Source organism: Labrus bergylta, chromosome 11 (genome assembly GCF_963930695.1).
Source record: "Labrus bergylta chromosome 11, fLabBer1.1, whole genome shotgun sequence".
NCBI classification, from domain to species: domain Eukaryota; kingdom Metazoa; phylum Chordata; class Actinopteri; order Labriformes; family Labridae; genus Labrus; species Labrus bergylta.
The window spans coordinates 24,127,059-24,231,893 of record NC_089205.1 but is presented as its reverse complement, the minus strand read 5'-3'; the positions used below and the strand labels follow the sequence as shown (position 1 = coordinate 24,231,893).

The 104,835-nt window shown below is 41.1% G+C and overlaps 5 protein-coding genes across 11 annotated transcripts; 4 read left to right on the top strand and 1 right to left on the bottom strand.

Moving 5' to 3' along the window:
- Positions 1–19,175: 19,175 nt before the first annotated feature.
- On the top strand, positions 19,176–63,257 carry frya (furry homolog a (Drosophila)). 5 transcript variants are annotated; one of them, XM_065960761.1, is made up of 62 exons: positions 19,238–19,470; positions 28,305–28,504; positions 31,514–31,567; positions 32,378–32,517; positions 32,701–32,791; positions 33,819–33,898; positions 33,991–34,071; positions 34,993–35,161; positions 35,904–35,996; positions 36,108–36,206; positions 36,811–36,912; positions 37,035–37,138; positions 37,742–37,850; positions 37,998–38,084; positions 38,455–38,626; positions 38,721–38,853; positions 39,084–39,191; positions 39,571–39,826; positions 40,000–40,182; positions 40,264–40,350; positions 41,331–41,590; positions 41,751–41,940; positions 42,189–42,313; positions 42,776–42,833; positions 42,996–43,087; positions 43,283–43,455; positions 43,544–43,704; positions 44,586–44,696; positions 45,184–45,338; positions 46,027–46,129; positions 46,227–46,398; positions 46,752–47,008; positions 47,104–47,250; positions 47,352–47,520; positions 47,750–47,840; positions 47,940–48,022; positions 48,455–48,605; positions 48,887–48,990; positions 49,326–49,511; positions 50,250–50,451; positions 50,738–50,859; positions 50,942–51,129; positions 51,230–51,324; positions 51,428–52,008; positions 52,216–52,313; positions 52,397–52,567; positions 52,693–52,833; positions 53,309–53,488; positions 54,100–54,264; positions 54,803–54,877; positions 54,979–55,149; positions 56,358–56,558; positions 57,521–57,661; positions 58,507–58,670; positions 58,749–58,956; positions 59,322–59,471; positions 59,704–59,802; positions 59,891–59,974; positions 61,096–61,113; positions 61,361–61,471; positions 61,571–61,773; positions 61,870–63,257. In XM_065960761.1, the coding sequence occupies exons 1-62, from the start codon at positions 19,254–19,256 to the stop codon at positions 62,126–62,128; spliced, it is 9,180 nt and encodes a 3,059-aa protein (XP_065816833.1). In that variant the 5' UTR covers positions 19,238–19,253; the 3' UTR covers positions 62,129–63,257. The 5 variants fall into 5 exon arrangements, 4 of the variants coding, with proteins under 4 accessions (XP_065816833.1, XP_065816835.1, XP_065816834.1 ...); XM_065960763.1 differs by lacking the exon at positions 61,096–61,113 and having other exon boundaries at positions 19,239–19,470; positions 46,030–46,129; XM_065960762.1 differs by lacking the exon at positions 61,096–61,113 and having other exon boundaries at positions 19,239–19,470.
- Positions 63,258–64,920: 1,663 nt separating this feature from the next.
- Positions 64,921–68,099, top strand: LOC109984771 (uncharacterized). The gene is made up of 3 exons (XM_065960543.1): positions 64,921–64,951; positions 67,285–67,985; positions 68,088–68,099. Exons 1-3 carry the CDS (start codon positions 64,921–64,923, stop codon positions 68,097–68,099), a joined length of 744 nt encoding a protein of 247 aa, XP_065816615.1.
- A 1-nt stretch (position 68,100) lies between these two features.
- brca2 (BRCA2 DNA repair associated) lies at positions 68,101–83,076 on the top strand. Its single transcript, XM_065960542.1, has 22 exons — positions 68,101–72,500; positions 72,734–72,820; positions 72,916–72,985; positions 73,072–73,577; positions 73,668–73,858; positions 73,964–74,151; positions 74,265–74,435; positions 74,957–75,323; positions 75,407–75,562; positions 75,645–75,792; positions 75,865–75,977; positions 76,065–76,263; positions 76,413–76,579; positions 76,690–76,828; positions 76,902–77,158; positions 77,719–77,862; positions 77,963–78,304; positions 79,566–80,584; positions 80,713–80,837; positions 81,947–82,035; positions 82,135–82,211; positions 82,297–83,076. The coding sequence occupies exons 1-22, from the start codon at positions 68,102–68,104 to the stop codon at positions 82,463–82,465; spliced, it is 9,123 nt and encodes a 3,040-aa protein (XP_065816614.1). The 5' UTR covers position 68,101; the 3' UTR covers positions 82,466–83,076.
- A 6,983-nt stretch (positions 83,077–90,059) lies between these two features.
- Positions 90,060–96,439, top strand: trmt9b (tRNA methyltransferase 9B). 3 transcript variants are annotated; one of them, XM_020634871.3, is made up of 4 exons: positions 90,060–90,387; positions 93,519–93,717; positions 93,919–94,092; positions 94,429–96,439. In XM_020634871.3, the coding sequence occupies exons 2-4, from the start codon at positions 93,561–93,563 to the stop codon at positions 95,361–95,363; spliced, it is 1,266 nt and encodes a 421-aa protein (XP_020490527.1). In that variant the 5' UTR covers positions 90,060–90,387; positions 93,519–93,560; the 3' UTR covers positions 95,364–96,439. The 3 variants fall into 3 exon arrangements, with proteins under 3 accessions (XP_020490527.1, XP_020490528.1, XP_020490529.1); XM_020634872.3 differs by lacking the exon at positions 90,060–90,387 and adding an exon at positions 91,231–91,453; XM_020634873.3 differs by lacking the exon at positions 90,060–90,387 and adding an exon at positions 91,231–91,539.
- A 291-nt stretch (positions 96,440–96,730) lies between these two features.
- On the bottom strand, positions 96,731–100,799 carry hdac12 (histone deacetylase 12). Its single transcript, XM_020634875.3, has 8 exons — positions 99,387–100,799; positions 99,152–99,295; positions 98,427–98,586; positions 98,136–98,332; positions 97,880–98,030; positions 97,514–97,630; positions 97,289–97,431; positions 96,731–97,196 (listed from the first exon to the last, which is right to left on the bottom strand). Exons 1-8 carry the CDS (start codon positions 99,507–99,509, stop codon positions 97,173–97,175), a joined length of 1,059 nt encoding a protein of 352 aa, XP_020490531.2. The 5' UTR covers positions 99,510–100,799; the 3' UTR covers positions 96,731–97,172.
- Positions 100,800–104,835: the final 4,036 nt, after the last annotated feature.

Here is a 104,835-nt window from a genome sequence, read left to right as displayed (position 1 = left end):
GTGATTAAAATAATTTGAATATATACCCTCTGCCAGCTGCTCATTTCAGGAGAAGATTAGATTATAGATCAAACAAACTGTATTGCCCTTGCAGGGAGATTTGTCTTGGACATGGATGTCAAAACAACGACACAAAAACAGAACAAACAACGTATGACACAAACTACATTTTATGACACACGCGACAGGAAAGAATCTCACCCGTTGCTCTACATGTTCAGCCAGTCGCTATAAATAAGTAATAGGAACTGGGAGAAAGGAAGGACAGAATAGAAGCAGTGTGTGTTTATGCAGTGGAGACTCAGACTATCATTCTGAGTTAATCAGTTTTATTGGCAGGGGAACAACAGGCTGCTTGTATCTGTTCAGCATGGAGCACTGTATCATCTGTCTGATGGGAATAGATAGTTGTAGCAGACCAAGATGAGAATGGAGTCTACGCTTCTAGAGGCTCATTATTTACTTTTTGTTTGATTAACTTTTTTGTAATATTAATAAATCACAACAAAGAAAAACGACCAATCACATTTTTGGAAAAACAAACGCAGCAGTCGAGTGGGCCTAAAAGCAGTCAAACACCAGAGCTGCAGTTCAGATGATGTATAACAAGGCAGAAACGGTAAACAAGGAGGCAATGGTCAAACTCGGGAAATCAGACAAAAGCGATCAAACAAATCTGTCCAATGTCAGGCATGGTCCAGGACACCAAAAAGACCTGAAAAAATGGGAATAATGTTTAGAAAATATCACGATGAAGACTAAATAGACATAGAAAAGAAGGCTAATCAGACACAAATGGGAACAGCAAGGACAGGGCACACAGTCACACGATGGCAATGTCCCAATTTAGGGGCTGCAGCCATTGGAGGGGGCACTGAAAGAACGATAACACACAGTGGCATGTCGAAGGCTGTCCCATTCCAAAGGCTTAATCAAATATGAACTAAATGTGTGTGTCCTTCTTTCCCCGCAAGAAGAATCCATCTGCTGCATCCTTTGTGGCCAAACATATCCTCAGATTCATTCTGTGTCTATTCAAAGAGGCTGGCGGACTCTGAAGAAGCTGAGTAATCCACTTTGATATGTAGGCTAACTCAAACAGCCAAAGCTAATGTTTAAAAAAAAAAAAAAAAAAAAAAAAAAGTAACTAAAAAGAGTTAAGTAACGAAAGGGTAAGGACGGGGACAGCTGAGGATGTAAATGGGAATCCTTCGTAAACTAGAGCGTCTCTTCCCAGTTTGGCCTGAGCAGTCTACACAGGCTACGAAAGCTGGGTCCTTTGGAGGATGCTACCCCCTGAAATGAGACAAAGCTAACTGCAGGAAGCAACAAAAGAGAGAGAAAAGACATGACATTACCAAATAACACAGAATAACAAGATTTGAAAATCACATGGGCTGCTTTCAGAAGCTTGGTAGCAATGCCATATGTTATATCATTTTGTGAACTAGATATAGTCGCTGCTTTTTACAGTTTAAAGTGTCCACATGGCCTGCAGAACACTTTGTCTTTTTGATATCTACAGTAGGCTGTTTCCTTTCCTCAACAGCTGTACGCTCATCGGAATACAGACTATTTCTTTAAACTGCAGAAATCGTAATGGATCGTCTTATGGAATATGCCTCCTGACATAATGAAACTTTAATTTAGTCTGCAGACCTTCAAGCATGTAGTTTAATGGTCAAAGTGCACTTACAGAGGTTGAGATATCCTGACTTCTTGTCCCTTGAACTGGTCTAGGTCAGCCGGATCATACATTTATCATGGTGCATAATCAATGCATGCTTTCAGAACACCTTCTGCATGCTCTCTCATCTTTAAAACATCACTTTAAGATTTATAATGCAGGTTTCCATTGAAGTGTTTGAACTTTTAACCAAGTAAAAATCTATTTTAACCTTAGAGTTAGTTTTCAAACTGCATCCCCAGCTAAAAATTACGTTTTTTTTTTTTATGAGGAGTGACATTTGTGTTTATTTCTCTAGAAAGCAATGGTCATGACATCGCGAACAACCAATCACACATGGTCAGTTTATAACCTACGGCTTTTATAGCATGGATATTGGGGGTGCTGTATTTCACAGGCATTAGTGTAAAAGTAACAGGAGGAGGGGGAGAGGCTTACAGCAGCTCTGTTGGTATCCATGAGCTCTGGGAAAGTATTAAGTTTAACAAGCATAGTTTGTTAAGTGAGAAAGGTGTGGGAGCACTTGATTATGTGAGCCTTCACCTCCTCTTCCTCAGGCTGCATGAGTTGCACGTCTGGAGGTGTGATGCAGCTGCAGGATTAGAGAGAAGCTCATTCAGTCAAAGAGGAAGTGTGCATGTTTGAATTTACTCCAGCAGTATAACCCTAGATGAAACAATATGCTTCTGCTATTGCAGTCTAATGATGGTCATTTATGTTATTCTAATACAAAACAGTACACAATTGCATTTAAACTGATATATGGTGTAAGTGCAGTGTGTCTCTGTGAGTTCATTGGTACTTTATCCATGCCTGCGGGTGATTTGTCCTCCAGACCGACCCAATCCTACTTTCCAGGAGCAGTGTGCATAGTCCCTGATGCACCCTGGGACTAACTCCACTTCTGTGGCCACCGTCCTTGACCGACACAGATATTATATTCATGTAGTGTGCCTTACAAGAACACTGTTCAGCACTTGTCTGCTTTCACATGGTGCAGGCGAGGATACAAGCCCAGTGAGCAGGAACCCTCCTTGATACAGTACAATGAAACAACACGGTGTGATGAAACTAGTCTGGATTCCTCCCACACATGTAAACCCTCATTTATCTTTGGGACACAGAAAGCAGAGAAAAATGGCCACCTGCTCACTTTCATCCCGGCACAAAATGTAATTATTTTGAGAGGTGTGGGAAAGTCGGAGCAGTGTAAGCTCTGTGAGTTGAAGCTATAGTTTCTGATATGCAGAGAAAAGTCTAGAAACGCTGCTTCATTTTACAGTTTGGAAAATGGAGGGGCTTTGAACTTTGCCTGGAAATGTTTCATTATTCCTAGACCATAACAAAGTGAACTAAACTTTCTTTTTCATTATAAGTTAGGTAACCTGGGTAAAAAATTTTAAAAAAAGCTATCACAGGAGAAGGAACTTATCCAGATGTGTTTATTGATGCTCTGTTTTATTTGATCAGGTTAGCTATACTCTTTTATGTACTTCACCTGCAGCCAAGGTTTTCTATTTCTAAATAGGTCAAGCTTCACTGCTCCATATCTTAAATAGATCCAAAGTATCTTCTTTACATGAGCATATGTTGTTCAAGGATCTGCAGTCACAGCATCAGAAACATACCAATCACTCATTAAAACAACACTGTGTCCACTGGTTTGTTAATAAGTCTGAAATATTTAGGCACTCATTGAATCTCTGCCTAAATAATTGCAAATTATAAGCAATAATGGTCAATTTATCTATGCTCCATCTACGCCAATTTACTCACACTTTAATCATAATTCTAATTAGAACTGTTTATTTTAATCCTCTTGTTTAATTCCAACATCAAAGTTTCCTGCTTTAACATTGGACTTGAAAATTAGAAATTAAAATAATTCCAGAAAAGCTGATAATCCTCTTATGATGAGTTGTTGTTGGTGTTTTCTATGATGTGCAGAAGAGAAGTAAAAATGAAGGCAGTGTTGCTTTAAACCTGAGCAATAACATAAACGGACAAACCTGACGTCTATGCAAAGATCATACAGCCGAGAGCCACGCTTATTATTATGATGTTAGCACTGAAGTCATTTACTCTAACCAACATTTACTCTAACTCTAACTGTCAGTGATGGCTGATAATGAATCACTGATATTTATGTGGATCTGGACTGAATATTTCTGACCAGGTGAGTAACAATTCTTCGACCTTTCAACCTACAGGCCTTTCGCTGGTGTGTGGGAGGAGGGGAGACCCCGTTGGAAAGAAGGTGAGATATTAATTTTAATAAAGAGCAGAATACAAAATGAGCCGCCTGAGCACTCAGGAAGAATTCAAAAGATTTTAAAAAAACTTCTATTTGTTTTAGGTTAAGATAAGCTACCAGTATGGGTTTGTTGTCGATTCATTATCTCACTCAGGCACTTCAGCTTTTCACAAAGCTCACCCTGCTGCTCTTCAATTTGTTAATTACTGAATCTGCTCTGTGATTGAGGCACCATCCAGAGAGAACAAACCCTCTCTCCTGCTATGTATGTTGACAGCTGATGACAAACATCAAGCAGCATGAAAGCGACTACTGAATTTCTGATCTGGATTTACATGCTGTATTTTGCTCCTCTTTACATCTCCACGACAGTTTGATTGTACAGTCCTTATTAGATATTTTCTATTGGCAATTATTTATTTTACAAAAAGGTGCAGTGAGAAGTAATTAAAGTTTCATTTTCTAATTAAAATGAATTTATATATCTATGAAAGGAAATGTAAACACCCTTAACCTTTCTTTAAGCATTGGTGAGAATGCCACCAACGTTTGGAAAGGTAAGGTAACTTTATTTGTACCTGTAGGTAGATTTGGTTTACAGAGAGTGAGTCGGCTTCCTTTTACATACAAACGACATCACAGGACAAAACATGATGAAGTGACAACAATGCTGAATACTAAAGTGAAGAGCCCTTAGTAAAAAAACACGATAAAGTAACCCATCAGTTAGAATAAGGACAAACCTTAACAGGCTCTTTGCTGAAAGCACTCTACTGTAAAATGAAAGCAAACAAACGTGAATAATCGAGCTTAATAAAGCAAGAAAAAAAAACATTAGTGCCCACTCAGCTTAACTGAAATAACAGGGCACCAATATGCGCGGATTCATTATTTCTTAAAGCCGCTTCTCATCTGATTCTAAAATAAGAAACCACAATAACAAGCTGGTCCAGTTTTCTATATTTATTACCTCTACGATTATACATACAGTGAGTGTGAGAGCTGTATTTGTGCTTGTTCAGTTTAAAGCTATAAGATCAAAAACAGAGTTTCTTTTCAAAGGAATTCGCCCTTCAGCAGCTGAGATGTTGGACCTGTTTCTTTGAGTCCAGGTCAGCTTTCAGCCTCTTTGTAGTTCCAGTGATCATAACCCTCTTATACTGTGCATGTTTGAATCAATGAGAGTAACAAATGCCTTAAACCGTGTAAAAGAAATAAAAAATTCCTCAGAGTGTTTGCATCTCCAGTTTCATGAATGTGAGTTATAATCATGGAGAATCCTCGAGCATGTTCGAAATCAATCAGTCTGTGTCAGTTTAGGCTGAATGCCAAACATGAGGATAGACAAACACACCTGACAGACACACACACGCTCACATAATGTCCCTTACCTCTTTTTGAATAACCCTGTGTGCTCGGGGATACATTAATTGTCACTAAGTTCAAAGCAGCTTATATTAGCTGATTATTTCTACATGAATGTGTCCCAGGGGTCATTAATATCATTTTAATTGCTGTCAGTATTATATCATCTTTATTGTCTGTGTTATTATTACTGCCCTGCACTCCTGATACTCAGAGACAGGCCCTGTTGAAAATTCATACAGCAGCAGAGTTCAGACACAATAAACAGATCAGAGCAATGTAGGGAAAAATGTAATCATGACAGCGTGACATAAAGCAGAAAAAAACAAGCTTGTGTTATTTAAACTGTCTGCACTGCACAGTCTTTAAAGAGGGCCAGATACTCTCTATGTGAATATGTCTATTATATATACTCCTCTCACTGTGCTCTATAGCAGCCTGTTAAATGTCCACTTGGTGCTGGGTGCAAAAGCCCGTATTCTCAAACAATCTGAGAATCCTCTCAGAGAGCTCCTTACTTAGCTTAAAAAAATCCTAGCAGGGATTTTTAGCCTAGGAGTGATTTAGGAACATTCTCAAAACAACTCTGAGCGAGGAAGAGACAGAAACTTTTCTGTTATTGAGAGGTCTTGGTTGACCGTGTTGCTATAAAGTTGGAGCTGTGATTGGTTGATCAAAAAAAATGGAGCAACAAAGGAAATCATAGAATCGAGTCAGACATTGTGTAAATATGAACATCATGAAATAAGCTTCTGTGTGATAATATAATAGACGTAATTTAAAAATAAATAGCCGACTTAATGTTTGGAATCACAGGCCCACTGGTGCAGCTGCTTCTTCACATGCAAAGAGTTATATCAGCAGGTGAAGAGCCTTAATTAGAGATTGGAAGCACCTGTGGAGGTAACCACATGTAGAGGAACTCAACATGCATGTCTCACTTTGAACTGAAAAAAGTGGCTTGAAATGTCTGCACAAATAATTAGTGTCTGCTCTGCCCCACTCTGATTCAGTAATATTCTTCATGTAGTGTTTGCAGAACATTTCTTCATTTTCTCCTCAGCTTGAGAAACTCTTCAAGCTGAGGAGTACAAACAGGAGTTCTGTACACCTTAGGAGCTCTCTTAAGGGCTAAGATGCTTTGTTCATAAATTTCATCTTTACAAGGATACAGTCCTAACTTTAAGGGGAAATTCTTAGAAAATGTCCTGATTCCAACAGCTTTCTTAGAATTTTGTTACTAGGAGCTCTTAGTACTTAGGAGGCTTCGAGTCCTGTTAACACCCATGGTCAAAGGCCCATTTTGGCAGCAAAAAGTGTGGTTCAAAAAAGGACTTTGATGTGAAAAGCTCATGTAATGTATTGGTTCAAACTGTATGGGAGAGGTAGCTTTTTAACATATAGCTCATCCGTTGTGATTATATTAAATTTATAATATGAAACTCTAAGAGTAGATGTCCAGTAGTAGATGTTATACTCTATCACCAGTCTCTCAAATCAAAACAAAGATGTGCCTCATACACAATCTAGTGAAACTCTGAAGATATATGCAACAGTTCAGAGTCCTGAATCCAGCAAAAGAGTTCCATCCCTTAAAGTCTTCCACATTTTTTTTTTTTATTAAGATTTATTTTTGGGTTTTTATTGGAGAGATAGGACAGTGGATAGAGTTGGTCATCAGGTAGAGAGAGAGAGAGAGTGGGGAACGACATGCAGGAAAGGAGCCACAGGTCGGACTTGAGTCTGGGCCGCCCTCCCAGAGGACCACAGCCTCCCTACATGGGACGCACGCACTACCCACTGCGCCACCAGCGCCCCAAAGCTTCCACTTTCTTGATTGAACGCTTTCCTCAGCCAGTCTGCTGTATTCACAGAAGAGTGAAAGGCAAAACAAAGTTCAGATGCAAGTAAGCATGTCCTTATTGCTTGTGTTAACCTTCTCACCCTCACATGATTGCTTTGCCGGGGTTGTAATGGACTTTTATTGTATTGCAGTCACCTCTGGTCTGAAGGCTTTGTGGACTGCTGAGTGTTTACACTACTTATCTGCAGCATTATTAGAACACATCACAGAGATAATTAGCAATACATTTGATTGTGTTAATGGGAGAGGATATTGCACTGTTAGAAATACGGGACCACAAACTTTATGTGATCTATGAAGATTAGAAATAGTGTTCATCTCTGTTTGGCTTCTTCGAGATTTACACATCATGTTTATGAGTGATATCTGCATTATAAGCACTGTGAGAACATTAGGAATATGTTGTCTGATATGGTGTAATTTGTCTGCATTTGCGTCCATGCAAATGTACTCCGAGTGGGTGAATGTCTCTCTTAATATTATTACCGTGGGAGATTTATCATCACAGATAGAGGCTCTGATTGAAGTTGTCAAATCCAGTTATGTGAGGCAAATTGGTGTAAAACACAAAAGGGTGATACATTTTCCTGCAGTTAATGATTTGATATCTCTGCCCTTCATCCTCCAGATCTGTTCACACTAATCAAATTAGGAGACGACCGGGAGACAAATTCTACGCCTCGGACTTAAAATTCTGCAGAGAGCGGCTGACTCGAGGCAATATTCACAGATTGAGACAGATGTTTGGGCTTTTTCTACAGCCTGTCAATCATAAGAGTGAAAAGACTGATAAGAGATTCATTTTGACATTATCAAAGGCCACTCTGAAAAATATTGTGAATTTTCAGACACATTTCTCACAGTTTTTGACTTTTCTTTTCTGCAAAGCCTTTCAGAGTGGCAGTCCTTTTTTTTTTTTTACTGTACTTGTATGTAAACAGATTTCATTACGCGACTGCAGCGGAGTTATTATTAGTTATAACATTCTCCTCCTTAACCTCCTCCCTAATGATTTAATGAGCCCATCTGGCCACCCTCTTCTTTTTTTTTTTTTTTACGTTTAATCCGAAAAGGTATTTCTAACAGCAGCTTCATAACTTGAAGCCATGTTTTCTCATGCTGTGTTATATTTCCAGTGAAAGCAGATTGTTGATCAAATCAAAAATAAACAAGCTGCCTCCCTGCGTCCTTTTGTGCCTGGCCCTGGCCTGCAATCCCTCCCGGGGGAGATTAGCAGGTAGAGGACAGATTGAACCACACAGAGAGGGGATGATGAATTGGAGCATCATTTCCAGGAAAATGATACACAGTATACTCACCTCTGCTTTCCCATCGAGTCCAAACAGTGAGACTAAGGCTCAGCTTACAAACACACACAGATGTTGCAGCTGCTTTTCCAGATTTCTACTCTCCCAATGACCTCATCTTCATTTAGTTTAATTCAAATCATTTGGTCAGCCTCCCATGTGGAGCCGTCAATAAGAATTTAAGAGCCACCATAACAACAGGAACATCAAGGTCAAAAAAAGGATCAGATGCAAGTACCACAAATGAGTTCAATAAAACAGAACTGGATGAAAAGATGTGACGGACATTTTATTCATAACACTTAGAGATGATGATCCAAACAGCAGTGATGTGGCAACACAAAATCACCCCTAAAGATGAAGTTAGAGTCAGGTTCAGGGTTAGAGAACACATAACATACTTGCTTGCTATATTCATAATCACTCGAAACAGAGCCAGAACACTGAAATGTCCGATGTAGTCACCAAGAGAAACATGCTAAATGTGCAGAGCCACCATATTTATAAACGTGATGGTAATGTATTAATCTCTGGATGCCCACATAATAGCTCTGACCTCTATAGGGAAAGCTGCAGATCATTACTCATAACAGTGCTTCTATGTATGCACTCTGACATATGATGTTGACTTTCTACTTTCTTTTCTATGGGAACCAAACCCACACTCTCTCATGTAAACGATGTTCTTAAGTAGGCTGTATGACATTAAGAATCTAGAAATGTTGTTTGAATATGGCAAGGTTATGCTATGATATTTTATTTAAATAGCAGGTCGTGGTCCATGTCTGGATGTGTAGTTCTCCAAGCGGGCAGCCTTGGTTCGAGTCCAGTCAAAATCTTCGCTTCGACTCCCTCTCTCTCCCTGGTTTCCTACCACATAAAGACAGAAATATATCTTAAGTAAAAAATAGCAATTATTTGCACCAACCAATCACTCAGCAGCCGTCCGGTTGAATACTCTCATTGTAACTGTCTTTGTGCCTCCTTCAATGACAGCTTGTGTTCACAAGACTGTGTGCAATCATGGTTTTGTCCTATGTATACTTTTCAGCTGTACATCTTTTCTCAGCAGCCGTGTTGCCTGTAGATGCAGACGTTTAGCGCCATAAGAAAATAAAATAGCTAGTGCTAAAAAGCTATCATTTACCATGTCATTCATTGCTCTGAAACTGAATAGGAGCAACACAGATAACATTGCATGTGCATTCTGATGAGTGAACAAAAACATTTTGCAACTAACCATTCAGTGGCCAGTTTAAGTTTTTCTTTTCAATGGCAGGATTTGTGCCTCCTCCTTTGATTTAGACTCAGATGACCGACGCATACATTTTAAAACGAGAGTTTCATCAAATCTCTCATGTGCAATAACAGTGTGCAGAGCAAGGCAGACGTCAATCAAAGATAATCTGCCACATCAGCACAGTCCTTTTAACACAGATTTTGATAGATATTATGTAAATGAGACTCTAAACTTTGATATCATGTCACTATTTCAAGCTAAAAAAATTTTTTAAACCTGAACGACCCGTGACAAGGAGACAAGTAGTTACTGCAGCAAACTGCTGGCCAGGTAATCACTACCTGTTAAAAAGTATTGGTCAGAGTGTAAAGCTGCAAAAAAAAGTTCCTAACAAGTCACCTCAAGTCTATATTGTTGTGTGTGAACCGCTGACCACACGAAATGCACTCAAACGAGACCCTCCGCTGACGTCCTGAGAAGTGAGTGGCAGTAAGTTTTGTTGCTAAACCTGAAGTGGAAAGAAAAACCCATTAAATCCTCTAAGCTGTGCAGAGCATTGAGCTGCAGCTTGTCGTGCACAGTGTGCTAAGGGACTAGCTGTGCGTAAAAGGAAATCGAATCTTCCTAAGTCATTTGTAACTGGTTTATCTGAATAATATAATATATTTTCTTCTAATTTCAGCCTCCTTTATCCTTTTATCCCTCCTTGACCTCTTAATGTAAATTTCCAGCCCTTCACTAAAGGAGAATTTCTCTCTGAACACCGGTGTGAAGGAGAATGGGTTATCATAGGGGGTGAGCATTACTTGATTTCAGGTTCAGCATGCATTATAATTTCACTATTTGTGCATTGATCATGTCTGCTCATGAGCAAGTAGCCTGGATATGCACATTAAGTATGCCTTTTCGGTGGAGGCATTTGGGCCTATAATGAGAGAAGCTTTAATGGCACACTAGGCAAGATATTAATGTGAGAAAAACACCTGCTTTAACAGCTAGATTAAAAAGTCAAGCTGCTGCAAAATGAGACCCTGAACACCAGTAGGTTCACCCAAAATTTCAAGAATTCCAAAGCAAAATACAAAACAGCAAGCATATGACTTCTTCATTCAGGGAAGGTTGGGCTCATTGAATCTTCTTCCTCTTCCCCGTCCTGTGGGAAGAAGCAAAAGAACCATGGCAGGTTAACATGAGTGTGTGTAATTTACTGATCATACATGAATTATGGGTATTACCTGTTACTTTTCTCTGATATTTGGAACTGTCAGATTGCCAAAGGAGGCTGAGGAGACGGTTTAATAATCAGTGATTAAAAGGCATGCTTGAGAATTCGGCCCCTCAAGATGTTGGTGCAGCAGTGTGAGGCGTTTTCTTTATGCCTCCCAAGGTCCTGTATGCAAATGTTGCAGACTCGCAGACACTTTTCTTCCGCCTCAAAACCATTAGTGGTATGGAGCAGCTGTTTGTCAGTGTTAAAACCACACATAAATCTCTGGCTCCTGCAAGACGCCTTACAATTCTTGCTCAGACTTTGTATGTATCCACTTTCCCCTCATTTTCCTCCTCTCCATTAACAACATCACCTGCTGCTTTCAAGCTTCTCTCCAAGAAACCACTGTTAATTGTGCCAAGATTCTCCTCTGCAAGAATTACAATCGACTTCAATTATCTGAACAATGTTAATGATGTTTTTTGTTACTTGCAGCTGATGGGAAAGTGTGTGACTAAGCTCTCTGCAGCTTTCCAAATCAAGATTATTTCCCTAAAATCCAGACAAACCTGACATAATCCATCAAATCAAACATCAAACATCCATCACAGGCCTGTGGCAACAAAACGTCACAGTGTGTCCTTGTAGAGGTACTTTGCAGGGCGCACTGAAGAGACCTTGTCGATATTGTTTGTTGAATCGTGCAGCCCGGCCTCATCCATGCGGCCAAAGCATCTCTGCAAGACATGGGAGCTTTGATCTGCACTCCTGACCTGCCGCTCCAGTGCCCTCCCCCCTCTGCAGCCGCCTCTCTGCGGCCGACTGATCTCTTGTGCTGTAACTCAAAGGTTTCAAGGCAGACCTGTATTCTCCTTCAAAAGAGCCAAAGTATGAATCAAGGGTCATCATACCTTCAACCTTAAGCTGCTGGGCCCATTTCAAGCGCAATCCTTTCATACAATAGCAGTGAAATCCCCCAATATAGAGTTTCTGCAGGAGCATCAGCAGACACCAAATGCCCCTGAAAATGTCAAGCTGGCATTGAACCTCCAACCCCCCAGGTGGGAAATAAAGACAGCTCTCTTTGAAGAGGATGTGGCTAATGTGATTTAATGCATGTCTGTGTGGGTCACGGCTTTCACAAGCAGTTTACAGAATCTCTTTTTAATTGGTTTGCAGACTTTCATCTGAGTTGAAAACTACCTGCATGGGCATGCATCTAGGCTGTACTGTGACAGACATCCTCATCCTCCTTTATCCCAGGTTTTCTCTGCTCCTTGAAGAAGCCAGAAAGGAGCACTGGGATCAGGTCAGAACTGCTGTGCTGAGTGCTGCAACTGTCTTTCTTTTTGTGCTGTGGCACTGATGTGATGTTTCATTGAAGTGATGCCGAGAAGAATCATCAGACCAGCCAATATGCTGCAGCCAAGAACACCTGGCTCACTTTAGAGGAAAAAACACAGGAAACATGTTCTGAAGCTTAATTATAAATACATTTGCATCGCAAGAGTGCTACTTTTTATTCTGGCTGATGCATGCTGGTTTCACATAACACCACCTTTATTCCATTGCGCATGTCTGTTTATGACATGCCTATTTCAGTGATTCAAAAATATGTTTTTTTAATGCTCTGGTGCACCTGGTGCTCTATATAACTCACCAGACCCGTCGAGCCATGCTGTCAGCGTGACAGGCCCCGCTGGGTGCATACAGTTGACAAAGCAATTCAGTTGTTCTAGTCTGGACGGAGCTCTCGGGCATGCTATCATCTCGAATCAGAAGCATGCTCTCCCTGAGTGCTAAAACAGAGATGTCTGAGAGGTTGATGTCCAACCATTGAACTCTGTCCGTCCTTGTCAGGGAATCTGCTCTCTTCTCCCACAGCTGTATCTCTCTGAGGCTTTGGCTTCACATATAACAGAGACCTCTTTTGAACAGCAACACAGACCTGACTCTTTTGTAACATTTCTAGTACAGATCAAACCACTTTTTTTTGGGGGGGGGGGGTGTTTTTCTGTCACAAAGTGTGTTTGAAGCTCTATTGTAAGAGACCATCATGAATAATCAAACTGTGATATGCGCTTATTTTTGCCCCTGCACATCTCTTTGAAAATGTCTCTGTTTTTCACTTCTATAACTTAATCTCTTCCAAGCTTATATACAGTATCACTCTGCTGCCTGTCATCATTTTCTTTTCTGAGCTATTTCCACTCGTATCATGTTCTTTGACGCCATCTGCTGGATTCTCAACCAAAAACATTCACAGGAGCTTCAGGGAAACATTCCCTGTTGCTCCCTGCACATAATCAATACATTTGACTGTAATACTTCATGTGTTTGCTGTCATTGCATCACAGGTTCTTAGAGGTAAACTCCTGCACACTGTCTGACTTGCAAACAAACATTTATTTGCAATGTTTTCGTACTATACACATCTCAGTATGTGAACTTACTGAATCATTAATGTCAGTTTTTAAAGAGGGGAGAATCAGTCATTTGTAGTCAGGTGTTTTCAAGCCTTTGAGGTGTCTTTAATGCAACATTTTCAACAGATTTATGTTTTTATTTTTTGCATGGGCAAAGATGGGGAGAACTATAAATGTTGCAGCATTGAGTATATGATATTAATGCTTCGTATACCTATAGAAAAAATAAACAGTGTCATATTATTAAAGCATTTTAAGACATAGACCTTCAAATAAGCTGTTTACATGTTGTGTAATAATTTGTTGTTGACTGTTGTGACCCCACTGCGTTCGTAAAACTGTCAAACTAAACAAACTGTATTTTGTTTTTTTTTTCAAGTCTGATGTGTCCCCAGCTGCTCCTCCAGCAGAGAAGAAGCCAACCTTTGCATGTGTTTCATTATTGAGCAGGACCCATAGACTGTAAATAGACGAGGACCTGAGGAGCAGGGTGGCTGCAGGGGGCGGAGCCTGTCTGTGCTTAGCTGATGGAGAGAGAGAGAGAGAGAGAGAGAGAGAGTCCATCTGAACAAGTGTGTCGCCCAGAGAGATCCTGATGCACAAAGTTAAAAACGAGTGCAAGATGGAGTAAGCAAAGGGAACGCACCTGCTGTATCTTGAGGTATTTGTCATCTTCTAAAAAAATAATGCTCCCGAATTTTCTGCTCTTTCTTTCATTCCATCTTACGGCGCAGTTTGTATTTTAGCTTCCAAACAGAAAAACTGTGAGCCTAACTTTTTTTTTTGTTTTGTTTTCTCGCTGTGTTTTCCAATAACATTGTCCCTTCACAGCCGCGAAATGAAAGTCAGCCCGCTAGAAGAAAGTCTGCAGTTTGAGTCAGCCATTGAAAGAGTGATGCTTGCGAATGAAAACGATTAATAAAGTCCATAAAAGTCTTAAAAAGTGCGCTGAAACTACCGTCAAAAAAAGACACAACTTCCATCCATCGCATCACTTTGAGTTCCAAAAGTCCTTCTGAGTACTGAGTCTTTAAAAAGTTACAATGAGGTTCATGTTAAAAAGTTTTCCGTGCTGTAGTACAGAAGTATTCAGCTTAATGTCCCTCATTAATTAGATCCCCTTAGAGACTCTGTTGCCTTAGATGAAAAGGATCCAAATGAAATGAAATGTCTTGGGGAGTTTTGTGGATCCAAACAGTCGTAGTTCAGCACTGTAATGGCTCCCTTTAGTGTTTTACTAATGCAGCTAATGGACTGAAAATGCACTTTTTTAACTGAAACCTCCTTAATGATCAAATCCTGAGTGCCTCTGTTGAAAAAAATAGCTTTGAAACTGTACAATTAGTTAAAGTAAGTAGCCATACACCTTTTATTACATTTATTAAATGCTTGCTTGGCTCAGCAGAATAAAAAAAACAAATAAAACCAAACACAGGTTTTGTCTGGCAGTTTTCAGCATGTGCAGAAGGTTGTGGGTTCAAACCCCGCCAGGCAGCGCTTCTGTGAGGAGTTTACTTGTTGTCCAGGTGACAGTGTTTTCTCCAGGTGTTCAAGTTTCTCTAGCCTGATGCATGCTGGGATAGACATTGATACATGCCGGGATAGACTGGAATAGTAGAATCCAAACAGTCCCGCAGTGCTCCATGTTGCATTAGTCTGTCAGTGTTTTGAAGAAGTGTATTTTTGTTTGTCTACTGATCCATTATCATACGAATGTCACACTGCCTGCTGTTTGTGGATAAAAGGGATTTTGAGTAGCAGATGTATAAATCGGCCTCTTCATTCTGTGCACAGATGTATTTGATACTGTTATGTTGTTGGGTCTTATTTCTGCAAAACAAACACAACACTGTTTGTGCAGCCGCAGCGAGCGCTCCATAAATAACGAAGACTTGAACTGACGTTACATCACTCCAGTGAAACTAATACTCGCTGCATGTTTAATGTGAACTAAAAACGTCTCTCACATAAGATCTCTGTCAAACCAGCGGCAAGAAAATAATACTGTACCGTCTATTCTGGCATCTCCAATACTGCCAAATCGGAAAGAAAATTAAAGTAATTTAGAAGACAGTGGAAGCACTTCCTGATCAGTTTTATGCAGTCAGATATTTTTCTTCTTCAGGCTTATGAGGAAGGATCAATAAAAACACAAGGTCCTGTGCCATAAAGAGTTCTGGCAATCTGGCAAGAGATGTTCAGCCCTCTTGCACGAGGGAGTCTTTGCATGGCTGTAAGCAGGAGATTTAATGAAAGCTGTGTCTTGAGTTTGCGTTTTTGATATTTATGTTTTCCTCTGAGCACTGAACCCCTCAGGCTTTTTTCACCTGGCAAAAACACTGAACCAATCTAGATTGAACATCTTAAAATTAGTATGACCATGCTGACTTGGGGCAAACACAAATCTACCAATTTAAATGTAAATATATGTTTTTATTTCCATCACAAAAGTGAGTTCCACTGAGTCAGATAGCAGCCTTATTGGTGCATGATGAAAAGAAGAACATAATCACCTCTCTGTAATTGGATATGCATGCTCTTCACCTCACCTGGTTGCTTTTTTTTGGTGAGGCCACAGTGACTGCATGTGTTCAGCGTGAAGCTCCGCCCCCCCCACAGGTTGATAATAGGCGAGCAAAGCAGAGGAACAGGTGCAGGAGCTCACCTGTTTGCAGCCCTTGAATGGCTCTTATGTGTGTTTAAAACAGTGTGGAGAACAGGTGACCTATTGTATAATGGTCCCATGTGGATTCTTACTTTCTGTAGGTTTTGGGGTGGGTTAACTTGGGGGTGGGGGGGGGGGGGGGGGGGTAAAGTTAACGGAGGCTGGGACATGTTGGAACTCTGTTGTAACAATTAGAAAGGTTTGAAGCAATGTAGTTGGTTGGCATTTTGTAAAGTTGTTCCACTTGGTTTTCAAGAGATTTGTAAATGTTTCAACATCACTCTGACTGCGTTCCTTCTCTGTGCATTAAGAGGAAACAGTTCAGTTAAATGCACTTCAGCTGCACATTCATACTCCGATACTTTATAGCTTTTAGAGTTTGTTATGTAACACTCGCCTGTATCCAGCAGCAGTTTCCCACAGTGCATTCTGAGTTCGACTAGTTGTTGTGAGAGTGTATTCAAGAGTCTGTGAGCATCAGTGGAATTAACCTTGAGCTGGTTTGTGCTAACATTAGGGCCTGATATCTATCTATTATTCATCGCCCTCTGCCCAGCCTGTGTGAATCTAAATGTGTCTCACCATGGAAACAGCCTTCTGTCTCTGCTGGAGGGTGTTGGTTTCAGCAGCCCGGTCGACTCCAACCTCGTTTTCTTGGGCCAGACTGGCCCTGCTCTGATCCACATTCTGACACATGCAATGAAACAAACATCGGACATTTTCACTTTGGAGTACATTTTATCACAACCTACAGTAAGTTAACTTAACATCGCTTTGTTTCAGACAAAGTTTATTGAGACTTATCTATCCTGATGAAGACTTAATAATTATTATTAAATATATTTAATGTTCTGTTATTTGTTTACCTTCATTTCTCTGCATATAGAAAAGTATAGTTTTATTTTCACTTCACTTTTGTTTTCCTTTTTTTGAAGAATTTGTTTTCAAAATGTTGTTTTCTTAAATTCATGTGCTTTGTCACATTCTCCACAAAATTCTGTCAGTATGAAACACTTCTTGATCCTCGGAGTTGGGAGCTTTTGTGTGTGTTTTTGCTTTTTCTGTTTTGGATGGTATCCAGATTTTATAGTTAAATGTGAGTGAGGAAGTTTTATCAGCTTCAGTTATATCAATCAAAAGACAGAAACTATGATTTGTGAAGATAAGGGAGAAAAACACTTCAACACATATCATCACTTCATAGAGACTGTGAGTCCTGCCGTCAGACTGACCTACATTAAACTTTTTTCTTTTTTTTTTTTGCAACATTCAGGTCATAACGTGACTAAAAAAAGAGACTGTGCATCTTTTTTTTTTAAATGTTTAAATTTGCAAAACTGACTTCAGCTGCAAAGAAAAAAAAACTCAACAAAATGAACATCTCTCCTTTTAGCTTTAATTAACATCATTCAGAACCTTTTATTAGGTATACAGTCAACCAAGGTTATGTTATTACTTGTCAATGTATTTCTATTCAACACTAGAGGGCGCACTATTACTACAACATCCCCTGCTCATTCATATCATGAACAGCAGTACATATCGCTATATCAGTCTCTGTCTCAGGTGTTTTTAAAGTTGACATTTTCAGCTTCATGATGTGAAATTATTTCAGTTGTTGTAAAAACTCTATACTGCAGACAAATCAGTGAATAGCAAAGAATAACTTAAAAACTGAGCAGCCTCGTTTTTTAACTGAGGTGAAGTTGGCAGGTGATCCTCCAAATTTGCACGTCAGACTTTGTGTGTATACAATATGTGCATGTCATTGATGATTTGATATGACTGTAACTGTTGGTCTATTGACTCGGTATCATGTCCTTCAAAACTAAACACCGCCTGTATTTAGATATCTGCCTTTGCTGTGCTGGTTGTTTATTATGACAACACGATCATTCTCGTCCTGGAGGATGTTTTAAAGTAGGTCAGGACCGGGCTCACTGGTAATTGTAATTCAGTCTACATTACTCTGCAGCAGTAGTAAAAACATGCTGGATGCACTTTGTTGACTTTGGCAGTTTTCTTGTGCATGCTGCTGCACAAGCACTCCTCTGAAACAGTTTTCTTTAGGCTACATTTTTTCTCTGACAGGTGGATGAATAATGAAAATACTGTAGGACTCGTTAGATGGAAGGAAAATGTGTTGCGGGGGGGGGGGGGGGGGGCGGCCTTTTGTGCAGCTATTCTCTTTGACGTACTTCTCATCTATATGTTCAGGCAGCCATGAAGCGATTTAGAGTTCAGGTGTGATGTTTTTGGTCACATTGTTCTGTTGTTCCACACAAATCCTTAAAGAAAACACACAAATGAGGTTAATGAAGAAGTGTATGGGCTCGCTGTTCCATGTTCTGACTGAGGTTTCTTAGGAAAACAGAAGACGCCTTCACTTCACTTCACATACATACACAGGCTGTTTGTGTTGCTGATGTAGGTCAGAGTAGGAAAAACTGGTTCATGAGGTAGGTGTGTCCAGTTTGTGTTCGTTTAAGGGGTTGAATAAGACTGAACAGAGTCAAGATGCTGAAAACTACGTGAATGTTTCCCTGGATTTACTTCTTACTTCTTTTCAAGCTTTCTCTGAATGAAGCCAGCCAGTAACACCAGGAACTAACAACTGCTGGACTCCATATAGAAGAAGAATGTTTTTAAATGTGCAGGAACTGATGAAAGCAGGAAGGATTCCAGGCTTACATGTGGAGGATGTACTTCATTGTCAAACGTCTAAAAACTTGGAGGAGTCATTTAAGTATTCTCATTCATGCTGATAATGACTAGTTGATTATTTAAGAACTGACTCTGCGTCTCATCAATGCTTCCAGAGGCAGAATGTCTGTTTAAAGTTTGATGTGCAGACAGGATATTTATTCAGGAATGCCTCGTGGGCATGGAGTAGGCGGGGATGTTGTAGCTGTCAGAGCAGCACCTCTCCCCCCCCCCCCCCTCCCGCCCTCTTTGGTTATGACTTTGCCCCTCTCTTCTCTGCCTCCTGCCTTTCTGCTGAAAAGAGGAGGGACTGTCCAAGTAATCTAATACCTGCCCGATTCATGAATGTTACTGTAACTTGCTGAACTGCCCTGACAAGTGCACAGGTTAAAACACATTAGAGGCTGACAGCTCAGGCTGCACCTCCTGCAGTAGGAGAGAAAGTTATTAAGGAAGGGAAAGGAGGAGGAAAACTATTTTAAAAGAAGAGGGGGAAGACCCTGGCACAGCTTCAGATGACTCTAATGGAAGAATGATAGAAGTAGCTACGGGCTCCCTGACATCCAACATGTCTGCAGAGGAGAGCGCTGTGAGAGACAGGACTCAGAGCGAGACGGACTGCTCTGAGGGACTGGATGACGATGTCTTGGGGCGCATTGCCAGCTTACCTCTGGATCCATTCCCACCCAGGGACTTCAGAGGGAAGTTTAAAAAGATGCGCCACAAGAAGAGGCCCACCATTCTGGAAAGTAGGTGCTGCATTGACTCAGAAGCTGTGGTAATCACCCCAACAGTTATCTCTTTTTCATATGGGAGAAATGGGATTTTCTGAGAAAAATGTGTTGCAGGGCTGATACTGGCTACTACTGCCATCACTTTGTGAAATGCCTCATGTCCTCTTTGTATTCGTCATAGTTACAGAGGAATCTGTGGGCTTGTTATTAATGGAGTCAAGAAGCAGAAGTGAGTTTTTGGTGTTGAGTTTTTGGTGTTGTGTCTTTAAACTCATCATCTCACACATGTTTTGTATCTGGATTAACTATCCAAAAATGTCCATACTACTTAAACTGGAAAAAGAATACTCAAGGAAATAAAGAGGGCCATTAAGGACCAGAATGTGTGAGCAAAGAAAACGGGAGAAATGGGGCACCAGTGGGAGAGAGTGAAAGTAAGAGGGAGTCAAGTGTTTGAGCTTGATAACCACAGAGATGGCTGAGCTGAGCAGGACAGGCATACCTCACATTCCTGACCTTCATTAGAGCCTGATAATGCTTTTAATAAGTTCTAAATGTGTCGGGAGTCCTCGCCCACCTAAAGCCCAATTAAGGAAAAAATGTTTCTGTTTAGTCAGCGATGCATTTCTGATCTCTTTCACGCACGTTGCTTTGAGAGTGATCGGACTGCTGATGCCAATAAACAAACCTGCAGATCATGAAAGTATGACTGAAGACGTTGCCCTCTAAAGGAGCAACAATGATTCTACCTGGCGTGCCAGGAAACTGCCAAAGCTTTACGTCTAATTATTCGGCAGCAGACAAGTTCAGAGACATCCAGATCAGATTTTATGCAACAACTTAAAGACATATTACTGTTCCTTCAGGGTGTCTTAGGTCATGATATTCACTCTTTGCTGTTTTCATGTTGTGGCATTTTCATAACAGATTCTTCTGATGTGTTTTGACAGTTCAGATCTCACAACACAAGCAAAATGAACTGACTGCTTAATGCTCTCTAGTACACTCGGCTCAAACCTCCCTGACAGACGGGTCCATTATACGAGTTAGAACTGCTCCTCAGAAAAAGGTCAGTGCAGGAGAGACGAGAGAGCTTAACTTGTTTTCTTGTGTTTTGACTTTCCTCACTGCCTTATATGTTGTTAGTATTGCTGTGTCGCTGCTGTAAATAAAGGCATGAGTCAGTGATGTTTTGGCGCAAGAAGTAAAAGTGCAAGTAGTTCCAGGTTTGAAGTTTTGATCTGACTTGTAACACTTTTCATCAAAGTGTATACTTCAGTATCCTAAACGTAACCATGCGGTTGTTGACTGTCGAGCATCCTTGTTAAAAAAGTAAATCATCATTTATTCTGCGAGGACATTACATAACTGTTTGCCCTTCAGAGGGCCTCTTACTGGACTTTTCAGGCTGACCAGATGATAACTGATGTGTAAGTCACTGTGCATGTCACTGCATTAAGAATCCATTTTTGGTTGTGGATTGTTTGCCGTGATGCAGCCATTGCCAATATAAGTCATGACTGCAATTTCCTTTTCCGTCATACAGTATTACTTGTTGCTTTGTATGTAAATGAATGAACCTATCGAACAGGAACACATAGAGTCTGTCAACATGATCCAAACTAACTAACCTCAGAACGATAGAATACGATGTATGTAGTAAAAATACTGATGATGTTTATCTTAGCCTGTCATTTTTCTTTTTTTTTTTTTTACAAAAGACATCTGAAGATTCTAGGGAACAATACACTCATCTGATTATATACCTATCACGATACGGTTTTATAAAAAATGATTTTTTATTATAGATGTGAGATTGCTGTGAATTTTTTATTTTTTTTTGTATTTCAATTCACTGACCAAAAACTGCCAATTTCAACAAAAGTTTGATTTTAGATTAGACTTCTGAAAATGTACCAGCAGTTATTCCACTCGCAGATGTCATACATGCGTCATCTTTATTTAGCATAACCAGCCGAGCTGCTCTGCACAGTGTACACATGATCAATAGTCATCATGGTACTAACAGAGCATGCAGCTCTCTGACTCTGATCCCTCTGTTGTCGAGCTGTTAAGGCGTGATCAAGTGGACGACGCTGTCACAAAGCTTAACTAATGATGTTAAATGATGTCTCAAGTCACAAGAGCACTTCTCTCTGGGATGGTTTATTCAGTGTTCCCAAAGTAAAAACAAAGTCACTGCTGTGGGAAGGAGGGCAGGATTACACACAGAACCTACTGTATACTACGTTACAGAGCTCAAACAGAGAGCAGTTCAGCAGCCAGGCAGGACTCACTGTCCGGGTTTAGTCAGGACACCTGAGCCCCTGAATGTGTTTACCCTGCACACACTGCAGCCAGCCATGGCTTCTCCATCAGAGTGTGTTACATAATAAAAGGGCAAGTGGCTGTGCTTGATGGACAGACAGAGTTGTGGGGGGATTACACTGAGAGCGCGGAGAGGCAGCAGAGGAAGGGGGATTGGACGATGTGTTTCATGGGCCATATGGTTGATGACATGCATCTGCTTTGTACACTGAAGAATGTTGTTATATTGGATCTGTCGATACATGTCCAAGAAAGGCAGCGAGGCAAATTCTTTTAAATATAGACATAGTGTAGTAAGATTGTTTTAACGGCGTCGTTGAAAGAGGGAATTCTAATTGTTTGTCATCACATTAGTCATCTCTTCAAGTTTTGTTATTTAAGGCTTTTATATTAAAAAAAAAAAACACAAACAAATGTTCTGTAATACACATGTTCAGGCAGCTGCATTGTGGATGTATTAAGAGTCCATAAAGGTAAATAATGAGGCTAAAACTATAACGTGAACAACAGACTGATTCTATCATTTAGTGAATTACTCATTGATTTTGTTTTGTTTTTTAAACTGCTTTTATTCTCGCTTTTTGAGATGAAAACTTTGGATTTTCTTTACTTTTATTTCCTACAAAATGAACCATTTAAATGTAAAAGTCAGACTTTATAACGGTTTGCAACAAGCCCTTTTCTCTTATCATTTGATCCTTTAAGATAAACTGATTCATCAGATAATGGACGTATGATGTAACTGTTTAGAGATGGCGCAGTTAAGAAGTAGAGGGGTTAAAAGCCAACAGTCAGCCCCTGCTCATGCAGATCCCCTGTGTCAAGATAATCCCGTCTGCCTGCTGATCACTTGAGTGTCGTCTTCCCCTTGCTTGCTGTAGATGTTCTCTGCAATGTGTCATTATTCCGGGTTACTCCATCTCCTGCGACACTTGTGGCCAGTTGGATGCTCCCTGTTAACACTGAAGGACAAGCACAAGCCACGGCACTGTCATCATCATCAGGCCCAGCCCGCACGCAGACAAACAGTAGTTATTATTAACTGTGCTCCGCTAAGAGGATTGCTTCCTGCACTCTCAGCCTCCGCGCAGTTATTTAAAGGGCGCTTGCTTTGCCGCCCACTGCTTGTCACAGCTTTAGAGAGAGAGAGAGAGAGAGAGATGTTCACAGGGTGAGAGAGAGAGAGAGAGAGAGAGGGAGAGGGCTGATAGCCACGGGACGGGACACAAGAGGAGGGTTAAGCGGGGCTTGTGTGTTTTCTCACTGTCTCGTCAGTGCAGCATTGTGTGTGCGTCACAGTGAGGTGACAGCAGGCACGCGTTACCTGCTGGTCCACGCTCAGCCGTGCTGCTGCTTCTTGTGGAGGAAACCAGAACTAGAAGGGGGGGGGACACTCAACAGGAAGCTGCAGCCATGGCCAGCCAGCAGGACTCAGGCTTCTTTGAGATCAGCATCAAATCCTTGCTGAAATCATGGAGTGGCAGTGAGTAGCAGTTTCTCTTTTGTTGTTGTTGTTGTTCTTGCGCTCAGCTGACTGACTGACTGATGCTGCAGATCCCCTGGGAGCCTGACTTTATAGCCTCTCTTTCCTGTTATTGCTTGCTGCAGATTTAGCTGGTATTACTGCTCAGCATGACAGATGCTACAAAACTTGGACGCATCACAATTTTTGCAACAGAACACTACACTTCCTCAAGGTTTTCAGTTGTATCTTAGCAACAGCAGGGACGTAACTCTGAGTATCCTGCAGGAGTTATCAGCTAAGCAGAAGTTGCTCATCACGTCGCACTCTTGTTTATTTTAAGTTCTGCTTCTGGTGATTCAGCATCTTATTCCTGGCGCTTCACTTTAAAGTCCATCCTGATTTTACTTTGTCTGACAGTGCCTGAGAGACGCTAAATAGCTCTTATTAAGTGCAAGGACACAGTAATAGGATTAGTGGAGGTTCAGCTCGGTAGCATATTCTGTTCAGAGCTCTCGGCTTCACTGCCTCCATGAGGCCCCCGAGGAAGGGAAAGGAGGTCTCCTGCATCTAATATTTACATAATTCTGTTTTATGTTAGATATCTGAGTGGGCCATAAATATGGATTCTCTTTGGAAGAAAAACAAACAGAAAAGAGGAAAATGATGTTAAGACAAACAAGGAAGTAATACTGTCGCCAAAAAAACCACATGCATAGATTCCCTATTTAAGATTGAGATACTCAGGCTATTTCACTTGCAGCAGGTGGTGCTAGCTTGTGTGTATCTCCTGAAACTGAATGTACAGAGATACCACAGGACATGCTGTCCCCTGTATACACAACATTGAGCCATCTCCTGATGATGTTGCATAATCCTCATAGTAGGTCCCTTTGCTGATAAATCACAGCCAGTCTTTGCAGCACTGACCCACAGATATGCATTTCATATTTTCATAAAGAAATGGTCTATCTCATCTCTCTGCTTTCTTTCACACCAGCTGTTATGTAATGAATCATAAGATGGCAACAGACACAGTGCAGTTCACATAAACTAAAATCACAAGGATTCCAGAAATATTGCAAATGGAACTAATGAGATTTTATCTACTCATTCTGATTAATCTTTTTTAAATCTACAAGAACTGTTGAGGTACCAAGAAGTGTGTGTTCCTCTGCTGTGTATCTGTTTGCACACAATGCAAACAAAGTCAAGGCCCTTTTAGACTCTGATGCCTCATAGGTCAGTGTGTCCAATGTTAATAAAACAGTGACATCCAGCAGCACAGACCTGGCATTGTGCAGCCGCAGCGTCAGTGACAGGCTGGTGTTCAAACAGACTGAAGGCCGGTCCAGCATCAGCCAATCAGAGCTGGAGATGAGATGTACTGCTCCTCTGATCAGAAGTCAAATATGATGTTGCTCAGTTTATCTTTAGTCATGAAATGCATTTATGTGCACTTTCTGTTTGTAAAGTTAAGTTCTTCTCACGTTTGACAACCTTTTAAATAATTCCTCTATGTGCAACTGAGGGTGCAGTGCAACCTTTATGCTCTACTTTCTGAGAACATGGTTCTAAGTCTTTAAAAGGGACTTATATAAGCTGATGTTTTTTTATTTTGAGACTCACATTTTAATTTGCACTCATGTAATCACTCCCTCTCTGAACCACTGATAATGTCATACCCTTTGTGCAGTGTTGTTGCTCTATTAGCTCCAGCTGTTGCTTCCTCTGTTGAAGCATTGGATCACTAAAAACAGTTCAGCTTCAACTTGTCAGAGTTCAAGGAGATTTGCAGCGATTATTGTTGACATTTGACAGTTTTTTTATGTGGTATTTGTTTTAAATAAGTCATGTTTAAAACCCAAGTTTGAGTGACTTTTCAGTTTAATTTTTAATATTGATTTAAAGCCAGTCTCATATGTAGTTAATGTAGGCCTGGCACATCTGGTAGTTAACAGGGACCCTTTTTTTTTCTCTTTGACCTAAAAGTTTATGATCTAAACTTGGCAACAAATTTCCCCTCATGACGCAAGCACCCACCTTTAGCCAAGCACCTAAGAACAGTGTGCCTTTATTCCCATCCAGGAAGTATACAATATAAATACTTTACAGTGCTGGGGGACGGGAATATATTAGGTAATGATTGACTGTTTATAAGCATGTGTGCTTGCTACATACTTGCAGAAATGCAGAGTCAATGTTTCTCACTGCTGCTGCATGAAGTGCTCCCAAAGGTCCGTGTTGACGCTGGAATTTCTGGTCCAGTGAAGGAGGTCAGTGGTATCTAAATATCCTCCCACTCTGTTCACAAACGACTGCTGAAGTGGTTGTTTACACAGCGGGACAGTCTCTGTGGACTCATGTAGGGAGCTGCATTCTTTCTATAGATCTGTGTCAGTGTGAGTGTGTGTGTATGTGTGTGTATGTGTGTGTGTGTGTGTGTGTGTGTGTCTAGTAGAGACACTTGTTAGCCTGTTTGCATTGTCCTCCTGGGAGCACCACCATGCTCAGGGTGTTTCCAGCATGGCGATGATGTAATGCACACTATGTCCAAGCTCCTTGTTTGCAGAGTCACATGTCGCGTCTGGGTCTTTCTACGGAGACAGAAAGGGTCTGAGTGGACACTGGTTGCTTTCTTTAACTCCCATCTCCAATTTAAATAATTAACATGGGATTTGTTGTATGAAAATAGCACGTCTGTTTCATTAAATCAAGCATGTTATGCCTTGAAAATGGAGGAATTAGACGTGTTTACAACAAGACTGTTTTAAGTTGGGTAGCAACCGAAAAAATGTCTCAAGAAAGTCAAAAAATTCTCATAAAAGTTGCCCGAAGTGAATCAGTTACTGATGAAGAATGGTGTTTACTCTCTGTTGGTAGGTGTGTTGTGCTTAATGATCACAGAGGTGGAGGAAAAGGGGAGGGCGCTGCTCTGTCAGTCTGCTGTGTACCCCGGGATAAATATAGACACATAACTATGCCACCATAGCATGTTGGCCCTCGTCACTGTGCTGTGCCTCAGCTAAAAATTCCTGCCTGACCTTCACTCTTGGAAGGCACTGCTTGGTCACAAGGCGAGAGGAAGCCATAGCAGAAGGCAGTTCAGAGAAAGAGAGAGAGAGAGAGAGAGAGAGAGAGAGAGAGAGAGAGTGAAATCTCCCGTACCAAACACTACTCCCACTTTTTCAAACACACCCGCCGTTGGCTCTGTGCGCCATGGAAACTATGCCCAGCAGGACAGAGCCAGCTGACACACAAGACATGGACGTTAGTGGATTTTACTAGCAAGGTTTTGTTTTGAATTCAGGACAACCCTGGACACCTTAACTTCCTTCCCCACTATGGACGGGACAGCCGTATGCTGGAGTAAGGCCAGCGTCATCAGCTTCATCAAAGGGCTGGGTAGGTGCTGAGTGGGCCATGAGTGAAGGAAGCATGTTCTGAAAGCTGCACGAGATGGCCCCACGCGCTGGGCATTTCTTGACAGATATCCAAACAGTGCATGTCCTGAAAAGATCTGGAGAAGAAGAAGACCCCGTGAACTAAAACCAGAGTGTCTGACTGCTTTGTGCATCTTCATACTCTTACTATACGCCCTCTGAGAAATGCTGATAAGATGATATTGAAATCAATCACATCGCATTTGTTTGCTGTTATCGTTTTTAGTAAAGCTGTCTGTTAAATTCATTAGAGCTACTTTTATCCTCTCAGCCTTTGATCTGCAAGAAAAGTGATGTTTCTGTTTCTGATTGGTCTTTGGCAGACTTCACAAGTCGTTAAATTAAATCACAGGTTATCTGATATCTCTGTTTAGTACTTACTTACTGTAAGCTTTTTATCTTGGCACAACTTGACTTCCTGATCATAAATGACTGAATTTCAGCCTCATTACAGACCGACTGACTGAGAGAAAATAAACGTTTTAAAGTTTAAAGGGATATTTTATGAAATAATGATCCGTCAACATTTCAGGATTTTGCCTTACACCCTTCAGAGAGGCCTTCTGGACCTCAGTAGAAGTTTTATGTTTTTTCATTTTATTTCACATGGGCCAGCTTTGTTTCAGGTCGTCTCCTTTTGTTTATTATCATTCAAACGCGCAGGAGGGCTGAGGTCGTTTGACGCACTTCTTCACATCTTAATAAGAGCTAAGCAAAACCGTTGAAAATAAGTTTGTCTTTTTGAAAAAGAGTAAAGAAACAAATCTCCTGCTTACTATCAAGGTGTCCCATCAACAGATGGATAACATCAACAGATTGAATGTGTTCCTGGCACACTGCAAGCTGTTCATCACTGCAGCTAATGTGCTTTTTGTCCAGTAGCATTTATTTATTACTAACACACACACATGAATTTGCACACAGTCAAACGCAGTACCGCAGAAAATGTGGTTCTCATATTGAGGCAGTACGTCTTCTCTGTCCGGCCCCAAACCTCTGAATATTTTACACTTCAGATTTATGGTCGTCTGTGAGAAGTTGTAGACTTTCAGGCTTACGCTTGTAATGAGGTGTTTCTATGCACTTCTCTACTATATTTAGCACTTTTGTGTCTGGACGCAGCAGAGTGTGACACAGAGGTACATTTTAACTTGTGTGTTACTTTGCACAGTTTTATGGCCCGAGCAAAGCCCCTCTGTCTGTAATCAAACATGCTCCACATCATAACACTGGCTGAAGGATGGTCACATGCACAAGATTTGTGCTTCCCTCAAAGGGCAATGACATCTTTGGTACGAAATGAAAACACCAGCTGCTGGCCATGGTGCTTTAATTTCCATATGCGCTGTGTTCACTGTAGCAGGAGGAAAGAAGGAGGAAAGAAGGAGGAAAGAAGGAGCAGAGTCGGGGCAGGCCGGTGCCCTCTGGACAGTCTCTCTCAGGAATGTTCAACATGTCAGGAACTTTATGTCCATGTTTGGAAACTTCTCAGTAATACTCCTGTTCGCTGGTCTCTCTTTGTGGCTGATCGCATCCCACTCATTTGTGCTTGAATTAGCCAGGTTTGACTTCACATAATTGATTCCCATCTTTTTATTTTTGTGTTGTTTCCACAGCCTCACCCGTTGGGAACGGATACAGTAAACCTCCCCTCCCTCCAGTCTGCTGTCCTCAGGGAGAGAAGGGTCCACCAGCCATGATGCCCATCAGCATCGACCCGGAGAGCAAGCCCGGCGAGTACGTCCTCAAGAGCCTGTTCGCCAACTTCACCATCGTGTCAGAGCGCAAGATCCGCATCATCATGGCCGAGCCACTGGTGAGTGTATAGACGGTGATGGACTGGAGGGCTGCTGTTCTTTGTCTGCTGTGGTGACTCTTTGTGGTGACTCAGCTTCTCTTTATTGGAGATTATAACGTGTAGTTTGCTTCAAAAATCAGGGGGAAAGTGAGGTCATGAAATGAGTGGTAAAAAAAGATTGTATGCAGTTGAATCACAGACTGACCTTCATGACAGAGTGTTCAAACTGATTTATTTGGTGTGCTAGTAGAACTGTTTGTCATTATACATGAACAATGTAGAGATATGGGAAATGTCTCCACATTTAACCTAATTTCCTGTAGCAGGAGTCAGTGTTTCCTTCTTTGCAGCTCTGTTAATCAGCTTGTGACCCCTTGTGGGTGTCCCGACCCGCAGGTTGTAAACCACCATAACGAGGTTAGACGAGAAGTCTGACAGTCAGGCCCACAATAACTTGTTGGCAGGAATGAGTTACAGACAGAGACGACAAAGTATCAATACAACAACTTAAAAATTGTTCACTGAGTTACAGTGATGTACCTCAATGTAGAACTTGATGCTGAAATACAGAACAATTAATGACTCAAGGACATTAACATATTACATTCACATTCATACTTTACTGACACAGCTTTGGGCTTACATTTCATTTTAATATCAACAATGTGTTTGTTAATGCTTTAAACAACCCAATATGAAATCTGTGAATCATCAGAAAAATAAGTGACGAAAATAAATTCCCACGACAACTTTGAAGAGCCGACGGAGACATGCAGATTAAAAACCCAAAGATAACGATAAGCAGAAAGCCTCATCATGCCATAAACAGGTAATAGAGACTATTTCTGCAGACAATAAGAAAAGTGAATGTCCATGATTGTCTCAGCAGAGAAGTTTCAGTCAGTTTTTAATTAAATGTCGTCCACGTTGACCTGTTTTGGAATCCTCTCTTATCAAGCATTTTTTTTCTTGTCCCTGTCTCTTTATTGTGGCCACATTTAATGACTAATAACCATTTATGTAATAAATGAAATCCTTGCACAGTGGAGGTTGAGATGAAACAACAGCTGTGATCAGTAACTGTGATGACAGACAGACAGGCAGGCAGAGAAGAACCACTTATCAAGTGCTTCTCAAAGACTAACTGATCCAGATGAATTTGTTGCATTTCTTTAACAAAATTTGTAACAAGGACTTTTTATCTCGAGGAGAGGTCAAAACAATGGAGCTAAATAATCTTCCTGTCAGTGTTTCCCCTACCATTATATAATGGGTCATAATTGCCCCCCCCCCCCACCCCCCCGAAGGTCAAGTTAATAGAAACTTTTTTTTTTGGCTTTTTGTGCCTTTATTGTAGAGCTATGATAGTGGATAAAGTCATTTAAGGACACCTTTCCGATAAAACAGGACAGCTGTCATTGAAAGTAACGCATGAACACCAAGATTCCTTAAAGTGTTTGTGTCGGCGTCTGTCTGCCCGCACCCCCCACCCCCTCACCCCCAAAGCTGTAAACCTAGAGGAAACACTGCCTGTTGAAAAAGAATTCCTGACTTTAGACTTTAAACTTTAAACTTTGAAAAACTGGAGATAAGATCCCAGGGCTGGTTGTTGTGCTATTTTAGATGCTAACTTGTGGCTGCTGTGGACGCGCAGTCACCAGTTTTAGAGGCTGTGATTTATAGGAAGCTGTTAGTCATGGGCCTCAGCCTGCAGGGAAGTGTTAATGACCACAGGGAAAGTGTGCAAGCCCTTCGTTTTGGTGTAACTCCCTCTAGAGCATCGCAGGGCGGATGTGTCTCTGTTTGTTTTTCCTCTCAGTGGAGAACAGGACGAGTCATTTGTGTGAGCTCTGTGTCGTAGTGATGGTGTGTGTAAGTTGGCCTCATCATTCAGGTGAATTGTTCAACTGAATCATATTCAGGAATTGTGTATGGAATATCAATCAATCAAACATAGAGGAGACTTCAAAAGGTCGTTTTAAAGACGATGCTGTAATTCTGCTAGATGATTGAATGTTAACATTGTTGCTTTATTAGCCACTGAGGGCGGTGACGTCCTTTAAAAGGCAGACAGGAAAAAAGTCATCGTCTTTTCTGTCGTTACCTCACAGGAAGACTCCTCAGGTTTAAGCATGTGTCCAAAAACTGAATGATTCATCACAACATGTGGAGCTCAGCTGCCGTCCTGACTGCAAGAGGGAGAGCTACCTAACCCTCGGCCCAAGCAATGTCCATTAATCGCAAATTAAGTGATGTTCTGTGATGTGCTGTCTGGATAACAAGACAGGCAGAACACCAGAGGAGCAGTGAAGTGCAGAGGAGGCTTTGGTTTGTGTGAGATTAGATTGTGTGTGCTCAGAACTCCTGTGTTACTTCTGTGTGTGTTTAGGATGCATCAGTGTCACAGCACATCAAGCAAATGCATTTCAAATGTTTTGTCTCTTATGGACTAACCTTATTACCCCTTCAATGAACGAGTTAGAAACATCTTAGTTTACACACAGTTCAAAAATGATAACAGAAAGTTCACAAGTTCATATAGTTTTTATATCTTACAAATGTTGTTGTCATCTGGGTTTTGAAGCGATTATTTCCTGATGTATACAGCATGTGCCTACAGTAGTTTAACATGATCTACAGAATCAGGAAACCATGTACAGGACTGTCCTTAGCAGGAGGACAAATCCACCATGAAGGTCTTCATCTCGGATGATAGAAGACTGTAATAATGGGAGCTGTCATGGAGGTTCTGTCTCTAATATCTGAGCCTGCCCGCTCATAGCTGAGTGATGGCTCTCTCATTAGCTGAACTGTAATGAGTCCCTGTTTCTAAAAGACTCCCCCCCGCCCCACACACACACACACACACACACACACACACACACACACACACACACACACACACACACACACACACACACACACACACACACACACTTCCAGCAGAGTCTTGTGAAGTTATGAGCTTGAGAACAAATTTGAAACCTACAAAGATCCACCATGAGCCTTTCATTTCTTTGTTTTCAGGAGAAGCCATTAACAAAGTCCCTGCAGAGGGGAGAGGATCCTCAGTTTGACCAAGTAAGTTCTGCAATAATCTCACCCTAAATATTAAAGTTAAATGTGCATCTTATGGTTTTACTTGTTAAATATATCAACCTGCTGTTTTTTTATATAAAAGACCAACATTCACACGTATGAGCATCGTACGCAAGGCGGTTTTCTCCTCTTGTACGATGGGCTGTACTTAAAGGGCTGATGTGTGAAAGAGCTACTCACATCCAAAAAGCTCTTTCAGATCCGGTGAAGGGCAGGCATGTTTACCTTGCGAGCTGGCACCGGCTCTCTGCGCTAGGTGTGTCCAGCAGGTCTGCGGCTCTGCAGAGAAGGCTCTTTCACAGCCACAGGGGTGTGTTTGTGCTGCTGCGTGAGGCCATTCAGCAGCCGCACAGAGCCGGGATTCTTCTCCAGCCTCGTGCTGAATGAAGGGCCCGCTGTGTTCCCCGGCCCGTCCAGGCTCTCCTCCCTTCCTGTGTGCCCGGCCCATCCCGCCCGTTCCTTCCTCTCCCCCACTCACTCCCCCCCCCCACCCCCCGGGACTGAGGGAGTCTGCCCCATGCTGCACCTTGTCTCTGCGTAGTCATATTAAAGACTGACTCACTCTTTAATCCATAGCCTTGGACTTAACTATATAAGCTTCCTAACTTCATGTCATTCTCCTTTAATATCTCAAACGAGGGAATACGTAATGCACCCACTTGTGCAGCTTAATTCTGAGTCTAAATTGCGGTACATATAAACAAAGGAAACCCTGATTGCTATCTCTAACTTTGGCATGTTAACTCCCAAACACAAAGATGCATTTACACCATGTTCTTCCTTCTCTTTCAGTTGATAAGCACCATGAGCTCACTGGCTGAGTACTGTCTCCCCTCCATCCTGCGCACCCTCTTCGACTGGTACAAAAGACAAAATGGACTCGAGGAGGAGCTGCATGAATACAGGCCTCGAGCTAACACCAAGTCTAAAAAGTGAGCGTCAATGAATTGATTCCTTTACAAAGTGTGAATCACCTGTAGGTGAGGTAGAGGTCACATTAAGGTAAATAAAGGTAAACAAAGGTAAACAAAGGTAAACAAAGGTAAACAAAGGTAGGTCACATTAAGTCTGTATTTAAAGCAAACCTGTTGCTCTTGTTTTTTTCTCTCTCACAGTGATGAGCAGCAGAGAGATTATCTACTTGAAAGGAGGGATTTGGCCATTGACTTCATCTTCTCTCTTGTACTTATAGAGGTTTTGAAACAGGTGACTTGTCTTAACTCCCTTGTGTGTGTGGGGCAACTCAGGTCTGTGTTGATTTTGGCGAGCCCTGTGGACAAAGTGTTACCCCTTCTCTCTTTGATTGTTTTGCCCTGTAATTAAGTAGGTTGTATTTTTCACACCAAAATCTCTCCCTGCCTTATAACAACAGCTGAGTGTATAACTTGTCGATAATATAAAGAGAGGGTTTTTCTGCAGAGTGCAGTTGATCATTTTGTCTGTTAGTCTTGATGTAGATGGTCTTTTTTGAGTCATCAGTATTGTGATCAGTTTGTTTCATAACCGTCTAAAAACTCTTCACAGTAGATTTAAGTGTATTCTCTAGTTAAAAACAGGGTTCATAGAGAGCCTATCAAGTTTAAAAGTCCTTAGATTTATTTTCACATTTTGTAGAATCGGATAATAAGATTGCATTTGAAGATTATTCTAGAGAAACGCTGAATTTGTTGTCTTTCAGATAAATCACTACTGTAAACCAAAACCTTTTAGTATTTAAAAAATAAAACAATCCTCTTCTCACATCAGACATTATTACAGTGGAAATTAATACATTTAATTGATGCTCAAATGAAAAGGTGGAAATTTCCTTTTCCCCACTTTGCAACATGATTGCATCCATCGACATCAAAATGCAAATTTGATGTCCCCTGACCTTGAATTATTTTTGTGCATTCATACTGAAGGCATCGTGCTATCCACTCATCAGGTACATATAGGCTGTCAGTTTAGTGATAACCTGCAAGGTAAAGATGAATTTAAAAACACGGCTTTGCAGAGTCAACATTCCCCTGTTAAGATGTTAAGAACCCCTCTTTCTGGATTAGATTACTCGTACTGTAATGTGCTCTGAAAAGATGTACAAGCTCTGTAAAAAACTCTCATATGTTAAGCTGTCATGATTTCATATTATTGAAAAAATGAACACGGCTTGTTGATGTTTAAAACACGTATTCTCTTGCACTGTTGTCTCCTGTTTGTTTCTGATTCTTTCTGTTTGGTCCTTCTTCTCTAGATGCCTCTCCATCCGGTCCTCGACAATTTGGTCAATGAAGTCATTCATTTAGCCTTCAAGCACTTTAGATACAAAGAGGGGTAAGACCTCACCTTTGTCCTCCAGTGTACCTTTCTTTTTAATAGTTTTAAACATTTCTGATGTTTGCCTTTCTTTGTGTAACATCCTACAGGTATCATGGTCCAAACACTGGCAACATGCACACTGTAGCAGACCTCTATGCAGAGATCATCGGAGTATTAGCCCAGTCTAAGTAAGTACTGAACTAAAACTATGGGTATTTAATTCAAAATCATTGTTTTTCTCTCTTCATCTCTCTTAAACGCTCTGCTCTGTTGGGCTTTGGTGCCGTGCCACATCATTATAGCCTGTAACCATTCTTAAAGCCTCCCTGCAAACATTTCACCGCTTCAAGAGACTGGAACGTACTCAAGGAAGGTCGCACTTTTGGATAGGTCCCCTTCACACCAAACTAGGACTGGAAATTGACATCTTTCTGTTTGAAGTTTTCAGCTCACTGTAGCTAGGAAACATACCTTAAAATAGAGATTCAGTTGGTGAGGGCACTACATACCTCCTGAGCAAACTTTTATCTGCTAAATATCCTCAGGGGGGGATATCTGCAGAGAAGATTTAAAGATATCTTAACTAATCTCTGAGGTCAAGACAGAAGAAAGACCTCAGGAATAGACTGTATATGAAGTATTTCAAGGAGTGTGATGCTGTTTAAAATCAGTTTAAATGCAGTTTCTGTTTCACTGTTCATTGACGTCTCTCACATAACTGTGTTCAGTAGTTGGAGTCCTCTACCAGTGAGAGGTTAAGAGATGCTTACAGGAGCTCCCATGATGAATTATCTTCTAAATTTAGACCAGCTGAAGAATCTCATCACTAGTTCAATTTGGGCCGGGGATCAGGTGCCAGATGAGGAGTTCATCGGAGGTCACAGACTCACAGTCTGCATTTTGAGGCGAAGACGAGGGGGGGGGGGGGTTATTATTTTTGCGAGTCGTGCTCCCTGAATATTGTCACTGTATTCTCACAGTGTCACGACTCCGAGCAGAGGAAGCTTTTTGAGGAAGTGCTGATTTGGGATTTGTCTGACTGAGCTATGCGGACATGTCTTTTTATAGAATCTCATTTAGGTTCTTCTTTTCTTTCTCTTCTCTCTCAGGTTTCCTGCTGTAAAGAAGAAGTTTCTGACGGAGCTGAAGGAGCTGCGACAGAAAGAGCAGAGTCCATATGTAGTCCAGAGCACCATCAGCCTCATCATGGGGGTCAAGTTCTTTCGAATTAAGATGTACCCTGTGGAGGATTTTGAGGCCTCTTTTCAGTTCATGCAGGTACAATGGGGCTTTTACGACCAAATGATTTAATCTTTAAAATACAGGATCTATTCACCAATATGGATGCCAGTATCAGAAATGCAGCATCAAATGCAGTATCAGGTATCTCACAATATTACAGTCTATGCTGCAATCAGATGTCCATCTGTTAGCCACAAATAAGACTGACTTGTCTCTCTGTCTCCGAAACAGTAAAGGCAACTATATGATTGCAGCCATTTACAAATACTGTTTAAGAGATTCAAGAAGATCCAGTTTTGTAAAATCATTCAAAGCTAGCAAAAATTGACAATTAGTTGTTTTCCAATAACACATTTTTACACCTTGTACCTTTTGATTTAAAAACCTAGATGATTCAAAAAATAAAAAAAAGACAAAATAGCAAAGTGTAATGTTTAAAACATGGGTGTCCGACACTTCTTTCTAGCCTATCTTGTCTTTAGGTGGGGATTCCTTCAATGTACTGAGCAAGGCCAACATATCATTAATACATTTAGTTTGAATCACACTGGTATCAGATGGGTACACAGTATCAGCCTATGCTCGATTGAAGGGTTGTCCAGAAGAGAGAGTACGAGGCTTGTTGGTGTTTCCTACCCTTTGACACTGACTGTGTTTCACATTAGCAGTTGAATGCACTTCATGGATTACAGTCACTTTTGTCCATACAGTATGGTTATCTCTCTAATATGGTTAAGTCCCATCACTTTTTATAAACTGTTGTCTTTGTTTTCCACAGGAGTGTGCCCAATATTTCCTGGAGGTGAAGGATAAAGACATAAAGCATGCCTTGGCGGGTCTCTTTGTTGAAATTTTGGTTCCTGTTGCAGCAGTAAGTGTTTTTGATCCTCCTGCGTGTGGCTCATCACACATCATTTATGGGATGCAAGAAAAGGGCACTACTTTGTGTCACATCATGGAACTGTGTTTGATGTTGTTCCAGGCCGTGAAGAACGAGGTGAACGTTCCCTGCCTGAGGAACTTTGTGGACAGCTTGTACGACACGACCCTGGACCTGTCCTCCAGGAAGAAGCACTCACTGGTTGGTTGCTCCGCAGGAAACCAACAAACTCTTGATTGTTGCTGTTTGTCTCTGTGTGGCCTTGTTTGTTTTTGTGCCCCACTGTTTTGACACTGACACCCTATGCTGCGTTCAGAGATTGTCCGGATGCCTGTGGTCTCTGTGAACCCTCAAGCATTTCAAGGTCACTCTTGAGTAATGTTCTCTTGCATTGTCTTGTCCACTCTAGACATAATTTATGAAGGAGACAGGCTGCCTTTAACAAAGCATATGAAATAACCACAGTCGTGCAGTATATAACAAACTTGTATGTCACCTCCCTGTCATGTGGCTTCAATGAAGCTCTCACCGCAGCAGTTCATGACCAAATGAAAAGACAACAACCCTCATGGAACAACACATAGCTCTTACAGAAGCTCCTTATTCCCCTCAGGCAGCTATTAGTGCTGAGAGTCGCTTTTATGAGCAACACTTTGTCAGCAGAAAGCCTTACAAAAGACCGAAACCTCAATAAAACCTATTTACATCTTAAATAGTACTCATGCAGGTATTTTTACAAAGAGAAAGTGTGAGTTTTAGAAGTTTGAAGCTTTTAGAGATATAAATGAAACTGTTCTGTGCACAGGCGTTTTACCCGTTGGTGACGTGTCTGCTGTGTGTCAGCCAGAAGCAGTTCTTCCTCAACAGATGGCACATCTTCCTCAACAACTGCCTCTCCAATCTGAAGGTAATATCACTCGCAAACCTGCGTCTTTGGATAAGAGCGGTCTTTTTATTAAGAACAAAGACCACTCATTGGTAGCCTCTGTTGCAACAAACCATTGACTTTCTTTCATACTTGTATTACAGAGTAGAGACCCCAAAATGGCTCGTGTTGCATTGGAGTCCCTGTATCGACTGTTGTGGGTCTACATGATCAGGATCAAGTGTGAGAGCAACACAGCAACACAGGGGTAAATATCTTCAACTTTTATGTTCCTTGTTATTGTGATGAGTCAGCCGAAGAGGAAGAAAGTATCGATTGCAAATGCTCACTTGAAACTTGAGACTTGAAAACAAATGTCTCATCTAGCCTGAACAGTATACAGTCTTTCTATAACGTCTTTATGTGCCAGTAAACACCTGAGGAGCTAATGAAAGTCACAGACTGAAACACATTTGTTTGCACTAAAGGAAAATGTAAAAGCAAGAACATAAAAAAGGTTTATTAAAGTAGTTTTACGCCGAACCCTCCGTCCCTGTTTCTGATTTGATTAGTATTTAAAGAAAGAGGTATTGTTGATGCAAGGCAGAGCTGGCCTTGGGTCAGGCCTATACCAGACTGGTTTCACCAGCTTCTGTAAGTTATTATGAGCCTGAGCCTTTCTAAGAAATCCTACATGGGTCAAGCCAGACTTTTAAAACATGTTAGTTACATCCAAAGTAAACCTGTCTCCAAACAAAGCTCCTTTCAATCAGTTGAAGTTTAGTCTGAAAACTGTCTACAAATCCTTTTAGAACTGTGTAATGAATGTCAGAGGCATCCTGTTAATGGTTTGTTGTCTTTTTCTCCACAGTCGCCTCAACACAATAGTAACAACACTTTTCCCCAAAGGATCCCGCAGTGTGGTACCCAGAGACATGCCTCTCAACATCTTTGTCAAAATCATCCAGTTTATTGCCCAGGTGAGCACACAGATGTGCTGCACTGCTCTACAGAGACGATCACAAGACACACACGCTGTTTGTTATTTAACAAAATGTGAAGTCTCAAAGTCACATAAGATGATGTGTTGTCTCCTCATAATGAACAGCTTTATCTTCTTACCACAGGAGAGACTGGACTTTGCCATGAGAGAGATTATCTTCGACCTTCTTTGTGTTGGGAAACCTGCAAAAGCCTTTAGTCTTAATCCAGAGGTATGGATTCTACGTACCTTTACATGCCTGCTTAATGTTGACCAAAATGAACTTCAAAGTAAAGAAACTTGTCTTTTTTAATTGAAACTTTAAAAGGAAGTTAAGTTATAGTCATGCAAATTTGAAAGATCATTTTAATTCCCTAGGATCATATAAAGACTACTTTATATGTATCCCTTATGTTACAGAATTTGACGGTTTTGTTGCAGCTAAAGGTTTAAATGATGCCTAATAGAGCCCACTGTAACCGTAACTGTAGTATCTGCTTGTACAATAGATTTCTTTTCTGCTGACCTCGTGTTGCGGTATCATATTGCAGTGCTGGATATTAATAACAAAGAGCTAAAAGTGAAGTGTCCTTTTTGTGCAGAGAATGAATATTGGTCTGAGAGCATTCCTGGTCATAGCTGATAAACTGCAGCAAAAGGACGGCGAGCCTCCCATGCCTAACACTGGTTGCACTTTACCCTCTGGGCACACACTCCGAGTGAAGAAGACATACCTGAGCAAAATGCTGACGGACGAAGAGGCCAAAGTCATTGGTGAGTGAGACAGCTTTAGCATCAAATCAGTGTGATGTTTGCAGAATACAAATCTCAGTGATGTCACCAGTGTTTCTTCTTTCATCTTCTCCAGGGATGTCTCAGTATTATTCTCATGTGAGGAAGGCTATTGACAACATCCTCAGACACCTGGATAAGGAGGTGGGACGCTGCATGATGATGACTAACGCTCAGATGTTAAACAAGGAGCCTGAGGATATGATCACGTAAGTGCACACGCAATAGCTCTGTCATCCCAGCGGCCAAAACATTTACAGGCTGCCAAACTCCAGAGTGACTCAACAGAGTGTTTTTAAAAGTGTTTCAAAACTCATCATTCACTCATACCTGACTTAATTAACTCTGGTTATGTATCATTATGCCTGATTAGTTTCACAGTAAGAGTTGAACACACTGAAAGCATTTCCAGTAAGTCTTCAAATCTCTCTCTTTTCAGTGGTGAAAGGAAGCCCAAGATCGACTTGTTCAGGACGTGTGTCGCAGCTGTTCCTCGCATCCTGCCTGACGGGATGTCAAAGCCTGAGCTCATAGACCTGCTCTCTCGGTGAGTCGCCTCAAATGCTCTCGGATTTTTGTTGCCAAGATAATAACTGGAGATCAAATCAAGTGTCATTAATGTTTGTGTGGAGTTACAAACCTGTTTCATACAGAGTAAGAACCTGAATCACCTGCTACCCCAGTGTTGTTTTTAAACTTAGAAAACATGTTTGCTCCCAATTATAATGCCCTTCTTACTGTATGCAAATCATTGCTGTACTACTTTGTCAAAATAGAGTCATTTCTCTCACTTTGCAAGAAGAAATACCAATATGTCAAATATGGAGCGTACATTTATAAAACTTTTGTAATGTAAAATAATTATTCATACTTTAGGGGCATTTTCTTATTCATTCATTTTGTCTTCTTCCTGCTTGTTTCATCAGGCTGACGATCCACATGGATGATGAGCTGCGACTTATAGCCCAGAATTCCCTGCAAAGTCTGCTGGTGGATTTCTCCGACTGGCGTGACGACGTCCTGTTTGGATTCACAAACTTCCTGTTGCGCGAGGTCCAAGACACCCACCAGGGCCTGTTAGACACGTCCCTCAAATTACTGCTGCAACTGCTCACACAGTGGAAACTAACGCTGGCAGCCCCAGGGAAGAGCTATGACACGGCTAAAATACACACTGCCGAGGTACACACCTGAGTCAATTAAAAAGTCTTTTTGTGCTTTAACAAGCTGGAAAAACAAATTACTCTTGACTAATAAGTCTTAATTCTTCTGCTTCTGCCCTAACGCCTCGAATGACCTCTTAAATCGTGGAACTGTTGAATTATCATTGTTTGGTGTTGATTTGTATTTCCCAGCTGCTGCAGTCCAGCTCAAACCTGAAGATCCCTGCAGAGCGAGGTCCCCACTCCACCGTGCTGCATGCTGTGGAGGGTCTGGCGCTTGTGCTTCTCTGCTCCTGTCAGCTGAGCACCCGCAGGCTCGCTATCGCCATCCTCAAAGAGATACGAAGTCTCTTCATGACCATCGGACAGACTGAGGTCAAATAAAGCAAAGTTGATCTCATGTGGTAGAACTCAGGAGCATTTGCGGATTTTGATGTCACGCTTTGTCTCCTGCAGGATGACGATAAACCGATGATAGAGATCATGGACCAGCTCAGCCCTGTAATCCTGGAAAGTTTCGTCAACGTTGCCGTGTCGGACACTGTAAGTGCTTTTTTTTTTTCGCATATCTGTTGACCGTCCTTTGATTTTTTATCTAATTAATTGATATTGTATTAATTTCACCTGCCTTGACTTCATGATAGAAACATGCTCATCCGATGTGTCTGAATTTAAACTAGTTTCATGAAAAGGTCTGTCGTCAGTGCACTGTCACATAACAGCAAATGCTTGATACGTTGACAGAATCTTGATGTAGTAATCCGACATGTAAAACTGAATGGACAGCTGGAACTGAGCAGCTGTTGACCTTTTTGACCTCCTGTTACGTAATCATCATGACGCCATCAGGATGCTAAGGATGCAGTTTATATTGAGAACAGGATAAAAACATAAATGTGCTTGCATGCTTTATCAAATTGTGTTTCTGAATATACTGTGTGATTATCTGATATGGGTTCTTATTTAATAGCTGTATTTTTCACAGTTGTGCAATAATTCTTAAGCAAAAGGGTGAAAGGGGAGCAAGAGGACGTGTTTATTAAAATGTATGATTGAATGCTTTTATGTAGAGATGTCAGAATATGACACGATGCACTTTATTGTCCTTGCAGGAAAATGTGTCTTGTACTTTAATTGTGCACACATTTAGCTGCCTCTATAATAGTCCTAACAAATAAATAAAATAAATAAAAACTATCAACAACAATCTGCATATAAACAGAGAAGCACACAGCAATGACAACCACAAACAACATACATAGCATGCAATTCACATTGTACATGTTCCAAGCTTTAGCCAACATGAGTAAGTGAGAACGTTAAGAACACCAGGAACAGGAAGCCATTACAAAACCTCTACAGCGTCAAGACACAAAATAATACATGCAAACATACAATGCTAAACACATTGGCATTTATTACTAATTTGTAATGCTGTCCTTACATGGTCCATGCTAATTGAACATCTAAATCACTTATGACCCTAGACTTCTGACTCTAGTTTCCATCTTCCTTGTTTGCAGGCCCCCCTGCCTGCCGGCCACCATGTAGACCTCCAGTGGCTTGTGGAGTGGAACGCACTGCTCGTCAACAGTCACTATGACATCAGGAGCCCATCACATGTATGGATCTTTGCCCAGTCCGTAAAGGACCCCTGGGTGCTGTGCGTTTACAGCCTCCTCCGACAGGACCACCTTCCCAAGCACTGCCCCACGGCTCTTAGCTACGCCTGGCCCTACGCCTTTACACGGATGCAGACGCTAATGCCCCTCGTGGACCCAAAGTAGGTGTCTGATGGAGGAACACTTCTTCTCTTTTCTATTTCTGTGCATCTGTATTTCTTATTTTAAATAAGATCCCTTAATACCGGTTCTGCATTTCATCTGAAAAACTCAAAAGCTCAGATAACAATAGGACCCTTTTCGCTTTTTAATGATCACCAGTAATCCTGTGTATGCAAAGAAGACCAACACATCTGGCGGTGGCGATAACTACGTCACCCTTTGGAGAAACTACCTGATCCTTTGCTTCGGGGTGGCCAAGCCCAGTATCATGAGCCCTGGCCATCTGAGAGCATCGACACCTGAGATCACGGCTGCTACATCTGACAGCGGTGTCAGCTTGGATAACAAGGTATCTGCTTCCTCAGCCCACCTGGTCTCATTAAATCCCTAATGCTTTGTCTCTCTGGGGTCCGATGTTCATAAGGAGCTTGTTGACGTTCGAACAGGAGGCATCAAATTACACCTCAGCTACCTTACAGGGAGCAGATACATTCTGTGCTGGACTCTTATCTCAATGCAGCCCTGTGTGATTAGTGGTGTTCAAGCAGTGTCAGTAGTTTTCTTGTCTGACTGAGCAGTCGCCTTCTGATCTTTCAGGTTATCGGGAGCCCGTCTGTGGCTTGGCTTCTGAAGCAGTTGGTTCCACTGATGAGGGCAGAGAGCATCGAGTTGACAGAGTCATTAGTTCTGGGCTTTGGTCGCACCAATTCCCTCGTTTTCAGGTATATCAGAGAACAGATGTCCTTATCTGTAAAGTGTCTTTTGCTTTCACTAAATAGTTTCAAATCAGCCTCACAAAGGAGGCAGAGCAGCTTTGATAATATTTAGGCTGCAGAGCTGTGTTGATTTTTTTTTGTCTTTTTTAATAAATTAGGAACACTCATATAAAAATTGGGGAGCACAATCCATTATTATCTCCACAGTTAGAGTGCATGTTGACCTGTATCTGTATGGATTTAAAGTGAAGATAAACAGGGGATTACAAATGAGTGGTCTCTTGTTGCCCTTTGCAGCTGCATCCAAACAGTTTCCTAAAAATCTGATCTAATCTCATTCTTTGAAAACATAAAAAATAGTTCCACTGCATTTTGATTTATTTTATGTAACTGAATCTCTATGCTTATTGTTTTATTTGAATTTTGAATTATTGCCTCATTAAAGCTTGTTTATTTGTCTGCATGCAGGGAGCTTGTGGAAGAGCTCCATCCCCTAATGAAAGAAGCTTTAGAAAGAAGACCAGAGGTTGGTTGGTTGTAATAACAGCACATTATAACATCAGCAAAATTCTTCACTTTTAGGTTAATTTAGAATTTTGACCTTATGTAAAAATCTTAGTAACTACATAAAGATTAATCATTTGATAACTGGGACTTCTGGCATTAAGAATTTCTCTTCCTTTTGCAGAACAAGAAGCGGCGTGAACGGCGAGATCTGCTGAGGTTGCAGCTGCTGCGGATCTTTGAGCTGTTGGCTGATGCAGGTGTCATTAGTGACAGGTCAGTATGGCTTGAGCGAAAAGATAAGAGTTCTACACTGTTTAGCATTAAACTCACAGGCTTTGACATTTGGCTTCATATCGCCCAATAATCAAGGACTACAGCTACAGTTTGCATAGTGACTGGGCTCATATTGTTTGGTTTGTGATTTTAATTGGGCGTCTCTGTGTTTTCACATCATTTGCACTTTATAAGTACAAATGGAGCTCTGGAACGTGACACTCTTGCCCTTGGCGCTCTGTTCCTGGAGTATGTTGATCTAACCCGGATGCTGCTGGAAGCTGAGAATGACAAAGATGCTGAGATCCTGAAAGACATCCGAGCGCACTTCAGCGCCATGGTGGCAAACCTCATCCAATGTGTTCCAGGTACAAAGAGTAGCTTCTTCAATGTTTCATTTTTTTCTCTTCAATTTCCCAACAAGCAGATCTATAACAGGCTTTGTATTTTCCTCAGTGCACCACAGGCGCTTCCTGTTTCCACAGCAAAGCCTTCGACATCACCTCTTTATACTGTTCAGCCAGTGGGCGGGGCCTTTCAGCATCATGTTCACCCCTCTGGACCGCTACAGTGACAGGAATCATCAGATCACACGATACCAGTATTGTTCCCTGAAGGTAAATATACTTTCTACAGATCTATTAGCCTCTTACAAGATGCGTACTTATTTTAATTACCTCACCCTCATGAGAAAAACTAACGTTTGTTTTGGTAATTAATCTGTCCGACTTAATTCAATCAGAGAGATTACATTTTAGAAAAAGTGCTGAATATCTTTTTTTCTATCGAAATATATCTTATAATCTGACCCGATGAAGTGACATTTATTTGAATAATCAAGGTTTTCTGCAGCGTTGCATTAAAGAAAATCCTCTGATGGGCCCATAACGTCACATGTGGTGATTCATTTTATTAAATGTGAATTGAAACAGCTGCTGGTGTGCAGACTCAGTCTTCCTTTTGCCTTTATTAAAGTAAATCCTCACATCCTATCTCTGCGAGCCAAGATATCTCCTCAAATGTGATTGTTGTATTTGAACTCCTCTCCACCCACAAGACAAATACAACGTTTCTTCTGAACTGCAGTGAATGAGCACCTGCTCATCCAGATTTTTATATTGCTCAACCCACTTCTATTTTAAGGACTGAAGAAGCGACAGACCATGTAGGTTGAAAAACATGAGCACCTCAATTTAAAGTCACATAATATTACATCACTTACTCCCTGATACCATACTGAGCTACTGCCCAAGCAGCAGTAAACAACACGGCTGCTGAGTTACATAATCAAGAAAACTAAAAGACACAGTCACCCTTTCTTGTCCAGTGTTGTGTTCAATGACAAGTGTAAGATGAAATGTGTCTTTAATTTTGTTAAAGAAAGGAAGAAATTGTTTAATAAATCGACTCCAGGAGTTTAGGATGAAGAGAAAACTAAAACAGTGAATATGTTTAAAGCATATAACACGTTAGAAATGTTGACTGTTTGTTCTTGTAGGCCATGTCTGCTGTGCTGTGCTGCGGGCCCGTGTTTGATAACGTTGGCCTCTCTCCAGACGGATACCTCTATAAGTGGCTGGATAATATACTAGCCTGCCAGGATCAGCGGGTATGTATCTAATACTTTACTAAAGCAGTGCATTTAAACAAAGAGCTGACCCAGAAAGCCACTCTGATAGTTTGCTGGAGCTCGCTTTGTAAGAAGCCCAACACCAGACCCTGCCAAGTGCTCCCTTTTGTCTCCTAGGAGGGTTGGCAAGTGGTGAAGGAGAGTGCTGTTTGAAAATAATTGATCTGATATTGCCTTTGTTTTAATCTACTGTGATACAAGAAAAAGCAAATATGTGTCTTTAGTTCCTTTGGACTCAGATGTTTTCAATAAATGGCTTGAAGGTTAGCTTTAGCTTGGCAGCCAGCCAAGGGAATAGAATGTATCATCTTTGTGTAAGACAGATGTAGAGGCGCTGGATCCTTGAATCTTTAAAAAAAAAATACACATAACATTGTGAATTTGTGTCGAAAAAAAAAACTCCAAGGAATCTTTAAAAATGGATGACAATGAGCAAAGTCTGTGTTGGTGTTAACTCCTGGCTCAGGTCCACCAGCTTGGATGTGAAGTTGTCATTCTGCTCCTGGAGCTCAATGCTGACCAGGTCAACCTTTTCAACTGGGCTGTGGATCGCTGCTACACAGGCTCCTACCAGCTCGCCTCGGGGTGCTTCAAAGCCATCGCTACAGTCTGTGGCAGCAGGTACAAAGTCTCCCCAATCTCGCTCTGTCACCTGTTCTACATATGAAGATCACCTGACATGTGTCTAATCTTCAGTATGTGGAGTTTGAGTCGTTACATTTCATGTTCTGTTTGTCACTTTTAGGGGGGATTTGTTTATAATCGATTTTGCTGATTCAGTTTAGGAACTAGATTCTGTGATTCATCCATCTTTCATGTCAAAGTAAAGAGAGCACTGAAAATGAGCCTAGACTTCAAAGGGTTAACTAAACTAATCCTCTTAAAGAGCTCCCTATTTGTCTGGCCCTCCACGCTTGCCTCATTCTTAAACGTGGACTTAAACACAGTGTGGAACACTAAACATTGTTTTTCATGATAATAATAATATAAGATTGAATTTAAGGGGACCCAAGGGCGCTCTACTTGGTGGAGGGACCAGACAAAAAAACAAAACTGAGACAGGCAGCAAAGGATGGGAGACCAGTGGAGAGTCAGAGTTACAGTAAGAGAGGTTTTAGGATGTGGGGAACAGATGATGTTTTAGAGGCTTTTAGAAAGTTGTCCAAAGAGGTGGCATTGCGGATGTCTGAAGGGGAGGGTGCTCCAGGGAGTGGGGGCTGTGACACTGAAGACCCTGTCTCCATAGCTGCCGAGTCTGGTGTGTGGTATGGACAGCAAGCCAACATGACACAAACTTTTCCCTTTCCAGCAGAAACTATCAAAGTGATATCGTCACGTTGCTGAATCTGGTCCTCTTTAAGGCGTCTGATGCCAACAGAGAAATCTATGAGATTTCAATGCAGCTGATGCAGGTGAGGAACGCAAACGCATCTTTCTGCACAAATTCATTTTGTGCTTATTTTCTGTGCTTTATTGAATAACTACTTTCACTCCTCTCTGTTTGAACAGATTCTTGAAGCTAAGTTGTTTGTGTACTCTAAGAAGATTGCGGACCAGAAGCCAAGCAGTATCCTCTACGGCACCCACGGTCCTCTGCCACCTCTTTACAGCGTCTCACTGCCTCAGCTCTCAGGCCAGCTGGCCAGGATGTACCCTGAGCTCACACTTCCTCTATTCTCAGGTAGCTGTTTGTGTCATGTGGGGGTTTATGGACATAGTGGGGTTATCCACTCTATTTGAGCCCTCTTTTAATACTCTCACAGGCTTTTCATCTTCTTATGGTTTCCCACTAAATGCTGCACGCTCATCTTCCACAACCAAGATTGTCACTGTATCTATAGGCACTCCCTCTAACCACAGAAACAGTGAAAGCTTAACTCGATTAAGAAACTCCCTCAACTTTTGCGGATCAGGATTAAACCGGCAATTATGGTGAAACTCAATTACAGTATTAACTTGACTTCCGTGTCAAATATAAACACTGCCGTCTCCAATGAAGATATTCTGACGTAAGTGTGTCCTTTCCTTTCGCAGAGGTCAGCCAGAGGTTCCCCACCACTCATCCCAACGCGAGGCAAACAATGCTAACCTACCTCCTGCCCTGGCTCAGTAACATCGAGCTGGTTGATAGCGGCCTGCTGCTCCCGGTTTTCACACCGTGCGCGACAGATTACGACGCTGCCAGTCGGACAACCGGCACAGCTTCATCCCACCAACTGAAGGGCAGCGGCTGGGGCTCCTTACAGGCCACATCTATGGTGCTCAATAACCTCATGTTCATGACTGCCAAGGTAATGTCATGTTAAGAGGAATTTAATGAAATACAATATCGGTATCAATGCAGCTAATGTGAGAATTTGCTCTTTCGCATCCTTCCTCTGGTCAGTATGGAGATGATCTACCTGGAGCAGAGATGGAAAACGCCTGGAACGCTTTAGTCAACAACGACAAGTGGAGCAACAATCTGAGAACCACACTGCAGTTTCTCATCAGCTTATGCGGTGTCAGCAGTGACACCACCCTCCTTCCATATGTAAGATATATCATTAAGCCCCGCTGTAAGATGTCGCTGTGTTTTTGTTTTTTTTAGCTCTTTGCAGTTTCTCACTGATACGCTGTTCTGTGTTTGTTCAGATCAAGAAGGTGGTGATCTATCTGTGCCGGAACAACACCATGCAGACCATGGAGGAGTTAATATTTGAGTTGCAACAAACAGATCCAGTCAACCCTGTGGTGCAGCACTGTGATAGTCCTCCTTTTTATCGCTTCACTGCCACAAGCAAGGCCTCCACAGCAGCTTCAGGTACATCTAAATAGAAAAAAAACAAAGAAAGAAATACATATTTTATGGGGAATACCAGCCAGGGAATCCATATTTGCGCTAGTGGAACCACTTATTGGCCAACCATGGCAAAATGTGTGTTCTCTAGGCAGATCCCTGTTGTGACAGAGAGTAGGGTTTGGTGTTTAAACTTGTGTCCTGTAAGCTTTCTGTGAATCGAATGTAAAACATCCAATTTTTTTAATTCTAGGAACCACATCGAGCAGCAACACTGTTGTTGCAGGCCAGGAGAGCTTTCCTGACACAGATGATTCAAAGGCTGTTAAGGAGAGTGAAGAAAGGTAGATGAATTATCTTAAATCTTGACATTAGAATAATTAACCGTCCTTAAACAGAGCCGTTACCATGACAGGGTTTTTTTTTTTTTTTTTTTACCTCAGGCTGAGCCACAAGACAAGAGCCCACAACCGCCTGGAATCACGCTACAGCAACAGCTCCGGTGGATCTTACGATGAAGATAAGAGTGAGTGTGTTTTTGTTTCAGACACACTGTGAAATAAATGTGATTACATGGTCTAGTGAGTTCAGAATAACAGAGGCTAGCTTGGAGGGTAAGATGGGGACAGGCAAGTGTCATTGATAATGCATGAGCAATGCGGAGCGGCCTGGGGTCCTGAAAAGGCTTGTGTGAGAACTGGCACTGAAATAAAAAGTAGTTGAGCCCAGGGCCTCCACCCTGCTGCCAGTGACCCAGAAACAGCTTTGTTATACTCTCTGGGTCTGAATTAGTCCTGCTGAGTGGAGTACAGTGAGTGAGAATGATTTCACAATGAAGAGCCTCTTAGAAAAGATAAGTCCTTATACAGCTCTGGAGAATCCCCAAACATTTGTTTGGCCATTTGCCGCAATGTGTGTGTACTCAAATGTCAGCTGTGTAATTTCTGTAACCTTTTAGGCGAACCTCTGCCGCCCTACGCTGATTGGCTGATGGTTGTCATTGAGAGTAACCAGCCCCATCCTCTGCCCATGCCTGTGAATGGAGGGTGTTGGGCTCCGCTGGTGGACTTCCTGCCAGAGACCATCACCCCCAGAGGACCGCTGCACAGGTGAGACTGTGGCTTAACAGGAATGCAAACTATGCTATGCTCATTCTAGTGTAAAAACAAAAACATCTGCCTTGACTTCGATCCCTGTGGCTGTATATCGTGGGAACATCAAACTTTTTATTGACTCTTGATAACCTGCAGCAGCACCTACAAATCTCTCCACCAACCGGTTTTGAAGCTGCACACTTCAAAGTCTGATATCAAAGTGTTTTTCTTAGGGCCTTTGAGTGTGATAGGTTAATGAACAGGCTGATTGAATAACATGTTTTTGTGTGTTACAGGTGTAATATAGCGGTCATCTTCATGACAGAGATGGTGGTGGACCACAGTGTGAGGGAGGACTGGGCCATGCACTTGCCTTTACTGCTACATGCCTTGTTCTTGGGTAAATGCTCACTATAATCAAGTATCCCTGTTAAAAAAATAAATATATAATAAGATTTAAACATATTTGATATTTTAGACAATGGCTGAAAACGGTTGTGTACAAATCTGAAATAAAAGTTTGTCAAATGTTTAGTTTTTAATTGACGACATAGTCATTGTAATTTCAGAACAAATAACTTGATTTTGTTTCTTTTAAATAGTCGATATCAGAAAGATTAATTCTTTGATGATCTTTAAGATCAGGGCTTTGAAACTCTCGCTTTAAGAAACAACATCTTGACTGAGAGTTCCCTGTTTGCTGACACAAACTGATGGGTGTGTTGCTTCCTTCAGGCATGGATCACTACCGTCCAGAAGTGTTTGAGAACAGCAAACGTCTCCTCCTCCACCTGCTCATCACTCTGTCCTGTAACAACAACTTCCAGTCCATCGCCTCAGTCTTACTGCAGACACGTGATATCAACAGCACAAAGACACTCACCAGCAAGCCAAGCCTTCAGCCCGAGTATTTACCTTCAGGTAAAAAAACATACAGGCCTTTTCTAACACTCACCTAAAAGTCTGACTTCACTGAAGGCTTGAAGAAGACCAGGGTCCATTTGGCAGAGCAGGGTGGCATTTCACACATTACTCTCTCTCTGTGGTTAATATAAACTGAACATCAGGAGGGAATGGTTGACATTCCTTTCAGAGGATAGATACGTTGCTTATCTGGGGAGAAAATATTTGGAGACTGAGCCAAAAGCAATATTGAGCACAGAGGACATCAAAGGTCTTGATTAAAGCATTCCATCCTGCTATTTTTAGCCTCTTGTCCAAATTGGGGCCATCTGCGGAGGCTTGAGTAGGCTTCCTTTGTGCCTCTCCCCCCACGCTGATATTTTGTTTAGCAAATGTCTGGATATTTAAAGATGTCCAGATAAACAAAAAAAACATTTGACTATTAGTAGAGCTTGTGCTCCAAAAAATATATTTATTTTACATTGGAACCACACAATGCTAAAACTGCCATCAGGATCCAAACAAAACACCCTTCTTAATCAGCTATGTGAATATGTGTAATATGCTGGAGAATGTGAATACTGCAGTTTATTATTCTACCACAATAAATAAATAGTGGCAGTAGTAAAGTCTAATTGGAGTCAAATTCCAGACGTCTCAAAACACAGACAATGTTTTCAACTTGCTGAATCAAACGTCCAACTAAACCACAGTAACCTGTTCGCCATCACACACCTGCTCCTCTATTGTGTTCAGGAGGAGGGTTCGACTTTCTGCGGGAGTGTCAGGCGTCTCCTGTGCCAGACTCTGGCCTGAGCTCTTCCTCCACCTCCTCCAGTCTCAGTCTGGGAGGAAGCAGCAACAACCTGCCTGAGATCTCCCACGAGGTGGAGGAGCTGGTGGGCTCCGGTAAACTGGATGAGAAGAACCACAAGCTCATTGAGTTTTTAACCACAAGGTATACTATGATAGTAAAGGTTTCCTTCTGAAAAGCTGATCGAATTATTTATAAAGCTTGGTTAAGATTTCCACCTAGTGGTGCTGTATGCATGGTGCACTAGATTCTAGAAAAAGATTACATTTGATATTTAGATGAACGTTGTTCAGCTGATATTTCATATTATTCTCTGCACAGATTGGACATTCCATTTGAAACATTACCAGTATCTGTCAGATTATCTAAAATGTTGTATTTGATTTGTCTTTTTTGTGTTGTGAGTAATAAATAAACTGTCGTTTTACAGATCTTATGGACCATTGTGGTGCCACGAAGACATTTCACCAAAGAATCAAATTTCAAAAAGCACCGGGCAGCTGACCAACTTTCTTCGTCATGTGGTGTCGGTGTTCAGAGAGTCCAAGTCAAGTAAGCCAGTTTATATCCTCGACAGTCTGAATGACCACACAGCAGCAGCTCCAGTTTTCATTCTTTGGTCTGTCCTCTTTAGATTTCCATCTGGAGCAGCAGCTCAGTGACATAGCCCTGCAGACCGCGCTGTGTAGCTCATCCCGTCACTACGCTGGACGCTCCTTTCAGGTGTTCCGAGCCCTCCGTCAGCCCATCTCTGCCCACGCCGTGTCCGACCTGCTTTCCAGGCTGGTGGAAGTTGTGGGTGAACACGGAGAAGAAGTGCAGGTCGGTTATCTCTGTGTGTACTAAACACGCCGCTTCTCTGTGACCTTGTGACAAAAATCTCCTCCCCAGAACTGACTGTCAGCCTTTGTCTCACTTGCAGGGCTATGTGATGGAAGTGTTACTCACACTGGAGTCTGTGGTAGATAACTTGGCTGAATGTCTGAAGAACAATGATTTCATGGCTATCTTAACAAGGTTGGTGTCTTAACAAATGTATTTTGAAAATAGTTTTTGTCTAAAAGTTCAGTTGGTTTATTGGTTTTTCTTTTTTTTTTTCTTCTTCTTTTTTTTTTTTTAGAGCTTCCTCTCCGGATTTCATCACCAGTTTCAAGCTACTGTCCAACAGAAAGAGCACGGGACAAATCAACCTCCGAAGAGAAGAGAGGAGCAGACATCAGAGGAGCTCTTCTGTCCCTAAGAAGTTCGGGGAGGCTGACAGGTGGTCTGATCCCCCTCGCAGCGCAACACTGGACCGTATCCAAGCATGTGAACAGCAGGCTCTGTTAGCAAAGACCCGCAGCCCGTCCTCATCTAAAGACAACGTCAACGACCCGACAAATATCAACCACCCCAGCAACCTGCTTGCCACCATCTTCTGGGTGGCAGTGTCCCTGATGGAGTCGGACTTTGAGTTTGAGTATCAGATGTCTCTGAGGCTCTTGAACAAGCTGCTGGGCCACATGTCGCTGGACAAACAGGAGAACCGGGAGAAGCTGGAGAAACTGCAGAACCAGCTGAAATGGAGCAGCTTCACCGGGCTCCAACAGCTGCTGCTGAAGGGCTTCACCTCCGTGTCCACCACTGACCTCACGCTGCAGCTCTTCTGCCAGCTTACACCTGTGTCCAGGGTGCCTGTCGTGGACACTTCACAAGCCATAGGTACACAGTGGATGTCGATGGACGGATGGATTAGCCATCTTTATGCTTTATTATGTGCCAGTTTTGGTAATTTTCACAACATTTCACATTTAAAAAACACAAACAGATGGATGCTCTCTTTTATACATGAACTAACATGGCAGTGAAAATAATTATCACCAATAATATTTTAAAACGTTGAAATCATTTGTGTGTTTTATCCATTAGGATTTCCCTTGAATGTCCTCTGTCTGATCCCACACCTCGTCCAGAACTTCGACGGCCCAACGCAGTTCTGTCAAGATGTTGCAGAGAGGATAGCCCAGGTTTGTCTCTGTTGCCTGATCTTTGCCTATTATTTTTTGTTTGGAAATAAAAATGTGTAAGCTAATGCCCCTTTGGTATGCAGGTTTGTCTTGAAGAGAAGAACGCCAAGCTGTCCAACCTCGCTCACGTCATGACTCTGTACAAAACACACTCCTACACACGAGACTGCTTCTCCTGGGTGAACGTGGTGTGTCGATATCTTCACGAGGCTTTCTCAGACATCACACTCAACCTGGTCACTTACATGGCAGAGGTTTGTAGAGCCTTATTCGCTTAGAGTGTATCTAATGAACACCTTTAGAAGTGTCCTTGTGGTAATCATTAAGGTCTGGTAAATGGTGCTGGATGAATGAATGGCTTGTACTTCTGTTGTAACAGCTGTTGGAGAAGGGTCTCCCCAGTATGCAGCAGACCCTTTTACAGATCATCTACAGCCTCTTGAGTCACATGGACCTGAGTGGCATTCAAGCCAAACCTTTCAACATGGAGGTGCTGAAGACAATTGAGAAATTTGTCCAGGTGAGTTTAATAAACTTCAACCCCTGCGTGTTTGTCCTATATCTGATCATTAGTTTAAAAATACACTGACTTTGTGCCTTCAATTTTGAGTTAACAGCTGGTTCTATTTTTAGGATTATTGTTTTTCTTTCTGCTCACGTCAGATTTGATCACAGGAAATCTTTAGGCATCCTTATGTTCCTTTTGTAAGTGGAAAGAAATGAGCAGTCTTGTGTCAGCGCAGTAAATTTGTAGACACACCCAAACTATAAACAGTCTGCCACAGGCTCGAGCTCTGCTTATCCTCACACTGAATCCATTTTCCTTTAGCTTGCTACTGTGAGCCGACTGCCAGAACACTTGTCTCTAAAAATAGAACAACAATAACACACACGCAGAGACATTTGTAAGTGTTTCTTCCTAACCACGTGGCTGTGTTGGTTTTTGTCTGTGTGTATGGATGAATTTGGCGCGTGTGTGTCTGTGTTGACTTTAGACGGCCCATTGGGGGGAAGCGCTGAATATCCTGAAGCTGGTGGTTTCTCGATCAGCCAGTTTGGTGCAGCCCTCGTTCCCACAGAGTGACCCTACCTACGAGGACATCAGCCGTGTCTGGGACCGCTCGTCCAAGGCCCTGCCTGGGAAAACGCTGGATTTCCACTTTGATATATCCGAGGTTCGAGACTCTTTCTCTGACTTTCTTTGTGTCGTTTGTGAGAAATCTTCCAGGGTGTGGTGCTTGTTGAGGTTTTGTGGAATTTTGTTCAGCTTTTGCAAAGGAAACATTTCTTCCCCTTCCTCATTGTAGATATTTGTTTTTTAACCAAACCCTCTTGAGATTAGCTTGAAAACTAAAAAGGTAAACACAATTAGCCGAGCAGTGCAGAGCTGGTAAGTGATTTCAAAGATGCAGACAGAGTGGTGTATGTGTGGGAACTTGACAGGGAGCTATTTGTGTAGTTCATGAATGGAAGGAAATGATGTCAGCTCTTTGCTGCCACTCTTTGCATGTGAATCCATTTGGATAGTCTGCAGTGTGAGTGTTTAAACATGAGACACACTGGACAAACCACTATTTTTCTTTTAAAATACCAACGATTTTTAAACTTTGGGATTAGTCAGAGATCATGTAGGTTTATTTTTCTTGAAATGTGTCACTCATTTAGTATGTTTAAGAGCCAGCCAGCTTTCATTGAAACATTGATGACTTTCCAGTCATCCTAAAACGCCCCCTGAGTCATCATGTTTTCTGTCTGCACGTCTGTTTGTTTGCGTTCCTGCTATTAGACACCTGTGATTGGTCGACGCTTTGATGACCTGCAGCGCTCTCCAGGTCAAGATGTGAAGAGCAGGACAACGGCAGTGACCCGCAGCACCTCCTCCACCTCCTCAGGATCCACCACCAACAACGTCCTGGTGCCGGTCAGCTGGAAGAGGCCTCAGTCTTCACAGGTGAACACAACCCCACCTAGACTTCTGTTTATCATTTGATATCATCAAAGGTTTCATTGGATGCTCATAGAAAAGGAGAAAAACACATGTTGGTGCCACTTCTAAATGAGGCCTCCCCAGCAGGATGAAGGTCACTAAACTCCACCTCATCTTCCTAGATTAAGTAAAGAAAAGTTATAAGTGAAAGCAGTTGTTAGCACAGATAAATATGTTTGTATCCTAATGGGAATACTACTAGTAAAATAAAGGTAAAAAATAAATTAAATAAAAAAATCTTCTCCCACAAACAGTCATTTTGAAATCAACAGTGTCTGTATGAGTCGTTTCTTTTTTGACTTGGGATGTGATATGGCTACTGCTTATTTCTATTACATACTTATTAACAGCAGATTGTATTACCAGATGTAAATGTACTGTCTGTATAACATGTCATTACCAGGGGCAAAGGGGCTTAAAACTGCCGTGTGCTTGAAGTAGAATTCAATTGTAACAAACAAATGTGGTTTAAATTTGTTTCATATTTTCTTGCCTCCTGCAGAAAAGAACACGAGAAAAACTGGTGAACGTTTTGTCTTTGTGTGGACAAGAAGTAGGCCTTACAAAAAATCCTTCGGTAAGATTGGCTTGTTATGAATTTGAAAAATCTGGACAGTTTCTCTGATCCAGCATCCAAAAAAACAACCTGTAAGCGCTTTTTTCCATGTGTTTGTGTAGGTGATCTTCTCCAGCTGCGGGGAGCTGGACCTCATGGATCACCAGCCCAGCCTGGTGTCCTCTGACGACGGGACCCGAGAACCAGAAAACATGGACGACAACACCTCGGAGCAGCAGTTCAGAGTCTTCAGAGACTTTGACTTCCTGGATGTGGAGCTTGAAGACGGAGAGGTGAGTCTGACGAGATCTGAAGTTTCATTAAACAACATGTTTGTCCGTCTTCTTACCTCCTCTCACATTCAATGGAGACTAGCAACGCCAGTTAGAAAGACACAGCTGGCTTTAGCACAAAGACATTGAAGTATTTTCTCAATGCTTTCTCTTTTGCTGTGTTGGGTCAGGTGTGTCTGCTCTGTGTAATGGGGTTTCTTTTCTCTGTTTTTCTGTCTGTGCTATCTAGGAGCTACAGGTAAGTTTAGTCATGTTTCATCTTTACATGCTGTGTTTTCTTAAGAGTGTTTGCCTGTGCAGATTTTATAGTGTGCAATCAATAGGATGGTAAAGGCAAAAATGTATTATGTAATGTTAATTAATGTGAGACAGATATTGCCTTGGTTCCAAAGTATTGGGAGCAAAGTTATTTCGGCATATTTCTCATCTTCACATAGTACTAGTCGTGTTAAACTCACAGTGTGTTGGTCACCCATGAAGTGCATGCCATCGTAGGATTTGTTTTTATCCATGATTAGTTGTTTTTTTAACTGTAGTTTGTGTTTTCAATTTTTGGTCACTTTTCCTGGTTGTTAATTAAAAAAAACAATTATTAGATGTGATCATGTTGAATAAGCTCGCCTCTAATAGGATATATTTGGACATTGTGATGATAGCAGTCTGGTAGTTTTCATTCAGTTCAAACAAATTTAGCATCTGGGATTTGTCCTCTGTGCTTTACAGTTTTTTGTTTTTGTTTTCCTCTGAAAACTTTCCATCATCTTTCTATTTTGAGAAGCGAAATAGCATCTGTGACAGTTTCAGCTATTTTTTTTCCACAATCTGTTGATGTACAGATTACGGGGGATGTGGAAGTTGGCAGACATCTGTAGAGAAACTTCCAGTTAAAATTCTTTCTGAATGTTAAACAAGTTACAGTCAGACTCAGAGGGGTAAAGGATTTAAATATTGTTAATCTTATCATATAAGGGAGCGCTTAAACACAAACTCTTTATGTACTGTAAGGGTACACTGGGATCACAAAACAATGTGAAGCTCCAGTATTCTCTCCATATTTATCTATGAGCAGAACACTCTCAGATACCAGAACCTGCACAGCATGGTTGTGATGATGTGTGTTTACAGAATGTGTGCATGTGTTTGTGTTAGAGAAGAGATTTTGCTTGACTTCTTGGTACTTTATAACTCAAGGGTATTCCTCTTTGCAGGGAGAGACTACGGATAACTTTAACTGGGGAGTGCGCAGACGCTCCATGGACAGTCTGGACCGCAGTGACCTGCAGCCTCTGGAGGAGAGTCAGCTGTCCAACAGCATGCCCAGCCTCAGCAAGATCACCCATGAAGATTCAGACGAGTCGTCTGAGGAAGATTCCCTCACAGCCAGCCAGATCCTCTCCCACTCACAGCTTGTAAGTTCACCTTTGTCTCTATGCTCATAAATCTTTGTCCTAGTAAAGGGAAATTCAAGCTGCTGACATAGTAGCAAGAGAAAACTATCAGTACTATCCACAGGATATCTGTAAGCCTTGAAAATCATACAAAAATATTGACTCAAGTTTCCTCCACAAAGCCTTAGAGAGTATTCAAAACGTAGTCATTGTAATAAACATCTTCAAAGTGATGTTCACAAAGAGTTGTAGGCCGACTGATTATTCATCATACTTATGTACTATCATCAGTTGGATCGTGAACAATTATTAAAGTGGGGTTTCAAAAAGTCTGAAATGTTACAAACTGTGGAGTGAAAAAATGAAAAAAAAAAGATTTGATCAAATCCTCACAAAGATTTTGAAAATGTAAAAAAATATTTTTTTTTGTCCAACAAAAGTTGTAAGGGTTGATAATATCAGGCAGGCCTTTAAACGTTTGGATTATCTTTTGTCTTGTTAGCATAATTTTTTTGTTATTCAGTGATTTCTGGTCCTGATACAAGCTAAGTTAGCAGCAGATGGAAAGCCCATGTGTCCATGCAGCTGTCGCTCCACCTCTTCTCTTGTTCCTGTCTGCTGCTGGTCACTCCACTTAGTCAGTGGTCCGAGGAGGCAGGAATCCTTTTTTAAAGGTTTGTCTTTGGGCTTTTTATGCCTTTTATTTAGATATAGGACAGTGGATAGAGTCAGAGAGCGAGTGGGGAATGACATGCGGGTAAGGAGCCGCATGTCAGATTCAAAACTAGGTCACCTACTTGGAGGACGAGCCTCCTACAAGGGGCGCGCGCACTAACCAATAGGCTACCAGCGCTCTCAGTGCAGAGATCTTTTGATGTAAAGTTGACTGACTGCTTGTCCCAAAACTGTTTTATTTAATTAGAAAAATACATGTGTGCTACTTGAAGAAGAAAACCACCAACATTCACTTTGTCTCTTTGCAGACTGTCAACCTTTCTCCGACAGCCGAGAGAAGAGTGGACTCTCCCTCCGCTTTTTTTGATTCAAGCTCAGCTCCTTCAACTCCTCTGAACACCAAAAATCCTAGTTTCGAGGTCCAACTTCCCGAGGACTCGAAGCAGCGGGTGAATAAGGGCTTCAGGGTGTCTGAAATTCTGGGAACTACTAATTCTTATCGCACCTCCGTGCTTGAGTTCTTCACTAATTTTGCCAAATAGGAACTTTTCTTTTGCATCTCCTCTTGAATAATGTCTTGGAATCTTTTATGTGCTTTGGGTGCTGTCTATGTTAAGTGTTATTTTGTGGTTCTGTGACTTTTCTCCGGTGTGTCTCTTAAGAGTAGATTAAAAGCCGGTCTTTTTATGATATTTTTGTAGTTGCATGCTCCAGGAGAATGAACTAAAACCTGCAAATGGGCAGATAATAACGCTTTGGGCCTTGTGTTACGCCTTCATTAAATCATGGCAGAGGTTATCATGGGTTTATAGGGGGTGGTAGCCAGCAGTAGAAAAAAATCTCTTTCTTTCTGTGTCTGTTTGTAAGGCAATGTGTATACCTATAAGGCTTCTGTGTGGGTGGCTCTAAGCAATAACTAAAATCTCTTGGCATGTCGGAGGTCAAGAAAGGTTTACACATTGCCTGCCCGCTAAAAAAAACGACCTGTGTGCACGGCCACAACGCTGGCTGAATTCAAATATTTTACCATCTTGATCCACCTTTTAAACGTTTTAATTGGCACAAATCATGCACACAAAGTTAACTTAATAAAAGAAAACACCACAAGGAGTGTCCGTAGGGTCCAGTGCCAAGGTTAGTGAATATATTTTACCCATCATCATTCAAAATAACAAAGGGAACATATCTCGTTAAATTGTATCCCTCACTGCATGCTGCTTCATTTGTTGTCATAGCTCTGCTTTATTCTGACATCCGGTGAGAAAGCATGTGTCCTTATTTTTTAATTTTTTAGCATGATTCGTCCCAAGAAGAAGAAGACACTAACGTCCATGAGGAAGAGCTCTCTCTCTGCATTACTGAGCTGCCTCCTGAATTCAACAGCGGGGACAGTTTGACCATGGACATGATACACATTGATTACAAAGGAGAGCTGGACCTTGACGGTTGCCTACCCAGGTATCTACTGAAGAGTTTTCTCAGTACTTAAGTGTTTTAGAATGACGTTGTTAACAACAGGTCTTTATGTCCGCTCAGTCTCGCCGAGGAGGAGAGAGACGACATGCTGGAGTCCCGCTCCTCACCGCCACCTTCGCCCTTCTTCTCTGCCATCCTCGCTGCTTTCCAACCCGCCGTGTGCGACAGTGCAGAAGAGGCTTGGCGAAGTCACATCAACCAGCTGGTGTCTGACTCAGATGGATCCTGCGCGGTCTACACCTTTCATGTGTTTTCATCACTATTTCAGGTATCATAGCATGGCCTTAAGGCGAACATACACCTGAAGTCATTTAACAGCGAGCCTAGTCAAAGAGTACTTACACTGAGAGGGTAACAGGATTAGTCACTCCCCTGATTAACCTTTTAAGGAAAGAGGCTTCCTATCAGAAGTCATCTGATTGATTACAAGTAGAGGGCACTGTGTAGATGCTTTCAGCTTGAAATACCTCCAACATTCATTAACCAGATGTTATTCACTTCACTGACCAAAGCTGACAGGGGAGAATTACAGGGGGTGGGGGGGGGTTAATGATGACAGAGTGTAATTATCTTAATGATGGAGGAGTGATTTTGACAGTATCGCAGCAGGCCTGATATTTCTTTGCTTTGCAGAATATTCAGACCAAATTTTGCTCCCTGACCTTTGATGCTGTGAGTTACCTTGGTGATGGCCTAAGAGGATTAGGATCAAAGCTTTTGAGGTCCTCTCAGATGCTCACATCATGCTCGGAGTGTCCAACACTATTCATTGATGCAGACACTGTGAGTAACATGGCATATATACGTATGTTTGTTATCCTTTTCAGCAGTTTGTAAGCGGGCAGAATCAAAAATACTTTATTATTATACAGTTGCTCTCATAGACAATATAGCAGTAGGGAATATAGAATATGAATGAAATTAGAAGTATTAATAAGAAAAAAAGCAATAAGTGCATAAAGTGCAGAGTATTGGTCTTTTAACACGTTAAGCATCACTCTTTTTTTATAAACAGATTATGTCTTACGGGCTCCTGGAAAAAATGAAATTCAGCGTGTTGGAACTTCAAGAGTATCTAGATACATACAACAACAGAAAGGAGGCGGCTCTCTCTGTAAGCAGATGAAATATTGTGTTTTCATTCTGAGTGTTACCTGTATGTTGAGACGTTAACATTAAAATGTTGTCTCCATTTTCAACAGTGGTTAAGCAACTGTAAGGCAACCTTCCCCAGGAGTGCTGAGGGCAAAGTGATAACATGTCAGCCAGCAGAGCTTGAGGACAAGGTACAACTTTTTATTCAACTTTTAATAATGAATTCTCTAACTTTTTAACTATGAATTTGCTTTAATGTAAAAATACTAGATTGGTATTTGTTTACTTCAGCTTGAGCATCATGTGACCTTGCAAATACACGAGAAGGTGTTTAGTTATAAGGAAAAGACATGTTAATATTTAAAGTGTTACAAAAGGAGTTAAAGAATGAATGAAGGAAAAAGACTCCACTTGAACTGACCTTTCCTACTGTATTCTCTGCATTACGATTACTGTGTGATACTGTAGCTCTGTGAGTGTTTCCTCTTATTTTCTTACACTATATAAATGTCAAGTTTTGACAACTTGGAGTTGCCGCACGTCACGATAATTATCTTATTTTAGCGTGTTATGTGATTATTTTAAGCTCTGCTGAGCATGGGAGCAAGTTCTCTTCAGTTGCATTTTATCAGGCTGTTAACTGCTGTGCTCATTTTATAAGGGGGGGGAGGGGGCAGCAAAATGGACAGTTTTGCTTTTCAGATTAGGTTCTTAATATCTCAAAGACTTTTACCAAAGTGAGTGCATTCATGCAAATTAAAAATAATTTGCTTTGCTTTTTCTAAGATTTTTAATTAAAGGGATCCTGTGGATTTATTTTTTTTGCAACCACACAAAAAAAGTTCTGATTACATTAAAATAATCAGAACTTTTAATGTAAGAAAACAGGTCTGCATTTACTCTCTCATTTCAATTATTTGAAATTCAGTATAGTTTAAATCAAACATATTTTACATATCTTGCCGTGTTAGCACTACCTTTTGTTCGGGGAAATAAAGTGACACAATTGGTTGAACTGTGTATTGCCTCAGCCATGTATGCCTATTTGCATGTGCAAAACAGGGACCAATACGGTACATTCAAAAAAACGTTTGTCGGCCTGTTACAGATTGTTTTTTAACTCCACAGAGAACCTTTAATTAAAGGCAACTCCTTTCAGTTCTTATACGTCTACCTACTATTTTCTTCCTGTGTGCATGTTTGTAAATAACCTGTGCTGTTCCTTCCTTTTGAAAAAAGAAGAATTGCATGCCCTTCTTTTGATTCTGTTTCCCTTACTTCTTTTCTGTCCATTAACATGCTTGCTTTGTAGCAAATGGAATCTCTGGCTGTAAGTTGGAAAGGCTTGTTCCTATTTGTTCTTTAAAATGTTCATTTAATGTCAGCAAATCCTTGGTTTACTGTAATCCCATTTGCAGAGCTTCATTACAAGTAGTTCTTCAGTCGTTCTTCAGATTTTATAACCAGAGAGCATTTCCCTGAAATTACCCGACAAAGCATAAAGTCATACAACACAAAGAGAGAGCAGACACAATCAAACTGCCTTTTGCTAACCAGCACGTTTCTCTTAATTTCAGCAACTGGAGCTCTGTCAAAGACTCTACAAACTCCACTTTCAGCTGTTGCTGCTTTTTCAGTCCTACTGTAAACTGATTGAACAGGTCCATGCAATAAGCTCTATACCTGAGGTAGGTTCATCATGCCTTTTTTTTTCTTGCCCTTTCATTTTTGTAACCACGCCACCCACCATCTAATCCATGCACCTGTCTAAAAATATCATCCCTAAGCTGACAAACATGTCCAGAGAGCTGAATGAGTTGAAGAGCAGCCTGAGGGGAGCAGCAGCCTCAGTGACAGATGAGGAGATTGCTGCCTGTGAGAGCTGCTCTGAGCCCACCTTCAGCACCTCTGAGACTGCTGTGCAGGCCATCTTGGAGAGTCTGAGGAACAATGAGTTTCAGACAGCTATCCGCAACATTCGCGAGTGCAGGTAAGAGAAGAAAAACATCTACATTTTCTCTATATGAGGAAAGTAGTTGTCAAAAAACACCTCAGTCAAACAAATGTAATTCTCTTTTGATTGCAGAACAATGTGGCCTAATGACATCTTCGGCAGCCCCTCTGAGGATGAGGTCCAGACCTTACTGAACATCTACTTCAGACATCAGACCTTGGGTCAGACAGGAACTTTTGCTCTGGTGGGCTCAAAACAGGACCTGACAGAAATCTCCATCAAGCTGATGGAACTTAATGGAGAGATCCGGGACATGATCCGGCGAGCTCAAGGCTACCGAGCCATCACAGCTTTCCTCCCTGACTCCAGTGTTTCAGGCTCAACTCTCTGATATCTGCATGTTACTGTGAGATCCATTCCTGCACAGCTGTCCTATACCATGCCTTCTGGTCCGGTCTGTTCAGCTGCTACCATCTCATTGGTTAACGAGCACCATGCTCTCTCACAGAAATAACCCAACCTTAGTCCGTGCTTCTTCCTCAGAGCACATCAGTATGTCATAAAGTCAGATCATAAGATTTACTGCAATACTGTTGTTTTTTTTAAGAAAGATGAGAGACTTTTCTGTTGCAAAGTAACAGAGCCTTTTATTGCACTAATAATAGAAAATGTCACAAAGCAAACAACATGCTACTGAGGTCAACAACTTTCACTTTTAACAAATGACAAACCAAAGCAAATTGGTTCTCTTTCAGTTATGTTGTTTTGATTGTCAAGGGAAAATGTGCAATCCTTCACTGAAGTGGAAAAGTTTTACTGTATCCTGAAAGAATGTATTTGAGTATCACGTCATTGGAAAACATGTGCATTGTCCGTCCGGATAAAGGGAGGCTTCATTAGAGTAGTGGGTCTGTGTTTGTGTGGGTGTGTTTGTGTGTGGGTGTGGGTGTGTTGTGTGTGAGTGCTTGAGTGTGTAATATTAACCTGACGACCATCACAGATGGAATTATGGATTATGATTTCCATTTAACTACTTCAACATACTGCAAGACTACTGTCTCCCATACACACCATTCTGCTGTGTAGATTATCTGTTACTTAAAACAACTTACTGTACCTTTAACTGTGCAGCTTTTAGAAACTAGGTAAATTATTTATGTTATTTGCAAGGTAAAACAAGCTTTTATCTGAATAGTTTTATAGGAAACAAATCTTTTGTTTCACCTGTTAAGCCTGCCAAGCTTGCAAATACTATGTACTATAAAGTGTAATAGTAATGTGTATGAACAAAAAAAGAAGCTATTTTAACTGAATTGTTGTACATAGTACATTGGGGGCTTTGCTCAGAGTCATAAGATTGTATTTTTATGAAAATATAATATGAGTTGCGTGTAGATTAAAAGAGAGTTTTTGGTGTAGCCTCTCGCCTTGTAAATACGACTGCCTTTGCAATGTATTGTACTTTAATGTTCTGCACACTCATGTAACAAGAAAAATAAAACTCACATTTGTTAACTACAGATTTATTTATGATATTCTTGTCTTTTTTTCATCTTTTTTTTGGCTTACTTGATAATTTTGCCCTGGGTGGCCACTCAAATCACATATTTATGCGCCTGGCTCCAGCTCTCCATGAGGGAGGACATACTGCTCAGCCTTAAGACTGCCTGAAATGTTTAATTTTGGGAATTGCAAAACAACAGCAGTCTCTGGTTGTGAAATTCTTACATCTCTGGCTCCATCCAAAAAAGCTATAAAAAGGAGCAAAAATCACACAAGTGGAAGTTAAACTTAAGACATACTGTAAGAAGAAAATGTGTACTCAAGTTAAGAATATATATATTTATTTAAAAATAGGATAAGGTATGAAAGTCTAGCATATGTAGCACAATCAAGCAACATTTTATTAAAGAATATAGGCAGGACTAAAAAGTAGGGGGAAAAACTGTTCTAAACGTAACGTAGACCGATTATGAAATTAATACATTTTTGCGGTTCAAGAAAATAATTTATCATTATTGAATAAATAGTTCAAATTTAATCACAGTCACTACAAAAAAAATGAGATGTAATAGGAAAACTGTACCGAAATAAACCATAGACTGTATAAACCAGTGGTGTCCAAACTTTTTTTCTTGCGGGCCAAAATTGTCGTGTTAGAATTGCCACAGGTTTTGTTTTTTTAAATATAGTTGAAAAAATAGTAAGGCTTTGTCACTAAAAAACCCATTAATAAAAGGAAATCAAATATTTTGATTAATATCTTTATTGTTTTTTTTTCTCAGAATCAAACCTGTAACGTGGTTCATTTTTTTGGATAAGCTTTCTGCATTTAGCTCAGGTCATTAAATGGTTAAACAACAGTACGCTTGTTTGCAAAAACTTTGCATACATTTTTTTTTCATAGTTTACAAAAAAAATTGGAAAATAGTAAAAGCTGTAGATTTTAAAAAAAACCAACAACATAAATGTTACTGAACATTTTCTATTTTAGGAATATTGTTCAGCCCTTGTTAACATGAATAAGAAAAATAAGATAATGTGCCAGTCTAAATCAAGGCCTCGGGCCAAAATCTTCTGATTCTTCATTTGAAGTCACGGGCTGCAAAAAATCCCCTCAAGGGCCGCAAATGGCCCTCGGGCCGCACTTTGGACACCCCTGGTATAAACCATAGACTGTAAATATTATATAAATAAACAATAGACTGTTAATATTATGTAAATAAACAATATACTGTAAATATTATATAAATAAACCATAGACTGTAAATATTATATAAATAACCATAGACTGTAAATATTATATAAATAAACCATAGACTGTAAATATTATATAAATAACAATAGACTGTAAATATTATATAAATAAACCATAGACTGTAAATATTATATAAATAACCATAGACTGTAAATATTATATAAATAACAATAGACTGTAAATATTATATAAATAACCATAGACTGTAAATATTATATAAATAACCATAGACTGTAAATATTATATAAATAAACCATAGACTGAACGGAAGCGACCCTTATTTTGAAGGCGATCTTCCGGTATTTGGCGCGCCAGGTTTGTTTTCATGGCAGGGGTGAAATTAGCTCGTAGGTGAAGTAGCAGTACGCCTTAATGTTATTTAATTTGGTGGTTATGTAGGTTTGTTGTCAATATTCAGTCGCGACATGAGAGTCGACGCTCTCGTCCGCCGTCATGGTGAGTTTGAGTGACTTTAAAGCGTGACGTACTTCCTGTTTTCGGTTTGTGTCTGAGTAATTTAAACCTGAGTTTATGTACTTTGCAGACACTGTCAGCCACCTTAACATTTACGATAACGCTGCATGAGATGTTGGTTTAGATAACATTCAAGATTATCTGTCCTGAGCATTTTTTGTTGTCAAGTTTTCTGACTTTAAAGTCAACTTTAAAGTAGTCATTAGCAGCTAGCTAAACAAGGAATATCATAATTTCCCAACATCTGATCGCATGTGATGAAATCGTTGACTTCCCAGGTGTGCCACGTTACAAACTATAGGGCTCCTCCAAGTGAACTGCCATGGATTTACCCTCAAAAAACATGTACGACACATTCAGGGATGAGATTTGGAAAGGTAAGACACCAAGTTTGACTTTGGGCTTTTTCTTTGTTGTTATGATATTGATTGTTTAAAAGCTGCAAAAGATCATTCATGTCATTTATTTAAATCTAGATGCATGATAATTAAAGGAAATGTATTGTGCCACCACAAAAGAAAAAGCATGCTGTGATATAAAATGATGTGCAGTTATTATTGACAAATGACAACATTTGTGTTTTGCAGAGCTGGGACCGCTGGACCCTGACTGGTTTGAAACTCTGACAGCTCAGACGTCCACTAATGAGGACCATGTGTCTGATCAAGATGAACTTTGTGCTAACCAAGAGGGACATTTTAAAACACCTTTTGACAAAACCGCAGTAGATAGTCAGCTGTTTTCTACCCCAAAGGTTTTCAGAAACAGACGAGTTGTGTCACCTGTAACAGAGAATGAGCCGTCGTTCACTGCTGAACAAGGTGAAGTTTGTAGCATGTGACGCAACATATAATTTGAACTAACGCTAAAATGATATATGAATGCAAGTGCATTTAAAATCAGGTGCTTTATGTCGCAGTAATGATCAGCTTTCTTTACATTGCATCTAAAAATATGTTTCCCTTTGGTGTTCCCCAGAAATACACAAGCTGACAGCAACACAAAGTCCATGTTTGTTCCAGACATCTAAAGACGTGTGAGTGCAAAAAGTGTAACACTTCATGTCTGTGCTGTTTGAAATGTGAAGAATGCCAGTTTGTTTATTTCATTCTTAATGAATCTGGCATTGATAATATTTGAATATCACCAGGAGGAACAGTGGTAATCTCTGTTAATGTTTCTAGAGCACTTCTTTTTTTTTAAGAAAGTTAAGTTTCTCTGGAGCTTTTTAAGACAAATGTTTTGTTGACTGGCCTGTTTTGATGTTTGTCTTCTTGTTTTAGGGTGCCAGGTGCAAAGTATGACAGTACCCATCCTCAAAGTCTGGACAGTTTTGGTAAACCACAGATTTATCTTTATTTAATCTGTTTTAAATCACATTTGAAAGAGGATTTAATTATCCCTTTGATTTGTTTGTTTGCCTTATCCTCTCTACAGATCTGCTCCACACCCCACAGAAATCCCCTGTAAGTGTATAAAATGTAAAAATGTTAACATGTGACTTTTTCTATAAGTTTTGACGAACAACAAAGTTTCAATTTTTTGTTTTGTTTTATATAATGCAGAGGAGCTATGCAAAGCAGATATCTGAGAGTCTTGGCGCACAGATTCATCCTGATATGTCATGGACCAGTTCTCTGAATACCCCCACAGGATTACAATCCACCCTGATCTTAAGTGAGCAAATGACAATTGATTTTTTCTGTAAATCTCCGCATGCCAATATGTGTGATTTGTTAAAGATTTGGTCCTCCTTCTCTGTTATAGCTAAGCCAGATGAGAGTCCCTGCCAAGAGACAATCTCTGCTGGCAGCGATTTTGTTGTGAGTACTCTGTCATGTCCAACAGACACACTAAATACCATATGTAGCTGGAAACAAGTCAAATGTTACAAGTTGTACACTTTCTATTTATTCTCTCATAAAATGACTTTGTTAAATGAAGACACTCAGAAATTGGCTTTTGAAGTTGTCTCTTGTAAAGGATCAAAACTTGATCACTTACACTTTTTCTACTTCTGAAACTTTTTTTTTTTTAAATCTGATTTTCCTCAGCTTGTGCGGAAACTTTTTCCTTCTCTTTCGAATGTGTCCAAGCTGGGAGGGATTTCACCGGAAAACACTGACATGCCTTCTGTTCACCAAGGTGCCATGTTTGAGTTTTTAAAAAATTTTTTTTTAGTTAAGTCCAGGATAGAGCCGAAGCTCTGAATTTGAATAATGAAACTACACGTTGCAGATTTCCTTATTGTGTGTTGCCCAGGCTTTTGGTTGCATTGTGCACAATTCTGATGATTGGTCATGTATTGTCAGCAGGTGTTTGTTCGCCCGAGGCTGTGCAGAAACCAGAGTCCCATGACTTCCCCTCGAGTCCCATAAATCAGAGTGACGGTGTTTGGAGACAGAAGCTACCAGACGCTATTGAGGATGGAGAAATTCGCAGCACTGTTGCAAATGTCCTGGAGGGGGCTGAAAATGTCCTCTCTATATTTTTCACCAACAGTAGTTCCGCACTGAGAAAAGTCAAAACTGACAGAATCAAAAGAAAACAAATCATTCCAACTGAAGAGCCGGCCTGCAGCTCCACGGACATCTCAGCAACAAACAACGCTGCATCCAGACATCAGGGAACCGCTGATCAGGAATCTGAAAGACCTCCCTCTTCCCCACCAGTGAAAATTGTGAATAATGGAATCACACAGTGGTCTCCTTTGAGTTTATCTGAAATCCCAGCATGCACTGCTTCCTGCTTTCAAAAAAGCACTGCTACGCAAGTCAAAAGTGGTATTTCAACAAAACATCTGCAAAAAGACTCTGATTCTGCCACACAAGCCAGGAGACCGTTAAATATTACAGACTCTGGTTTTACCAAGAAAAAGAGAACATTTATTTACTCTGTTAAAACTTCCAAACAACCTGAAAAACAACTAGAGACAAACCAACCAGATGAAGGCGATGAAACAACATCTCACAGCATGGTGTCATCACAAAGGATTCCTGATTCTGGTAAAACATTTGTCATACAGGGTAGAAATGCTTTAACACATTTTGTATTGGGGTTGGGGGTTTAAAAGTTCATTATTCTTCAATGACTAAATGTGTTCTTTTTCTTTTTTCAGAACAAGAATTGAATATGAAGCAGTGGGAAAAAGCCCCAGGTGACGCAGAACGCTGCAGTATGGAGAGAAATGAGAAGCAAAGTCATGCTAAAGAAAACCTACCTCTGTCTATACAAACTGAAGTCCAGGATCTCGACATGTCACAGCTTTGCAGAGATTTTGCCCAAGACATCAGAGAAATGTCAGACCCTGATCAACTGAGTAAAGAAGCTGGGGATATCCCTGGAAGTGTCTTCTCTCCATCAGCCTGCCTGTCTGCGATGAAACACGCTAAGCAGAAAGCAAGGCAAACAAACCTCCATCATGACTGTGATGGCATCACTAACAGAAAACATATTTCTACAGCGATCCAAAACAGCCATATCAGTGAGGTCACAATAAGTGACAGTGGATTTCAGTCTGCTGTAACAGATATCACCCATATGACTGCAGTGTCATTTGCTCTTCCCAGCTCAGAGAAAAACAGTCAGCAGTGGTCTGGCTTTAAAACTGATGTCCACAGGACTTCTCCTCCTCTATCTTCAAACAAAGAACATGGAAAAGTACATTTGGATCACGTTTTACAAGAAGCTGAAAATGAGGCCAAGTTATCCTGTGAAACCAAGAAAGGAGAGACACTGGGTCCTAGCAGAGAGAGTGAGCAGAGCACAGAAAGCACAGCAACACAACCATCCAGCAGGGCAAAAAGCTCTGTCAATATTATTGTTAGCTTTCCACTCAATGGTCATGCTCGTGGCAGTCTGCCAGCCAAACCAGAGCTTTCTCTTCCATCTGTTCATGCATCAGGATTTAAAACTGCTTCAAATAAAGGAATACAGATTTCTTCAGCCAACCTGCAGAGAGCCAAGCGACTGTTCGAAGAAACTCAAAGTGACAAGACTTCTAGTGATCAGACAACAAACTGGGCACATGACTCTAAGGATAAAATTCTTATGAGTCACAGTTCAGTGGGAAAAAACTCAAAATCAGACCAGCCCCCACCTTCAAATGATAAATTAGCAGATGAAGGTTTTCAGTTAACGGCTTCCCAGAGAGCCGATGTGACTGAGCTGTGCACTCTCTTAGAGGAAGCAGACAGCCAGTTTGAATTTACGCAGTTCAAAACTGCAAAGCTGAAACAACATAGTGAAGATAAAAACATCTCTCCTTTAAAAGTTGACAAAGAACTTGACCCTGATTTTCTTGCAGGTATAGATTTTGATGACAGTTTTAGTTTGGATGCTGAAAAGCACCTGGCAGTAACTGTGATGCATGAAAAAAGGGCCTCAGTTTCAGTTGGTGAAAGAAATTGTGAAAAGTCCAACATTTCTAGGAAATCCACGGGTCTGTTATTGCCGAGGCCAATGACAGAAGAAAAGTCTTCTGCTGAAGATTTGTCTTTATCTGATGGCAGTAGAATTATTATGTCAGCTAAACTCAAAACCCTTGACAGAGTAGGTCACACTGAAACAAGCATGCCAGAGAACAAATCTCCCCTGAAGCTCGGTGCGGGATTTAAGACTGCAGGAGGAAATGTTTTGAGAGTTTCCAAAAAGTGTCTGAGCAAAGCTCGAGCTTTGTTTGCAGATTTAGAGGGGAGTCTTGTGACGAGTCAAAATTCACGTGACAATCTACGTAGAGATACTGAAGCCCAAGAGCAGCATCAGCAGAGTGTGGATAATCACACTGGTGATATTTTGAATTGTAAAGAGAATAATGCAAAGCTCACATCTTGTGGAAATGAACCTGTGAAGAGGATTGAGGAGTGTTTTTCCAACGTGAAGAAGTCTGTGTGTTTGGATGAACAGGTCACAGACATCCGAGATGAAGAAGCAACAAAAAGTATCAAAAACAGCAAAATGGACAGAAACTCATGTGGAGGTGGGTTCCAGATGGCCAGTGGGAAAGGAATTTCTATTTCAACCAAAGCAATGCAAGAGGCAGATGTTTTTTTCAAAGACTGTGACATTACTGACAGTAAAACTGGCATGTCTGTAAAAGCTAAAAAGAACATTGAATCCTTGTCTAGAAGTGTTCAAAGTTTAGCTCCTAAGGATACAAGGGCTTTAGAAAATACAGCAGCTCTCCATGGAAACCTGTCCTCGTCTGCAAAGACTCTTTCATCTCTCTCATGCACAGCACCGAAGAATATTGGCTCCTCTGACATTGATAAATTGAGCAGTAGTGGTGGTGGATTCTGCTCAGTGAGAGGGAAGAAAGTATTTGTGTCAGCTGAAGCTATGAAAAAAGCCGAGCGCCTTTTGACTGAAAATCATACACCTGAAGAAACAGACAAACAACTGAAAGAAAACAGAGATCATTTAACAGCAGGATTTCTCAACAGTGAAATTCAGGTTACAACACCCAGTGATGGTGGATTTCAGACAGCCAGTGGCAAAGGTGTCCCCATATCAGCTGCTGCTCTCAAGAAAGCAAAATCCTTGTTCAATGAATGTGATGAAATCGAATCCCCATCGTCTAACATCGGTGTCAAAACAACACATCCTAAGATGCAAGCTCCAAAGCCAGCACCCAGCAGTAGTGGATTCCTTGCCGCCAGTGGAAAATCTGTGGCTCTTTCAGCAGAGGCCCTGAAAAAGGCTAAAGCTCTCTTCAGTGATATCGGTTTCGATGAGGAGATTCCATCTGTTTCAGACACAAAGAGGAAAAATGACAAGGAACAAAACAAAATCCCAAATACTGAGAAAATACATTTGGGTTTCTCAACTGCAGGGGGGTCAAGAGTTCATGTGTCGCAGAAAAATCTGTTGAACGCCAAGAACCTTATGAAAGATTTTGATGATGGTCTTATTTCAGCAACGGCAATGCAAGACGCAGATGAGTTTTTCAAGGACCATGATGACAGTAATGATGTCATTTCAATTCAAGATAAAAGCACACCAACTTTGAGAGGGAGTGGAAACGAGCAGAAAAGCCTTTCAACATTTAAAGAAAGTCAAAGGGTGAAAAACTTTTCTGAAGAATCTGGATATGGACGCACTGAGTTTGAAAATGTGAATGAAAGAGCAGCTACAACCTGTGAAAAGAAGAGTCCTTTGGATGGTGTAGAGCTCCACAAAGGGTTTAATGAAACCACACTGGATTCTGCAAGTGGAGCTTCTTTACACAGAAACCCAGCTTTGATGACAAAGCCACTCTCTTCCTCATTTTGCACAACATCAAACAACATTGGTTCTTCTGCCATTAGTAAACTGAGCACTGGTGGCGGATTCTGCACAGCAAGTGGGAAGAAAGTATCCGTGTCTGAAGATGCAATGACAAAAGCAAGGTCTCTGTTAAGTGAAAGTGCTACACTTCAGGAAGCAAACAACCAAATGGATCAAAAAGAAGGCAATACGCCACCACTTAATGATGGATTTCAGACAGCCAGTGGCAAAGGAGTTTCTATTTCATCTGCAGCCCTAAAGAAAGCAAAAACTCTGCTCAGTGAATGTGATGAAGTTAAGAATGAAGTCAGTTTGAGTCCAACACATTCAAAGACGCTGGATCCTGGTCAAGCACCCAGGAGTGGACAGTTTTTATCAGCCAGTGGTAAACAAGTGGCATTTTCATCTGGGGCCCTACAGAAGGCAAAAGCTCTCTTCAGTGACATCGGTTTTAGTGCAGAGAACCCAGCTGTTTCAGATTCACAGAGCAGCAACAAGAAGCAAGAAAATGCTCAACGCATAGAGAAAATGCATCATGGTTTCACGACTGCAGGGGGAGCTAAAGTACACGTTTCACAGAACAATTTGCTGAAAGCAAAAACCCTCTTGAAAGAATTTGCAGATGGTGAGTCTCATGATTCAAAGTCAACAAACCAACATGACACCTCTAAGTGGGATCTATCAAAAGCTAAAGATGTGAAGAGAACTTCACATTCTGATCTCACCACCACCCGGTACAAGGACGTTTCTACTGAGGAAAGTGACCTTCAGGCAGTTACATTTTTACCTACTTTGCAACAGACTGACCATAAAAATGAAACCCTTCAAAATGTAAGTTCACCAGGTTGCATTATTATGAAAAACAAGACCCCTGTGGATCCTCTTAAGTCCAAAGAAGGAAAAATGATGAAAAAGATGAGCAACCACCTTGACAGCCCTAGAGAGGAAATGTCCAGTGTGTTAGACACTGAAATGAACCAGACTACCAGCAGTGAAGGATCTAAGGTCCAAAGGACTGACGAGCCTTCAGTTCAACTCGTACAGTCACTAAACCTCAGTGGCTGCACTGATACCCAGCAGAAGCTTCTTGCACAGGAAGCTCTGGACTGCACCAAAGCTTTGTTAGAGGATGAAAGTGCGGCTGGCCAAAGTCTGTCAATGACTTCAGAAAATGTGGAACTTCAGAAGGATCAAAAACCCACTAACAGATCAGTAGGGGAACACAGAGGAAAAGGGAAACGTCCTGTAGATGACCCACATATGACGGGTAAGTGTTTGTGGAAGTACAAAAAATGTAAGTGGAAAATGTTATTGTTGAATTGATGTCAATGTTTTCATGAATGAATCCTAATTATTGCAGACTATAACTACTTAACACAATTGTTGCAACTTAACAACGTTCTTGACAAAGAAAAGGCTCTGAAATTACTTTTCCACCAGCTATGACTACCTGTTACAACTACAACTACTACTCACAGATGGTTGTTTTTCATATTCCAGGTCAGCCTCCACCGAAGAGACGATTACTGGAGGAATTTGACAGAACTGTTGATTCAACACTGAATCCGGAAATAAGCACTCCAAACGGTAAATCACTAACACTGCTGAAAATATTCCGAATAATAACTTTTTTCCCCCCAATAAATGAAGTAACTGATGACCTTGATTTCCTTTTCTTGAAGTTTTAATGAAAGACAGGAGAGTTTTTAAGTACAGCGTCTCTCTTCATCCAAATATCACAAGACCACACAGGTACGTTTCCTGTGAACTGTTGATGATGTTTGATATTTACAGAAGGTATCAGCTCTTTTTGAGAATATATATATTTTATCTTGCAGGAGTGGAAACCAGTATGTGGAAAGCAAAGTGCAAAAGACAGCACCAACACAACACTCAACCCCAGGAGGCAGCAGGTCAGCACAATCCAGGATGCCTTTGCATGCATTTGTTCCTCCATTCCTCAAGAATGCAAAGACGCAGAGCTGCAGGAATGCAGCGCTCAAGGACAACATAAGAACACCTCCTGCGTTTGTTCCTCCTTTCAAAAAACAAAGAATGATTGTCCAAGAGAGCTCCTCTAAACCTCAGGAGGAGGGGGAGGATAAACACTGCAATGTCTCTGCAATGCCCGCCAACAGCAACACTTATGTGCCACCCACTAAAAAAACACAAAGCACTGCGGATATAACTAGTCATGAAAGCATAGAAGACGATCAGATGATGGCCTTGGAGGAAACTACATGTAACAATCAGATAAATAAACCAAAACTAGCTGCTGGTTGTGGATTGGAGGACTCTGCTGCACATAAATCACATGCAGAGGGCATGTTGTCTGGAAGCAGAGGTGAAGTAACCTTATTGATTAACTCAGTATCATACACTGAACATGCATGCACAACAAAGGTCAAAATACTTACATGTTTACGTTCTGCAGAAATGTTACAGAATCTCCACAACATAGAGCTTGCACGAGATATGCAAGACATGAGGATCAGGAAGAAGAAGCGTCAGACCATTCGACCTTTGCCGGGCAGTTTGTTTCTAACCAAAACCTCAGGAGTGCCGAGGTTAAAATTAAAAGCTGCAGTGAATGGAAAACCTCCGGCAAGATACACAACAAAGCAGGCAAGGACAGGACTGTTGTTGCTGTTGATGATGATGTAATCAGTTAAAAACTGAACTACTTTAATATGAACAGGATTTGATTTTATTCATGTTTTTGTTTTTCAGCTGTATGAATCTGGAGTTCATCAGCACGTGTGTGAGATCACCAGTGAGGATGCAGAGTCTTTTCGCTTCAGGTTACAGCAGTTCATCAGACAGGAAGCATTTACAGATGGAGGTGGTGTACAGCTTGCTGATGGAGGATGGCTGATCCCCAGCAATGATGGGACTGCAGGGAAACAAGAGTTTTACAGGTATTCAGATCTGCTTAATTTTTCATGTTTTAGGAACCGTGTATTCTTTGCTCTGGGAAAATGCAGGCTGATTTCACTAAGTATGTTTTTTTTTTTTGCTGTATTGTCCGTAGAGCATTGTGTGACAGCCCTGGTGTGGATCCAAAACTGATCAGTGAGGAGTGGGTGTACAACCACTACAGATGGATTGTGTGGAAGCAGGCCTCCATGGAGAGATCATTCCCTGAAACAATGGGCAGCCTCTGTCTCACCCCAGAGCAGGTTCTCCTCCAACTGAAGTACAGGTACAAAGAAATATAGATAGATCTCATTATATGGGTTACTCTAGTTGTTAATGTCATCGTGCACCTAACAAAACATTCACCAATATTGTTTCAACATGTTTGGAAATGTTAGCATGAGCTCTCATGGGGCGCAGTACTCTACTGCCAATTTGCTTAACATTACTGCATTTTATTTTTCAAGATTCAAAAAAAAGAAAAAGCTTTATTATCACAGTGACAGACAATTACCTTTGGTTAGAGTCTCAGATAACATTGAAACATTTGCACCCAATCGACTCACCAAGTAGAAGCAGATTTGCAAACCATTAAATTAAACGTAATTTAATCCAAAATATTAAGTGGTTCTAATTAACAGGTGTTTTAAAAAACAACTTTATTTTCAATGAAATAGTTTTCTTTGTCAAAACAAGTTTGTCTTACATTTGGAACAATATGTTTAATCATAAAATGACCCCTGGTGGATAATTAAGATATATGCTATTCTAGTTACTGAATCATGTATTTATTTTACACTTCTTTAGATATGATGTCGAGGTGGACCACAGCCGCAGGCCCGCTCTGAGAAAGATCATGGAAAAGGACGACACAGCAGTCAAAACCCTCGTCCTCTGTGTATGCGGGGTCATCTCCAGAGGTCACGCCCCAAAAAGGCCCAGTGACACAAAGACTCCACAAGGTGGTGATGCCAAGCCTGAAAACACTTCTGCGGTTGTTTGGCTGACGGATGGATGGTACTCCATTAAAGCACAGTTGGATGAACCTTTGACTGCCATGCTCCAGAAAGGTCGGCTGTATGTGGGGGGGAAGTTGATCATCCATGGGGCTCAGCTGGTGGGATCACAGGACGCCTGCTCCCCTCTGGAGGCTCCTGAATCTCTCATGTTAAAGGTAAGAGTGAGCCCATGAGTTTCTGCCTATTTGTTACTAAGGTATCTAGATAACAAGTTTGCTTGTTGGTTTTTTATCTTTAGATTTGTGCCAATAGCAGCAGGCCCACTCGATGGGACACAAAGCTTGGGTTTCACAGAGATCCTCGGCCGTTCCTGCTTCCTGTTTCTACTCTGTACAGCAATGGAGGACCTGTAGGGTGTGCGGACATCATCATACTGAGAAGCTACCCCATACAGGCACGTATAGTCTCATTTTGTTACTTATTCGTTTTCTTTTTTTCTTATTCATGTCTGACTGTGTGCTTGTAACATGTTGCAGTGGATGGAGAGGAAATCGGAGGGGGGCGTCGTGTTTCGTTCTGTCCGTGCAGAAGAGAAGGAGGCGAGACGATACAACAGCAACAAACAAAAAGCCATGGAGATCCTGTTTGCAAAGATTCAAGCTGAATTTGAAAAGGAGGAGAAAGGTAGGACATGTGTTTATAGTATATTAAAAGCAGGTTGAAATTGAATATGTGTTAACAAATGTTCATCTTCAGGTCAAAACAAAGCTCAACGTAGACGACGGACAATCAGTCGTCAGGATGTTGCGAGTCTTCAGGATGGAGAGGAGCTCTATGAAGCAGTGGAGGAAGACCCCGCTTATCTGGAGGTGATTAGAAACATTAAAAACTTGGTGATGTAATTCCTCTCATAAGTTTAGTTTTAATTGCAGACCTATTTAATTGTTATGATCCAGGCTCATTTGAGTGAACAGCAGTTGGAGACTCTACGTGCCTACAGGCGTTCTCAGATGGAGAAGAAGCAGACAGAACTACAGGATCGCTACAGGCGAGCTTTAGAAAGTGCAGAGAACAGTGAAGGTAGCTGTCCCAAGAGAGATGTTACTCCTGTCTGGAGGCTCTGCTTTGCTGACTCCATGGGACAACCTGGCAGTAGTGAGTGTATTCTTTTATCATTACTGTTATTATTATTATTATTATTGTGGATGTACTGCAGTAGATTTAACAGTTTAACACTACTGTGTAAGAAAGTACTCATTTAAAATCTTCCTGTCTGACTTTTTGTTATTTTCTTTAAATTATAGTGCATCAGTTGAATCTTTGGCGTCCTACCTCTGATCTTCAGTCTTCACTGAAGGAAGGCTGCCGATACAAAGTCTACAACCTCAGCACCTCAGATGGAAAGAAAGTTAGTGGGAGCACAAGTGTTCAGCTGACGGTCACAAAGAAAACACAGTTTCAGGACCTACAGGTAACGTTGAGACGAACTTATTGGAAAACAGAAATTAAGACACAGTTTATATACATTTGGATAGGTGATGGAAATCATTTTTGATCCTCTTTATTTGTTGTTTCACTCAGACTTCCCCTGAATGGCTATCAACACATTTTCAACCAAGAGTCTCCACCCATTTTATGGAGCTTAGAAACCAAGAATACCAGCCACTGTGTGGAGAGGTGGATCTGGCAGGATATGTCATCAGTATCGTAGATGGACAGGGTGTGTGATGTTTCTGTCCTATCTGTTTGTTTCATGAATATATTCTTTACTAACTGATTGTTCTTGAACACAGGTTCCTCTCCTGCCTTTTATTTGGCCAATGGGAAACTGGACTTTGTCAAGGTGCGATGTTTCAGCAGCTTGGTTCATTCTGGACTGGAAGATTTGGTAAAACCACGTGTCCTTTTGGCTCTGAGCAACCTGCAGCTGAGAGGTCAGTCCACATATCCCACTCCTGTTGTGTACGCCGGAGATCTGACCTCCTTCTCAACAAACCCCAAAGAGGTTCATCTTCAGGAATCCTGCAGCCAACTCAGAAGCCTGATGCAGGTACAGTACTAAAATCCCATTCCTGTAATCGGGCTTAGTTGTTAAAAACTGTTTTCCTAGAAGCCACTCAAAGGTATGTAGTTTGTCAAAGGTTGATTCCTTTCCCATGTAAAGTTCTTTTTGTTCTGAGGAAATATGTGTAAGAATAGAATTGTCAATTCTACAAACATTCAGGTGCAGATTTTGATGAAACGGTCAGTGCTGAATAGGAAAAAAATCTTGAATATGAAGTTAAATACTTATATTTTAAATGTACTTGTATAATAAAATCTGATGAAATGCAAGGTTTTACTTGTACGGTATGTTATACTGACTTCTGAGGAGTATTTTTTGTTTTCATGTTTGTCATCGTTTCTACTTAAAAGAACACCAATCTGCTTAGACCAACATTTCTATGATGCAAAAACCAAAACCTTTTCATACATACAAACATGTTTATTGTTCATTGACCTGAAGTATAATCTCCTGATCGTCTGAATATCTCCTTGGTGTGGATGAAAAATAAATACTTGACTATATTAATTGTAACCACTAGGATTATTTTCATCATGTGTTCTCAGGGCCAGGAAGACTTCTTTCTATCTGCCGAGGAGAGACTTTCACATTTAGTCAGATCTGAAGGCCAGCAGGCCATCTCCTCTCCAGCCCTGCAAACCAGAACCCCGTCCTCTACAGCCGACAGAAGACAAAGCACAAAGACTAGTGTGAGTGACCTGCTGTGGCCTCTGGGGGTCTTTTGATGAATTTTCTCTGAAACAAACTTCATTGAGATAACGACTAAAAGCTGACCTTTTTTTAATGCAGGTGACCGCTCAGCATCAAGTCAGAAGTCATGGATCCTTTACTCCTGTCGGCAAGAACCCTCCTGCAACAAACAGTTCAACAGAGAAGGACCCCAGCAGTCTGAAGAGGAGGAGAGCTCTGGACTATCTGTCTCGTATCCCATCTCCTCCTCCTCTTGCCATTATGGGCTCAGTGTCCTCACCGTGTGTAAACAAAACATTCAACCCCCCTCGGAGGTCTGGGACACCTGGCACTTTAAAATCTGTACAGACTCCGGCTCGCAAACCTGTTAATCCACCAGCAGAGGAGGAATGGGTGAATGACGAGGAACTGGCTTTGATTGATACTCAGGCGTTGCTTGTTTGAGACTAGCTGTAGGTACACGTGAATGTATAATGACGAGCACAGCTTTGTAAATAATTGTACAAATGAGTGGATGTAAATATTTAAATATGGCTGCTGTGGCACATATTCTGATGTTTTGTGGTCTAATTGGACTAATTAAAAAGATGACAACACTTCACAACAGACTTGTAACTTGTTAGTTGATTCACAACAAACATGTCTTCACTTCATAATGATTAGGAAAAGCTAGGGGAATAAAAATAAAATAGTTGGATAGTTGATTCATATAGCTACTTAAACGGGGGTCTCTTTCTTTATAGAATTGCCGAAATGTAAAAATTCTATCTAGGAAATATTAGATTTTTTTGACTAAAAATGTTTATTTTCTTTTCAATGGTTTCATGAAAAACATGTAACACAATTTCTAATTAATGAAGTATTTTCCATCAAACTATGTAATATCAAATCACTGAATTTTGAGCGTCAAACACTTCATTTCCTGCATTCTGGTGATTTTTTTTATGCAACAATTTGTGCCTTTTCTGAATGAATTTATGGGCAGAAATTTCTTTACCATGTATAGGAAATTATAATTACTTTTGAATTACTATTAATTATTCAACTGTATTGTTCATAACTTTCTGCATATTGAACACATTACAGGCGTTTTGGGATGTTTTTTTTTTTAGGAATCATGTACATCTCAAATCAAATCTATTAGAGACTGACACCTTGTTATAGGCTTACTGTTAAAGATTTAATTCACAAATGAAAGGAAAAAAGGAGAAGAAGCAGCATTGAAGATGTCATCTCTGTCTCAGTCCAGCTGGTGGCGCCGGCGGGCCCCAGGAACAAAAACAGAAAGAGTAGAAGGAGAATGACGTCACTTCCGTAAACACAAGACAACTGGAAATGTGGAAGTTGTGTGCCGGGTGGTTTGTGTTGATGTATCCATCATTTATGTTTCCCGATTTTTTACGGTAAGCAGAGATAATGCGACATGTTTACTCCATTATGATGAAAGAGTAAGAAGTAATTGATCTTAACAGCTTTCCACTATCTTCTGTCACATGTAGACAGCTAACATGAGCTAGCTTCAACTGTGACCTAAAAAACTTAAAAAGCCACTTTATTTATTATTTTAGTTTAACAATATTCATATTATATTGTCGTTGTGTGGATTTGATGGTGCCTAGGTTCTGATATTAGGTGTTCATATAAACACATGTTTAATAGTTTAAAGTCAAAGGTTTTGAGATTGTGTCTTGTTTCCTTGCAGATGTCTCATAATAAATCCTCCAGCACGACCTCTGATGACAAAGAAAAGCCTTCCGCAGTTGTTGCTGTTGTTGAGAGAGGCGACGATAACTCAGTGAGAAATGAGGACAGCAGTCAAGGCAGAAGTGCGAGGGAGCGAGTGTTAAAGGAGGTCGGGCTCACCAGCAGCTCCTTCATTGGTCCAGCGTTTCCTCCACAAAGACACACAGTGAAGTCTGACATCGAAGACACGCTGAGCGAGTTTTACAGAGAGCTCGAGCAGATCAAGACGCCTGATGACGCCCATGATCAGGACGCAGAGGAACCATTTGAAAGTTTTGCACCACCAAACACATCCCACGGCAAAGAGAGGCACACGAGAGAGGAGCAAAGAACAGAAACGGACGGCCACCAGAGAAGCAGCGGACCGGCGCAGTCGTCCTGGCCACACTGGTATCGTAATGAGCCGTACCATCCGAGAAGACCGAGGACAGACCTGGACCACAGCTCTGGTAGAAGTGCTTCTCCTCAGAATCAATGGCATCATCCTCAAACACCAACCGGACCACCGAACCCAAGATTTCATCGACCGCCATTTCATCCCCCACCACTTCGACCTACATTCCCAAATCCACAAAATCCACCATTACATGTGAATCAAAACCAGATTGGTTCAAGATTCGCCAACCAGCATCCAGAGGATTCTCGTGCTCCGCCGTTTCCTAGCTACCCACCTCCGAATGTTTGCAGTCAAACCGCTCAGGGCTTTTATAGAGACGCTCCGCACTATTTTGACAAGGATGAACGGATTTGTAGCTACGACGGTCGCTCGGGCAACGTGAGCTTCGAATGGTCTACTGATGCGAAAGAAGAATGGTGTCAGTTTGGAGGAGATTACGACTGGCGCCAGAGAAAGGATTCAGAAAGCGAACAGTGGGATCATCACAGCCAACACCCCAACAGCACCAATGCACATCACTCCTCCCTGGTGCTGATCTTGATGAGGGGATTACCAGGATCTGGGAAGTCAACTTTGGCCAGGTACATCTTTGTGTGATCTTGAGTCATGTGAATAAGTGCAGTGTCTCTTTTAAAAGATTCCAGAAAGTCGCGTTTGTGACCTGAATGTGTCGTATCATCCAAACATCTGTGTCCCATCCTGCTCACAGGGAGCTGCTCTCCACCGGTCCCAGCGGGCTGATACTGAGCACGGATGACTACTTTGCTCACAGAGATGGCTATCACTATGAAGCAGACCTTCTCGGGGCGGCACATGAATGGAACCAAAGACGAGGTATGTACTGGTTTGTGTCATGACAACGGCGTTTGCATCAAGCCTCAATTAGGTTGAACTTGTTCTGATGATCAATTTATGATTTAAGGCTCCTCTGAGGTGTTTATGAAACAGACGGAAATTAATATTGACTCATCTGTGTGACCCACGAACTTAAACAACAACAGCGGCGTCAAAATGGAAGTCTTCTTTACAGTTGTTTTTAATGCTTGTAACAGCTGCCGGGGTGTAGGTGTTAAGGAAAGATACAGCACGCTAACAAATCAGCCTTTAATGACATTTTCCAAGGCAGATTCAAAGTGAGCGATTGACAATTGACTGGTAAAGGAAAGTAGGATTATTGTCAGCATTATTGTTTGGTCTTTGTGCATTAATGGAAAGAGGACAGTGGAAAGAGTCAGAAACTGGGATGAGAGTGGGAGTGGGTAATGACATACAGCAAAGTGCAGAGGGTCAGAGTCGAACCTTCGAGGACTACAGCCTCTGTACATGAAGCACTAGGCGACATGGGGCCCCCCCAAGATGAATGATTTTCTGCATCAAACACTACTCACACATGCTCAGGACAAGATCAGCAAAGATGTAAGAGTTACTGCTTTGTCCACATGGGCCGTCAAACAAACCCAAACCAAAAGTTCCTCACAGGAGCTTGAAGTAATTTTTCAAGCAAAAACAAAAAAAATTGCTGTTTTCAGCTCCTTGAATGCAGGTACGTGCTGTTTTTCTTCATCATCTGTAAGAATAAATAAAGAATCTCTGGGTTTGGATTGTTGATTTGAAAAAAAAAAAAGATGAAATTTGGAAAATTCTCTTTGGGCCTCAGAAAGTTTATAGACGTTTTATTTTTTTTACACAAGTGGACACATTTATTTATTGATTGTAAATGATCCTTGGATTGATTCAGAGTAAAATAATTAGTTGCAGTCCCAAGATCAGATCTGTATTTGGTAATGAACTGTTAAATTGAATTATCTCATCCAGCCAAAAAAACTGCCCTTTTAGCTTTAAGAGTTTTTTGGTGGTTGACTGAGAACAATGATTATGATTTCATTCGGGTTTTATTCTCTTGCCAACACTTATTTCATAGACTTTTGTTTTTCCTCTTGTAGCTGAAGACGCTATGCATGATGGCCGATCTCCCATTATCATTGATAACACAAACATCCAAGCCTGGGAAATGAAGCCATATGTCAAACTGGTAGGTAAAGGATTTTTATGTATCATTTTTGTGATGTGCAACTTCCCCTTTTAATGATCCTTGTAAAAAAAAAAAAAAAAAAATCCAACATTTCAACAGGCCATGGAGAGAGGATACCAAGTGGACTTTTGTGAACCTGACACCAGCTGGAAGTTTGATCCTTATGAGCTGGAGAAGTATGAATCATCACACCACATTTATACACAAGTGCAGAGTTTCAAAACGTACACACACTTATCACACGTCACTGTTTTTCATCAGGAGGAACAAGCACGGTGTTCCCCATGAGAAGATCGCCAAGATGATGGATCATTTTTCATTCCCAATATCCATCGACATCGTCATGAGATCACAAGAGCCGCACCACGTCAACCAGAGACGTCAGCCGGAGCAGCCTCAGATGATGAGGAGAAACCGAGATTTCATTTAGCATTCACAGATAACCAGCTGAATATTTGCCTCCAAGAAGAACACTTTTGTAACGATGTACATTTTGGTACTTACTGTGTTTCTGTAATTTGTAATAAATTATTTTGTTGAATGTAATTTTTCTACAGAGAGAAGAAATGTATTTTTTCTAAAGAAGTTTTCTTAATTGTAGTGACATTTGATCTAAAAAGAAATCGTTAATTTGTAATTTGTGTGTTTTATACAGAGTTCAATAACATGGAAACCCCCTCAGGCTATCCTTGTTTGCCTCGTGTTAGTTTTCTGTCATGATCCATTACCAGCTTCTTGTTAAATGTTTTCAGCATCTTCTAATTCTCTGAAGTTAGAAGAGCAAATGCCTCAATTGTCAGTTCTGATCAACAGTTTTAACGCTTATAAACCTCCTTGGTCATTCCAGCCCTTTTTCAAAAGTAATGAGTTATTCATCTGAAGCTTGTTTGAGGTTCCAGCAGGCTGGGTGACATGAGCCAAGTCTCTTCTAAATTCACTGTTTTTGTATCAAATGTTTTTTTTGTTTCTTATCAACACTTTCCCAGTTCAGCTGCTCTGAAGGAAAGTAACAAAGCAAATAAAAGGATTTTCTGAAACGACTGTATCTTGATATGATTTTGTGATTAAGACAAGCTTCAGGTACACACATCACTTACATTTGAGGCTTTTAGAGAAATCCTCTTTATACCAATATGGACATGGAGAATCATTACAGCACAGAACTGCAATACCAATGTTCAGTTTGGCACTTGATTGTTAAGGCACCTTGAGGAATCGGGACCTCGAGTAGTTATATGGAGCAGTGTTGTATGAATGGGTGCCTCAGTGTTAAGCTTCATGTGGTTTAGGTTGCTGCTAGATGTGTGAAAGTTAAGATGATTTAAAGGTCGAGGTCACAACCATCAAAGGCAACGAAGAAGGAAGCAGTTTTCCAGTAATTATTCCAGAAATAGGTCCAATGCTTTAAGTTCCTGTGAGGAGTTTTCTGCTGGTTATGAGACAGACTACTTTTGTAGGTCACTCAGAGAACTCAGTATTCATTTCAAACAATACCGTCAGCAACACGTATTACATCTATCAAGTTATTTTAACTCCTTCAGCTTCAGTCAGGGGGTAGATGACAGACAAAGTGAGTTACAGCATGCTGGAGACACAGACTTTTGTTTTGTTTTTTCAGTGCATATATTCACTGTTGGAGCCAAATGAGGTGTTTGTTTTGTGTCATGCTATTTTCCTTATGGTTGTGTGTGTTGGCCCTCTACTTGGCACTGTGTGTAGCCTGGGCGGATGCTGTGGTTAAGGCAAGGCTCCAGGTGATGTGGGACAGGTGATTGAATGGAGGCAAACAGTTTTTTTTTACCGTGTCAGCCGGTCGGAGTTAAACGCATCCAACGCGGGTTTGTTTGTTTTATTTATAGACGTAGTGGTTCTTCATATTTTCTTTGATAAGAAGTGTTTAAAAATAAATGGATTGAAATATCCAAATCACGTCATCAATGGACTGTGTTCATTTCTTCGAGCTAAGCACGCGTCCGAAAGCTTTCACATTCATCCCTCAAGTGACTTTTCTGAACAATACTGGGTTTGCTAAAATTGGTCACTGCATTCACAATTAGTAATACGTTACACTGAATAGAGCAGGATGACACATTCATCAGAAAGCGCCACTTACAACTGCACAGGACAAGATCAGCAAAGAGATCAGATGTAGGCCGACCACTTTGACCGTAGGGGTCCCAAATATCGGAAAAAAAACAACAGCCTTGTAAGCAAGAGAATAGTCCTCAAACATACACTCTTTACATAGCTTACTGAGAAACCCTGGATGTGTTCATAAGTTTTGCCTTAAAGTTATGGGCTTCAGTGTGAAAATGACCAAAGGGTTCATCTAAACTAATTGCAACATAAAACACCCAAAGCAGATTAACCCCACTACACCGGGACTGAACTGCTGATATGTGGAGAAACACTAAGAGACTGTATGACAGTGAAAACTCTGATTAGAGCAACAGTGAGTGTGGAGAGGACTGCGTTTTGAATTCATTTACTACTCTGCTATTGTGTCTCACAGGAAATAACATTTTGCCTTTGTATTCCCCGTAGTGTTCATTAAAGCGGCACACCGAGGGGCCTTTGTGTTGACTCTTCAAATCAGTGAGAACTATGGAGAGTTGGGACTCATTTATCTCTGGACCACAGATTGTTTTTACCATTGGAGCATGAACATTTGATCCAGTTATTTTTTTATTTTTTTTTACTACACACACAAAAATGCAGTTAGCTTGAATCTTTGTTATTCTTTAAAGAAATAATCCCACTCCAGGCACCGGTGTTTCTGTGCTCCCTGTGGGAACTTTTTTTTTCTGTGGAGCTTCATGTGACAGATCTGGGTTACCTTTCCCGCTCGCTGCTTCACAAAATGCAAACTGTACAATTTCATGTTTAAAAATAGCTAAACAGAAGGGGAATAACAAGTAGTGCACATACAGTGTGAATGAGTCTAACCCCCTCTGTTAGGCTGACGGTGTTTCACAAACCCAGCAGCTGAAATGTTCCAGCACTCAGTCTTCTCTAAGATAACGATGTCTATAAATATTATAATTTTCTACAATGAAGGTTAACATTAAAAAACAAGACATGATTTGCCACCTCTAACTCCAATGACTCAGTCTGCGGTATACATTTTATGTTTATCCACAGCTTCCTGTCTTTCCTCTTGAGGTTTATTAACAGCGCTGACCTTGTTCTACAGAATCCAGGGCTGATGTGAGAGTATACCTCTGGCTGTTCAAATAGAAATGTGAATCATTGTGTTCTGCAGTATACATAAGAAGTAAGAAAAAATCCATGTGCCAAGGTAATGGTGTTGTTAAAGATGAGTTACAGCCTGAACAATGGGGAGTGATGGGAGACAACACTGGGACCTGCATGGTTCAGCTCCACTCCAAAACCTTAGCAAATGTATTTGTCAACATAACTCAATCATTTTTGTTTAATTCTTTAGTTTTGTCTGCACTATGATCCTCTTCTTAGTTTGAACAGCTGGAGAACAGCTGGAGATCTCATGAAGATATTTGAAACGTAAAACTACATTTGGAATACATCAATAAATTACCATATTGATTTTTTTCGGTCTTGTTATGACAGTGACATTTAGAAATACATAAACGCTTCCTATTTACAAAACAAATAGTCCTGAAATGAAATGTCAAAAGTGTAATTTGTGTGCCTGATTACAATCGATTAGAGGGAAATTAATGTAAAGTGTGTTTGTTAACAGTTTGAGTGCACCTCATTTCAAAGCAGTAGTTATGGTCAATTAAAAGAGAGAGATTTAAAGGAGACACAAATCAAAGCAGCGTGGAATCCCTGCACAGAGATTTCCAAATTCTTTGTTTGAATCTCATAATGAAGGAAAACAACTGACATTTAGCAGAAATAAAGGCAGAGCTGTTTTCCTAGAGCTTCCTGAGATCACAATGACCTTGAGTGAGAGAATCAATGTGGAGGCTGTTTCCAAAGCTTTCAGACGGGTTTAGCTGTCATCATGTGGATGGAGGTGCCTTCCTTCCTACAGCGTTAGAAATATAACACACAATATAAAGCTCAGGTGTTCACGGTGGGGGGGGGGGGGGGGCAACAACTGAATCCCTTTTTATTTTCAGAAACAGAATTAGTTCATGATGAAGCTTATATTTGTGTAACTGTGCTCTTAATATTTCTATATGCTTTGCTAGTTCATCCGTCTCGTTAGAATGTGGAATTAAAAATACACACTTCTATTCTCGTTAAGGAGCAGGAGGGAAGCTGTGGTCTTTGTTGTTAGTGGAAAAGCTTTGACCTTTGAAATCCTGCAGCTGCTCAACATCATACACCTCGATAAAAACCAAGGTCTGTGAACCTCCGTAGAAAAGGAACAGGATTACATTGCTTTACTCAAACCTGAGCCGAACAAACTCCTCAAAACCTAAAACAGACGAGCTGGTGTTTCACTGAGACTGAACTTCCAGGAAGCTGCAGGGCTTTGCTCAGGATTCTGTCCTCGTACTGGTTCATTATTTAATTCTTGGAGCATGTATTCAGTCAGTGACCTTCTACAAGCTTTCTTAGTAATTATTCTATTATTAGAAAGGAGAAGATGTTCTTTCGATCATGACACTGTACTTTCAGTTACAGCTACAGCTCTTTAATAGAGCTTCATCTCATTCATTCAGACTTGATGAAATGTTTTAGTTTACTTTACTTTTAGCTAAGGAATGTTTTTTACTCCGAATTTTAGAATCAAATGTTGGCTATATTTTGACCTCCCTTAATGCAGGGGTTTCCAGTGACCCACATATGGCATTAACCTCAGGCAGGGACCCCCCTCTTGAAAAACGTCTTGAATTCCTGGGACATGGCAGTGGCAAAAATTAAACATGCAACTTCCTAATATGTTGCCTTGATTGGATTAACAATTGTTCGTGTTGTTATTCATTAATCTCATTCAATATCTTTTTGTAAACAGTCATTCATGATATCTGAATTCTTAATAATCAACAGTCAGTGTCATTTTTTCTTACGATTCTTGTGATGTTATTACTTTTATTTATTTTTGTGTGAGTTTTTTTAATTATTATTTTTAATTATTTTTATTTTACAGGGAAATTGCATATTAATAAACATTTCTGTAAATATGCCAGAGTTAGCCAAAAGGCTAATTTTCATCTGTTGTCCGTGGACAATTGAAAGATTGACATGGAAAAAGATCAAATGGATCTCGATATGTGGTGATATCTTTTTAAATATATCATCATTTTGAGCTTTTGAATCCATTTGATAGGACAGTTAATAGAGCAGGAGATCGGGATAATAATAGAAAAAGTGTAGGATAACATGCAGGAGAGCAGCCGCAGGTCAGACTCTAACCGGAGGCAGCCAGTCTGGAGGACAACAGCCTCCATACATGGAGTGCGACCTAACCGCTAGGCCATCAGCGCCCCCATACTGTGATATCTAACATCTAAAAAGGCGTGTGTTATAATGTTATTGTCGCATAAAAATGTTATTTGTTGATTTTTATTTCTGTTTCACTGTTCCCTTCTCTCCAAGTTTCTGCGACCCCCTAGCATCCCCTGGTGACCCCCTTAGGTCAGAACCCTCACTTCGTCAAAAACAGTCACTTAATGTGTCGTACTACAGCAAATCTTTTCATAATTGATCTCTTATAATCGGCACATTTTACAGGAATAACAGTAGCAGCAGAAGAAAAAAATACCAGCAATGCAGAGCAAGCCATCTATAGTATTCTTTGCAACAGGGACACAACATCCTGCAGGTTTCAACAACAGGAAGTCAGACACAGGGAAAGTCATAAATCTGGACCTCTGGAGGAACTAATGTTCTCAGTACACAAGAATGCACATCTGTACTATTGACTGTGGTCGAACTCAAAGTGCATAAAATACAGACAAATGATTTCTACCTGACTATCAGTTTATTTGTGTTACTGCTCAGATGTTGTTTAAGCAATGGAAACAGAAACATTGAATCAATATTGGGCTGTAAGAATCAGTCACGTCAAACTCAAATCAACAACATGGTAACATGGTTTATCTTCGGTCTTGCATTTTCACTCTTCTTTTCTCTGTTCGATGAGATGTTCTGTCACTGTGGGACATTTGCACCTCTCTAACAACACCATTTTGAGGCTGTGGGTTTATAAAAGTCCTTGAAACACAAACATTATGAATAAATAATCATAGCTGAGCCTGCTCCTCTCTGAATTCATAAATGTTGTAATAAAATAGAAACCAACAGTAACAGCAGTAGCTAATGTGGAGATTTCCAAAGCCAGTGCTGTTTATCATCCATCAAACTTCACCCTGAGGGGACATGTGTGTTCTCAACATCTCACCCTGATCTTTGCCCTTCAGTGTACGTGAGTGTCTGCGCTGTGTTTTTTTTTCTCCCAGGTTTGAATGTGTGTATTTATAATGTGAGGCAGGGACGGCAAGAAAAGAGCATGCATGTGTGCTGTGAATGATGATGATGTGAGGGAGATGTGATCAGCGCTTTGTGCTCCCTGAATGGCAGTGATGAGCCACAATTAAGTGACTGCCATTAAGCGTCTTAGAGAGAAAAAGGGCAGATGAAATCAGAGCTGACACCCACGAGAGGCAGAGAGCACCAACAACTGCATCCGACAGGCTAATGTGTGCTAATTACAACCCTGACAAGCAACGCTTAATGGTGTAGAACTCAAAGCTATCCTTTTATTTCATTATTTGAGGAGTTGGTGCATTCATATTACCTCCTTTTTTATTTATGTCTCTGCAAGATGCAGATCAGGATGAACAGGAAACACTGATGGACTCTCTATATGCTTATGGTTATATATGCTTGACATACAAAAAAACATATACACAACGTACATCTTCATGAACCACCTATAACGTTGAAATTAAACTGATGTGATCTCAGTGTTCTTTTCTTCTTTCAGTCTTCATGGCAGACAGATATTTAATAGAGTAAACAAGCATTTAGCCATCATAAATTTGGGCTATGGATTATTATTTCAATCATTTTGATTTGTAACCTAAGGGATAAATAGCCTATTGCCCATATGCCAAATGTTCTCTGTAAAACTCATTTTCAGGGGGACTGTAGGGACTCTTCACGTTGTTTATTGTGGTTGTCACGTGAGGCTGGCAGCCAATGACAGCCTTGTTCTGGCACCGCACAGCGTGTCATCTTTTTACACACCATCGACCAATCAGGAGTCAAGCTCACCATAATAAGATGAGAAACTAAGTCACATTTTCTTCAAAATAAAAGCTTTATGTGTTATTTTCGACTGAAGAAAATCACAGCAGTTCTATGTCAACCACCGTAAAAACATGAATATATTTCAACCTATCTAATAAATAGCTCTAATGATAAAATATAAGAATAACTACTTTGGTTGTGACCCAAAAAGCACGACTATTATAAATAGGCCAATGACCTAAATGTTGGTATTAGGCTACCTGACCTGAACGTTTGAGATGAGCTGACATAGAACTGCTATTCGTGTGGATCAATTTGTCCAGAGAGACAGAAAAAAAACTCTTAATCAACCAACAACAACAAAAAAGACAGAAAAAAAAGAATAAAACAGTTATATGGTATGCAATCGTGGATTTTTTTCTTCACAATAATATGATAATAATTCACATGGTACCAGTGTATGATAGGCTACACTAAAACACATGCATTTCAATGGGTCAACGTCAACACTGAAGGTTAAAAGGGGATACAGCAGCACAAGACAAGCTGGCTCATGGTAATGCATTAAACAATATTCTGACTGCTATTATTCTAATCAATTTGAAGATAAAATAAACATTTCTCAAACTACAATTGTAAGGGTTAATAACCAAATGTCAACCTACGAATGCGTTTTATTATTATTTAATAATATTAATAATAATAATAATTATTATTATTATTATTATTATTATTATTATTTATTTTTTTCACTTTAATTTTTCACTTCACCGGAAGCCGTGCTGTAATTCCTATTTACCTTGACAGCTGTGGAGCTCAACATGCTATGAATTTGTTGCCGTCCCGGCGGCCAGTAGGCTGCTGGCCGTCACACACACACACACACACACACACGCACGCACGCACGCACACACACACACACACACACACACACACACACACATACGGCAGGTGTTTCTGTCGGTTTCACGTTATCGGCCCTCGCGATGCCTTTGATGTGGTGCTCGGTGCCGCCGCGTCGAGCGCGTGCATCCGATCCCTACGGCGGATCGATCATGTAGAGATCAGTCTCGTGTGTGGAGAGGGAAGTTTACCTCCAGCGACCTGAGTGAAGGAGAGAGGCGGATAAATTGTTCGGCGGATTACACGTCGTGGTCGCGTCCGGTAAGTGGCTTTGCAAATTTGGGCTGCTCATGAAGATGAAGGGAGAACACTGAAATAAATATAAAGTCACTGCAATTACAGAACGCTCAGCTGTGTGTGTGTGTGTGTGTGTGTGTGTGTGTGTGTGTGTGTGTGTGTGTGTGTGTGGGCTGCAATTCTATCTGTGTTTTGATTTGTGTCTGGATTTTAAAGTCGTTGATATGGGAAACTTTGCAAGGTCATATATATAGAGAGAGTCGGTTATGTGTTGAGTATGCTGTTCTCAAAAAAGACAAAACACATCCATGACCTTTGAATAGCCTACATTTACTTTGCATATGTAATTAATTATGAACAATTATCTGGGATTGACCTCGCATAGTGAGAACAATGGGCGTTGTGTAGTATTGGGTGTCTTAAGTTTAATAGACCTCACCACATGTAGGCTAAATGTTGACTCTAGCTGCTGGCACACTTGTAGGCTTAACCTGTTCTCTGTGGTTCGTTGGTTCCATGCAGCGGTTAGTGGCAGCTGGTACAAGACTCATAAAAAAACACCACTAATCTCATCAAAGCAGTGCTGGAGTCTAACCTTAGGGCTCTGTCCAGGAACATTTAATGGTTTGCAGAATTTTACATCTTTAAAAGGGCAACATGTAGGCTGTGTTGTCATAGTTTTAGAGACAACATTTAGTTTAAAAAACCTGAGTCTACAAGTGATGGATGCTTTTATTTGTCCTATACCTCGGTCAAATCAGGCTGATGGCTTATTAAATTTAACTTCCCATTGTCAGTCAGAGGCAGTGCTCTGAGCCTCCCCAGCTGCCACTTACATAATGTCAGCCCAGGACCGCCACAGTTTAGTGAGCGAGGAGGGACTCAGGCCAAAGTGAGCACAGACAATACTGAAGGAGGCCGGCTTATCAACACGTTACATAAGGGATGTTTTCTTTCCACTTGGCTGGGATGATGCAGTTGATGGTGGTCCAGAAATAGGTCTGAGCGAAGGAGGAAGGGATGCTGCACAGCACACGCTACATGTACCAGCAGAGGAGGAAGAGTACACAGGCGAGCCGGGTGATGCACGGTGAGGGGGGATAGCTGTTCCCTGTTCTAGTCTTTGTTTACAGTGTTGGACACAGTGAGCGCTTGACAATATTTACACGAGGACATGTAAGTGTACTGTTCTTTTAAAGAGGTGGAGGGGAAATGTCTGATAGCTTTCCATCTGGTTCACTCATCTGCAAAGTGCACAGGGGCGTTACACGGTTCATTAGGTTGCATCGCTCCGTTTCAGATCTAAATTGTGATGTTCATATTTCATGGCAGCCAGATATACTTCAAACAGGTAAATTCAGATGTTTACTGGCTCTTAAAGTGCAGGTGAGGAAGAGGAAGCACAATCTAAGTGAAGGTGTGATCTCTAGTAAAGGTATAATCAGAGTTACGCTCTGGGGATGGAGGATGAAGTGGATTGAATTATATAAAAGGTTAAATTTACTCTAGTGCACTTGTCAAAGTTGTTTCATATTTAAAGTGCGACCTGATTTTTGATAAATATGACAGCTGCATGATGGCAGTGATTTCTGATGCCTGCTGGTGGGAGTGGCACTGACGACGTTCATCCATCACGCGTGATTTTTTTAAGAGCAGAGAATCTCGGCATCACGGTGCAGAAAATGATCGTTACTTTGAGAAAGACTGGATAAAATAGAAGTGTGTTAAAGTCCTGCTCAGACCATTGTCAGTGATTGAACTGCAAACTTAATGTTTTATTGCTTGTGAAAATCAGACATCCCAGTTTGACGTGCTGTTTTTGATGAGATTCACTCCTCACCTCTTAAAACTCTCCCAGTGGTCAGCATGTGATGAGAATCCTGTGGTTTGGGTTTACTTTGCATACAGTTAACTAAACCACATGATTACATGCCATTAAAGGTAACCACACAAGACCTCTGCATGTCGAGGTAATCTTCTTCTGTGATATGTTTTGGATAAGAACTCTTTGCACATGTTGTGCTTTTGGGAGCCACAGCAGCAGCAGCACTGCAGGAGCTGTGGGCCGCATCCTAATAAACAGAGATGACTGCAGTGGGAGCTGTGACAGACATAACAAGGATATCACCATTACATAATCCCCAAATTTGCCATCTGTTCTTCAGTGTTATAACACATTAAAAATGAAAACCCTCATTTATGAGACTTTTAGTGTTACCTACTTTGAAGCAGCAATGAGAAAAGCAAAAACTCCAGCTTTAAACTCCAGAAACTATTTCATAAATAACCAGAAGATATCTGAATGTTGCCCTGATGGATGCTTTCTAATGAATTATCATTTTAATAAACCTTCAAGGACTACTAAAGTAGCCGGAATTATATATCAAAGCAACAGAAACACATTTCTTGTTTGATGATTAAAGTAACAACCACAACTAAAGCTGTACTCCGGTGACGTGATATTCAGTTCTGCCATGCCGTCAGGTGACACAATGTAATGGGATCAGGCTGCAAAATCTATCCCCATGTGTACAAATTGGCCTTAATTAGCCTGAGGTCGTCCTCAGTCAATAAGGGTCATCTCAGGTAAAAGAGATATCTGGAGAGGGCCGTAATCTTCCATTACAGACCAAAATGATGTATGTGTTTATCTTCAACTGTGTAACTGAAAAACAAAATAGTTTGCTGAATACATTTGCTGAATACTCTTCAAAACATAGACTCGCACCTCGCTAGTTAATTTATGTTCCCTGCTCTGGTCGTCTCAGTGACAGACGACTGATGACAAATCAAACCTGATGGCTCGTATATTCATGGTGTCTAACATCGTCTGTGTCCTCCTGGAGGGCAGCGGGGTGGATATGAAAGGGTTGGCTGATTGTGAGCACAGCAGGTTCTCAGTACAAAGCAGAGGGGTTCGCCTTCAAATGAACACCGCTGACTGACAGATGTTTGAGTGTGTCTGCTGATTAAGGCTTCCCAGCTGACCCTGCTGGACTCTTAACAAACATGTAGAGAGGGACATCACTGTGCCGTCCTCTTCAGGGGAAGCCTCTTCACTTTTTATTTTTTTTATATTTCCTAATGAAATTAACTTGACTATTTGATGGATTTATCATTTGGTATTAAGCAGTGAGATTTGTGTGTCCCTGCAGACATGAAACTGTGAGGTCGTGCATGCGGCAGTCTGGTGAGACATGATGGAGGAGGCTGCCAGCCAGCTGGAGAGAGACCATGTGCACAGCGTCTATGACAAGATTGCACCATATTTCAACGACAGCCGCTATAAAGCCTGGCCCAAGGTACGACAGTTCCTGCTGGACCTGCAGCCGGGGAGCATCGTCGCTGACATTGGTGGGTTTCACCTACAGGGGTGATGTAATCATGGTAATCCCATGACACTTCATCATCAATACATCATTGGTGCTCCTTTCTATTTACAGATAATTGATGAATTTGTTTCCCTTTAAGGAGAGGGATGAATTATTTGATATCTTATCCCAGCTCTGAACATCCATTATCACTAACCTTAGCTGATTGTCTTGACCTTGGCAGGTTGTGGGAATGGCAAGTATCTCCACATCAACCAGGAGGTGTTCAAGCTGGGGTGCGATGTTTGTCGCCCCCTGGTGGACTACGCCTGGAGCCAAGGACACGAGGTCCAGATGTGTGACAGCTTACATTTGCCTTACAGAGACGGCTGCTTTGACGCTGTGCTCTCGATTGCAGGTAATGTTTGAAGACACACACGTAAAGGGAAATGTCCCTGAAGCTGAGCGTCTGCAGCTGTTTGCCACAAAACAAAGAACTCGTAATAATAATGATAAACATCAGTTTACGATGCGTCAGCGTTGCCTGGCCAACAATGTTACAAAAAAAAAAATAATGTTTTGCCTCTAACAGCGGGGAGTAATTAGGACAAAAGCAGACGCCCACACACTATTAATTTATGCTGTGTGCCTACCAGTGTACATAATGTGCTTTGTTCTCTGTCGGTGCTAAGTGTGACACATCATAACTTAATAAGTGCCTTCTTAATCCTGACAACTTAAATTTTATTTACAGTCATCCATCATTTGTCCACCAAAGAACGCCGTATTAGAGCAATAAAGGAGATGGCTCGCACCCTGCGAGTGGGCGGACGCATCATGATCTACGTGTGGGCCATGGAGCAGAAACGCCGTAAGTTTGAGAAACAGGACATCTTCGTTCCCTGGAACCCAAACCCTCAGTCACCCCCAGTCAAACCCAGGCAGAGAGCCACGGCTCAGAGTGTGAGTGAAGCCATAGACAACAGCGACAAGCACAGGAAGGTTAGAAGCACATCATCGGTGGCAGACGAAGAAGACCTGAGCTGCACCGCGCCTCAGCAGAGCACCCAGAGACTGTGGTTCTTCTCCAGGTCTCTGGATTCTGTCTTTGACTTTGGAAGCTTAGCCATCTCTCGCTCGTCCTCCAGAGACATGAGCACTTTATCGTCACCCGTGGGGGAGAACGAGGGGAACAAGGCCCGCCAGCCGGGGAGAGGGCGAGGCCTCATCAAACAGGTTTCAAACTTCTTCTCCCCGCCTTCTGTTATCGGATCAGAGGAGGACGTTTTTGACTCGGTCACAGATTTGCACAAGGGACACAATGATCCTGAACGCAACACTAACAACAACTGCGTGGGAGACCAGAGTGTGTCTGTATCTTTAGCCAAGGAGTGTGGCTCTCTGGCCCTGCCAGATCTGGTTTCCTTCCAGAAGGAGCACCTGAAGCAGTGTGAAGAGGAAAGTGAAGGAGTGCCGCAAGGAAATGAGCAGTCGGAAAGTACAAGGAGCCTCGAGGGGAGCGTGGAGCAGGTGCAGGGCTCCTGCCTGAGGTACTATCATGTCTTCAGGGAGGGAGAACTGGCAGAGCTGATAGAGAACCATGTGGGAGAGCTTCATGTCAAACACACTTACTTTGACCACGCCAACTGGTGTGTGGTGGCAGAGAAAGTGCAGTTATGGAAGATATGATTTCAACTTGTTTGGTTTCATTTTGCTTTGACTCTGCCTCAAGTTTTAGCACTGAACGACTTTTACACTCTGAAACTAACAAGTATAGAAATATACACAAATAGCAAGTGTTAAAACAACCCCTCAACCAAACCACTCCACTGCTGCAACTCTCTGCTTCACTCTTTTAGGTGCTGCAGCCACTTGTGTGAAAGACATATGCGTTTTGGCAGTAATGATAATGTTTCACATGGTGTCACTAAAAGTTTTGCAGCAGCAGTGGAGGAAGCACAGTGGAGGATGGGTGTGCTCAACAATGGCTACCGCTGTATAATACACCACATTATAAAGTATTTATTTCATTTCAATACAAGCAGTATACAGTGTGTGTTCTATTTTAATGTCAATAACTTGTTTTGTTTTTTTAAACCAGAGCAAGCACCCATGCTGCTAATAACTTTATCTCTTTTAAAAGAGCAAGGGAATGTTAAGAAATGCACTGTTTGTCTCTTAGGACTTGAATATTGGTTTAAGAGTGATTTATGACACTACAGTATACTCTTCCATCTCCTCTTGTTTTATTACAGCGGAAAGATTTTTACTTTGTTCTTCACAAATGCACGTTCCTTGATTCAAACTTTGAGGAGCTTAACTTTGATGAGCTTGTTTTATTGGTGGACTTTGTGTAAACTTCTCTTGTGTAACTCTATCATCAGAAAAGCTTGAGCAGAATATCTTTGTCGAGGAACATGCTGCAAGTGTGTCTGTGCGTTTTTGTTCTTCGTAAAAGCTGTGTACTGTCTTGTGTTCAAGCAACAAGCTGAACGTCACTGCTGGTAATGTTTCAGCCAATCAACTGCCTCATGTACTGTGAATAAACATTGCACTGTATCATACAGTATGCCGCTGCTTGATGTCTATAAATGACATCAGATGTGTGAAACTGATATTCTGTACCCGTCATGCCAAGGACGCTGCATATACTTATCTGTACAGTAAATGTTTCTTCTAAAGTGACACCGGTACCTTCATGTTTTATGTGACCTTAGGTCAATTTTACTTTACTTTATTTTTCTTAATAAATATTTTTTATAGTAGTTGTTTTGTTGTTTTTATTGTCAAGAATGATGCATATCAAATGGATTTGTAACAATGTAAGAGCCAGTCCAGTATTTAATAATGTTAACACTTAAGTGCTGCTGCAGTATCTCTCTGAGGTAAACACATTTACTTTTCAGTGAGCCAAAAAATAATTAAATAAAACTCTGAGCAGATAGGCTCAATTTTTAAGTTCTGGTTTCGTTTTGTAGTCTGAGTAGGGCAGACTGTCATTGCATGCAGGAAAAAATGTGGCGAGCCAAAGAGGTAGCAACCCTTCTACTATCGAGTAATAACAAATGATCCCTTTATTACTCGTAATTCATTTGCATTTTATTGAAGATTACCAAAGTGAACATTTTCTGGGGGTGGCAGTAGCTCAGTCTGTAGGGACTTGGATTGGGAACCGGAGGGTCGCCAGTTCAAGTCCCGATGCGGACCAAATACGGAAGTTGGTCTGGTAGCTGGAGAGGTGCATGTGCATGTGCATGTCCATAGGATCCTGTTTGTTTGTGTGTTGCATGACTTACAGAGTGTAAAAACTGAAGTTTCCATAAGAGTTCATCTTAATCTTAATTTTTAGTGTACAGCTCATAAATAGACATGCATATAAACATCAAGTATTGTTTTTTTTAGCATTACCAGGTCCTTTTTGTTCTAAAATATCCATAATGACATCTGCTCCTGAAGATCAAATATCAATCACTCTACTTGATTTACTGCATAAAGGGTTCATGTTAGACACTCCCTCCAAACCTGCAGAAAAGAGAGCATTAAAACATTATCCAAGCATATTCAGTCATACAGTGTATTGGAAAAAGCTCATCTGACAGTCAATCGTTCAGTACCTGTGTTGCCGCTCTGTGGACGATGGAATGTCTCGCCGCCAATATGTCGATGTCCCTCGAGTAACCACCTCCGATGACGGCAGCCACAGGAATACCTCGACTCACCACAGTCTTCAACACGTACAGATCTCTCTGATACAGCCCTATGAGACGCTCACAGTCAGTAAGACGAGAGCAGATATGATGCGTTGGTGCCAATACTGGAGTGTCGAGGATTTCACTCACCGTGGTCAGTCAGACGCAGCCTCCCGAGTTCATCTTCACGATGAGGGTCGACACCGGCATCATACAGGACCAGGTCTGGACGAAAAGTCTCCAGCAAGCAGGGGAGGTGAGTTTCAACTGTGAGAACATCATCAGATATGATTCAAGGTTCACCAAAGACATTCTTCATTTAAAGATATGCTTGTAAGCTGACTATATATTTGTACTAATTCATAGTTCTGTGGTATGTTTTTCATTTTAACTTCTCCAGAGATCAGCAACAAGAAAAACTCCAAAACATTTAAAGATTTCAGGGCTGAAATTATGATTAGATGATTTCCCTGCATCATAATTTGAATCTTATTATTATAGGAGATGATGGCTTGCCTGTGGAGAGGTACTCCTTGTCTTCAAGCCCATCCTCCAAGCTAACATCGAGGTCACTCTGTTGTTTGCGCAGGGGGAAGTTTTTCCCACAGTGCACTGAGAACGTAAACACACGCGGCTCCTCTTGAAAAATGAAAGCCGTGCCGTCACCCTGTTGGATGTGAAAGACGGAAGCTTTACAAATGAAAAGAACGCAGAAAATGTTGTTCATTGGAAGTGTTGAAACAATTTCACAGCATATAAAAGCCAAAGCTACCTGATGCACATCTAGATCAACAATTAGAACCTTCCTTTTGGACGAGGAGGTTCCCATCAGGTGTTTGGCTGCGACTGCTAAATCATTAAGGAGGCAGAAACCCGAGCCAAAGCTTGGAAAAGCATGATGGGTTCCTCCTGCAGTGCTGCAAGCCAATCCCCTCTGCAGAGCCACTTCAGCGGCAAGAACAGTCCCACCTGTCACCAAGAGAGGAGACGGAGTCAGCGTGATCTCTTCGCAGCAGCTCTGTCAGCTGTGAAATCATCAAGTGACTCGGGATGTTCTTCTCACCTGTTTCATATCGACAGCGGCTCACGATGCCTTCACTCCAGGGGAAACCTGTCCTCCTCTGTTCCTGCTCATTTACTTTCCCATTTATGAAGCTGTTCAAGTATTCCTCCGTGTGCACACAGCTGAGTAATTCTTGAGAGGCTATTTCAGGGAGCCAAACCTACTGTGAAGAAGGAAAGGTGCTTTAATAGGAAATGTCTGGGAAAGGGGCTTTCAGTAATACAATAATGCCAAACACATGATGAACATAGAAAAGCAAGTGTGGGTGTAGTGGAAACCTGTAAATGGGTGATATGAAAACCAACAAACATGCAACAAAACAAAACAACCTCATGTCTTTAAAAATGTGAAACTGTGCAACAGTATTAAAAAAAGGGACGTAAAACAAAGGTGCATATATTTAACATTACAATCACAGATGACTGTATACCCATATGTATGATCTGTTGCAGTGTAGACTTAAAATCCTATCAGTAATAGCTGTAATGTTCACTTTTACCTCCTGCAACTAACAGCGGTGCTCATTATCAACTAACCTCACAGTGTTTTGTAAATGGTAAACTGTCTAATAAAATGAAAAGAGCAACATGTCAACAGTCAAAGAGAAAAACTTCCAATTTAAAAAGAGAAAAATTCAACATTCATTTTCCATTGACTATATTAGCTGGCAAGATGTTCTTATTTCGATGCTTAACAATAAAAGTCATCCTCAAAGAGTGACTCACCTGATTCTCTGCAATGACCTGATCTTTGAGTAAACACTGTAAAACTCGGGGAAACTTCCCCATGGGGAACCTGTGGTTGGCAGGGAGGTCACACACATACTTCCCGTGATGAATTATGGGAAGTCCGCTGGATTCAAGTCTTACCTGCAAAGGTGAAAGAAAGAAAACAAATCCCTATGAGGTCAGTTTAAATTCAACGCGTTGTGTTAGTGATTGTGATTATTTGTAGTCTTACTATTTCAGCGTGGAAACGTCTGCAGGAGGTGAAAGCTGCACCAACCAGCCGGCCGACTTGAATGCAAACTCTTTTCGAAAAGATTTGTTTCGTGCAGGTCATTTCTCTGACTGACGTGTGCATTACATGAATCACCTGAGACTGTTATGATGTTATGAAACTGAACGAGCTGCTGAAGGTGTCCTGTTTGTTGACGGAAGTTTGGCTGTCTTTGCCCACTGTAACACCGCCATCTGCTGCCATGGAGTGAAATAACATACTGTTTGACAGTTACATAGTTACAGCTTCTGAATTGTGACATGGTGAAATACCACCATCTTCTGAGTGTGATTGAATTCTGCAGACTTACAACAGCATTTGAGTTCAAACCAAAAAGCGAGATTGGAACTTATGTTATGAAAAATACGTAAATATCTGCCTAATTTAAAAAAATAAACAAATAATAAGTAGGCCTAATTGTTTGTAGGCCTACAGGTCTGTCAGAAGGACTCTGACATGCTGGTTTAATGAAATGCCGTAGCCTATTGCCTACTGCTGTATTCCAGGTTTGCAAAATTATAAACATGTAATCTGTTTTCATCTCTTCTTGAAACAGCTGAAAAGAAAAGGAAGCAATATTTACATTTAATACATTCTTTGATAACATTTCTTACAAGGAGGTAAAAAGATAGAAGCTATGCATGTTTTGCTAGAAGTCAGCTAGTAGCCTACTGATTTTCCTGATATATATCATTAGCTTATAGCCTACCTATAATACAGTGTGATATAATACAGCCATGGCCTAAACGTTATCAGAAGTTAATGTAAGATAATAAGTAGCTGGATGCTCATTATTGCTGACTTATGGTAGCTAAAGAGTTTTTTTTTTTTTGGTTATGTCTCCCCCATTTAAAATATATCCCTGTGTCCCTCTTTAGCCTGCTATTGTACACATATTTGTAGGCAGGTAAGCCATGGACTCTTTATTATGTGTTGTAGCAGCCACTGACAACTTCAGAGCATTTCACTTATTGGATGCTTTTGGGATGCAAAGCAAAAATTAAATAAAAATTGAACACTCGAGTTTATCCAAAATAATTTGCCCACCTTCCTTTTAAACCAGAAAACTAAGTACTGTTAAGAGTAATACTTTTAGCAGTATATGACCTATAGGGAAACATCTTTCAAATAAAGATTTGATGAGTTAAAATCTTTTCAGCCATCCCCCCATCATATCCAAACAGCTGACATTATTTCATATCCTATCATATTGGATTTCATATCCTGTCAAAAATGATCATATCCCATGAAAATCTGCACACATTTTCTGCATTATTCCTGAGAGCAGGGACAGGATGGGTGGAGTCCTCTTTGGTCAACTATTATTCAAGAGGCTTCCTTCACTCACATTGAATTTTTCAACTTTTTCAAATTGACAATTGACAAAGACAAATTGTTCATCCTCTCTAGTGTATTTACCAAAACAATGACAGTGGTTATTTTTCTCTGTATGTTTTCTCTCTGATTCTTTGAATTCTGACCATGTTTCTCCTCCTCCTCCTCCTCCTCCTCCTCCTCTCTGTCCTCCTCTTCAGTCTCCACTGTCACCTCTCCTCCTGTCAGGCGAGAGCGTGCTGCTGCCAATCTGGTTATGTGGCAGAGCTTCATTCATGGTGTCACACTGATATCATGTCAAAGTCTGTCTTCACTCCCTTGTGTTACAGTTAGGGTAAGTGATGTCTTGCAAATGATGCACTCGTGATTTTAAATGATCCAGGAAGCTCTCAATACTTTTAATTTCACATATAGGGTTTTTTTTTTTCATCTAGGAAAATGCTCCTTTTAGTTAAACTGAAGGTTTTTCTTGAGCGTGAAAATGCCTCGCTTGATTTCTCACTGTTCCAAACTTGCCTTTGATTAGCTACTTCTGTGTCAGGTTTTGCCTCTCCACCTGTCTCTGTTTTACATTGCTGCCAGGCAGCTCAAGGCGCTGTCTGGCGTACTGTCGGCTGTGGGGTACTCCCATGAGAGCGTGCGCATGTGTGTCTGCAAGATGCGGATTAAAGCAGCCCCCACTGTTAGGGGCTGGTTTACTCGAGGGCTGATAAGACTGCAGAGGAGCGTGTTGGCCCCAGGTGCAGGGGACAGGTCTGCTCATAATAGAGAGAATCAATTATGGACTTCAGCCTTGTTGAAGACATTTCATAAAGAGAGAGAGAGGAAGGAAGGAGGAAAGAGGAGTCTCTGTCTTTAGAAAACATTCCTGTCTTGATGATTGCTGTCTTTGTCTAGCAGATAAAGGTTAAATTAACACAGAGCATGAAAGACTCCCGCAATAGATTTTTTTTTTCATTCAGAAGTCAATGAAAACAATGGTTGTAGGACACCTCAGTAAAAATATATCCATATTTTATGTAACCCTTAGCACAGTGAAAGAGAAAGCACAGTTGACAGTCTGCTAGGCAGCAGCAGCCGGCTGCAGGACAGCTGTTTGTAAAGCCTCACAGCTCTGCCCCTCATTCCTGCAAAGACAAAGGAGAGGCTGACAGCTGCTCAGCTTTGATCAGGTTTTCTTCTTCGCTTATGGAGCAAAAATAATATCATGCTGACTTAAAGCAGAGCTATTTGTCTTGTTTCAGTATTTTGTTGGCATGAATTAAAGTCAGCTTATTCCAGGGGTCACCAAGTTGTTCCCTTGTTTTTTAATGTAGCATCTAAGTGAACCGGGTAAGTCAAATGGATGGAAACATCTTGGATCATATGGTCTTTGGTTCACACATGCATGGTATCAATGATTTTCTGCACGCTATGTGTGTTTAAGCAAAAGAATAACCCTGTCATCTCTGAATGGCCCTGTCATCTTGGCATGTTTTGTCACGTTCCTCGAAGCAAACATGCTTGTTGTCCAACCCCAGGAGGGGAATGGGCGGCGTTGATGTTTGCATCAGACTCTGGATTCAAACCTACCTGTCAATTACACAACATCACAATCACAACAATGAGCCCACAAACCCTCCGTCCCCTCACCTCCTGCTCACTGCTCCGAGCGGAAGGAATTCGCTGGTTGATTGCAAGTGCTGGCAGAGCGTGTTGCAGCAGGCGAGGACAGGGGTTGTTGTTGGAGCGAATTAATTTGTAGCTGCTCTCTGAGTGTGTGTGTGTGTGTGTGTTTGTGTGTGTGACTGTGACAGCCTGCTGCAAGGCAATCCCCCCGGTCACATGAAAGGCCGAGCTGATTCATCCCTCATGCCTCCTATAGTCCTCCTATAATCACAAACAAGCAGAGAGGCTGTGAAATCACAGCGCAGTAGTATAATTCACAGTTATTTCAAACATTGTGTACTTCTCAGCTCAGTATCACTGGAAATAACATGTTTTTTTCTGTGTAGTATCACTCGTGGTATGGCACTGACATTATTGTGTAGCTGTCTGGTGAACAGCAGGAGCAGCCTGCCTCGTATGTTGTCACAAATTGGTCATATTTGAGCAAACTGGTCCCTCAGATAACATGAGAGGAGCAGGAATATACACTCTTACTAAAAGCTTTGGCAAGCCTCCAGGTCTTTATATTTCAGACATTTCTTGACTTGTGAATAAATGCTTATTGCTTTCAAGGCGTTTATCAAGTAATGCACTTAATTTGTGTTTAAAATAAAGCATATTTAAGATTTAAAACGCCATGGGTAATATCGACACAAATATTTCAGCAGCTGATTTGATTTCTCACCCATTAACTTCATTTATTTTATCCCCCTTAAGAAACTAGAGTTGGGACTGTTAAACAATGAAAGAAAATTGGTCTTTTTGAACAAATAGATTCCTATCTGTTGTTGATAGAGATTAAAAGTTCCTTAGGAGAGTTATTGTTGCAGTTTGGATTTTTATTACTTAGAACAAAATGTGTCATTTTAAATCCATGGTTTGCTTGTTGAAACCTCAGATAAATATGTTCACATTTTTTCTTTTAAAGCTTTAAACAATAGCACATGCTGACCTCATCCTTTCTGTATTGTATTCATCTGAAACAAGTTTATTCTTTCCTTTTTTTCTGTGTATATTTGGATATCTAGTTGTTGTTTAGTTCAGAAGTTGAGGATTGAATTGATTAAAATGCTTCTCTCTTATTTATTTTTTGTCCAGATGAGTCGTTCAGCCTCTCTGGGAAAAATATGTTGGACTCTTTAAATCCAACTAAATTGTGAGATCACCTCTGTATGTTTGTTGTTTATGAAAAAAAAAAACACTCAATCTTTCTGCGTAGTGGGGAGATAAAGGCCATTACCTTTGCACCCACAACAACCTTGTGAGGATTGGATCGGTGTTCGGGACAGAGACTGCAGAGAGATGCGGTAATGCATAACATCTGCCCATGGGTCTGTGGTATGCAGGGAATCTGTAGGGGAGTCGAAAAAGCTGCAGAGATATTGAGTCAGTCTGTGGTATTACTGGAATGTTTTCTAATGATGTTTACGTTTGGTATTGTTCTTGTCTCTTTTTAACAGCTGGGTTTGGTTCATGTTACATAAGAGCGCCACATGCAGCATATCAAAAACTCTCCCAACACATGTTCATGCACACTTTCTTCAGATATCATTCGTCTATGATGGAAAAGTTATCAGTGTAGCAGGAGGAACAGATGTAATGTCATCATTTTCCATACTGCAGATGTAATTTAACCCAGTCAGCCTGTGCTGTCTTCACAGACTCATGCTTGTTCTGCGTAGTAATAACATAACATTGCTAGCAGGCAAACTTGTAACCATACAGCCACATGTTTCAGCAACGCAGCTGGCTCCATTCCCCCCCCCCCCCACCTCACTTTAATCTCAGTGTGCCATGTGAAGACCACAGGCACTTCACTGTGTCTGCCCCGTCTTGACAGCCGCGTTGATACCGCTGATAAGGAGGCAGAGGAGAGACAGCGAGAGAAATGACAGAGCAGAGTGCGTTCCTCCAAATAAACTGTCAAAGATTCTCATGTGCAGCATGTATGGTTTTAAGATGAATAGAAAACATCAGGTGTTATTGTGAGCACCTCTGCATCTCATTAACAATTCAGGTTCATGACTCACATTGAAACGGTATTTTAGTGAGACAATGACTCTCCCGTAAATGTGCTCCGTTTTTATATTGCATCAGTGCAATGCAGTAAAAACAACTAGCCGAAGACTCTGTGCCCACCATGATCACAGATGTCTCCGTCAGTACATTTATATGACCCAGTACCAACTTTTATGAAATATGTTGTCAGTGTTAAATCCAAGTTGGGCGTGTAGTTTTCAAAAAACAAAAATCTCAGTTTCAACTTTTAACTTGTTTTCTTTTGGCTATTTTTGATTTGATACGGGGTTTTAAAGTTTTGTACATCATCACTTTCTGTTGTTATTCAAATTGTACAACACATTCAAATGTAGTAGGAAATGGGGGGATTAAAACTATGTTCATATTGTATTGGTCTCCAGAAATGTGG

Coding starts and splice junctions, on each gene's coding strand:
- trmt9b (XM_020634871.3), top strand. CDS start 93,561: ATGATGGAGGAGGCTGCCAGCCAGCTGGAGAGAGACCATGTGCACAGC. Junction 93,718..93,918: donor GAGCATCGTCGCTGACATTG/GTGGGTTTCACC, acceptor TGACCTTGGCAG/GTTGTGGGAATGGCAAGTAT. Junction 94,093..94,428: donor CGCTGTGCTCTCGATTGCAG/GTAATGTTTGAA, acceptor TTTTATTTACAG/TCATCCATCATTTGTCCACC.
- frya (XM_065960761.1), top strand. CDS start 19,254: ATGATAGAAGTAGCTACGGGCTCCCTGACATCCAACATGTCTGCAGAG. Junction 45,339..46,026: donor GCTACAGTCTGTGGCAGCAG/GTACAAAGTCTC, acceptor TTCCCTTTCCAG/CAGAAACTATCAAAGTGATA. Junction 52,568..52,692: donor TGGTCACTTACATGGCAGAG/GTTTGTAGAGCC, acceptor CTGTTGTAACAG/CTGTTGGAGAAGGGTCTCCC.
- brca2 (XM_065960542.1), top strand. CDS start 68,102: ATGAAGCAGTGGGAAAAAGCCCCAGGTGACGCAGAACGCTGCAGTATG. Junction 75,793..75,864: donor ATTTGAAAAGGAGGAGAAAG/GTAGGACATGTG, acceptor GTTCATCTTCAG/GTCAAAACAAAGCTCAACGT. Junction 76,264..76,412: donor CATGGGACAACCTGGCAGTA/GTGAGTGTATTC, acceptor TTTAAATTATAG/TGCATCAGTTGAATCTTTGG.
- LOC109984771 (XM_065960543.1), top strand. CDS start 64,921: ATGAGAGTCGACGCTCTCGTCCGCCGTCATG. Junction 64,952..67,284: donor CGCTCTCGTCCGCCGTCATG/GTGAGTTTGAGT, acceptor TATTGTCAGCAG/GTGTTTGTTCGCCCGAGGCT.
- hdac12 (XM_020634875.3), bottom strand. CDS start 99,509: ATGCACACGTCAGTCAGAGAAATGACCTGCACGAAACAAATCTTTTCG. Junction 99,296..99,386: donor GACGTTTCCACGCTGAAATA/GTAAGACTACAA, acceptor TCACCTTTGCAG/GTAAGACTTGAATCCAGCGG. Junction 98,333..98,426: donor CCGCTGTCGATATGAAACAG/GTGAGAAGAACA, acceptor TCTTGGTGACAG/GTGGGACTGTTCTTGCCGCT.